General features: G+C 32.8%; 16 protein-coding genes and 3 long non-coding RNA genes across 43 annotated transcripts in view; 15 read left to right on the plus strand and 4 right to left on the minus strand.

Moving 5' to 3' along the window:
* Nucleotides 1–1,734: 1,734 nt before the first annotated feature.
* On the plus strand, nt 1,735–3,871 carry LOC122585888 (protein NLP7-like). The gene is made up of 4 exons (XM_043758004.1): nt 1,735–2,002; nt 2,612–3,105; nt 3,201–3,248; nt 3,341–3,871. Exons 1-4 carry the CDS (start codon nt 1,828–1,830, stop codon nt 3,869–3,871), a joined length of 1,248 nt encoding a protein of 415 aa, XP_043613939.1. The 5' UTR covers nt 1,735–1,827.
* LOC122585887 (protein NLP6-like) lies at nt 3,788–7,354 on the plus strand. Of its 2 annotated transcripts, none has more exons than XM_043758002.1 (6): nt 3,788–4,042; nt 4,135–4,393; nt 4,946–5,651; nt 5,748–5,795; nt 5,960–6,659; nt 6,794–7,354. In XM_043758002.1, exons 1-6 carry the CDS (start codon nt 3,880–3,882, stop codon nt 6,982–6,984), a joined length of 2,067 nt encoding a protein of 688 aa, XP_043613937.1. In that variant the 5' UTR covers nt 3,788–3,879; the 3' UTR covers nt 6,985–7,354. The 2 variants fall into 2 exon arrangements, with proteins under 2 accessions (XP_043613937.1, XP_043613938.1); XM_043758003.1 differs by having other exon boundaries at nt 4,144–4,393.
* A 341-nt stretch (nt 7,355–7,695) lies between these two features.
* On the minus strand, nt 7,696–9,837 carry LOC122603289 (3-ketoacyl-CoA synthase 11-like). Its single transcript, XM_043775961.1, has 2 exons — nt 9,670–9,837; nt 7,696–9,568 (listed from the first exon to the last, which is right to left on the minus strand). The coding sequence occupies exon 2, from the start codon at nt 9,445–9,447 to the stop codon at nt 7,894–7,896; it is 1,554 nt and encodes a 517-aa protein (XP_043631896.1). The 5' UTR covers nt 9,448–9,568; nt 9,670–9,837; the 3' UTR covers nt 7,696–7,893.
* A 4,948-nt stretch (nt 9,838–14,785) lies between these two features.
* Nucleotides 14,786–17,766, plus strand: LOC122583435. Its single transcript, XM_043755838.1, has 7 exons — nt 14,786–14,990; nt 16,286–16,328; nt 16,413–16,505; nt 16,588–16,650; nt 16,723–16,818; nt 16,919–16,996; nt 17,474–17,766. Exons 1-7 carry the CDS (start codon nt 14,827–14,829, stop codon nt 17,558–17,560), a joined length of 624 nt encoding a protein of 207 aa, XP_043611773.1. The 5' UTR covers nt 14,786–14,826; the 3' UTR covers nt 17,561–17,766.
* Nucleotides 17,767–19,768: 2,002 nt separating this feature from the next.
* Nucleotides 19,769–23,692, minus strand: LOC122580653 (N-alpha-acetyltransferase 50). The gene is made up of 3 exons (XM_043752924.1): nt 23,442–23,692; nt 22,166–22,288; nt 19,769–20,298 (listed from the first exon to the last, which is right to left on the minus strand). The coding sequence occupies exons 1-3, from the start codon at nt 23,590–23,592 to the stop codon at nt 20,081–20,083; spliced, it is 492 nt and encodes a 163-aa protein (XP_043608859.1). The 5' UTR covers nt 23,593–23,692; the 3' UTR covers nt 19,769–20,080.
* A 7,098-nt stretch (nt 23,693–30,790) lies between these two features.
* LOC122586098 lies at nt 30,791–32,309 on the plus strand. The gene is made up of 2 exons (XM_043758205.1): nt 30,791–30,912; nt 31,631–32,309. Exons 1-2 carry the CDS (start codon nt 30,836–30,838, stop codon nt 32,166–32,168), a joined length of 615 nt encoding a protein of 204 aa, XP_043614140.1. The 5' UTR covers nt 30,791–30,835; the 3' UTR covers nt 32,169–32,309.
* A 17,875-nt stretch (nt 32,310–50,184) lies between these two features.
* LOC122594853 (protein NLP6-like) lies at nt 50,185–52,512 on the plus strand. Its single transcript, XM_043767159.1, has 5 exons — nt 50,185–50,349; nt 50,483–51,015; nt 51,273–51,326; nt 51,468–52,169; nt 52,289–52,512. Exons 1-4 carry the CDS (start codon nt 50,298–50,300, stop codon nt 52,155–52,157), a joined length of 1,329 nt encoding a protein of 442 aa, XP_043623094.1. The 5' UTR covers nt 50,185–50,297; the 3' UTR covers nt 52,158–52,169; nt 52,289–52,512.
* Nucleotides 52,513–54,763: 2,251 nt separating this feature from the next.
* On the plus strand, nt 54,764–59,055 carry LOC122582509. 2 transcript variants are annotated; one of them, XR_006321192.1, is made up of 7 exons: nt 54,764–55,226; nt 55,335–55,481; nt 56,598–56,784; nt 56,865–56,990; nt 57,097–57,195; nt 57,301–58,027; nt 58,587–59,055. It is a non-coding gene; the product is annotated as an uncharacterized LOC122582509 (long non-coding RNA). The 2 variants fall into 2 exon arrangements; XR_006321191.1 differs by having other exon boundaries at nt 56,598–56,990.
* Nucleotides 59,056–64,893: 5,838 nt separating this feature from the next.
* On the plus strand, nt 64,894–67,588 carry LOC122582491 (protein NLP4-like). Its single transcript, XM_043754894.1, has 5 exons — nt 64,894–64,961; nt 65,071–65,609; nt 66,299–66,346; nt 66,470–67,169; nt 67,290–67,588. The coding sequence occupies exons 1-5, from the start codon at nt 64,910–64,912 to the stop codon at nt 67,433–67,435; spliced, it is 1,485 nt and encodes a 494-aa protein (XP_043610829.1). The 5' UTR covers nt 64,894–64,909; the 3' UTR covers nt 67,436–67,588.
* A 1,292-nt stretch (nt 67,589–68,880) lies between these two features.
* On the plus strand, nt 68,881–73,462 carry LOC122582498 (V-type proton ATPase subunit c''1-like). The gene is made up of 4 exons (XM_043754905.1): nt 68,881–69,097; nt 69,184–69,261; nt 72,776–72,946; nt 73,034–73,462. The coding sequence occupies exons 1-4, from the start codon at nt 68,970–68,972 to the stop codon at nt 73,200–73,202; spliced, it is 546 nt and encodes a 181-aa protein (XP_043610840.1). The 5' UTR covers nt 68,881–68,969; the 3' UTR covers nt 73,203–73,462.
* Nucleotides 73,463–75,177: 1,715 nt separating this feature from the next.
* LOC122582476 (synaptonemal complex protein 1-like) lies at nt 75,178–80,303 on the plus strand. Of its 2 annotated transcripts, XM_043754881.1 has the most exons (17): nt 75,178–75,590; nt 75,681–75,730; nt 76,430–76,637; nt 76,718–76,843; nt 76,950–77,048; nt 77,154–77,830; nt 77,913–78,161; nt 78,257–78,385; nt 78,457–78,525; nt 78,602–78,712; nt 78,795–78,902; nt 78,995–79,105; nt 79,184–79,270; nt 79,364–79,465; nt 79,902–79,985; nt 80,064–80,123; nt 80,202–80,303. In XM_043754881.1, exons 1-17 carry the CDS (start codon nt 75,428–75,430, stop codon nt 80,301–80,303), a joined length of 2,535 nt encoding a protein of 844 aa, XP_043610816.1. In that variant the 5' UTR covers nt 75,178–75,427. The 2 variants fall into 2 exon arrangements, with proteins under 2 accessions (XP_043610816.1, XP_043610808.1); XM_043754873.1 differs by having other exon boundaries at nt 78,995–79,270.
* A 12,208-nt stretch (nt 80,304–92,511) lies between these two features.
* LOC122599099 lies at nt 92,512–97,328 on the minus strand. 2 transcript variants are annotated; one of them, XR_006323867.1, is made up of 5 exons: nt 97,312–97,328; nt 95,956–96,064; nt 95,001–95,095; nt 93,253–93,304; nt 92,512–92,921 (listed from the first exon to the last, which is right to left on the minus strand). It is a non-coding gene; the product is annotated as an uncharacterized LOC122599099 (long non-coding RNA). The 2 variants fall into 2 exon arrangements; XR_006323866.1 differs by lacking the exon at nt 97,312–97,328 and adding an exon at nt 96,858–97,122.
* On the plus strand, nt 93,666–100,252 carry LOC122599032 (pleiotropic drug resistance protein 1-like). Of its 11 annotated transcripts, none has more exons than XM_043771479.1 (22): nt 93,666–93,988; nt 94,076–94,196; nt 94,287–94,375; nt 94,469–94,553; nt 94,756–94,915; nt 95,029–95,105; nt 95,198–95,251; nt 95,338–95,428; nt 95,516–95,817; nt 95,902–96,500; nt 96,607–96,767; nt 96,884–96,987; nt 97,073–97,229; nt 97,323–97,448; nt 97,512–97,987; nt 98,074–98,364; nt 98,477–98,560; nt 98,645–98,778; nt 98,873–99,100; nt 99,182–99,353; nt 99,427–99,681; nt 99,772–100,252. In XM_043771479.1, the coding sequence occupies exons 1-22, from the start codon at nt 93,666–93,668 to the stop codon at nt 100,027–100,029; spliced, it is 4,347 nt and encodes a 1,448-aa protein (XP_043627414.1). In that variant the 3' UTR covers nt 100,030–100,252. The 11 variants fall into 11 exon arrangements, with proteins under 11 accessions (XP_043627414.1, XP_043627422.1, XP_043627430.1 ...); XM_043771487.1 differs by having other exon boundaries at nt 97,323–97,424; XM_043771495.1 differs by having other exon boundaries at nt 97,323–97,424; nt 97,563–97,987.
* A 1,014-nt stretch (nt 100,253–101,266) lies between these two features.
* LOC122610870 lies at nt 101,267–103,336 on the plus strand. 4 transcript variants are annotated; one of them, XR_006325460.1, is made up of 3 exons: nt 101,267–102,316; nt 102,733–102,857; nt 102,926–103,336. It is a non-coding gene; the product is annotated as an uncharacterized LOC122610870 (long non-coding RNA). The 4 variants fall into 4 exon arrangements; XR_006325459.1 differs by having other exon boundaries at nt 102,762–102,857; XR_006325461.1 differs by having other exon boundaries at nt 101,267–102,303.
* A 2,579-nt stretch (nt 103,337–105,915) lies between these two features.
* LOC122601250 (transcriptional corepressor LEUNIG) lies at nt 105,916–112,338 on the plus strand. Of its 4 annotated transcripts, none has more exons than XM_043774011.1 (18): nt 105,916–106,143; nt 106,595–106,692; nt 107,023–107,132; nt 107,382–107,807; nt 107,911–108,002; nt 108,213–108,291; nt 109,361–109,436; nt 109,520–109,569; nt 109,667–109,963; nt 110,069–110,263; nt 110,360–110,590; nt 110,660–110,801; nt 110,914–111,023; nt 111,110–111,259; nt 111,362–111,517; nt 111,610–111,726; nt 111,812–112,018; nt 112,108–112,338. In XM_043774011.1, exons 1-18 carry the CDS (start codon nt 106,112–106,114, stop codon nt 112,249–112,251), a joined length of 2,712 nt encoding a protein of 903 aa, XP_043629946.1. In that variant the 5' UTR covers nt 105,916–106,111; the 3' UTR covers nt 112,252–112,338. The 4 variants fall into 4 exon arrangements, with proteins under 4 accessions (XP_043629946.1, XP_043629954.1, XP_043629949.1 ...); XM_043774019.1 differs by having other exon boundaries at nt 105,917–106,143; nt 110,684–110,801; XM_043774014.1 differs by having other exon boundaries at nt 105,917–106,143; nt 107,914–108,002.
* Nucleotides 112,339–113,709: 1,371 nt separating this feature from the next.
* Nucleotides 113,710–116,712, plus strand: LOC122584811 (coiled-coil domain-containing protein 93). 4 transcript variants are annotated; one of them, XM_043756870.1, is made up of 10 exons: nt 113,710–113,790; nt 113,892–113,945; nt 114,072–114,185; nt 114,355–114,534; nt 114,651–114,730; nt 114,928–114,967; nt 115,066–115,173; nt 115,305–115,382; nt 115,788–115,910; nt 116,446–116,712. In XM_043756870.1, the coding sequence occupies exons 2-10, from the start codon at nt 113,934–113,936 to the stop codon at nt 116,500–116,502; spliced, it is 792 nt and encodes a 263-aa protein (XP_043612805.1). In that variant the 5' UTR covers nt 113,710–113,790; nt 113,892–113,933; the 3' UTR covers nt 116,503–116,712. The 4 variants fall into 4 exon arrangements, with proteins under 4 accessions (XP_043612805.1, XP_043612807.1, XP_043612806.1 ...); XM_043756872.1 differs by having other exon boundaries at nt 114,081–114,185; XM_043756871.1 differs by lacking the exon at nt 113,710–113,790 and having other exon boundaries at nt 113,813–113,945.
* A 13,101-nt stretch (nt 116,713–129,813) lies between these two features.
* LOC122607668 (protein TIFY 8) lies at nt 129,814–133,527 on the plus strand. Of its 2 annotated transcripts, XM_043780690.1 has the most exons (7): nt 129,814–130,126; nt 131,300–131,484; nt 131,634–132,043; nt 132,131–132,218; nt 132,296–132,521; nt 132,609–132,706; nt 133,334–133,527. In XM_043780690.1, the coding sequence occupies exons 1-6, from the start codon at nt 129,865–129,867 to the stop codon at nt 132,680–132,682; spliced, it is 1,245 nt and encodes a 414-aa protein (XP_043636625.1). In that variant the 5' UTR covers nt 129,814–129,864; the 3' UTR covers nt 132,683–132,706; nt 133,334–133,527. The 2 variants fall into 2 exon arrangements, with proteins under 2 accessions (XP_043636625.1, XP_043636632.1); XM_043780697.1 differs by lacking the exon at nt 133,334–133,527 and having other exon boundaries at nt 129,815–130,126; nt 131,351–131,484; nt 132,609–132,853.
* LOC122607658 (NADP-dependent malic enzyme) lies at nt 132,950–136,545 on the minus strand. The gene is made up of 16 exons (XM_043780679.1): nt 136,524–136,545; nt 136,036–136,131; nt 135,805–135,925; nt 135,638–135,712; nt 135,413–135,564; nt 135,144–135,315; nt 134,796–135,047; nt 134,602–134,700; nt 134,423–134,524; nt 134,235–134,333; nt 134,074–134,163; nt 133,836–133,913; nt 133,698–133,772; nt 133,529–133,619; nt 133,313–133,441; nt 132,950–133,182 (listed from the first exon to the last, which is right to left on the minus strand). The coding sequence occupies exons 2-16, from the start codon at nt 136,101–136,103 to the stop codon at nt 133,094–133,096; spliced, it is 1,692 nt and encodes a 563-aa protein (XP_043636614.1). The 5' UTR covers nt 136,104–136,131; nt 136,524–136,545; the 3' UTR covers nt 132,950–133,093.
* A 2,925-nt stretch (nt 136,546–139,470) lies between these two features.
* Nucleotides 139,471–140,250, plus strand: part of LOC122607685 (protein SAWADEE HOMEODOMAIN HOMOLOG 1-like) — a 2,769-nt gene continuing 1,989 nt past the window's right edge. Inside the window, exons 1-2 of the mRNA XM_043780709.1 lie at nt 139,471–139,724; nt 140,216–140,250. The exon at nt 140,216–140,250 is cut by the window's right edge and continues 48 nt beyond it. Coding sequence (XP_043636644.1) covers nt 139,641–139,724; nt 140,216–140,250 — 119 coding nt within the window. The 5' untranslated portion in view covers nt 139,471–139,640. The remainder of the gene's footprint in view (nt 139,725–140,215) is intronic.

Below are 140,250 nucleotides of genomic sequence, written 5' to 3' on the forward strand. Positions count from 1 at the left end.
TTGATTCTATGATGCAATAGATGTCTGTTGATATCTATTGAAGACTATTTGAAATCTATCGACCAACTATATACTCCAGCTGGTAGTTGTTGGTATTACAACGTGTGATTGAGTTGTTGGCAGGAGTGATGGGGATTGTGTTGTTGGATACCTATGATGACATTGATCAGTATTTGGATTGCATACAGGATGCTACATGTTTATATTTACACTATTGTCCAAACCTCATATATCATGCACAACAAATTCATTTGTATTCCTTTAAACCTACGAACTCACCAACATTATGTTGACATTTTCGAGCATTCATTTTCAGGTAATAACAATGCTTAAGGAGACTGAGTATAAGGACTTTAGGAAGACCAGTAAAGAGATCATTCATGGACTCCTAGATTGCATTTGAACATTCAATACTATTTGCCACTTCTTTTGCTATTTGAGGCGTGTTGCCTAGACTTATCCCGCTTGTAGGAATCACATTTATTTGGATTTCATTTAGTATAACTCTATTATAAATTCCATGTGCTATGTTATTTCTTTTCGTCATATCCTACGATTCCGCCTAAGGTGGGGTGTGACATTATGTGTTGAATGTTCTTCTTAACATTCAAAAAGTAAAACAGTTATATTCATTTGAAGGTGTTGCTGCGATTTTTAGAAATGGATTATCAACACCATGGTGGTTTTAATTTTTGTTTAATCTAATTGACTAATCCAGAAGAGGTAGAATGTGCCGTTCCAAAAGAGAAAGAAAAAGAAAATTATGATGTAGAATTTGGTTTAAGGGTGGGGTAGGTCTCGGACTCCGGGTGATTTACAATTACTTGAATTTATATGACTCAATTTTTTTGGGTTTTGCTAAACGAAACCCTAAGGATTTTTGTTAAAGTGTATTAATTAGTTGTATGTTTACCATAAAACCCATCTTATTTGTACTTACCGGCTATTGACAAAGAAGAAGGTATACACCAAGGTAGTTTTTATATTTAAAAGAGGATATTGTTTATTAAAAAAAAAATTTAAATTTGGAACATATATTCAAGGTGAAGTTAATATAATGTTAAGATTTATGAGTTTCGATGTTATCTTTTAACTAATTAAATCTATTTTTTACACTTAATTTATTTTATTTATTTGTTTTATTTTTGTATATTCATATAGTTTTGAAAACTTCCATATAATCATCATAAAAAAAAGGAAAAGAACTTTATGTAATGTTGAATAAAAAAGATGATGAAATATCATTAGGTATAGACGTGATTTTTTAGTTAAAGAGAAGATATCATTTTATTTAATGAGAATATCTTAGATTTCTACAATATATTTATTAATTAATTAATATATATATAAGTTCATTTTTTTTTCTAAATATATAGTTTATTTTTTAAAAAAATATGGAGTTGACAAATAAGATAAAATCCTATGTGACATTTTTTCAATATAGTTTTAGATTGCAAGAGGGCTTTAAAAAGTTTGGTTAACTATTTTTTTATAAGATTCATAGATAGATATATTTTTTTTTTCTTTATAAAGAAAAGAAAAGGGAGGACCATTCGTGTAATCTTTTGAATAAACCTGAAGGGAGGTTTCCGTTTCACACTTACTTACACTTTGACAGTACCACCCAAAATACTGTAGTTGTAAGTTACTTACAACTTGTAACTTCCCCCTTCCCCTTTCCCCCCCTTTTTTTTTCCGGATAGATTAGGGTTTTTTCTTAGATATATATATATATATATATATATATACATAGAGAGATGAATAAATTAGAATCAGTCGAAGCGAACGGAAACACATTCATAATTCTTGAAAAGAAGAAAAGAAAAGATGACAACGAAGATGCAAAAGAAAAGGATGGACAAGATGAGAAAAGCCATGGAGGTACGACTAATATCGACGCTCGTTGCAAAGTTTCCGGCCGATCAACAACCTCTTGAATCCACCGTTGTTGATGACGGCTCTCGTACACGTGTTTTCTGGACCCGCCAACAAACTTGTTCCGGTCAGTTACTCACACTTTCTATCATTCACTAATATTATATTCTTGTTATTATTATTATTATTATTATCAGGATAGGTATAAAAAAATTATGACTTACCTGATTCCCAGATACTATATAAATTTTAAAACTTTTTAGGTATAAATTTGTCACCACATTGCACAATTCCGTAATATTTCCCCTGATCGATCTCTGTAATTATTTATATACTAATTAAAAGATATAACATGAACCTATGTAACTATATATCTGACATGAGATATTTTATTTTTCTAAATATATATTTATTTTATTAAAATAAGTATTGGTTTGCTTTTTGCTTGTGTTTTCTTCTGTGATTCGTAAACCCTTTTACTAATAAGTGACAGTTAATAATCAATAGACATATTGGATTTTTTTTTTCCGTCTCTTGTGCTTTTAATTATAAGTATGCTTACACAAGACACTTTTACTAATCATCAACGTCTACGTCTAGATTATTTTTCTTATGTTCCACTAACTAAATAGTCGCACATCATCCAACTGTGTCTTGTTTCATAAACATGTCTTCTGTTTTATATGAGCACACCCAGACTGACCGATTTTCTTACAAGTTATTGATGATGATGCAGATGACGTTGCTGCTCTGAGGACGTCGAAGCTTCACCTAACGTTACAACGTGCGTTTACTCAGTTCCAATCGGCTCCTTTAAATGGGTTACTTCAGTTTTGGGCGCCCGCCGTTGATGAAACCGGACCATCGCATCTGCCGCTTTCCACTTCCCAACAACCTTTTTCCCTCGACGTTCTTGGCAACCCTCGTCTTGTCGAATACAGGCTCTTTTCTATCAACCACCGTCTTCAACATGATCCCCATGCCGCTGTGTTCCGCGACCCTTTTTCCGTGGCAGTCTTGAATCTCAGGACCTATGCTCACAAGGGACGTGGTCCTCATCCGCTTGTGGATAAAGCTATCGACTGTGGTCTTGATACTCTATTACTGCTCCCCGTTTTTTGTCTTTACCCTCCTGGATCATCTTGTATTGGTGTTGTTGAGTGTTGTATCAACACGTCTGACTTTCATACTGTGGTTCAAGCTTTACAAGACCTGGTACTTGCACTTAAGGTAATTGTTAGGTTCTCTCATCAATTATACCATGCTTTTTTGATCCACATAATCAAGCTCATCTACTTACTAGCTGCTTCTGCCTGATTCTGCAGCCGGTATTACTCACTACTTATCCTGTTCAACAAAGTCTGCCATGCGAGGTACAATCATTACCTATTGCTACTACGAAGATATCATTAATATGTCCCAATGTAATTTTATAACTCTCTCGTTTAATTCAAAACATGCACAGCCTACCCATGGCATCAATCTTGCCAAAGTTGAAATCGAAGAGGCATTGAAGATCGTTTGTGAATCACTTCATTTGAGTCTTGTTCAAGTTTGGATAGATCTCGATGCTGTCAATCAGGTGTCCTGCTCATCTCCTGGTTTTCATAATATGGAGCATGAGGATCATCCTGAACAACCTGCAGGACATTATGTGGTCAAGTTCTGTGGTTATGTTACCGGATGTAAACATCCCGACAATCCGTACCATGCTAAGCTGCTGGATTACTACCATACGTGCGACGTCCTCCCCTTTCGTAAGGGGAAAGGGCTTCCCGGAGAGACACTTCAAACTCACGAGCCACGCTTCTGCAAAGACTCTTCCCAACTCACAGTGAAGTGGATACCTGAAGTTCTCTGCCGCATGGCTAGATGTAGCTCTCTTGCCATATGCTTGAGGAGCACCCACACTGGAAAATGTGTTGATTATGTGTTTGAATTTTATGGCCTCAAAACCGAAGAAACCATATCACCTTGTTGGAGTCTCTATTCCTGACACTAAAGATGTGCTTGCCAAGCTTCAACTTTACTTCTGGTGCACAACTTGGTGATGAGTTACGTGTTCTGGATGTTGACAATTCTACCCCTGGTAGCAGTGAAACCTCGTCTTTCATGATTCTCCAAGGAAACCGGTTTTCACAAACACTTAAAGCATCCAATGAACAAGGTAATGTAATCATGAGCTTATTTACCGGTTGGTTCCCTACATAAGTTATCCAACTCTTCATTTGCATTATAACTCTAATGCAATGTTTGTAGGCGTGCCAGGGTTGCATAAACAAAAGCTTGCAAAGAGGAAGTTTAGCGACTTATACCAGGGCAAGGATCACTCTGACTCTGACTCGGACCCTATGGTCTGGAGCATAACAACAGAATGTGGAGGGACGTTCACATCAATTGACAGTTTGAGTACCTCTGACTCGGACCCTGCACGTTTTTTCCCGAAGACAAGTCTCACTGAGCTTCCATCCAAAGTGCTCGTGCTGCCATCAAGTGAATCCACGCATCTAGTTGACAAGTAAAGATCTCTGCTACCACTTTAGTTGCAATGTTTTGTTTTTAATTATTTGGAAAAGATTGTTGGTCTTGATATTTGCTGACTGCTGTTATGATGTATGCTGAGATCAATGATTTTCCTTGAAAATGTATAATCCATGTTACCGCAGATCATGGGAAGGGTAATTGCTTCTCGGAGTTAATAATTGTCACAGCTAATTGGTCGTAAAATGAATTTACTTTAAGTTCTTTGTGTTCCTCCATTGCCGTTCTCTGTTTTTTTCCATCTCACTGGTCAGCTTTATTATTATAATAGTTATATATATTACTTTTATAATAATAGGATTAGTAAGTTCTATTAAATTTTTTGATGTTGAATTATTTAACTAGCAAGCTGATACCAGAATACCAGATTAATCAAGGCCTACCATTTGTGTTGTTCTAAATTCCATCAACCGTTTTTTAGATTTGGATCTAGAAGTTAAACGCATGTATGTTGCTGTAAAGAAGTTGGAAATTTACGTAGAGTAGAAATTCCCTCTAATTTTTCTTATTATACGTGATCATTCAATAGTGTTACTGGAAAGACGGAGATAGTTAGCTACAAACAAACTGCCGCCAATGATCAGGGCACAATGAATGATGAACAACTGCTGAGGTTTGTTGAAAAGTTTCCAACACAACGACTTGGTAGCATTGTGTGTGATTTGGTTCCCTGTAGACGGATTTTTTGGAGCAAAACGAATCCTGTAAAAGATAAAGTCATTTACAGGGGGGCAATTCACGAAAAGATAAAGTCTGCGTTTTGTCGGGTTTATACACCTCGTATACATGGTTTGATTCAGTTTTGGGCACCCGTTGTTGATCATGAAACCAAATCATCATCTTCATCGAGCAGACTGCATGCACTTCTTTCAAGTTCCCATCAACCTTTTGCCCTTGAGGATCTGGACGATCCTTGTATATGTGAGTATAGGTTATTTTCTATCAACTATCAAATTGATGATGGTGGTCCCCATACCACTGCATTCCTGTCCCATTTTCCAGAGGTAGTTCAGGAGATCAGGACGTTGGACAAGGAGGGGCGGAGAAGTCCATTGGTGGATAAAGCTCTCTATTGTGATTTGACTTGCTTGATATTGCTCCCTATTTTTCACCATCTCCCTCGTAGTTCTGATTCTGATGAAAGGATTTCCAGATCTTGTGTTGGTGTCGTTGAGTGTTGTATCAAGCCGGGTGGTCATCTTCTAGTTCTCCCAAAGTTGATACTTGCACTTAAGGTACTTGTCAGTAAAATTCTATTCATGTTGTGCTAATGACTTTTCAATGAATTTAGGGTTGCTTACAGCTTATATGCTTTTTTTCATTGTGTGCAGGGGGTCGGTCTAACCACTTATCATGTTCAACAACGCCTGCGATACGAGGTAAATTAACAAGACAAAATCCTGTTTCTGCTTCTCTTTTTTTATATATATATATATATATATATATATTTTCTATATACTGTACCTAGTTCTACTACAAAGTGATTGGATATTATATGTATGTAATTACATATCCTTTTTAACTCTCATCGAACAATACACAGCCTTCCAATTGTCTTAATCATGTCAAAGATGAAATAGAAGCGGCATTGAAGATTGTTTGTGAATCACTGCATTTGAATCTTGCTCAAGTCTGGATTGGTGACGATAGTGTCAATAATCTGTGCTGCTACCCCTCTTCGCCTTTATCTCCTTTTCACAAAGAGACAAAAGAGGATGACACTCATCATCAAATGAAACAGCCAGGGACGTTTGTGGTCAAATTTTGCGGTTATCTTACCGACTGTATAAGTGGTGGTTCTGATTGTTTTGTAGACAATCATGAATACTATGATACCTGTGATGTGCTTCCCATGAAATTTGGGGAGGGGTTTGTTGGGAAGACTCTTCAAACTTATGAAGCACGCTTCTGCGAAGATCTTTTAAGCCACAAAGGGGAAAATAGGCTATCTGGAATACTCTGTCCCGTGATTACATGTAGCGGCCTTGCCTTATGCTTGAGGAGCACCCACACTGGACAAGCTGTTGATTATGGATTTGAATTCTTATGGTCCCAAAACCGAAACCATTCCATCTTGTTGGAGTCGCTCTTATTGACACTAAAGATGTGCTTGCCAAGCTTCAAGTTTGCTTCTGGTGCACAACTTGGTGATGAATTACAGGTACAGAATGTTGGCTCTGAAAGCTCGTCTTTCAAGGTTCTTCGAGGAAACAGATTTTCACAAACAGAACCCGTAATAATAGGTAAGTCAATTAGAATTATGCAATTGTGAAGGGAAATTATGGTTTCCATCTTTTATAATTCACATTGTGTATTATGCTTCCTTTCTTTGCATTAAACGTCAAATTTAATGTGGTTCCTTTTGTTGGTGTCTCAGAGTTGGCAAAGTTGGAAGATTTTGAGAGCGATAGTCAAACTGACTCTGAATCGGATGTGGACCCTGACACCGACTCTTTGGGCTGTAGTGACTCTTTGGGCTGTAGTGGCTCTGTATCCAAAGTGCATGAGCTGCCATCAAGTCTAGTCCTCCGCTTACTACCAGTTTATTTTTCAATGTTTTGTTCTTAATTAATTGCAAAAAGATTTATAATCAGGGTGGTGTGTGAACACCTTATAACCTTAGATATTGTCTGCCGATGGATCAGATTTTGATTGATATGGTTATATCGTCTAATCTATCGGTTTTAATATAATAATGATGCTTGGACAGAACAATTTTCCTTGAAAATGTATTGGTTTATGGTCGACAAACCCCGATTTTGTGAATCTCATGGGGTTTGGAATTGAAATCCTGAAAAGTATGTTTGATGGATAAATTGATATGGAGGATTGGATTTGTGATACTTGAGGACTAGACTTATGATGGGGACATCAATTAGGATAGATGAACATTGGAAATAGATAATCTCTAACCTTTGGGGTTAGACATTTCTTTGTCTATAGTCGACTTCTACTTGGTGTGCCAAAACACCCTTATTGTGAAACCCTTTGGTGTAGAGATACAAACTTTTGGTTAAAATGAGTAGACTCTCGGATAAAAGTATGATTGCTTATATACCTATCTCTGTATTTCATAAACTGGTTACAAACACTTGGATTAAAAACTCGCCCTAGCATTTCTCTTTTTAGAAAGCATCAACCGTCATTGCTAGTTTATCGTTCAAAGACCGACATGAAAAAAAACCAGTACCACCATCTAGCTAAAAAGCTATACAACGATTATCCTACGCAGATACTAAAACATATAAATACATCAATAAACAGGTGATCAATCAAATATGAACTAAATGAAGTTATAATCAAACAAGTTCTAAAAATATTCTTCAAAAAATTATAACATCCCTTGATGAAAGAAGATGTGTGATCACAGTACAAACACGAAATTGAATCATAGACCCGCTAAACTCAAAGATCCATTAAGACCCATGATGAATAATAACACAGAAATTTGGGGGGGAATAAAATTAGAGATTAAATTTAACTTAAAGCAGAAAACTTTGGAACATCTACAGGAAACTGATCAATCTCACTCATCCATGGGTTCTTCTCTTTTGTAGGATTAACAGTCTTTAACGCTTTCCAAACCGCACTGTTGCATTTGAAACCCGACCCAAAAGCTATTTGCCATGCTCTATCTCCTTTCTTGATCCGCCCTTTTGCTTCTGAATAAGCCAACTCATACCATGGTGAGCTGCTTGAAGTATTACCAAATCGGTTAAGTGTCATTCTTGATGGCTCCATATGCCAATCGGAAAGCTGTAAATTCTTCTCAATTTCATCAAGTACCGCTCGCCCACCAGCATGAATGCAAAAATGCTCAAAAGCCAACTTAAAGTCAGGAATGTAGGGCTTGATCTTCATTCTAAATAGCTTTTTACCAACTAAAGTTGCAAAGAATAACAGCTGTTCTGACATTGGTAACACGAGTGGGCCTAAAGTTGTGATGTTGGTTTTTAATGCATCACCAGCTACTCCCATTAAATCTTTCGACAATGCAACTCCAACTTTCCCGGCTGGATCTTCTGATTGAGTGACACATGAAAAGCACTTCTCATCTGCACCTTTGTGTGTTCTAACTGTGTGGACTAGTTGGTACTTTGACTTCCTTCGGTCAGAACTTTTGTTTGAGAGCAAGATCGCAGCACCACCCATTCTAAACAAGCAATTTGACACGAGCATCGATCTTTCATTCCCAAAATACCAATTCAATGTTATGTTTTCCATGCTCATTACCAATGCGTAAGAATTCGGGTTGACTTGAAGAAGATCCTTAGCAAGATCAATGGCAATTAAACCAGCGCTACAACCCATTCCACCAAGATTAAAGCTTAGAATGTTCCCTCTAAGTTTGTAATGATTAACAATCATGGAAGCTAGAGAAGGCGTTGGATTAAATAAACTACAATTCACCACTAAAATCCCAATATCTTTAGGTTTCACACCTGTTTTTGCCAAGAGTTCATCAATAGCACCAAACATCACAAGCTCAGCCTCTTTTCTTGCTTCTGCCATACACGGATTAGGAGGGATTCTAAGGACAGCTTCAGGCAAGTAAGTCGACTCACCAAGACCCGACCTTTCAAGAATCTTTCTTTGAAAATCAAGACTTTGGTCAGTAAACGACCCAGTTGCAGTCGACCTATCCATAAATATTTGTCGAGTACATTTCCGTTCTTCTTCAGGCTTATAACATGAAAAGTCCACTAGGTAAACAGGTCGAGGACGGGTCATGAAATAAAGGGTCGAGAAGAAGACCAAAAGGGTCGAACACACTACAACCGAAATGAGATTAAACCTCAGATGATCCCAAAGAACATAAACATCTTGAAGCGAAAAAGTTGATAAATGGGCAGCAAGAACAACAACAAGAGGTGATAAAAATAAGTACATTCCATGAGTTATAAGATAATGATATCCTAATTTTACATACTTAAGCTTAACAGATTTCTTGAAATCAGGAAGCTTTGAAGAAGATGATGATGACGAATAAGATTGTTTAATCAATGGTTTGACTTCTGTTACTTCACTCATTTTTCTCAAATCTTAATCAAAATTATACAATATATAAACAAATTATACAAAAATACCAAAAGATCAAAGCTTTTTCAAGAAAGAAAAGATGGTCCAAGATCTAAAATAAAGGGGAATGTTCCTGCAAAATGGGAAATCAAGATTTGATTTTTACGAGTAAATAATGAAAACCCAGAATTAAAATGTGAGAATGAATGAAACCCAGATGAGAAATCTTCTAACCTGAAGAAGATGTGCGGAGTGATCGATGGGATGGAAGCTGAAAGCCTGGTTTAGGGTATTTATTTATTTGAAATTTTGGGAATGAATATCAGAATCTTGGCTGTTTTGTGGTTGTCAAATTGAATTTTGAGAAATAGAATTTGGGTTGTGGGCTTGTGGCCTTCTGGGGGTGGAAATGAATTATTTTTGTAATTTATACCTATAACTTATTTAGAATTTAATTTAATTTTTTAATTGAAAAAGTAAAACCCTAAATAATAAGTGGAGATATAAGATTTTTACTTAACAAAATAGATTTGACAGCTCAAATCCATGATGATGAGAAAAATACAAGGTTCTTATCTATTGTGCTAGAGGCATCTTGGATAATTTCGAATTGTAAAGTGAGAATATTATGTGGATATGGCATATGGGGTGTTTGATTTTTGTTTTAAGACCATCATTATCATTATTATTCGTATTTGACAATAATTCAAAAGACTTGTGCTATGAAATGTCATATAGTTTAGTGTTAGTGTTGTGGAAAGTTGTTTTATTATGTTTCGAAACATTACGGAATAAAGATTATAACAAACTAGCATGGTGCCCGTGCGATGCGGCGGTGGCGACGACAATGCGGTGATCACGGGTGGCGGCGATGAATGGTGGCGGTGACGACTAATAGTGTAAGTTATTGATGTAAATCTAATTGATTATAATTAGTGTATATATTTCAAGAGTTAAGATACGTGTATTTATTTCATTAAAAGTATTTTTAGTATATTAGTAAAGGTAATTAAATTAGTAACTAAAGAATAAGGTGATTTAGAAAATAAGTAAGGGGTATTTCTGTCATGTCGCATAGAGTAACTTTCAACATTTCCAAAAATAAAAAAAACTATTTTTTTTATAATATCTTTATCTTTATATATAATAAAGGAAGATTGTTTTTTAAATTATTTTTGGAAATAAGTATGATATGTCATGTCTACAAATTTCTTCAAAATGTTTTTATCCATTTATGATGTCATATTTGATCAAAAAGCTTTTTAAAGATAAATACCCCATTAAATATTTTTAAATGTTTTATTTTATTTATGATGTCAACAAATTTATTCTTTTATTAGAAATAAAGTAAATTCTTTTTTATATAATATTATAAATGTCTTTTTATGTTTTATTAATGCAATAAGTACTAATATGTATAAATGTGTCATGTCTACAAATTTCTTTAAAATGTTTTTATCCATTTATGATGTCATATTTGATCAAAAAGCTTATTAAAAATAAATACCCCATTAAATATTTTTAAATGTTTTATTTTATTTTTGAGGCTTGATCTACGTTTTTCTTGGCTTCTATTGCGGGAATACGTGCCGATAAAACTTGTCGATGCTCCTAACGTGATATATCACCCTTCCGGTGAGTTCCGAAACCCCTTTTTGGGGTTTCCAGTCGTCGCCGGCCAGAATCGTTCACTTTTACGGCCAAAACCTTGTTTGGCTTTGCAGGGGTGTAGTTTGCTATGTTCTTACTTGTTCCTTCGGTTTTCCGGTGATCTCTTTTTGGGGTTTCCGATTTTCCGATTTGCTTCCTGTTGCTTCTTCATGTGCTCCTGCATGTTGCATCGGTTCTCCAGCGAACCCTTTTTTGGGTTTTCTGGTGAGCCCTTTGCTGCTGTTGCTCTGCTACTGTGGGATGTTTTCTGGCGAACCCTTTTTGGGTTTCCGGTTAGACTTCCTGCTTATATGTGTATATTTATTTATTTACATTGCCGGCTTTTTCCTTGGTAGTGTTACCGGTAGCGTTGCCGGATTTTTTCCTTGGCGGCGTTGCCGAATTTTGTTCCATTAAAGCAATAGGTAGCCGTAAAAAGTAGTTCGTAGCCGATGATGATATCGTTGAACAATTTTTTAGGTTGCCGGAAAAAAAGGGCGATGATGATACAAATGTTCGTAAAAATGGGACTCGGATAATCCGGGGCGTATCTTGGCGGGGTAAACCCGTCGGGTTAGCAGCCATGGCGTCTCCGACTTCCGAAATTTCCGACCCCCAAATTCCGAGCCCAAGTTATATTTTTTACAAAAAAGGGTCACTTTTTTTAGTTTTCCGGCAACTACATTTATAAATTCCAATGTCTTTTTTATGTTTTATTAATGCAATAAGTACTAATATATATAAATTTTTGTGTTAATCAATTTAATATCTCCAAGCCGAGTTATAATATATCAATAACAAAAATTATATACGCTTTTTAAGATTTTTTTTCTTTTAAAATTTTAGTTAAAAAGTCCGAGTTAAACCCGGGTTGATTAGCTAGTAGTATAGATAAAATGAAATTGAAATTGGTTGAAACTTAAGCTTTACCCAACCATAACTTCTATCTCACTTCTTTTTCAATGTCACATTAACATCACATCATATTTTTTTCTTATTTCATATCCGAAAAAATATTACTACCAAACATACTTTTTCTCAACTATTTTTTTTCTCCTTTTATTCTCCCATACAAATGGTACAATTCTTATGTTGCTCTCTTTTATTCTCTCTCTTTCCGTTTTTTTCCATTTTCTTGTGAGGAAAAGGCTAACCATTTTCATTAGGGCTGTAAACGGTTCGATTCGGTTAGCTGGAAATTTCAAACCGTTTTTCGAGTTTCGGTTCAGTTTGGTTAGTTAGAAATTTTTAACCGTTAATTCCGGTTACCCGAAAAAGTCGGTTAATTTCGGTTTTATTTTCGGTTAATCACTTATTAAAGTTATGTTAATATAAAATTTAAATTTTTCAACAATAATAGTTAATTTACATTGTGTTAATTAATTTTTTGATGTATAATACTTATTTAACTACATTAATATTTTTTTTATAAATAAATATACATTACATATAATTTTGAATTACTTTTTTTCTAGCGTTATTTTTATGCAATGCAAGTTTTTATTTAAGAGTATCAAAAGTTACTATTTAAAATGTATTCTATATGATATTACTAATATTTTTGATAAATATTTTAAACAAAGTTAACAACTTTTCTAAAAAGAGTATATATATAAGAAAATTAGTTGGAATATTTAAAATTAATTAGAGATTGTGAAATTTTTTTAGTAAAAGTGTTAATATTTAGACAATAAATATAAAAAATTAGCTAAATAGATATGTAAATATTGTATTCATGTAATACATATATGTGTAAATATACATATATATGATTATATGTAGATTTATATCAAAATTCGGTTCGGTTTGGTTAACCGCGGGTCATGAATATTGAAAATCGTAACCGAACCGTTACACATCGCTTTTTTTGTTTTCGGTTTTTTCGGGTATCGGTTTTTTCCGGTTTCGGTTTTTCTGGTTTCGGATTACACAGTTCAGACCGGTTTTTCGGTTTTCCGATTAATTTCTTACGCCCCTAATTTTTCATAAGAAAAACACCTCCAGAAAAAACATATACCAACCATGTTCTCAGAAAATGCCTCAAAAAATGTGAGAAAAAGTTGCGTTGGGAGTGGTCTTTGCAAAAGCCGGTTAAAATAAACACAATAGAAGCCAATGATTTTGTGATACAATAGTATATTAAACCTTTATGAATGAATATAATATGGTCAACACACGACTTGTATGGATGTCAAACATGTGCACCTAATGTTTTCTCCATATGCAAACACATGGAATGAGTTGTGGGCCGCCTCCATTTACCGGTCTTAATTCACGTTTTGTAGCATGGATAGAAATATCAAATATAATTCGCATCTGAAAGTCCTGTTTTGATATCCGAGTTGATCGTATCCAAACCCGATTACATATGTGTATATATGATGAATTTTCAATTGTTATATGAGTTGTTTGACTTGTTTCACAATTAATGTTTATCCATGGTTTATTATACCAGTGAATACACCTTGAATTAATGTTAGTAGTTTTCCTAAGTAATTAGTGTAAGTGTAAACAGTTGAAGATAACAAACAACAATGTAAAATTAATTTTGTTCTTTCATACAAGAGTAGCATAAGAATTAATAATACAAATGTTAATGTTGAAGACGAGGTATCATAAGGCGATTTTATATTTTAATCCATGTAGATACCAAGTTTGGGGATCTTCGATACCTGTTGAGAATGAGATGAGGATATAAACTCAATCCAAGTTTGAGATTGGGACATAGATGGAGATGGATGGACACCATAGAAGAAATCTCCGATGAAATTTGTTCGATTGCCATTTCTACGATTACACGATATATGCCCAAAGGACAACGTCGAAATACAACCAACTATGATTGAATGGTAATGTTATATAGTAATATACGAGATTGTGTGATAATGTAAGAAACTATGTCTTTTGTTCAAATAATATAAAATATGTAAAGACATTACATTATTCGAACAAAATAAAAATATAGGTCCATATTTTTATTTACCCATATAAAAAAGTGCTTACATTATTGAACAAAGTATTTAGTTTCTTGCATTATTTAAACAATCTCTGACATTGAAAAAATAATATAAGATTGTACGACACTTAAGTTTAGATGTGAAACTCTTCGCATACTAATTTTTTTATTTTTTTAAAATAATAAATGTTTAGCACTGATGAATTTTATAGATTAAAAATAAATATGTGAGTGTCACCTAAACTTAATTATTTAACAGCCTTATATAACCATTGTTATATTCTAATGTCTTTATATCTCTTTTCTGATTTTAAACAACTTTGAAATTTCAAAAAACTTCGTTTGTCAAATCCAAAAATTTCCATATGGAGAAGTGTGTAGAAAGACTTTGACATGTGTGGTGTTGTATTCCTTCACGCAATATAATTTATGATAAAAAAAAATGTAATGCATTTAAAATTACTATTAATATATATCTATTATCTTATATCTTACGGAGTATTTGCTATTTATCATGTCATGATATCCCAATTACTTATATTAAAATGACGAATAGAACATTCTAATAAATTTAACAATAGAAATTACCCTTTTCCCTCATTTTTGTAAACAAGTTACTCCTAGTTAAAAAAAAAAAAAACTTAAAAATAAAGTAGATAACAAATGATCAATTTTGTATGAGAGTGACACTTTACATTAACAATTGGGCCAATAGATAAACAAAATTTGCTCCAAAATGCAGTTGTTGTTATTGATGCTAAATCTAAAATCCAAATTTGTTAAGTATGATGACATTTGGTTTATCTTCTCCATCATCATCATCTTCAACAACACCACTCTTCTGCAAATCATTGAATCACAACAAAACCAACAAATTATCAACTCCCCGCTTCACTGTTTCTGCTGCCGCCTCCTCCTCTGATGTTCCTGATTTTCTTTCCGTTAATTGGTACCCACTTTTATTACTATCAAACTTCCTTATATATACATATATATGTTGAATGATATAATATTATATATTCTGAGTCTGATTCTCATTTTGGGTGTCCTTAGGTTTACAACTTTAAGCTAGTTTATGTTATGTTACTTGATATAATATAATATAATGACATGTAAAGATAATCTACTTTCACAAATGTTCCCTTTTATGATAATGAAAAATGTTTTTTTTTAACTTATTGATGCTGTGTGTTGCATGGAAATTGTAACTCTTGTGACAATTTGATGACCTTCTAAGAATTTGAACCGAAAAGAAAACCGACTTTGTGAAAGTAGGTTTCTACATATCATTTTATAGGGTAAAAGTTCTTATAAATTCGTTTCACCGATTAGAGTGACATAAGGCGTTGTCCATTTGCAGTGGTTAGTTTCTGATTAATTTACCCAAATTGAAGATTAGCTCATAACATAAAATGCTTTTTCTTTATGTTAACTGTAATAAAAAGCGTCCAACTTTATATGTACCAAACTATATTGGTTAAAGTGGAGGTGTGAGAAGATCATCGATTCATTGCCTTTTGTGTCGTTAAGTATATTAGGAAAAGGATTATTGTGATCTTTGATCTAATTTTGTTACCATCACATTATATGTTTGATGTTTAATTTGTGTTTGGATGTGGATTATGTGAAGATTAGAAATAAAGGAATTTGTGATTTATTTTGTGCTGAATAGTATAAACAACTTTGGTTATAGGTATGTAGATAGATGTTACGCGTATGTGATTCCCCTATTCACATAAAAGAATCAACTTTACATACTTTTCTTCTATCGCTTTTGAAAAAGTGAAATCCACTTCTTTAACGATCACGGTTAATATGCTGAAACCAACGGGGTCTTTTGGATTGCGTTTGGAAAAAGATTTTGTGGTGTGTGTAAGCAACCAAATGTTATCAAGTTTTTTTTAAAAATATTTTGCCTTATGCCATTTTTGATTATTTACATTTTAAGGATACCATAGTTTGATGATCTCCTTCTATATACAATCCCAATCCCAAACACTATCTAACTATCAGTGTTGTTAACCCAAAAAGCATTATAGCTGCACCAATCACTGTTTTATACTAATCATGAAAGTACATGTGAAACCTCATGGCATTACCACATCTTTGTCCTCAAGATTTTATTCTTTCAAAGTGCTGCACTTATATTGTTAATGTACCATTGTAGCTGTAATGTTAGTATCCAATTTCTAGAATTCTGGCTACAACTTTGATGTGTTCATTTGTAGTTATTGAAATTTGCAGGCTTCAATCCCGCAGGAAGCGACCCTTTGGCCCAAGATTAAGTGTAACTTTCTTGTTAAATAGCTAAGCGCTGAGTCTAACTGTTGTTTAAGGCAATGTTTTGATTCACTCAAATCTCTGGATGTAGTATAATGCAGAAGAATGTGTCCAATACCAACTTGATGCATTAATGTTCAATGACCAACCACGCCCAGATTATGGTGTTGAAGTCATGTATAGGGTACTTCCTATATTTTTAAGGCAGATAGTTCCTATTTTTTCTAACAGTGGGTTGTCTTTTTGATCTTTATCTTGAATTTCAGTTTGCGGGATTTGATCCTTTTGAGAGGTCTCTATATTTTGGGCCTTCTTTTGATTTGGGACAGGTAGTAACTGATATGCACCTTAGTGTGGTTGCATCAAACAGAAATTATGAGTCAAGATCTTTTTCTTTGCAGTTTGAGCGGTTTAGACGGCTTTTCCACCATTCATCATACCGCGTTTTACTAAATCACAAGGAGAGAAAGATCTTAAGCACTTTAAATGTTGAGGAGGTAAGATATCTTTTTTCAGTTATAATTAACCATGTGTTCCTCGTACTTCATAGAAGTTTTTGTTCTGTCCTAAAGTCTATTTTTCTTGACTGTACTTTAGAATCGCTACAAACAAAGGGTTTGGATACGAGGAGCTCGACCTGAAGAAGAAGAAACATTTCAGTTTACCATGGTTCAGGTATGTTGCCGCTTTCTCCATTTTGATTGATGACTTGTTTGTGTTTTGCGAACTAATGATGATCAAACACATGTAATACTCCTTAGTAAGAAAAATTTTGAGAAAATTGGTGGACATCATGTTTTAAATAATGTTATTTATCGCTAATGGAAAAAACCTTTCAAAAAATTGTTTATGGACAAATTGGTGAACTAGAGGATGACTTTTTATAAGAAAAAAAAGTTTCATTTTCTGAAAATCGAACTCGTTCTAATTTCTCTTGTTAGTTGTTAAGTATTATGTCTACTGCGTAGTGTTTGATATCTTCGTGCCATTAACTTAACATGCTTACTAGGCTAAAAAGCTTAAAAGAGGTAAGTTTAAGAGTTTACCTTGTATGACAATGCAATGCTGATGCGTGCAAATGTGTCTGGCCTTGTATGTTGGCCCTAATTAGAACACTTTTAGTAAGAATAATTTGAATGATGGTTTTGGCAGAGAATTGGTGGGTTTTGGGATGGTTACTGGCTTACAGAATCTCTTCTTCATGACGGAGATGGCTTTTCCGGCGGGGTGGCATACTGAACAACCATGAGATAAGGTGTTGGACCTCTGTGAATAACTACACCAAAACATCACTAAAAAAGCATATGTAAATAATGTACATATATATTGTCGTGTATACCAATAAGGCCATCATTGATCCATTTGTATCTGATAGTGTAAGTGCATCTTATAGTCTACCACATTGCTAAGCTTCTTAAAATATTAATGAAACAAGTTTGAATTGACCCGCCTGTTTAAATTGCTACATTTTGTTGTTTGTTATCCAAATATTGCAAAGATTTTCTACTGTGGAGGTATAAGTCTCATTGAAGACATTTAAGAATTACTTGAGCAAATATTTGAGTTTCATCTATTTCTGGATGAATTTCAACAGTATTGGTATCAATGGAAGACACTCTGGTCTTATAAATGTTTGAGTTTCAAAATTTTTATTCGGTTTGGTGTCTTCTATTAAGCTAAGAGCATTCCTTGGTTTACATTCTTGCCTTTTGAGTTTGTATACTGAATCCTTCATCTTGTCAAACTATTTGAAGACATTTGAAGACATTGTCAAACTAAAATTTGACCCATTTTATAAGGGTTTTTTTTTTCTTTGTTGTTTTTGGGTTTTTTTGGGGGGTACTTGTGTATGTTTGTTTGTCTGTCGGTGGGTAAGTACTAAGTAGTAACAACTAAAAGTAGGTAAACACATTCCTAAAAAATTTAGGCAGTAAGTCGATAAATAGAGCCTTACAATGGAAGAACCAGCACCCTTATTATGTTGAATCACTTGACTTTACCAACCCTTTTGAGGCAACTAAAACTAATGTGTCAACTCTCAGTGAGAAACATGGCAGACAACTTGAACAAAGGCGCCTGCCATTAAAACTTAGTCAATTTAAGCAATTTTATCTTCAAACATGCCAAAACTTAATGTAATCAACATCAAACAAGTCTCTAGTAAATTTATTTACATACAGCTCAATCACCATAAAAACCTCCCAATAAACGTGTCGTTTTTGGTTCCCTTAAATGTCGTTTCCTACTATTCACAAGTGCATTGTTGTAATTTTGATGAAAATTTGGGGCATATACACCAGCCCATAAATGGCCCACACAAACTCAACAAACACCGACCGACTTATGATTTGGCTACTTTAGAACCTAGAATCCTTGATTGTTAGGAATCATAGTTGAAAAATCAACACAATATCATAAACTTACAACTTACGATTTTGTATATGGGCATATATGTATTCAAAGGATTTAAGAAATCTCATTTTCAATATATTGTTTTTGTTAATATGTAGGTTATAGTTTGATAACGGTACATATATATTTACTACAATATTTTACAACGAAATAAAATTGAAATGTAAATGATGATTTTATTATCACATGACAAAAAAATAAATCCCACAAAATTGCAGCAAAATACGACAACTAATTTCTAGTTTGACTCATTGATGCATCACCTAGACACCTACCATATAACTTCTTCTACTAATAAAGAATTAAAGAGTGATTCATGGTAGCAGGCTAATGTTGCCAGCCAGTTTTGTGATTCATGCCAGTAGACTGACTGCAGTTTATATGTATCAAATGTTTTCCCTATATTTTTTCTTGCCTTTTTATATAAAAAAAAATAATAATTCTCTTTTCTTATAAGATATCTTCACATATTCATAAATGTTTTGTATCTTTAAGTTGAGATCTACATGTATTATTATTTCACAAGACCTACTAACCTCTATCAAAGTAGCAATTAGCTTGGCGTGAAGCGCGGGCAAAATATATCCTCTTTGTATCAGATAAAGGAGGTAAAACTATTAGTTGGAAATGCAGTCATGAGGGCTTGAGATGTCATACAAAGCCCATATTGAACTTAATTCGAAACCTATACCACCAAAGTTGCACCCCAAATTGACACTTGAACTAAACAATACCAAAGACACTGAAATTGAACTAGTCCAAGACTAATGCACCCCTTAACAAGATCCGGCTGTTTAACAGACAATACCACAAACAAAGTCATTTACATACAAAACCAACCTTAAAACCAACCAAAATATAACTTCAAAATAATTTACAACACTCCCATTGCGTATACCGAGATTTATAAATATGCAGATCATATCTACAATGACGGGATCTATTCCTATGGTTCCAGGTGGTGAACCAGACAGCTGATAAAGGGAACCATCAACCATATTGCAATGAGTCAACTAAATGAACAAAAACATACCATATTCTGAACTTGGAAGAACTTCTATTAGAAAGTCATTTAACCTTCTTACTGCAACTTCATGGTGCAACAATCAATTTCACAACGTTTCCTAAATCCAATTCTGCCTTAAATTTTAACAATTTATCATTCTTACAGATGATAAATTAGTCTTAGCAAAGAAGATCAAGAACAAAATGAGCCTAGCAAGCAAAACAAAGTGGATATCAATAATTAACGCCATATACCATACAAATCTTATAACAATAACCAGTGTCCAATTGGCACAATCTTAACTCCAGGTCTCTGGTTCTCGATCTTACTAGTGAATCCATTTATTTCTTGGATTGAGGCTGAGCAATGTACTTTGTAACCACGAAGCAGTCTGGTGGGGTAATATGTGTGTAGTAGTTTTGGATTGTTTCAGTGATTTCAAACCCGAATTTCTTGTAAAAGCTTATGGCATCTTCATTGTTTGTCTGCACGTGCAAGTAAATTTCACCAATGTTTTGCTTGCTACTTAGATCGATGACATGATTTAATAGCTTTGTACCTGCGACAATATTAAAAACTAAGTCTTCAGCTTTTAGAGAAAATATTTATCGATAATGCAGATTAGGTTCTCAATATGTAAAAATTTGGTGTTTCAAAGATCCAAGGTACCCTTTAACTTTTGAAGAACTACCAGATTTCATGAAAGAGAGCACAATACACACTCCAAGCTGGTAGCTAGAGCTGAGATGTAGACCCACTATCGAATATCTACTATAAATACAACAATCGAGTTGTTAAAGGCTCAAGGAGCACCAACAATTAACAGGATCCCCATGGCCAGGACAAATTCCTCATAAAATGAGGTACACATTCTAAAAATACCCATAACTTATTAACATGCAGGGTTAAACAAGAAAAACGCAGAAAGATCCCTGTTCAGGCTACCCGGGGAAAGTTAAGCTTTGGGCTCTGATGTACAAGGCCTAGCCCATATTCCCACACATCCAGGACCTTCCTAAGGTGTTTACCTAGGGTGGTTCAGAACCTGGGTCTCTTTTGAGACCTTCAAGTCGCCTTACCACGAGAGATAGTTTATCAATAAAAATTAAAGATCAATTGGCTAAATACTCACCAGGTGTTTCTAAGCCCTTAAGAGCCTATCACCCAAGTCATTGTGCCTAGACATGCCTTTAAGCTTACGCACATTTTTTGTTACTTACTTTCACTTAGTAAGGTTCTTCAAGTTTGCAACCATTATGTTCTTCACATTTTTGAGTCCCTTGGGTGCATTTAGTTGTAGAAAACTAGGAGTCTTTTTTTAAAAAAAACTTTTGAGGGGAGCAGGAAAACACACAAAAAAAAAGAGAACATGTTCAAATATAATATTTCCAAGATAATTTTCATTGCACACTGAAAACTCTATTTTCCAACTTATAACAATCCCATTGAAAACTCAATTGTATAGTTTTTTTAGAAATTTTCCACGTCAGAGATGGAAAACTCCTAATGTTTTCCAAACTTGCAACTATGGTTTTTCCAAAGTTTTCTAGAGATAAAAGTTCTCTTGAAAAATGAAAATGGAAAATTAGAAAAAGTTTACTGTAATTAAAGACAACCTTAGGTTTCCATATGTGTTTCCCTTTAGACACTTGTATCAGAATAGGTATCTTTGTCATGGAACTTTTGTAGCATCTTTATCTTATTGATGCCTTGGAAATTGCTATGTATTGTTAAAACATTTTATTAATCTTTTATACACAAACAAATGCATTACAAAAATAACTACGAACATAAGACCCACAAGAGTCTAAAACATTTTCTGGCCAAAATGAACTGGCTTTATCAATAACAATGATCATAGTAGCAACAGTAGTTGTAGCCAGCTAGATTTTCAACAATACAACCTTTTACATGCACGCATATGTTTGTATTTGTTTCAAAGGGACGTTTGGATAAATGTTCTGGAAATGCTTATGTAATTTTCAATACTCAGAATCAATTTACTTGCGAAACAAAATGGTGTTTCGATATGCTTTTGCTATATAAAGTTGAAGTAATCAGACAATCAGTTGTTAAGAGACTATTAGTTAAAAAAACTCGGCATTAAAAAGGACAAGCCATTCGTGAAATAGACTATAGCCGCAACTGATTATCTGGCAACTAATATAATGAGATAAGCAGAAGCAAAATCTATTTATCCAAACATGATAAACTTATTATTTGTGGTAAAAGGTTGATAACCGGCAACCCAAACCGGCCCACAACCGGCTGCCTATCTATAATGTGGGAAGCATACCTGACTCACTTAACGGTTGTAGGTATGGGGGTGCCCAGGCTTCAACTTATTATTGCAAGTCATATAATCAGTTCCAATACGCAAATCCAGACACTCACTTAGATAAACTAGAGAGAAATAGGATACTCACCAATACCCAGTCCACGGTAAGGTGCCAAAACACCTAGTGTCATTATGTATGCACGAACAGCCCCGCCTTCTTTCCTCTCAATTCGGCAGGCAATTGAACCAACACAAATGTCATTGTAATATGCTGTACATATAGATAAAAGACAAAAGCAAGCTTAGACAATATTTAAGCACCGTGAAAATGAAAACACAATGTTAATGATTTCACGGCCATTAAGCTGAATAGAATGCAGATGTCTAAATATCCTATTTATACACCGAGAAGTTCCAGAACTTTGAAATTAAAAAAACAAATACCCGTAACGTTGTTCACATATACATAAAAAGACACGATCACTAGAAGGATTAAAGCTATAGATATGCAACATACTTTCAATTTTCTTCCAATGTATTCCAAAAAGTACAATTACTTTATAATAAAAGTCCACATCATAACTTCGTGTTGATATTGGAACAAAGCTTGAAAGTACGTTGCACACATTGGGATTTTTTGGGGTGCCATTGCATGTATCGAAAAAAATAAAGTAAAAGCATGTTAAATGTCTATAACTTTGGACCTTGACATAAAAGACTGCATGTAAAAAGATGAAAAAAAAACATCAAGGAAAATAGATAAATAAACACCTTGTAAATACCAAACCACAAAATACGTTTGCTACTGAAAAGGATACGAAATAGGTAGGTAGCCACAAAAAATCAGAACAAATCTACTAAAAGCAACAATTTACGCAAATCCTAAAGAACAGCCAAGAATATCATGACAGGGACCAACAAGCAAACTATATGTTTACATGTTTAAGTTGATGTACCAAAACGCATACTCGACAACAAAATCAGTTGTTTGGGAATCCGTTACAGATCTACAACATGAAGCACTAAAGCTAAAGTTAACTTACTTATACAAATCTACAGACTTATGTACAATATATTTCATCATCTTCTAAATATATAGTCAAACACATAAACATTGAGTATGTATGGCAAAAGTAGCTACAGATCGATAGAGCTAATGGGTATGGGCTCGAAAAATTCACTTTCAGTATCTATCTGTTAGAAGATTTTATATTTTATTTTATATATAAAAAAAACCTATATGTATATATCATATCATATCAAACCAAAACTAAAATGCAATAATATGACTACTAATTTCATCGTTTACACCCTAATATATTATAAAGATAATAACCTACTACAGATACACACAAAATATGTACATATACATATATAAAAATCAAAAGAAAATAATAATAGGAAAAAAAAAAAGGATAGAATACCAAGTTTGGTAAAATCATTGGAAGAGAGGGCATCATGATAATAATTATCATTGTAACGAACAGGGAATAAAACGGAATTAAGTTTTTTTAATTGCATTAGATTTTTATCTCGCACTCCATCCAATGATATCCTTCCTTCTCCTGCTCCCATATTTTTTTTTTTTTTTTTTTTCTGTAAATCGGTTGGCGGTAGCAAAGGGGGTTAAACCCAAACAGCCAGCTACTTGCTCTGTTTGATGTTATTATTTACGTTTGCACTTCCGTGTTTCGTCTTTTTTTTTTTTCTCTCTCTCCCTCTCTAATTAATTAAGATTCTTTTTATTTACTTTTTTACCCCTCTAATAGTTGCTAGGATTGTAGTAGGTGCCTAGGTGGTAAATAATTGCATTGACATCCTCCGAAGTTGTTTTTAACTTTATAGGTAAAGTTGACCATATCATGACCTTTGTATTAAAATCAAAGGTCAAGTATAAAATATGATTTTTTAAATCTTGACCTTTGATTTTAATCCAATAGTCAATATACCAACTTTACCAATAAAGATGAGTTTTAACAAAAAAACATTTATAAGTTTTTATTTTTTTTAATATAAACTTAAATATTTCATTAAAATAAACTAAACATTATATAAACATAATCTAATCAAATAATTATAAAACTTTATTCATAATAACAACAAACATTTATAATTTTAAACAAAATGTTTTTTTTTTACTAAAGAATAGGGTTTAAACTTAAACTATACAAAACTAGAAGAAGTATTATATAAACAAATAAAATTTCAGGGGCCTAAAACGAAAAATACAAATTATTTTAATAGTGATCATCTTCCTCACATGAAAATGATATATATATATATATATAAACATGCGCAGCAAGCAATATTAAACAAAGAGTAGTACACAGCTTCTAATGGTCCCCACACGCTCCCCTACGGCTATTTTCTCTCATGCCTCGGCTGGCTTTAATCCTGCCCAACTTCATACCGTGATCAAGCTGTAGGGATGACGGCGGTGTACCCTCGACGGGTTGAGCAATCCATCAGCCATGCCGTGACCACTCCTTCCTCCTAAATGTCCAAGTTGAAGCCTAAGAGAACTTTAGGTTTTGGCGTATTGCTAATGTGTGAGGTGATACACAATTAGCCCACGGCCCCACATACACAAAAGTGCATTACTACTTTGTCGATCAATATTTTTTCATTAGACTTGGGACTCAACATGTAATAACATCTATAGTTCTATACTATACAACTTATACTTTGTAAGTTTTTATGTTCTATGTCAGAAGCTCATTTAAGTCCGTTATGCTCGTGAGCCTATTTGAGTTTGATGTTTTCGTTTATGAAACTAGCAGCAAATAAAGATCGATCGGGCTTGGCTCGAACTCGTTTGATGAGTAGCTTGGCTCGTTTTTTAACCCCTTACTTTACTGTAATAATTATTTATAAAGGCTATTTTTCTTAGAATACTTTACCATTTATAGGTTTATAAAAATAAAAATAATACGTTCCCTCCCCATAACCTAATTAAATAGGAAATAACAACGCGAATTTTGACCAAAATACTAATTAACTTAAGCTTCTACAACTTTGATCGTATGATCATATTACTGCAATTGTTAATATCGCGCTTTCGTCATTTTCAATAAATGAAGGGATAATATCTACTAAGGCCACCAAAATATTTCATTGTTTTCTTTTAGGCCACCAATTTATTATATGAGATTTATAGGCCACCTAAATTTATAATTTTTTACATTTACATTAGTTTATGCCAAAACTACAAAAGAAGAAACTGAAAATGACAAAAATACATTTTTCTTAAAATAACTTTTGTACAAAATACAAGCTAGTCCATGCACAAAAAGACATATATAAAGAAAACGAGTATAATAGAAGGAAGAACAAGTAAACAATAAAACAACAATGTAAGGAGAAAATATATTTATCGTTATAGTTGCATTGTGCCTCTAATAACGAATATGGAGATATCGATAAAGATGAAAACACAAGCGAATAATTTTAAACCCTTATTATCTAATAAACACACAAAACATAAGAAAACCCTAGCCTTTTTAGTAATTATTTTCACATTTAAAGCGTAAATTTATTTGAGGGTATATTAGTCTTATTATATTTATAAGGGTATCATTTTCATGACAAGTAATTTTATGTAGAATTTTATAAATGAATAAAAATAATATTTTAGACGGTTTATAAGTCTTTTATAATAAATTGGTGGCCTAAAAGAAAACAATTAGATTTTTAGGTGATCTTTGTGGTTATTATCCCATAAATAAACATGTCAAAAGCTGCCGACCAACTACGAAGGAAAACGGTAAGCCACTCGCATGCACCTATCGCAAACAACGAATAGGCAACTTTTGACGAATTTATTTTTAAGATGCCAATTTTAGCATCCAAATCAGTTATTTCATGGTTTTTGTTAATTGGCGTAACATTACAAATGGTGACCTACGAACGGATCTCTAATTTACGATTTACGAATGTTACGTTTTTGGATAATAATGTTAATGGATACGTTCAATATTTTATGTTATACTCGGTATTAACCAATTTATCTCCACTACTTTATAAAAATTACTATTATATTTGTTCTCATAACACTTTTTAAAACTCTCTCTCATAATAATGTCCATATTCAAAATAATCATTTTACCTTTAATTAATTAATTAATTCTTTATCTTTAATTTATTAATGAGTTAATTTCAGAATTCATCCTTGTGGTTTACTCATTTTCGTGGTTTAAATTCCTTTTCAAGAATTTTCATAAAATTCGTCCAAAGTACATAGTTTTGTTGCAAGTTTCATCCCTATAACTGATACCATCTATTTAATTCCGTTAAAACATATCATGTGTCCCTCACCTGAGAGCACTTTAGTCTTTTAAACCCATGCATGCCTTCCTTTTTTCCCTTTCATGCTTTATCTCTTCTTTTCCATTTTCAACTAAAAAAAAAGCCCTAAATGATATATGAATATATTGTATCAGACAAAATCTACAATCATCTATCACCACCAATTTACCATCAAACTTCCTAAAATCTAACCATTAATTCGAAAGTCGTTGTTCCCCTTATAAATATCATTAACAATTACTCATAGCAATTCATTGAATTCTTCTTCTTCATTATATAAATATGGATACATACACTTTATATATACATACTTATTTACCTTCAGATTTGGAAAAAAAAGTCCTTTATTTCTTTCATATTCGATATAGAGATATATATAAAAAATATAGCAGATACGTATATCTACATATCAAGATATAGATATATAGATAGGAGATATAGATATATAGACCCATATGTATTCACTGGTTGGCGGTGAATGGAGGTAAAAGAGGTTAAAAATGGGTATACTTAAAAAATCAAAATGATGGTAATTAGAAACAATGAAAGAAGCAATTGTAGTTGCTTTAAATTATCCAAAATTTTCTTGCATGAACTTGTTGGGGGACCAAAGAATTTTTTTTTGTATAATAGTGACAGTGGAGGGTTTAAGAGAGATTGTAAATTGCATAAACTTGTTTTCTTGTAAATAGATGAAGTGTCTTTCTAAAGGACCTTGCAATTTACAAAATATCACTATTTGTGTCTACCGATAATGTAGAAATTTTAGGATTTTTATTAGGTAGAAAAAGCCATTTGTGTTTACAGGTAATGTAAAGTCAAGTTACTAATCATATGGTGTGTGGAAAAGAAAGAGAAGAGAAAAAGAGGGAGAGCTGGTGTGGGGTGAGGAAAATACGAAACTACCCTCACAAGTGGGGCACATGACATGAGTTAACGGAAAAAAAAACTAATGTCATTAGCCATAGGGATGTAACGTGCAAATAATATGACAAGTTTGGACGTATTTGTTTAAAATTTTCGAGTAGGGATATAAACCATTTCAAGAATAATCATTTTTTTTAAAAAACTAACTTACATTAATCTCCTAAATAACTGAAGAGTGTCTATCATAATTATGGTATTCAATTTTTATTCTCTAGATTAATGTTTTGAAGTGGTATCTTTACGTTTTCATTTTGGATTCTAAACTAATTGATACTTCTGTGAAATTATTGTTATATTTTTTTTGAAAGTTATTTTTTAGGAAGTTATGATTAGGCAACTACAATTCCCAACTTGTAAATGGTCTCATCGACATAATGTTTTGGAGTCTATTGATCAGAGAGAGTAAGTTTATATATATGTCGATGATTGAATGAGGCGCCCAAAATCGATCTCGTTTAAGGCTTCCGAAAAGTTTAAGCCGACACTGCGGGTACAACGTACATTACAAGCTGTTGAAAAAAAAAGAAGAAAAGAAACGTTAACCAAACCAAAAGAGCTTGTCGAATGGGTTGGACGGTTTTTGTAGATTATTTATATACAACCTGATCATTGAACCAAAAGAGCTTGGCAATTCGAATTAGCCAGCTCAGTTAAGTGTCAGGATGTGCATTGTAAACCAAATTAGCCTCGATTCTTTCTATTTTTTGCTATTTAATTTCTATTAGAAATTTTTTATAAATAAATGTTAGATCGACAGAGAGTGAAATCACTACATCATGGCTAGAGGGCCCAAATCCGCTATATATTTGACACGGCTTTGCCGTAATGCTAACCAGGGAAGGCAATCCGATTGGGAGTCAAAGGATCCATAGTACATGCAGCCTCCCGGATTTCATAGTAAAACAGTAAATGTGAAGCACCTAGTGCTTTTGCAATTACATTATACCTATTTTGCTAATTGAATATAAAAAATGATAAGTTTAAATATAAATTATATAAATAAAATCAAAATAAAAAATGTAATTATTATATATACTATAATAAAAGAATTGGATGTGAACAGTGTTTTTTTTTCTTTATCAGTGTTTTAAAGATAAATAAAAGGATTAGCAATTATGAAACAAAAATAATTTTGGTGGAGTGATTGGTCTTTATGTCTTTGCTTTGTAACTTTTTGTTTTTTTATACTTTTACTACATTTAACATTTTTTGTATGACTTTTTAAAATGTTCTAAAATTTTTAAAATGCTATATATTTTTTTATTTACTATTTTTTGGTTTTTTTATTATTTTTTTTGTTGCATTTTTAAACATTTAGTTTTATACCCATTTCACATGTAACATTTGGTTTTTTTTTTATAACTTCTTCATTTGGTTTTCGTATTTCTTTTGGTTTTGTTTTTTTTGTTCTCTTTTATATTTTTTGGGTTGGTATACTCCTTTTGTTTTGTTTTTTTAACATTTGGTTTTCAATATTTTTTTTCTCCCGTAAATTTGTGTTTTTTTTAACTCCATCCATAAACAAACATTTTTAAAAACTTACGCCGCCCATCGGGCAGCATGAAATTCTTACTTTGGTAAGAAAAAGGTCGTAACATGCCTTGGTTGGTGGGTGGGGGTGGGGGAAAGGGTTCGAACGAGTAAACCTAGACTCAATTTGGTTCATAGATTGGATTGGCCACGAAGCCACACTATTATGCAGACTCATAGCCAGATATTAGTGGTGATGGCTCAAGTTGTTGTCACGAGCCGGTTTTTTATATATACTCTAATAGTTATAAGAAAAAAAAAGTAAATGATGGGTTCTATGATTATGGTTGATTAGTAATGGGTTGAGAATATTACGTAATATCCATTGTTTGGTTAATGGTTGGAATGATTTCTGTTATTGACTTTGACGAAAACTGGTATGGGACCGATGTGATAACTCTTCACGCAAGTTAAATTGGAATTATTGGATAATATTATTCATTTTCATTTATAAAACATAACTTGGGCCATAATAATAAAGACTTCAACCCCGAACTTGGACCAAGCTTGAGTTGATTAGTAGCCAAACTTTCAGAACCAATGCAATGAATTACTTTGTTTAACAAATTACTCGTATATATTTGCGACCAAAATAGAATGAACTTTATCTTGGACCAAGCTTGAGTTGATTAGTAGTCAAACTCATTTGCAATTTCGCATCAATATCTTTGTCGCCTTGTTAAACATTAAAACATATATTTATATATATCCACATAATAGTATATACTATTAAAAGTCATAATAAATCTACAAATAGGGAATATCTTCCTACAATGTGAGGTAGCAACTTCTCTATATTACATCTTTAAAAATAGTCCAAAACAAAATCTGTTTACCTTTTAGTCATCTTCAAAACTCCGCCAAAATCTCATTTTGACTTCATAATAAATTAACATTCAAAATCTCATTTAATTTCAAAACCATTTTCAATTTCGCTTCTTTTTCGTTTTCATCAAATTTTTCAACAATCACAAATATTATTCTGCCATGATAAAGCAAGTAGAGGTGTTTTTTATGCCATAAAATAAAAACATACTGTAATTAATTAAAAAAAAAAGATAAAATTAATAATAAATCAAACATTCACATATACATAGTAACTTTATTATGCTAAATGAAAAAACAAAAATGGCAGCATCGAAATATGATAGAAATGAGTAGTTCTTTAACACTGAATTATTATCATCAAGAAAAATTCTCTAACAATTGTTGCATTCATGCATATATTAGTCAAGCAACTCAAGTTAATATGTCGAAAATGATCTCTATATTTTGAGTTGGCCATTGAAGAAACTACACTCTTTGATCGGATTTTATTAACTTGGTTTCGAAACAAATGAAACCTTAATTTAAATTAGTGAATAAATAAAAAGGGGTAGTTTGAATAGATATGATTTGAAAATCTTTTTTGGGGTAATTTGTTTAAATGAGCGTGTAAGTTGAGAATGTGCTAAAAGTTAAAGATATTTTGGGTTTTTAAAAGATAGAATGTTAAAAATGGGGGAAGAGATGGTTTGTTAAAGAAATAAGAAAACTAGTGTAGTTTGGTATCAAATAGTGATAAAAAGAGTTAAAGCTTTAAAAAAAAAAGAAAAAAAGAAAATGTCAAACCAGGTTTAGTTTGGTATCAAATACGAGAAGTTATGTGATAATCAAAAGTGGCCATGACAACCTTACAATTTTTATAAAACTTTATATTTTTAGCACTATTTATATATATTTACTTAGTTTAAAGGTAATTGACAATCCCAGATTTGCATAATTTAACTTTATAGTTTAATTTTAACCCTTGTTAATATTATGAACACCATTCGGCAACCCCACATTAAGAATTTTGGCTCCAGAATACGAGTAGAAGTTTTGGCACCAAATATATTTGAAAATGTCAGGAAAGTGGTTTATAAAGATCCATAATAATAATCAAACAAGTAGCATATACGCGGTAACTTCATTTTTTCCCTATAAAACTCGATTCCATTCCATCGACTTCATACATCCATCAATACTTCATTTCTTTTACTACTTTTTATGCTTGTTATAATTGCTCTACCAAATCATGAAATCTCAAGTTTTCTTCCTTGTAACCGTTCTTCTAGTATGTTCATCATATGCAAATGACATCCCTGAAGTGAGGTACGATAGATGGTGTTTTTTTTCTCTTTCTTTTTTTTGAACGGCGAGGTACGATAGGTTTTATCTTGTTATCACATGCTATACATGTATCGATTAAATTATATGTTACGTGTGTAAATTATTAATGGAGTATTTTTAACATATCAACTCTTTTTTTTTTTTATCATATTTGTTGGTGACATGTTTATTATTAATGATATTTTTAATTTAAAATCATTGATAGCATTTATATCTTCTATATTAGTATTATTATATTAATGTTTATACTTTCAAGTTTAATTCTAGTGATGATTTAGTGTTGTTATTAGAAAAAAGATAAAACTCTTCGTGTATAGATATTTGTATTTAAATATAATATGATCAAATTAAGATTAGTTAGATATAGAGTATGAATTTAGATTTTCAAAGTCGACTTTTTACAACTTTGACTTTGAATATCTTTGTTTGTATTGTATAATATTTGATAAAAATTATATGAATTAATTGAGTTTTACATATGTTTACATCAATATAACTTTTATTCAAATAAAAATATTTAAGGTAAAAAAAAATAGACTTTGAAAACTTAAAAGTGGGAGACGGGAGAGCACGTGTTTAGGTTTCTCTATTATGAGTAAACAAATAACCTGCCGTTTTTAAAAAAAGCCTTGTGCCCATATTAATTTGAACAGCCAATTAATGGTCTTGAAATTCACTTGTATGCATTATATACCTGCAGCAGCAATGTGCATCGTAAACTGATCGTTGGAGCTTTTTTAAAAGGAGCTTTAAAAAAGATGACTCCAGCGAACTCAAAAAAAACTGTTCCGAAAAATATTCCTGGTACTCCGAAAAATATTTTTGGTACTCCGGAAAGTGTGCCTGCTGTTTTAAAGACGCCGCCAAAAAAAACTAATTCTGTACCGAAAGATTTCATAGCAAACAAGGCAGAGCAGTTCTTAGGACCTGACGCTAAACGAGGTTTTCGGGTTGGGTTCAAAATAGGGAAAGAGTACTATTCAGTGCAAAATGAATGTCAACAAACTTTGGAGTGCAAGCCTGCTTCCCGTCTTTTTCCATGTTACCGACCAACGATGAGTAGCTGTCTTCCTTTTTGCGTTGTGGAAGTGCAGGTAAACAACGGAACCAGGAATTGCTCCCAGACATTTGGTGAACCACCTATAGAAACACCGTGCACTTTTTCCTCCGGTGTTCTATATTTGAAAAATGAATCTATCCCATATGACTCTTATCGCACTGAATGTGTGTTTAATTAGAAATTGTGTTTCTTATTTACTACTGTTCAATTCGTGATTACTTTAATTTAGCCTTGTGTGTATGCACACCGGCAGTGTATGTTAATGATATTTTCTAATGGGATATTTACCTAAATAAACAGAAGAATGGGGCCATTTTACAAATTAAACACCCTTTTCAAAAGTCTCAAAATTCAAACAAAATACGTGTGAGATAATTGTATAAAACTCACGATGATTAATTCTACACCCAATAAGAAGACTACACGTCTATGAGGATAAATATAATCGGTAAAGTGGTACGGTCACTGATAATTCAGATAGTTGGCTAGAGCATGTGAAAGCATTAAGTATTTTATCAATGTGAAGTATGAGTTAGAGTTTATGAGGATTATCTTGGCCAATCAAGCACCCATCTTAAAAATGGTGAGCATGGTTTTCTGGTTTATAAGGATGAAGAGATAAAGATGTTAAGAATTGTCGTAAGGTATCCACGTGCATCAGTAAAGAATTGAGAGCATATGCTCGTTATGATTTATTGAGTTGCATGTCACTTTTTTTTTTTTTGTATGTTGTTGGTAACATGAATACATAGGCTAAGTGATGGTGGTGAAATGGTGATGCTGGAGTATCTTCGGAATGTTGCTTCAAGCTAGGGCATTTAATAATCTCGGCCCTGAAAGCATTCTAAACTTTAGTAAATTAATGATCTGTTATTTTTAGTCATCCTAAAAGTCTAAAATATAGACATAGCATTCTTTTTTGTTTGCTAGCTTGTCCATACAAGCTACTAAGCTAGCCTCGTCATGTTCTCATGGATAGTAGTCTCAAATTAACCGTCTTTACTACTACAACAAAATTGGTTTATTCCGATGGAACTTTGCCGTCGGTATAAAAGGGTGGGTAAATTGTTTACGTCAGAGATAAATCCGTCGGAAAATGTTTCCGACAGATATTTCTGTTAGAAATCTGTCGGTATATATAATTAATAATCTTTTAATTTTCCGCCGGAAATTTAAAATTAGCGACGAAATTTGTGACGGATTTCCAACAGATCTTTAACTGATTATTAAACATTCGATCTACCGACAGAATTATTCCAACGGAACTTTCACCTACAGCTTTTCTAACAGATTTTTTACACATATTCCGACAGAATTATTAACTGTACAAAATCTGTAGTTAAATAAATAATAATTTTCCTGCTTAAATTTTATACAACCTACACTAAAACAAAAGACAAACGGAAATTTCAAAAACAAACATCCAAATTGTATTCTTCAAAATACAATCTGATCCAAATGCACAAGATATACTAGTTTCAAAAACGTGCAAGGATAAATATATAAAGAAATAAAACTGGCTAGATTATATTCATACACTAAGTAGATGGTGGCATCTTGGCTTGGTTTTGCATAAAGTTGGTAACAACCTTCATTTGATCTTCCAAACTTTTTACTTGTAGCTCTCTTTTTTTTCTCTTGTACTTCCAATCTTTTCATCTTAAGTTCCCTTGCTTGTTCACTTTCTTGCAACTCGGCTACCTTGGTCTTTACTTCATCTGCCTCCCTCTCGGCTATCTCTGCCTGTTTCTTAGTCTTTTCATGTTCTCTCTTTTGCCTTTTTACTTCTTTCAAAGTTTCCACCTATAAAAATAAGTACATACATAACTAGCAGCTCGAGTACATGTAAATTATCAAACCAGATTTTGATAATTACTACAACCATCCCAGGCAGCTATCTAGCATATCGGGGCTATCATAGTGAAACTACAACCAACTAAGCTAAGAAACTAATATATCAAGCTAGAAAAACAATACCGAGCAAATAATAAACACTCACTAAACCCCATTACTTATTTAAAAATATATATAGCCGATGAAGTAGCTGGGCAAATTAATAATACAAGTAACCAACTGACCACATACCTAATCAAGTAGCTGATCAGAATACTCGCACTTAGTTAATGATATAAACATATACTTGTTGCAATTATGATCTTTGAGCCTTTTCTTGTAACTGCTATATTTGTCCTACATACCAGCAAACCGACCACCAACAACCAAAACTAGACAGGCCGACGAGTTCACTTACTAATCCAACATATGTAACCAGGCAACTCAGCAACTAATACAAGAGAAATCTTGCCGGATAAGCTAACATATTAATGCTAACAAAACTAATGGCATATTTTAATGAGGCTATAATGGAAACAATCGACCCATAAAGAGGCAAAATGCAGAAAGCTAACCAAAACATAAAGTACAAGGTCAAGAAATAACTAACCTCTTCAGTAGAAGGACCAGCCTAATAACTTCCAAACAAACTACGGTTGTTCAATGTCTCTCCAGCCATAGACAATATATCTTTGGTCGTCCCAAATAAGTTTTCCTTTTTCATCCCTCCATATGCCTTCTCCCAAAGAGTTGACACAATCTGTGATGGGTGTTTCCCTTTTTCATCCTTTCACATGCATTCCTTTTGTTCGCTTGTCCATACAAGCTACATACTAAGCTAGCCTCGTCATGGTCTCATGGATAGTCGTCTCAAATTAACCGTCATTAGACATCTTAATTAGATGGTTTCTTATATCTATATTATTGATCATTGATGGCTGATTCATGAAACTCTTAACTAAAATTGATGTTACAATCTAGGGGGAAAAAAACCATTATGTAAGTGATGAAAATGAAAATTGTGATTTGAGTGGAAATTTTAAATAAGAATAATTATTAATTAAATAAAGTGTGTGGGTTTGGTTGATTATTTGAAACATATATATATATATACACGACGAATAAATCAATTTTAAAGCTAGCTAGCTAGGTACGTTATTTGAACAGCCAATTTTCATCGCTATGTTCCAGGTATTATATTATGGTCATGCAATACACTTAATCGGGTCGGGTCAAACAAAAATAACACTAATAATCTAAGTTTTCCATTCAAATTACCAATACATAGTTTCTAACCAACAAAAAACTACAAAGACTTATGAATATAACAAGAGAAAAGGCGTTGGATTGTGGATTGTCGGAGAAATACTTTGTTACGTGGATTATGGATTGTTGGCTAAAACATAAAATTATAAATGGACTAAGTGAATTATGAGTTATAAAAACTAAAAAGGTAAATTTTATTTTTTCTGGAGCCTAAAACTCAAAAAAGGGAGAAAAACCTTGTTACGTAGGTTGTGAATTGTAATTGTGAATGAACTAAGTTAATTGTGAGTTATAAAAACCAAAAAGGTAATATTTATTGCACTATTAAATTTATTAAACGTATCAAAAGTTTTTTAAAAAATAATTCCTTGGGGGGCGACTTAAGAGATATAAATTATTTTAGACAAAATATGAATATATTAGTACTACTAAACGAAAAAACGGTGGTGACCCGGGCCCCCACGGTGTTAACAAGTGTCAATCTTAGCTTTGAATCTTAAAGAAGTCCAAATTGAGGATAGTATGTTATTTGAAGGGCTGAAGTGCATTTCTCTTGAAGATGAGGCGTCAAAATTGTGTGGGTTATAACTTCAATATACCCGTTATTTTTGGATCTTCTACAATGGATGTTTTCTTCCCATATATCAAAAGTAGCATAACAATAGCAGATGCAGTAGTCTTTTTCTCTTTTTCTTTAAGAAATTCCTTCACGAATATATCACAATGTAGATCCCTTTTATTTTTCGTTTTTGTTCACAATCTGATTACTTACCATCAGATTTGTGTCTTGTAATTAATATTTATCAATTAATGGGTAATTTATATGACTAGTTACTTAAATCTCTTCTGTTCTTGTTTCTTTTTGATAATCTTTTCATGGTACCAGAGCCAGTTTATGTATTTTCCGATTAAACATCTTTGAATCAAAATCCCTCTTTCATTTTATTAGGGTTCTTGTTTATTTCTTTTATTTTTTATCTTTTATTTCAAAAAATCAAAAATATTCTTCCAGTTTATTTTCAGGATATGGTGTTCTTTTTCAATTGAGTTATTATTATTATTATTATTATTATTTATTATTATTATTATTATTATTATTATTATTATTATTATCTGTCTTTGATTACTTACTCTCCATTAAGATTCAATCCTTCATTGGGTTGGGGTTTCATTAGCGCTTTGATTGTTTGAGTATTGGAGTTCATGCTCGTGTTTGAGATAGGTTGATTATATAACAATCTGTCATCCATTCTGTTATAAGCATCAGAAAGAGCTCTTTGTGGCTGCTAAAGGATTGTATACAAGTCAGTTTGTGTTTTGTGGTAAGAAGGCGAATTTGATGGTTGGAAATATGTTGTCGCTTACAATCATTCCTGAAGAAGCTGTTGGTTGTAATGTGGAACATGATGTTGGTGATCATGGGTATTTTGCTAGAGCTTCTAGTGATTATGCTATTGCTATTAGTCATAATCCTGATATCGGTACCTCTAGGGTCAAGCTTCCATTTGGTGCCAAGAAAATCATGCCAAGTGGTTGTCGTGCTATGATTGGTCAGGTTGCTCAAGGCTGGTTATGCTTAATACAAGTTCCGTGTGAAGAGAAACTGTTGGCCCAAGATGATGACTTTGTAACCATTGAAATTTACGAGATTGTATTGCTTGGATCACTCTTTATAGGGTTACCCCACTGTGAGTTTATCAAAAAAAAAAAAAATTCTTTTATTCTTTCTTTCGCATTAGGCATTTTTGGCTAGGTTAGGAGTACCAACATTTGTTTGAGCGTGAGACAGGGAGACATACAGGGAGAGACATCCCTATTTGCTTGTTTTAAGTGTTGCATTTAGGCATCTAGGTTGTACATATGTGATTTCAGTTCTGGTTTGTTTCTTGCTCTTGGTGTTACTGTTTGTGTTTCTTGTTCTCGTCACTCATATTGCTTCTTCCGCTGCTTCTGTGGTCCTTTTTTGGTTTTCATCTTTATTGCTTATTTGTTTTGTCATTTGTGCCCTTTTTTGTGGTTCTCCGTCTGGTTGTTAATTTCTATGTGCTTCAGTTGTTCACTATGATTGAACTAATGTCCTTTCTTATTTGTTGTATATTCGTATAAATGTTTGGTATGCATGTTTGTATGATTGATTCTGGAAGGCTTTATGACTGTTGCCTGGTTAGTATATTAATGTGTTGATTAGTTTAGGTCTTGCTCTTATGGTATTTTTGTGTATTCTTATGTTCTTAATGGGATGATAGGATGATTTGGTGATGGTATTTAGTACTGTTGCGGGTGCTTGTTTTTTCATGTCCTTCTACCTTAGGATGGTCCCACATTAATGTGTCAACCTCTCATGGTTTGATTTGTCTTTCCGCTGGTCATTTGGTTCCTTGGTGTCTCTATTAGAGATTTTGTGTGTCTTCCATCTTTAATTTTTTCTCAATAATTTGGGTAGAAGTAATCCAAGGTCTGGTCTGCCAAAATTTATGTTTACGACTCTTAGTTGTCTTGTTGAGTTTTGGTCGTTTAAGTTAAGGTTATAAATTACTTGTTCCTTGATCTTTATCTCTGAAGCTTAATTTTTTATATTAATGCTCCTGTACTTATTAACAATTTAGGTGGTGTTTGGTAGGAGGGAATGATAGAGAATGGAATGGTAAAAAAGAATGGGAATTGCGAGAAAGAGAATGAGCCTAGGTATACAAATTCCATTCAGTTGTTTTGTGTGAAGACAGATACAACGAAACATACATGCGAACTATTTTCTTGTTTGATAATGATAGCATTAGACATTGAAATCAAAATAAATCCACCGACTTTGTCTTGTGATAACTATATGCAAGTACCATTGAAATTTTCACCCACTGCCATGAGATTAAGATATGCTTGTAATATTTTTGCAACAAAGAATTACTCGTACATGAAACAGAGGATAGAACCACAAGTTACAAAATATGATGATTTTGTTGCATATAATGATTAAATTGCCTAGCAACCAGATAACGGGATTAGATAAAAAAAAGCTTTCCAATAAAAATAAAAAGCCTTTCTGATTTCTTCTTCCAGTACATGTACAAATCTTAAAATTGAAGCACAACCACCAAAATTAAAATTAAATTTTACTGCATATTATTCAAAAAATTCGAAATTGAAAATAATCAAGATCAAAATTATCCATTGGGGTTTTTGAATAGGATAAAATTCAAGTGTTCTTTCATTTTGTAAAGTTAACGGAGAAAAAAAAATACCTTTGTTAAGGTGAAGAACAAAGAAGTATAAATTTGATGGAAGAGTTTTGAAAAGTTGCAATCACGGGATCGAGAGAAAGTATTAGGGCATTTGTTGATTTAGGTCAATATGTTAATAAATTTGGGGTATATCTATTTGATTCACACAGGGAATGACAGGGGGGAAAATCCTTTTAAAATTTTCATTCACTTCCATTCTTCTACTTTTTGGAAGGAATTAAAAGTGTGGAAAGAGAATCAAATTTTCATTCTCCATTTCCATTCCCACTCTCAAACAAACTAGAGAAATGCCCAAACTAGAGAAATGCCCCTGAATCCTTTCTTTTCCTTTCCATTCATGCATACCAAACACCCCCTTATGGTTTAGCTTGATGTTTTATGAGAATATTGACCGTAATTTGGTATGAGTTTTATGATTAACATAAGCTTGACTGTTTGGTCTTCTATTAATTCGTAAACTACAAATAGTCTTTGGTCACATGGATACTCTTGTTCTTGTTTCTTACACATGTTAAAGCTAGAAGGAAAACTAAAGTATTTGATCACATTTTATCTTGTTGTTACTTGTTTATGACGTATTTGTGTTTGATTATGCTTGATATGCCCTTGTTTGATATGATGCTAGTTGCAAAGTTGTGTTTTTCGTATGGTGTGTGTTTTATATAAATTTAAGTTGATGATTTTGATTTCTCTGTAGTGTTGACATCTATATCTTGATATAACTTCATTGAGTTATTTATAATTTTGTTGATTTGCATCCTTGTAGTATTGTTTGTTTGTGTGTATGCTGCACACTTTTTATGATTATCTGGTTATTTGTGATGCTCTATATGACCAACTTGTTATATGTGGATCTTAGACCTTTCGTAATTGCTCACCCGACCCTTTCCTTTTTTTTTTCTTCTCTTTTAACCCTTAACTTTCTTTACCCTCTTATCTCTATTAACCTTTAACCTTTATAACATTCCATTTCACCATATATTATCGCAAACATTTAAACACTTTTTATCACCTTTCTTTACCTATCCTTTTCACCTTTCCTTTACCAACTGTCTTATGATCCTTGTGTGTTGTCTTCTTATGGTTTGGTTGTCGATTGGTTATTTGGGCATTCTTAGCCTTTTATGGCAGCCCCTCTTATGTGTCTTGGGCATTCTTAGCCGATTATGGCAGCCTCTTTTTTCTGTTTTGGGCATTCTTAGTCTTCATGACGGCCCCCCTTATTTGTCTTAGTTGATTTGTGTGACCCTTGCTATTCGGTTTGTGGTTAGGATGATGGTTGTTTAGGGAAATTTGCTTTGTATTGGTTGTTGAACTTTACATGTTTTGTTACTGTAGTGCAGATTACTGCAGGCAATGATTGGGGTTTTTTTTCTTATTAGGGTGTGGATAAAAAGTTCACATTCAGTAAGGTGATTTTTTACTTATAAGAAAACCATTGTTTGTTTCTCTTTAGTTTATGTTTACAGGGTGATAGATGTTTTGTTTGGATTAAAATTTGTCTTTTTTGTGATGAGGTCATAAAAGTCTTCCTTAACTCAGATTAGTCTTTATGTTCTTTGCATGGTTAGTTGTTTGCCTTACTTGTGTAGTTGTAAAAGTTTCTGGTTAAGTTGGATTAGCCTTTATATTCCTCTCACTTCTAATTATTGTTATATGTCTGATGTTGTTCCAAACACTTTTATTCTGTTGATTAAATTTGTTGGCCTGTCACATATTATTATTATTTTTTTATTTCAAAAAGGTCTTCTTATCATTGACATTGGTTGGAAGGTATTTTGGTTATGACATCCTTTGAGTTGGTAATCAAGGGAGTTTTATATATCTCCATTTGGTTTATTTTGTTGATGTGTCTCTTCAATCTTGTTGTTGATACTCATTTAACCTTTAATATGTTTCTGGTAACTTCTACAAGATTGAAGGGGGGAATATGGGTATTATGAAGTTTAGTAGCATATGTGTTTGGTAATAGGAAAAAAGGTGTTCTATAAAAGTTTTCTGTTGCTAAAGTTGAACTTTTTGACTTTTGTTTTAATTCTTTGAACTCTTAAAACCCCCCTGCCTTAAAAATCATTCTTTTCTAAACCATTATTGTGTTTTAAAACACTTAAAGTCATCCCCCTTGTTTCGTAAGATACTTTAGTTTTCTATTATTATTTGTTCTTTGTTGGTTTGTTAACTTGGTTGCAGAATTAGTGCTAGCTCGAAACGAGGAAAAGATGATGATTATAGTTGGTTCATAGTTGTTCAGGATGCTTGATTGCAATGTCTCTGTTTAGTGTTGATGCTGATTGTTCTTTTGGAAACTCAATGCCTATTCATTCTTCTCGGGTTTGTATATATCTCTGGTGACCGCGGGGGTACTTTCAACTAAAATTTGATATTATGTGTTGGTGAGTTAGAAAGAGCACAATGAAAGGTGATTCTCGAGCCTTTGCTACTGTTAATGTATCATAAATGGTTCTGGTTTGTTTCTAAATTTGGTTGTTAGAACCGAGGTTAAAGGGAAAGTAAATGAAGTTGAAATATGAGTTTGGGCAACATGTTTAGAACTTAGTGTCATGAGAGACATCTTTAGTTTAAACAGTTTTAGGCCTAAAGTTTTTTCTTGGTTTGAGCTTAATAATATGCAAAGAAGAAAAGAGCTTGATGAGCTATGATGTTGTCGACTGTAATGAAATTTGGTGTTTGCAATTGGAAAGTTGAGTATGTTGAGATGTATTTTCAGAACTATAGGTTGTGTTGTTTGCTAGCTACTGCAATTTTTGAAACTGGTCATTGCTGCAATAATGATGGATTTTCACTTAAAAGTCGTTTTTTAAATTAATCTGGTGCAGTTTACAAATGAAGATTCTAGGATACTGTTTCAAAGATGGGGTATTATATATTGTGGACTACTTCATAGGAAACTGAGTTCTAAAAGAGATTATCTTTATCACTGGGAGTAAAATGGTAGTAAGAGTTGCCCTCGATGTGAGCATTAGACAGTTTGCACGAGGTGTGAATAAGATTTGGGTGGATAAGTGATCAATTCTTATTGGTGTCTTTGTTGCTTTTAGCCCGTGTTAGTACGCTTGGGGGAAAGACCTTCGGTGTGACTAACATTCCGGTTGCCCACATTTAGTGCACTTGGGTGAAAGACCTTCGGTGTGACTAAATGTTCCGGCTTTTGTAAACCAATTTTCTATTGTTTTGTTTTTAGATCTCGCTTCATAATTGCCTGTGTTCTCTTGTTTCTTTTCTTGCCTAAATTTTGAAGTGGGTCAAGGTTTTGTTTGTGCTTGTTTTTTTTTCTCTCGTAATTGTTCAAGTAACCTGCCGCTAAGATTGTGGAAGGGTGTTAACAAGTGTCAATCTTAGCTTTGAATCTTAAAGAAGTCCAAAATGAGGATAGTATGTTATTTGAAGGGCTGAAGTGCATTTCTCTTGAAGATGAGGGGTCAAAATTGTGTGGGTTATAACTTCAATATACTCGTTATTTTTGGATCTTTTACAACAGATGTTTTCTTCCCATATATCAAAAGTAGCAGAACAATAGCAGTAGTCTTTTTTTCTCTTTTTCTTTAAGAAATTCCTTCAAGAATATATCACAATGTAGATCCCTTTTATTTTTCGTTTTTGTTCACAATCTGATTACTTACCATTAGATTCGTGTCTTGTAATTAAGATTTATCAATTAATGGGTATTTTATATGACTAGTTACTTAAATCTCTTCTGTTCTTGTTTCTTTTTGATAATCTTTTCACACGGCCCCCTAAAGAGAACCGCCCCTACAACTAGCTAGATTATTTGGTCCTCGTGAGACATCACCGGTACCAAAAAATGGCCCTAAGGAGACGACTTCGCCATTGCCAATACTTGATCCTGTTATGTTTACCAAACCATTTACGTACCAAGAAGGTGGCAGAAAAGACTGTGGGCCAGTTGTTTGGAGCTGATACTAAACGTGGTTTTCAGCTAGGGTGGAAAATAGGGAAAAAATACTTCTCGGTGAAAAATAAATGTCAGAAATACGCAAATGAAAATTTGCAGTGTGACAACTCCACTTATTATTTCGAATGCAAAAGTAGTCCAAGTACGTTGTGTTCCATTTTATGTTGTAGAAATCGTACAAGGGAAAAACGATCATACTTGCTTAGGGGTGTAAACGAGACGATACAGTTCGCGAGCTACCCGAATTCGACTCGCAAATAATTCGAAATCGACTTTGTCTTAGTCGAGTCGATCTCGAGCTCGAGCTACCCGAGTAGACTTTAGAGTCGAGCTCGAGCCTCAAAATAGCCAACTCCAAAAGCTCGCGAGCTTAATCGAGCTTGTACTTATTTACAATATCACCCTTGAATATTATTTATTTTTCATAATTTATATTCTACCAAGTCGAGCTTAATCAAGTTGAGCTTCCAATTGTCGAGCTTATAACACTAACTTAATTTAAAACTTATTTTTAATTCTTAATCGAGTCGAGCCGAGTCGAGCTCGAAGGTGTCGATTCGTATACCGAGCTCAAGCTCGAAAATAAAGGCTTGGTCGAGCTCGAGTCGAGTTTCGAGCTTCGAGTTTCACAATCGAGTCGAGCTCGAGCTTGGCACTGTGTCGGCTCGACTCGGCTCGATTCACCCCTATACTTGCTACCAGAAATTTGGTAAGCCTAGGGAAACACCTTGCTATTCAGTCAACAGTACTCTGTTCGAAGAAACTTACAATAATGGTAATTTGGGATCCACTACACCTATCACATACGAATCTGTTTCCGTTAACTGTACGTTTTGATTACGATACTCACACTGTATTTCTTATTTACCGTTCGTGATTAATTTAATTACTTTCAAGTGCGTGCTTTTTTTTTTTCTTTTTAATACTAGATTATAACCCCGCGTAATACGCGGGGAATATATATATATAATTAATGACATGTTGAACTTGGTAAAAATTAAACCACTAAAAAAAGCTTGAAGTTAGATTGATGGTCGTTGAGATTTTGGTTAACGGTGACCGGCCGGTTGGAAAAATAGATACATCATCTATTAGAGGTCTCGCTAAGTAATGTTTCCGTTTGATTGGATGTCTTTTATGCATCCGAATATGTCTGTATTGTCTGTACTTGAGCTTTAACGTTTTGTTTGAATAATTTAGTTATTTACAAAATTTACTAACCAATTAAATTACCAATCTATACAGCACATGTTGTGTGCTAATCTAACTTAAAGTTATGCATAATATCTTTACGATTTTCATACAACTATTTTTTTGATACATAATTGTGATAACTTATTATAGATTTTGTATTTGTTTTTTTTTTCCAGTTCTTCAGCTCAAAAATCGTTGAGTAATTATTGAAAAGTTATGTCAATCTGTGTATCGTACCGATTAAAACGAAAATTTTATTAAATAAAAAAGTCAAAAATTGATTTTAAATATGAAACATAATATAAAATTTAAAAAATATTAGTTTTCATAATTATATATTAAATAACATTAATAAATAATGTCTACAAATTTATATTAGGAAATAAAAATTATTTAATTTATTGAATTAAAATTAAATCTGAAAAAGTTAAAAAAAAGGTATATGACATCATCGTTTTGATCTAATGGCTATAATTAAAAGTTGAACTTTATCCAAAGGTCCAAACTTCTCTATTTTGGAATTAAAATTTCTCTTTTATATACATTTAGAGATTATTTGTATGAGTACTATGTTGTTAATGATATATGAATATTGAATAATGAATAAATACATTTTTATTTACCTATATATGAAATACTTTGTATTATCTTTTACAATAAATTCTTAATTTTAGCGAGGCATGGATAATTTTATACTCTTATATATTCGTTACATTTGTTACTACCGGATTTATTGTGAGTTTAAAAATAAACTCAAAGCGATGGTAAATCTATCTTTTTAAATCTAAAGTTAACTTACACTCAGCATATATATGTGTTAATATCTGTTAATATCTCAAGGTAGATACGGAGTACTAGCTAGATGGATAGTATATCATTCAAAGATGTATAGCGCGCACATACAGATTAGTATAGTCAGACCTAAAATATAAAGTAATAAATATGAGAAAGTTCAAATTAAAGAGAAAAAAAACCCGTAAAAGTTGTTTAATAATAATAATAATAATAATAATGATAATATTATAATAATAATATAATAATAATAATAATAATATTATTATTATTATTATTATTATTATTATTATTATTATTATAATGTAAAGAATTGTTTTACGTGAACAGTGATTAGTCTTTTACACCGGGTCAAATGTCACTGGACGTTTGGTTCAGCTATGGTGCATTGTTATTAAAATTTTGATTTGAGCTTTATCATCTCAACGTTGCTACCAGGGTCTTGATGAGTTATTTGATACTTAAAGCTTGATAGTTAGAAATTCCCCTTTAAGAGCTTATAACGTTGCAAAACGATAAGAGTTTAACCCTTTTTAAATAATTTTTTGTAACGAACAAGGAAAAAGGATCAGAAAAAAAAATAATAGGAAAAAAAAGGAAGAATACCGAGTTTGGTAAAATCACTGGAAGAGAGGGCATCATGATAATAATTATAATTGTAACGAACAGGGAATAAAACGGACTTAAGTTTTTTTAATTGCATTAAATTTTTATCTCGCACTCCACCCAATGATATTCTTCCTTCTCCGGCTCCCATTTTTTTTTTCTTCTGTAAATTGGTTGGCGGTGGTAAACGGGTGACCCCAAACAGCGAGCTGCTTGCTTTGTTTGATGCTATTATTACATTTGTGGTTGCATTTCCGTATTTGGTCTTTTTATTTTATTTAAAAAATTTCTTTATTCACTTTTTACCCCTTTAATAGTTACTAAAATTGTAGTTGTGGTATATAATTTATCAAATTAGTAAAAGTTTTAAAAATATATATATGTTGCGCCTATACACAACAAAGTGGTTATAACAATCATAACATCCGGCTTTCTCACTCAAGATTTAAATTAAAAAATTTCGGTAGTGGTGGTGATGTTTGAAAGATCTCAAATTTTATATGTGATTCTACAAATAAATATTGTGTTTATTCTTATAAACATGATAATTTATGTTGATTTTCTTTTATAGTATTAAATTTAATGATTCAAAGTTTAATGATTCAAAGTGGACCATGGTAACCTTTTATCCAGTACTTTGATGATTCAATTCTAGCTTTTAAAGCACCAAGGGCTATTTGGTTTGCTAAACGGGCTAATATGTGGTCATATGGGCTATGGGTTGCCAAACGGTCTAAGGTATTGTTATATGGGCTATGGTTAGCCAAGTAGGCTATTGTAATGCCATTAATAGAGTGTAGTTTTGCATGTAGCTTGAAGCCTTGAAGAAATCAAGGAAGGACAAGTTGAAGACTTGTGCAATATAAATAGGGTGTACTTTTGTAGGTAGTAGCATGATTAGTTATGCTATCTCTAATGCTAAGGACATCCTTAGATGTTTTTAAGTTATCACATTATATCTTTACAGATCCTTATACATATTTATAAATCCTTCAAATCCTATAATTTTATCTCCAACTATACAAACATCCTTACATATTCTTACATATCCTTTTAACTCCAACTAAAAACAAAAATATATTAGGTAAGGACAAGTAATGACATGCCTTTAGGTAAGGGCATCCTTCAAAAAATTTTTAGCTTTGAACAAACTTCAACGACAAAGGATATTCAAGGACGACTAAAGACACACCATTGGAAATAGCCTTAGATGTGCCTTAGTCGTATCTTTTGGCTCATTCGCTTACTTTAGTGTGACAATTTATTTATAAAACCTTAATTAATGCCTTAAAATGTTTTACCATAGTAAAGGTAGGTTTATAAAAGGGAAATGATATTCGTACCACATTTTTTGATAGATGTACCACAACTGTGAAGTGTTAACTTGTACAGTCAGCTATATAACTTGTACATTATGGTACATCAATAAAAATTTGTGATACAAATATCACTTCTCTTACAAAAAGAATACGTTCCCTCCCCAGTTAACCAAATTAAATAGGGAATAACAATGAAATAACAACGCAAATTAGAATATCATTCAAGATCAAGGTTATGAACAGTAACTTTTTGGATTTTTCTACACAAATAAATATTTCGAATATATATGTGATAAATGGAATAATAAACAGAAGTTGAGGTAGACCAAGTGGTCTTAGACACCACTTATTATATAGAGGGCTTGGGTTCAAGCCCCCCATCACCACCTTCTTTTTATTTTTTCCTTTAAGTTTTTTTAATTTTACCATTTCAACTTTTCAAAGTTACATATATAATCCTGATCTTTTACATTTAAATTTTTTTTTCTTTAAGTCTTTTTAATCTTACCATTTCAACTTTTAAAGTTACATATATAAACATGATCTTTTACATTTGATTAATTTAGTGTATTTGTTTAGTTTATTTTGTTGAAATTTTTTAGGCTTTTTAAAAAGTTTTACTTTGCAAAATTTCTACATTTTTATAGAACCTCTTAATTTATTTGTTTCCCAATTATTGTTGTAACATCCCGAACTTTTAATTAACGGTTGACTTGAGTCGTTAAGTCAACACAACGTGTCCGTTAAGTCTCTAAGAGATTTAATGTTTATGTGTGATTAATGTGCATTATGTGTAAGTTTTAAAGCCTTAATGATTCATGTGTTAATTTGTTTAAGATGATTAATTGTGATTAAAGTGTTAGTAAGTATTCCCAATAGGTGTTTTGAGCTAAATATGAGCCATAAGGAAGCCTAAGGACTAGTTTTGACATAGGTGGAAACTAAAAAACGGGATTAGGGTCTTGGAGCAGGCCATTAGCTTCTAATTACTCATATTATCCTTTTCTCTTTGAGCCCTAACCATTCCCCATTGCCATAATCAATTCCTTGTTCGATTTCATCTTCGTTTGGTTGATGCGAGAGTGTTTTGATCAAGTTTTTACATTCTCTTTATAATCTCCAGGTATCTCAGGTAAAATAACATTGATTTCATGTCCTTTCAATCCCTTGATTCGATTCATAACTGATCTAGGTCTTTAGAGGGTTGATTGGAGTAAAAAACGTGAGTTTTAATCAATTCGGTAACCTAAAATGATTGTTGTTGTGTTGCAAATCAATTGGATGTTAAGGGTTGTTTTTAGGACATCATTAGAGTCTTAAAATGATGAATTTTGAGGGTTAAAAGTCGTTCATAAGGTTTGGGGTCGTTTGGGGTGTGTTTGGTTAAGTTTTGGAGGTTAAACAATGAGGTTTGTGCAGAATCGAGGCTAGCTGCGGCGCAACTGGAAACCAGTGACACATAGCTGCGACGCAACTTGGTAGTTGCGACGCAATAGCGACGGGATTTTTCAAATGGCCATAACTTTTGAACCGTAACTCCGTTTTTGACAAATAAGATATCCACGGAATCGTGAGAAAGTCTACTTTCTAATGGAAATGTTTTTGAAAGATGATTGTAATGTCAAGTTTCCAGAAAGGTTAATTTAGTGAGTGTATCCCAAGTTTCGTCGAGTTATGTAAGCTTTAAAGTATTAATCGAATGTCCGATGCATCAAGCATTGTCATGAGTCATGTTTATAGGTATTTAGACGTGAGTCATGACCTTAAGTGAGTGGGTATTTATTAGCTCATTATGTCGTTTAATGATTATAGGTAGTCGGAATACTTGCAAAGCTCGATAACTTACGTTATCATTTCTTGTGCACTCCATTGAGGTAAGATACACTACTTTGACACGCTGAGGGTTCAACAAAAACATAGTTTTCATATAATAACTTCCCCTAATGATATCTTGGTTGCTTATGGGTATTCGGGATTATACGGGAGGTGATATGGGCTATGTAGATGCATATAAAAGCCTGAAATGTTACCCCAATGATACGTTTTGCTATGAGATGTTATGTATGCTTAATAGATGATATGATATGAAATGATGTACGATCTAAGATGATAAATGTTATGCAATGTTGTAATGATATACGATATGCAATGATATATGACGATGTACGTGATGTAACAATGTATGCGATGTGATGATATGAAATGAAATGCTATGAAATGTGATGTATGATGATGATATGTGAAATGTGCATGATTACATGGCTTGTTCATCTAGTTCACTAGACTTATTAAGTTGCCATGACACGTGCACGTTTAAGGGCCCAAACGTAATGATGTATATGTGATGATTGTTTAGGTTGTGTAAACACCTAAACTATATGTGATGTGAAATCGAGCTCGTAAATTTGATGTGAAAGTGTTAAGCTTAACCCGTACTTGCCCTTGCCCTGTGAGTACGTATATGGTTGCTTGGGTGGCTCCTTGCAACGTAATTACGTGGTTTGAGTATCTCCGGGTGGAGTGATTACCCACCAATGTCTTTGAACACACGGACTACTCCTGGATTGGCTTGCCATTCCTTAACGACATTGATGTACTACTGAATGGTGGTTCATCTAGTCGGGTGCGACTTATGTCACACTTAACGAGATGCATATGTTATATGAGATGCGTGACTTTTGTCACAATTATAAAGATGTTCAAATGTGATATGTGATGATGCAAAAGATGACTAGGCACATTTAGGATGACCCATCCTAATATGAATGATGTTGATGATATGATATGTAAGTGTGATGATATGTTTAAGGATATGTGCCTTAACGAATTAATATGACTTTTATATAATGTTTTAAATGGACAAACGTTTCATAACTTATGTGTTATCTTACTTAGCTAATTCGTTAGCTAACACTTGCTCTTTTAAAATATGTTGTGCCCTCAGGTCCAACAATAGTGAGCAGGTAGATGTGAGAAGATGTGAGGCATGGGTAGATGATCTTGAAGCTGGTTATAGTTTACCCATAGTGGTTGCTCGCTTTAGACATTTGCTTATTGTTTAGATAATAATGACTTGTATTGATGATGTGCTCGGTTGTTTAATGTTAAGTAACCGATGGATTTTCATTTAGACTTATTTTGATGATATGACTAGTAACACCATTTAACGAATAAACCAAACAGATTTTGTTGGTTTGGACTTTTAAAGTTTAATTCCGCTTTCTTTGACGCCGTTAGGCAAAAATTTTTTGGAAATCCTTATTTTTAAATGTTGGGTGTTACAATTGTTTTTCATATATATTTGGTTTTTATTTTTTTTATTTTTTGTTTCATTATATATTCCTTAACCTTCTATAACTTTTCTACATTTGGTTTTGTATTTGTTTTTAACCCAAATATATGGTATTCTTTTTAAATAGTAAAGAAATGGGAGATAACACTTTTAATATTTTATAAGCAAGTAAACACATATTTCTACCGTTAACCAACTTTCTTACCCCAAAAACTTCTTGGTAAGTACCGGTATACCATAGTTCGCTTCAAAAATCGACGCCGCCCATCGGGCGGCATCCAAACTTTCTAGTTTAGACTAAAATACCAAGGTCGGTGCTTACAAGGAGGGGAGTCCTCCAACTTCTTGTATGCCACATCAGCATCACATCACTCAATATTCCCTCTGAACTCTCTCAGACAAGCTTTTTAGAACTTTTTCGTCACATTATCAAATAATTTATCATATTTTTTCCCCTAAATATATTTAACCAAAATATTTATTTAACATTAAAACACTTTAAAAAAAGACATGAGATAAACACGAATTTTATCTTCCTATGATTTTTCATTAGCCGGGATGAAACGTTACTGTTTCGATAAACCAAAGGAACAATTTGTGTCGTTTACTCTAGAACTAGAATGTAAATATGGCAATAGCAAAACAATATAAACAAGGACGCTGCTTGATATCCCCCTTCCAGTCTATACCCATCGTTTGTATAAATCGAATTAGGTTTTTTTTTTAAGGAAAAAAAAAGGATCAATTTTTTATCCGGTTATAATTTATTTACTAATAATTAATTATTGTTCAGCATAAGGTTATTGTATATTTGATAACAATATCAAATTCGACAATGGGCGACTGTTCTCCTGTGCATAACGAATGCAATTCATCTCTAACTTCAGGTGAGTTTTTATTTATTTATTTTTTTGTTTTTTATAATAAATTAGTTCAAAGTTATCTTGATGATTATTTATTTTTGATGTTCTTTGTATGATAACCATTTTGATTTAAATAATCTTGATGATTATGGCACAGATACTATCGACAACCCTTGCACGATCCATGAAAAGATTAAAAGTGTATTTAGTAATGTTAGCAATGATTTAAGCGGTCGCTTCATTCAGTTTTGGGCACCCATTGTCAAAACAACAGCACCCGGGAAGTCAAGGCGGGTACTTTCAACTGCAAATCAACCTTTTGCCTCACACAAGGACGACAACTCTTATTTCGAAACATATAGGCTATCTTGTTTGAGATATTTGTTTAGTGTTGATGATGTGCATTATGATAATTATGAATTTGAGGAAGGAGGTCAACTTATGTTGATCACAAGTTGTGGACCTGCCGCTCCGTTCCTCAATCGTTTGCCATCCGTTGTGAATGCCTTGGTTACGTATAGTCCATTGACTGCTTCTCTGCCATGTGAATCGATGAATTCTTTATTTATGCCTGTTTTTTATGGTCATCCTTCTCAAAGGTCTACCTTTTGTGTCGGTGTTGTCGAGTGTTCTGTGAAGCCGCAGTCTGGTCTTCTTGGAATTTTCAAAAAGTTGGTTAGTTCACTTGAGGTACGTACGTGTTTCAAGCATGAAATACCCTTGCTTTTGCTTAACATGAAATATAACTATTTTACATAAAGTTTCTGTTAATATTTTGTTGAATCTTCCTAAAAAACGATTGTTACATGGTGCCTTCCCAAGTTGTGATAAACTGTATACTTGCAACTCCTTCTAACATACTACCAGTGCTGTTAGACAGTAGTTTCTGAATTCATATTTTGCAGCATATCGACCACTTTTTAATCTACTGTTTTAATTATTTACAGAGAGTTGGTCTGTGTACGTTTCATGTGCAAGAAAGTGGCCCATACAAGCTAATGGTTTCTGAAACTATTTATCATTCGTTGTTGTTCAAGTAGTTGTTTTTCAAGTATGATAAAAATATTTGAATTGTGTGAATGAAAGAAGTATATATTCTATATAAATAACTGTTGAAGCTTGTGAAATCTTGTATGTAACAGACTATACGCAGCCACAAACAAACTACAAATGAAATTGAAAAGGCATTAGAGATAGTTTGTGAATTGTATGGTTTGCCTCTTGGTCAAGTTTGGATCTCTTGTAAGAATGAGAATCTTTTGCCATTTTCATATTTCTCAGGAGACACACTAACAAAACCAAAGTTTGCGGTCAAACTTTTTGGCTATTGTTCTGATTCGAGTCCGTCTTTCATCAAGGAATACCACGAGACTTGTGATAAGCTTTCTTTTAAATCGGGGAGTGGAGTTAATGAGACGGCACTTGAATTTCAAATACCAAACTTCTGCGCAAATATTGATAAGGTGACTGATAATGCGCTCCTGACGACATTACTCCCTGATTCCATCAATACTGAATGTAGTTGTCTCGCCATATGCTTGAGGAGTATTGACACCGGAGAAGATGTGGATTATGTGTTTGAGTTCTTATGGCCCCACAGTCGGAAGTATTACATGTTTTTGGATTCTCTTTTATTAACACTTAAGAGGTGTTTGCCCAGTTTTAAGTTTGCTTCTGATGCACGACTCGGTGATGAGTTATGGATTGTGGATGTTGAGAATCCTACAAGAACTGGTGTCGGACTTTCTAAGATTCTCCAAGGAAACAAAACATCACAGATACTTAAAGCATTGAAAGAAGGAAGGAGATGGGAGGGTGAGGAAGCAGGATAAAATATCTTACTGGTAATCATAATCTTATATTCCCAAATAATTTGTTCCACATTCATATAACAAATGCCTCTTATTGCGAACATTTCTTATATATCAAAGTACTAAAGCTTTTTTATTTTTCTAATCCCCAGGGTTTGTGAAGAGAAAGTCGAGTGGAATGTCGGACTCTGAAGTTGACTCGAACCAAGTATATAAAAGAACAAAACAAGAGCACTCCGCCGACAGCGACAGTGAGACATCTCCATACAATGAGGAGCGATTCATAGTTTTTTTTATGAATGGCAACAGAACCCCTTATAAATCATATTGACATCTCATATTTTAAAAAACTAACACTTTTTTATACCAAAAATATTTTTATTTTTTAATCCTAATTCCTCCATACATCTATTTTATACTTTTTTACTATTTAATAAATAAAACAACTGTCTCTTTAAAAGTTATGGAGAAATTATCTAAAATATCATTAATGATTAAATTAGAATATAAGTCATTTATCCAAAATATCTTCATTGACCTCTTAGATCAATTACCTTTACATCAATCATCTACACCACTCGACGCAGCCTCCACCACCATCAGTCGCCCCCACCACCACATCGTTGCCGTCACAACCACCGCCGCATTGCGCGGGTATCGTGCTAGTATTAATAACAAAGTACCAATGATCAAAGTTGCTGATAATCAAGATGTTATATCGGTTTACTAAGCCTCATGGGAATCCACTATGTACCGAAATGATACTCTCTATGTCTCGATGGAAAATTTATTTTCTTTTTTCGATAATACAATTTGTTTAATGAGGATTGTTTGCAATTTTTGCTTTTATAACCTTGTTTGAGACCTTGTGATAAAAAGGTTTTTCTTCTAATATTATGATGTATTGTAATGACGCCAACTTGTAAATCATGTAACCACAATAACCCAATATCTTACGACAATCCAATGTCATATTGGGCAAGTCCACGTCACTATGATCAAAAACTTGGTCTAGCAAATATCCAATTGATTGATTAGTCTAATACTAGACAATTGTTATCATTTTTATTATTAACCCCTATACTAAAATCCCAATTTATTAATGACACATCATCATATATTTGAATAATAAGAAAATACTTTATAATAAAATTAAAAAATATGTTACATTAATAATAATAAATTTATAATACTTTTAAACCAAGTTGTAACACTTTGTAAATACTTTACTTATAAACTAGCATAGTACCCGCGCGTTGCGGCGGGATACCATGGTAAAGCCTTCTCATGTCTTGATTAACAAATAAAAATAAACGTGGACAATCAATTAAACAATAGCATACGATGGATACCGTAGATGTTACAACGACCAATGTTAATCTAAAAATAGTAGAAATTTAAAAATCTCCAACAAAAATCTATATTCACAACCTGCAACTTAGATGTAAAATTAAATATGTATTAGAAAACTAATGCAGAAACAGATCCTGGTTTCAATAACATATCCATCTCAGCTCAACACAATGCGGACGAATAATTTCACTGAAAAGACAAATCGAAATTCACATTAGTTAGGCATTCATGTTATCACCAAAAGCTTCGATGACATTAGTGTTGATATGGTTTGATGATGAACCCATTGTTATGTTGATGTTTGTTTTGATGATTTGAGTTTGAACTTGCAATTGTGTTTGCTTTTACGTGAGTGTGTTTTCAAGTGTTTATATAGTTGTGTATGCATTAGTGTATGAACTTGCAATAATAGGAAATGATTTAAGCAATTAAAACTTAATTTGTAAGCTGTAAAAAAGCTATGGAGGGAATTAGTCGATGTAAGCATTTGAAAATTGAGAGTTGGTAAGGATCTTCTGTCTCCAAGAATTGATTTGATTGAGTTTTTTTTTTTATATGATAGGATTTGTTTTTAATGCAAACAAAATAAATCATTTCATCAACTCATGAGATAGAATCCAGTGACACAAACACATGACCTCTAGTCTTCACATTGCATCAACTCATGCTATATAATATATAGAACTTTAGAACTTAAAGTATAAAAAAACATATAAAAACGAAAATATATTAATTTCACCGTTAATTAGATATGTTAAATTTGTTATCATGGAAATTGCTTTTTTTTACAAAAAATTGGCAGAACATGTTTGGCGGGAAAAAAAATGATTTAGAAACACAATTTCTAGCTGACATTTTGGTAGTATGATTTGTTATTGATGAAAATATTGTTTCTTTATATAATGAAGATTCTAATTTCTAAATCATAGCCTCTATAAAGTCGGTTGATGTGGAGGGAATTTGTCGATGTAAGCACTTGAAAACTGAGAGTTGGTAAGGATCTTCTGTCTCTAATAATTGATTTGATTGGTTTTTTTTTTTTTTATGATAGGATTTGTTTTTAATGCAAACAAAAGGAACAATCGTGGTGGACATGAATTATGAGATTTAATACTTACCAAAAAGAACAATTGTGGTGGACGTGTGTTTGACTATGTAGTATAGATGGAACTTTTAGAAGGTAGTAATGTGGGGGTCAGTCTTTGATAGGGGTTATAATCTTTGATACATAGTAGAGATAGAGATAGTTTACAACTACAAGGTGTTAAAATGAAATAACACTTTGAAATTGTAGGGGTGAAATTAAGAAAAATGAGTATATGTAGATTACAATGGTCTTCCTCAGCCGCCTGAAAACCCTAACCTGCAAATACGATTCTTTGTTACCAAATTTCTCTTCTTCAAATCCTTTGCAAAAAACAATTGAATACAGTAAAACAAAAATCCAATACCCTGGCGTTAAAGATTTGGTCTTAAAACACAGAAAGTGATAGAATTCACCCTAATAGTAAATCGAAACAAGAAAGTATATGAAGCTCAACAAACAAACAGCCAACGATATACAAATGGTGAGAAAATTTACTTTCTTTTTGTCATTATACTATCTATGCATCAGTGTCGAGGGGCAAGCTTCATTTTCAACTGCATGGGTAGATCCATATTCATCCTCCATCGAGCTTCCATTTCCGCTGGCGATCCTAAGCTCATCCATTCTCCATCAACCCAGTACCATAAATTGTAAGCTAATTTAACCTTAAATTCTTTATAGATTGCTTTTCGAAGTTGCCTCATAGTTGATCTGCCATTAACATGAATAAACTTGACCTGATTCTTGAATTGCACAAGGAATACCATCTCCATCTCCCTTTCTTCCATCTGGGGGATGCCAAGAGTCAATTCTAGACTGGGGTCATCTTCCGGCTCAAGATGTGGCCGTACACGAATTTGTGGCTGAAGATTAATCTTTGCACCATTAATGTCAAGCCCTAATGGGTGAGTTTCATCCCATCTACCTTTTTTTGCTTTAGTGCACAAGACATCTGATAACATTCCATACTGAAAAAGAATAGAAATTTGCATTACTCCCAAAACCAACAAACCTAAAAACGTGTAATTTACATACTTTTATTACTAACATGTAAATATTTAACAGAGGAGTTAGACTTTGACACACCTCATCACTTGCTTCCACCTCTTGATTTAGGCTGCAGGAGTTTTCTGGATTCAGCACCCCACCAACAGAATCCTACATTATACATATATTTAAACTATATTACTAGTTACCTTTTCAGATTTAGGTTCAATTGCCCTTTTTTTTTGAAAAGTAAAACTATTTCAATTGCCCCATGATTCCCCCAAGGATTTACCTTTTCCTGCTCTGGAGCATCTTGCTGTAGCAAAGTTGTTGGTTCAGATCCTAATTCAGATACCATACCAGCAGAGTTCTACAGTATAAAGAAGAATTTTTAAAAAAAAAAAAAAACCTAAATTGCATTACCAATTACGAGATAGTGAGAAAATGTACCTGTTCCTTCGCTGGAGCATCTTGGTCCAGCAAACTTGTTGTTTCATCACACGAAGACACCAATTCAGATACCACATCAGCCGAATCCTACAGTATATTTGGTTGAAGAAAATAAAACCATCAATATCTTCAATAACTCTCGACTACATAAAACAAATATTTTAAATGGTATCAACACTAAAACATTAAAGTTGAAACACATAGAGGCTGTGTATTTGTAGTTATGTTACTTGCATATCACTCTCTCTGTCCCATAGTTAGAGTCCAGATGGATTGAGGATCATTATTCTTTTAGATATGTTCAAGGCGATGGTAGAATACTTAAGTCCAATAGCATAATCGAGTATATTGTATATATATGTGTGTGTATATGTGATGGTGTGAGAGTTTGTCTATATGTGTTCGTTACATTGTTGACAGAATAAAATGCTTTAAAGGCAGAGTACCGGTCTTACCATGCACAAACTGTTAGTAAATATAGGCTCTTCTTTGTGAAGTTCTACGACTATGTGTGTTCTATATTGTGCTTATATTGGTGTATTGAGTGCGAAACCTACTCTGACTAAATACTGCAATGGAAGCAGAATCTAAAATAAAGAAATTATCGGAGCAGATTAGTGCATTGGAAGAAAAAAAATGCAAAGCTGAAAGTGAAGCATAGGGAAGATGAGAAACTTTGGAGTGGGCTAGAGTCAAAGTTCTCCTCCACAAAGACCTTATCTGATCAAATTACCGAAACTTTACAAACTTCAGCTGATCAGGTTCAGGATGGTATGAGGTTTACCATTAATACTAGATACCTGCACTACGAAATAATTATGGATGTAATTATCATGGTCCTGCTTATTCAGCTGAGAGAGACAAAGCCATCTTCACAAATATGTTTTCTGAAACTTCAGCAGCTCTTGAAAATCTGAATGATCAGATGAAGTCTATGTCGCTAAGGCTGGAATCCTCAGAAGATCCCCTTAGAAATCGTAAGTTAAATCTCCCAGTATAATGTCCACTATACTGGGAATCCTACAACGTCTACATTTTCAGATTTATGTTAACTTTTTGAAATGTGTTGAACTGGGCTTACAGGCGACAAAGAATTGATGGAGCTTTGCATTGACAAGGAAAATGTAGCGAAATAACTTAGAGACGAACAATGCAAAGTCTTCGGTCTTGTCAACGAAAAAGGTAATCATAAAGATAACATATTATATTGTTTATTTCTGCAACCGTTTTAGAAACATAATAAAAATTTCAAAGTGTTTCAGTATCTATTTATCAAAAATCCTGCAGATAATCTATGCAAGAACTTCCAAGAGACTGTAACATCGCATGAGTCAACCTTTGCTACTTTGAACTCTAAATTGAATGAGTTGCAACTTGAGCTAATCTCCAAGGAAAATAGGCTAAACAAGATGCATGACTTGTGTGAAATAAAGAAGGAGAAAACCGATCTCATAGTCAGCAGTAAGAATTTTACCGAGCATTTAAACAAAGCAAAGCAGGATAACCAGAGCTTAGAAAATTTTGTGAACATGCTGACCGTTAAGCTAACAGATTTCGATAGCCAGAGTGCAGCCTTTTGGCAGAACATTCACAATGAGCTACAGAATGATCTAAAATTCACAATGGCCCAGCATGCAGAAGAATGTCAGCGATCAGAAGAAAAGGTTCAGAGGTTCTCGTCTGAAGCAGAAGCTCTTCTTTTAAAGAAGTCTGAATTGGAGAACCTGATTACCATTTTGGAGGATAGAATCCGTTTTTCTATCTGAAGCTTCTAAGATCTCAGAGATACAGATGGTGCACTCTTGTTTGGTTACTAAAATAATCTTCATTGTTCTATTATGTAGAGGCTTAATCAATATGTATTGTGAAAATTGCGGCAAGACTTTCAGTTAAAGTTTTCGGAGACCGAAACTGAGAATAAAGAGAGTATCAGAAATCTTCAAGTAGAGATAGATATATGAAAAAACAGGAAATGGATGCTCTGAGAAGTGAGATTGTGAAGCATGAGAAGCATGTAAGTTGTTCTTCCAATGATATTTTCTTTCTCGTGTATGTAGGATATGCCTTTCATAATGCAACACAACCACCAGTAAAAAATTTGTCAAAAAAAACAGAGATATATACACATAGATATATACAATATATACAATGACTATCCCTTAAGCATTACAACAACAGCACATAATCCAATTTATGGCACAACATTATATTAAAAGTCTAATTTAGACAATCGTACCTCCGGATTGAGTGCAGAAGGTGTAGAAGACTCCAAATCTAAGAACTCTCCATCAAATTGGACGACACATCGGTATTCATTGTTTTTGAATAGCACACATATCTCCCCATCTTTCGCCTTTCCTTTATCCTATTTAAAACATAAAGGGTAAGGTTATGCTAATATATAGGCTAATTGGGGAATGTTTCAGTAATGGGGAAGAAAGGAGAATGGTATTCTTCAATTAAGAGGACTTTGAGTCCAAGCTCAAAGAAATGACAGTTTCTTTACAATTCATTAGAGTTTCATATAGTGTATATATAACAGTCGGTTCCTAACTTGGAGAAATATCATGCAGTGCCTGATACACCAAATCTAGAAAAAGTGGGTGGGCATTCTTTTCTGCCACCAAGGAGGTGAAACCGATTGTGGTGGAGGATGAGCCACCACAACCATGCATATTTGTTGCAGATGCAGCAGCAGTAGCAGCCACCAATTCACTGCCTGCGCTATGCAGGAAAGTCAAAGGAGGAACTAGAAGATGACTGCTTTTCAGGGTTACTTGCTATATATCTATTTAATCAAAATACGCGTTTCTGCTATAAATAAATCTATTGTTGATAAGCGATTGAGAGTTGGCACCCATTTACTTAGGATAGTTCTGCGTGCTACTAGTGGCATAAGAAGCAGCAAATAAGTCTGATACTGTACCTTAGTCTATTAGTTGTCTTTTGTTAAATTTGGGCTGAAACAAAGCTTGTGGTAACATATGGTTGTTTTCCATTAATGTTGATGCCATCTGATGAAAATGTGACATGTTTGGCTAATTATTGTTGTTGTAATCATTGATCTAGTGTGTGTGTGTATATATATATATAAAGTAATATTTTCCCTTGATAAAATAACATACCAGCTGATCGCATAGGCGAATGTCAAGTAAGTCAAAGACGGCCTTCTTTCCCTCACAATCAGGCCAGCTAACACTCTGATAATAATTTAAGATACTCGTATATGTTATCACCGATACAGTACTTAAATCAATCAATAAGCGCAAGCTATATAACCACAACAATAAAGGTACCTGGTGAGGTTATGAACTTCATTAAGTGCTGTCATTGCCAACTCCTCAAATTTCGAATACTCTTTCGCAAGAGCTCTTTTGTGACAAGCATAGAATCCGGATAGTGTTCTTTCAACATAAGTGCATCACCTAAAGTAAGTAATAGATAATTTCTTATATGATTGATGCATGTTATCACCAAAAACAGATTGAAGATAGAAATACTTTGAATGCATATGGTGAATTACGAGTACTTAATTACTATTTGATTGGATCAATAGTCCTGCAGCATAAAATCTGGATTAAACTCTATGTTACGAAAATTATTAGGGCTAGCTAGTAACATGAGGCGTAAAGTTCCGGTGCCGATTGGTACGGAAACTCATTTAGTCGCAAAATCAAAACGGATCCGAAGGTGAATCTCGATCAGTGCCGATTTTTTCTGTGAAAAAGTTTACTTACTTATTGCAATTAGAGGAGTCTTCGAAATCGAATCATCATCGATAATGCGTATATTACTTCCCATATAGTCTATGAGCTTAGTCTGCAAAGTTTCCCGTCCATCTTCCGATGATGACTCCATAGATGAAAACGAAAATAACGAGAATTTTGTGACGTGAAAACGAAAACGATCGAGGGGGAATTATGTATGGATTAGGGAGAGAAAGTTGGTGGGGGGAAATAGTTTCTATTTGAAATATTTTCAGACAAATAAGCACTGTCAACTCCGTACATGGTATCTATATCTATATTTACATTTCTATTATATTTTTATAGTCATGTTTTCGAATTAATTAACTAACTACATTTTCATGTGTTTTTTTAACTTTCTATAATTGTTTGTAAAAAGTTATTACATTGAACTTTTTTTATAAAAAAAAAAATTAAATACTTTCTATCATCAATCGTTGTTTTTTATTTCCTAAAATTAATTGTGTAAATAATTGTTAAATCTTAATTTATGCTGGTATACGGCCATATGTCTTTATTTGTTTGTTGAATTCAACAATTAATTGTATAAAATGATCTCGTTTGCTACAATTTCAATTAACCATCGAGTTAATAGCCTAATGGATAGTGAAGTCCCTTTAGACCATTTGTAACCATTCAATCTTTCACCTACACTTTTTTCTGCCATATCAGCATCACCTTCTCATCTCTTCCATCTTTTATTTTTTTTCCTTAACCATTTATCTATTATTTGGTCCCCATCTTTTTTTAAATTGTAAACTTGTAAAAGATTCTCATTGACCCACTAATTTGTCATCTTCTAATAGGTGAATGCATTAGCCTAGCCATCTTCACCTTCATATTTAATCTATATGCCATAAAGCTTTCACATCTTAACCTACCTATTTCACCTATAGTTTTTACCTACTCTTAAGAATGGTCTTATAGGGATTGGATTTGGAAAAACTTAAGCTCAAGTTTTAAAAAGCAAGATTTTCTCCTAACATGTTGTCGTACTCATAGACGGACTATTATGGGGTTTTCCTCCTATTAGGTTTTGGGTTAGGAGCTCTCTAAAGCAGACTTAGTTAAAACAAAATAATTTATACCTTCCGTTGTGATATTATCCACAACTTTTGGAAAAAAAAAAATTAATTATCATTTGCATTCTACAATTAACTACTATATAAAGTTATTACTAAGGCATTTATTTTTTCCTTCAGAGTTAACTGTGTAAATGCAGGGACGGCTCCACAATGGGGGCAGTGTGGGCAACTGCCCCATTCCAATTTTGGTACAATGTAATTTTTTAAAGGTATATTTATAGTTTTATTCCTAAATAATACTCGTAACAATAAACAGAAAATACATTATACATACAAATGCCACCATTGTTGTCATAAGTCTCTTCTTTGGAAGTATGTTACTTATGTTGGGAGCATTAGTTTTGAGATAAAATCTTCTATTGGTAAAGTAAAAATTTTCAGTTATTTTGATTTTTAATGAAGTTGAAAAAGAGAAGTTGAAGAAAGTGTTTTATTTGTTTGGGTAATTGTATCAAAATTTATCACATGCTCTAAAATTGCAAAGAACAATGTTCAAGTTAAAGATAGATGTTCTCATAACTGACACCCAGACGAAATTATTTTAAGGGTCAATTTTTTCTAAATTATCTGTTGAGAGTTAATTTTTGTTTTAAAAATTTTTTCCCCTCAAAGATGACTCTAATAAATATAATAAGAGACTTTTAAATTTGCCCCCTTACAAAAAAAGTTCTGGCTCCGTCTCTGTGTAAATGGTTGCAGTGCCGGCTGAAGAGTATATGTGGGTTAGACATGGACCTAAAGCCTCCAAAGTACAAGGACCTTCACTTTTTATATATTGGGTTTAATGTTTCAAACTTTAAATATTTGGGCTACATATTATTACTATATCAAACCTATTTAAAAAAACAAATAGGCAAATAAACCTAAGAGCTCACCTTAAACAAAGCACATTACAGACACAAAATGAAGTTACAATTGATAAAAAAAAAAAAAGGAAATAAAAGGGAAAGATTATGAAAACGAAGACATTTTCTCTCCAATAGGCCCCAAAACATGATTTCGCTTAAGGCCCCCAATAAGCTTAAGTCGCCACTGAATGATTGTTAAATATATTACATTGTTGTACGACTAACGTGTATGAACAATTCGAACAATTCAAATGAGGGTTAGATTTTAAAACTAGTATCATTTTTATTTCTGAGTTCGATTTTTACAAAACAATGAAATTTTTTATAAACTAAAATGTTTAAAAAAATTTCTCAAGTTGCCATGTATATGTTGTGCTATATTTGTTGTTTATTATTATTAATTGTTTGAGGGTGGTAATGTCTGACATGACACACGACCCGTCACGAAATAAACGGGTTTGGACTAAGGCTGAATAAGAATGAATCGTAAAATTGATCAATAAGTCTAAAATTGTCTAATAATGGGTTCGGTCTCGTTGACTTTCTAGCCCGTTTACAAAGCGTATACGAATATAGGAAAAGTAAATATTACAAATTCAAATATTTAATTTCAAATGTTGTAACCATTTTACATTTTCTACTTATATATTTATATCTATATCTATAATATATTATGAAAAAAAAATACTCGTAGCACTTTATTTTCGAAAGTGTTAAAAAGTATGTAATATTTTCTCTTAACACCTCTTAAAACATTTTCACTTACATTACCCCATTAATATTAATGATTAATTACATGTATCTTTTGAAATATTTCCATTAACCTTTTACATCAATTAACTACACCACTCGACGCAAGGGCGGTACTAAAGGGGGGGCAAGGGGGTCCAATGCCCCCCTCCAAATTTAAATTTTGTCATGTATTTTTAAATTTTTCATAAATTTTTAAAAAATTTATATAGGTTTTTAACATTTTGTCCCCTTTTAGATTTATTTTTCATAAGTTTCCAAAGTTTGCCCCCTTTGAATTTTTTTTCCTGGTACCGCCTCTGACTCGACGTCTCATCTACCATCAACAATCGCCCCCACCACCACATCGTCGCCGCTACGACCACCACCGCATTGCACGAGTAACGTGTTAGTGTATCTTAACAGTTAACTAGTTGTTACGCATGTGAAAATACGGATTGTTGATAAGCAATTTATACAATACGTATTATTAAATAATGATTCAATATAATCAATCACTAAACGCACCCTTATTATCACAAGAAAGTAAATGCATACATAGAAAGAATTAGTATTTCAAAATGTAAACTTTACATGAATTGTCATAGTGTATATTGAACTTTAATATTGTGTATTGTATGTAATGAACTTTTAAATCTTGTGCATTATATGTATCTGACCAATCAAAAATTTACAAGTGACAGCTTATATGGTTGCCACGTATAACCACCAAATACATACAATATATATGATTTGAAAGTTTATTACAAAAAATGCATAACATTGAAGTTTCATACCATGACAATTCATTTAAAGTTGTTTACATCTTGAAATAGTGAGTTTTCCCCCATAGAATATTTGAAATATACATTTTTGCTTCGAATATTCAAAAATCACATCATATCAAACTAATCACCACCACGACACCACCACCATCAATAATTGACACCGTTGCCGCTGCTGTTGCCAATCACTGCGACCACTGACCGTCATCACAATTTTTTTTCTTTAAACTTTCTGTCTTTGAAATATCAAAATTATCATTTTCCTTTATTCACTAATTTAAACATCTTCATATAATAAACTTATAATACCCTTAATGAAATAATTTACAGCAAATATCCCTAACACTTAAAATAACTACAAAACCACCTTTAATTTCAATTACTTTTACATTCACCATCATCATCGCCCCCACCACTACTTCTGTCATCATTACCCCCACCGCCATCGCATCATGTAAGCATAAGTCCAGTATAAGGGGATAAAAAGACAATGATAAAAGAATTTTTAAAATTAAATTAAATTAATAAGATATGTAAAGTTTTATCATTAACTAGCACGGCACCTGCGCTATGCGGCGGTGTTCGGGGCGGCGATGGTGTGGTGGGGGATGTCTTTTGGTGGTAAAGGCGACGTCAAGTGGTGTAAATAATTGATGTAAAAAGTTAATTGAGATATATTAAAAAAGTAAGAACTAATAATGTAATATATCATTAATGGGTAATTTTTATTGGGAGATGGGAGATTCAGATTATTGGAGTAAGGAGATGACCAAGGGCAAAAAAGTAAAATTGCATGTCCCAAATTGTGTAAACTTTCAACAAGGGTGGATAATTTTTAATAAGGAGTATAGAAGTATAGATGGTCATGACTTAATAAAAAGGTTATTGGGAGATAGCAAATTACTAAACAAGTTGTCTAGATAAAAACCTCTTAAGTTGGATTAACTACATAGATAAAAATATATATGGATTAAGTGGTTGAGCGTATTAAGTGGTTGAATGCATTAAGAATGTCTATATGGATTAAGTAAAATATATATAATTGACGGTTATTTTTGTTTATTAAGTAAAAAAAAACATAAAATTTGACTGAATGATTAATTTCTTACTATTAAGTGTATCAAGTAAAAAAGAAACAAGAGCTAATAAAAATCACATGTCAAAATTGAATGATAAATTTATCTATAAAGTTACCTTCCGTGGATTCCCCTTCTATGTGTCCGCTAGGTCTTGTTTCTTATATTTAGTCAAATTTCATGTTTCTTTTCTGACTTAATAAACAAAAATAACCGTCAATTTTTAATTCATTCAGCAGCCCAAAAATACTCGGCACTAACCGACCCTAAATCGGTTTAGATCGTCAAAAAGAAAAAAAAATCGATCTAGGGTAGGGTTTTCTGTAAAGAAGAAAACATCAAATTTTGAATAGGTTTTAGTAATTTATTAAGGGAAAATGATTTATGATATTAACATCATCTTTGTTGGATGATATTGCTCTCACAAACTCATTTAAATCAATTTTTACACATGTCAAAAAGCCCCCATGATTTTTTATGGTTTGTGAGAGCAACATCATCTAACCAAGATGATGATCTAACCAAGATGATAAGATGATGTTAACATCATCTAAGTTATCCGCTTTTATTAACTACAATAATTAATTATTGCTCAGCAAGTTATTGTTAACAATATCAAATTCGATAATGGGCGACTGTTCCCCTGTGCATAACGAATGCCATTCATCTCTATCTTCAGGTCAGTTTTTTCTTTTATATATAATTTTTTTTTATTGGTTGTTCAAAAAATTATCTATCTGTAATAAAATAATTGTCTTGATTTAATAATCTTGATGATTATGGAACAGATAATATTGACAACCCTTGCACGATTCATGAGAAGATTAAAACTGTAATTAGTAATGTTAGTAGTAATTTAAATGGTCGATTCATCCAGTTTTGGGCACCCGTTGTGAAAATAACAGCACCCGGGACGTCAAGGCGGGTACTTTCAACTGCAAATCAACCATTTGCCTCACACGAGGACGACAACTCTTGTTTTGAAACATATAGGTTATCTTGTTTGAAGTATTTATTTAGTATCGATGATGATATGCATTATGATAATTATGAATTCGAGGAGGGAGGTAATCGCATGTTGATCACACGTTGTGGACCTGCCGCTCCGTTCCTCAATCGTTTACCATCCGTTGTGAATGCCTTGGTTACGTATAGTCCATTGGTGATTGCTGCTCTGCGATGTGGAATTAGGAAATCTTTATTTCTGCCTGTTTTTTATGGCCATCCTGCTCAAAGGTCTACCTCTTGTGTTGGTGTTGTCGAGTGTTCTGTGAAGCCGCAGTCCGGTCTTCTTGGAATTTTCAAAATCTTGATTACTTCACTTGAGGTACGTACGTGTTTCAAGCGTTTGTTACTTCACCACCACCACTACTACTACTATTTTACTAGAATGCAATTCTGGAATAGGATCTTATCGATTGGAAACTTTACGTATTGTTGAATTATTACACTCAGACTAGACTCTCAAGAATAGACCCCCCCTCCCCCCAATAGAAAACAAAACAAAATAATAATAGTTATAAAAAAGTAGACTTGTTTTATTAATAAAAAAAACAAATTGCTCTTTTTTGGTTCAAAACGAGCTTCTATATATACTTAGGTACACAGAAATGGGGCCATCAACTATCAAAGGCCTAAAGTGCTAACTTTAGCAGCTTCTACCCTTAAACATCCATGTGAATTTAGAGGGTTGATATATCCTTACGTTTGCTTAACATGAAATATAGCTATTTTACATAAAATTTTTGGTACAGCTTAAAACGCAATTAAAAGCCGGCTGTTTCTTTGTACTTGAATCTTCCTCAAAACGATTGTTACGTGGTGTCCTCCTGAGTTTTGATCAACTGTATGCTTGCAACACTTTCTAACATACTACAATTTTGTTAGACAGTAGTTAGTTAGCTAGAGATTTGACGCGTAATTTTGTAATCCAAGTAAATTTGTGTATTCAAATTTTACTGCATGTTGACCTGCTAGCTACTGACCTTTTTGACCTACTGTTTCAATTATATACAGAGAGTTGGTCTGTGTATGTTTCATGTACAAGAAAGTCGCCCATACAAGGTAATGGTTTCTGAAATTATATATCATTCGTTGTTTTTCAAGTAGGGTTCAATTATATCCGAATCTTCTGGAAGAAAGAAGTATAATTAACTGTTGAAGCTTGTGATATCTTGTATGTAACAGGCTATACGTGGCCACAAACAAACCACTGATGAAATTGAAAAGGCATTAGAGATAGTTTCCGAATTGTATGGCCTAACTCTTGGTCAAGTTTGGATCTCTTGTAAGAATGAAAATCTTTTGCCGTTTTCATATCTCTCTCGAGAGACACTAACAAAACCAAAGTTTGCGGTCAAACTTTTTGGCTATTGTTCTGATTCGAGTCCCTCGTTCATCAAGGAATACTATGAGTATTGTGATAAGCTTTCTTTTAATTCGGCGGGTGGAGTTAATGGGGCGGCACTTGAATTTCACAAATCAAAGTTCTGTGCAAATATTGATAAGGTGATTGATAATGCACTCCTGACGACATTACTCCCTAATTCCGTCAAAACTGAATGTAGTTGTCTCGCCATATGCTTGAGGAGTAATGACACTGGAGAAGATGTGGAATACGTGTTTGAGTTCTTATGGCCCCGCAGTCGGAAGTATTACATGTTTTTGGAATCTCTGTTGTTAACACTTAAGAGGTGTCTTCCAAGTTTTAAGTTTGCTTCTGATGCACGACTCGGTGATGAGTTATGGATTGTGGATGTTGAGAATCCTGAAAGAACTAGAGCCAGACTTTCTAAGATTCTCCGAGGAAACAAAACATCACAGATACTTAAAGCATTGAAAGAAGGAAGGAGATGGGAGGGCGAGGAAGCAGGACAAAATCTTGCTGGTAATCATAATCTTGTGTGCCCGAATCATTTGTAACACATTCATATAACAAATGCCACTTATTGCAAACATTTCTTATATATCAAAGCACTAAAGCTTTTTTTATTTTTCTAATCCCCAGGGTTTGTGAAGAGAAAGTCGAGTGGAATGTCGGACTCTGAAGTTGACTCGAACCAAGAATATAAAAGAACAAAACAAGAGCACTCCGCCGACAGCGACAGTGAGACATCTCCATACAATGAGGAGCGATTCATAGTTTTTTTATGAATGGCAACACAATTATATTAATAACCAGGTACCAGTGATCAAACTTGCTGACAATCAAGAGGTTATATCGATTTACTGAGCCACACAGGAATCCACTATGTACCGAAATGATACTCTCTATGTCTCAATAAAAGATTTATTTTGTTTTTTCGATATTACAATTTGTTTGATGAGGATTGTTTGCAATTTTTGCTTTTATGGCCTTGTTTGAGACCTTGCGGTAAAAATCCTTTTGCTGTAAATTAATTATTCTTAGCAATTAAGTGGTAATGTTGTAAATTAATTTTATTAAAAGTATAACGAGTATTTAATAAGTTCATTGATAGTGTTATATATATTCGTAAGAGTATTTAAGATATTTTAGAGGTATTCTTTATTTTAATAACGATTAATGATAATGATACTGATTAGTTAAAACTCTTGAAAAATATGGATTTTTATTGAGATTATTATTATTATCAAATTTACTTAATGTATATAACTTTTTATGGTTTTTTTTTTGAGTATTTTTATTAATGATTTTTTTTGATGATTTTTTTATGTATAAAAAGTCAATTATATGTTTAAAAAAGTTATATTTATATTTATATTGTATTTTTATTTTTATATTTAATCTGATACAACTAACCTATCTCTCTGTATTATTAAAAGAGAAATTCTCATGACATAATAAAAACTTGTGTGTCGGTCATCTAGCCAACAATGTTTTTCTTATGTCACAGTCTACAACCAAATTCTTTTTTGTGTTATTACTGTTTTAGTAATATTTCTGTGTGCGTATATTATATATATTATATATATATAGAGGGTAGGGAGTATGTGGCTGTTAGATACCCAACTTGGGTGTAGAACCCCTCACATCTTGTTTTTTTAATCCATGAAAAGAATGGGGCCCAAGCATTTGTATATATATTAAAATATTAGTATGTGAGGGGTTCTATACCCAAGCTTGGGTATCTAACAGCCATATACTCCTTTTTCTCATATATTTTTGTCTTAAAGAAAACAAAACACCAAAATATGAAATTCACCAAACACTTGAAGTTTTCCGACGAAGTAGATTAGTCGACAACCTATATAAAAAGAACCTACTCGTTTAAAAAATAGATTTTACTCAAATATTAGTTATTTTACCTTATCATATAAACAAATTTATTCAACAGACTCGCATTTTATGTGAGATCCGAATCTAGTTTATTTATATATATATATATACTAGATAAACTATAAAACAACTAACGTAATCTTAGTTTTTTTTTTCCGCTTATGTCGTAGTCGATTAATTACTTAAAAAACAATTTTATCTTAATCTTTAGCTCAATCTTAATATTTCCTTAATTTTATCCTAACTTAATATATCTATAGACTATAATCCACCGGGTCAGTAAATCTTTGCCTGTTTACCATGCCTTACAATAGCAGATCTATCTAATTAAAAACCAATCTCAATTTTTTAATCAACTTAATACTTGAAAAATCTCTTTCTCTCTCACAGACACAATATCAAAGCCACACAATTACGATCGATCCATCGATGTCAGGCGCCATAGTAATCGGAGCATCAGGCTCATGGGCACGGGCAATGTTGAAGATCTCCCCTTATACCTTCTCCGCCATCGGTATCGCCGTCGCTATCGGTGTTTCCGTCTTAGGCGCCGCCTGGTATAATTACTTTATTTTACTTCAATTCATTATCTATTAAAAAATACAGTGAATAAATAATAAATCGTTATCGTTTTTATTATCAGGGGAATATATATAACAGGAAGTAGTTTGATCGGTGCAGCAATTAAAGCTCCTCGAATTACCTCGAAAAATCTTATTAGGTATGTATACCTAACTAATTAAAGCCCTAATCTTTATTTATTGTTTTTGAATTTTGACATTTAGTTTAAGTGTGAGGAAAGTGTTTAGATCTCGGAGTGTTACGATATGCTAGGTTTCGTATTGTTTAGGAATAGAAGAAACCGGATGAGTAGTCGATCATGACAATCCGGGATAATACCGGATGTGTTTACGTTAGATCAGAGTATGTGAACTGTGCTTTTGAACTTTGTAGGTCATCCTTTGCCTTAGCATGATATGGCATGTTAACTTACCATAGAAAAGAATGTTGTTATATAATATATTATATGCAAGAATACGTGTTTGCTTCGTTAGATAGTTTGAAATGTAAGTTTGACGATAGCTTCTCACATGGCTACATCGTTTGAGGTTGTTTGGTTGGTTCGAAGTATCCATTTTAGACCGTGAAATGCACCGTCTATAGAAGAGGATACTTTTACCAAAAGGTCACTAGGAGAGGGAAAGATTTGTTAAGAATGAGACGGAATACAACTTCTTATTGCTCTTTTGTTACTGTATTGACTTTTGTGAATTCACTACTAGCTAGGTTGAACAGTTGGTACTTTTTTCTCTGTTTTTATTTCGTAAATGTTACGGAGTATGTCTTGTATCGTTTCACATGAAGGCAATGCAAGAAGTTGTACTGTGCTTTCTCTAATCGAATAAATAGTAATATTTTGTAAGAATTCTTTGTTATAGAGTATGGACTATTTTCTTATATTTATATGGATAGGCAACATGATTGATGTAGCTTTGTTTGAATGATCTATTCATACTCTATGATTATTTATTGATTCTCTTAGCAACACAACCAATGTTATGAAGTTTGAATTGTGTTTGCTGTAAACCTGAGATTACATAGTATTAATACATCCACACAGTTTACAAGTGCTGTTATGATGGTTTTCGTTCAAAACTTAGAACTTTTGTATTAGATGGACTGGTACCTGCCACTTGTGAAACCCAGGGCCCATTACAATGAAGCCTCTCCAAAAAAGTATTGGCGTGGGTACATTCCTTTGATTGAGCACTGTATTGGCCAGTGGGTGTTAGATGGAAGTTCTGAACCGGCATGATACCCCTTGCAGGGAGAGGGTCATGGTACCAATGCGGTACGCGGGACTAAGGGGTTCTCGGCAGGTTACCCTTTTTCAGGACTTAAACGATATTATACGTGAACCTGAGTTCACCTGGAAAGAAGGGGGAGGCAATGGGAAGGAAGAAAAGAGGAAATGAGCCTAATATCCTCGCTTTTTTTTTTTTTTTTTTCCTTTCATAATTTGGAAGATTGTCTTGTCCTTTTTTTTTTTTCCCTCAATGAACTTGGGAGCTCAATTTAGTGTGCGATATTGATGTTCAAGTGGCTGAGTCTTAAACCATCTCAATTTATGTTTCAAGGACCATGGTGAATAAAAGTCATGCTTCATATTAGAGGATTTCATGGACAGCTTGTACCTTTAAGGTAAATAACCCTATTATACAAAAAATACCAGTTCATCATATGGAACAAAGAGTGTTATCTTTAATCTACCATGCTGTTCTATTTGCACACCCTCTTTGCTCATAAAGTAAATAAGTGAGTGTTGAGTGACGGGCCATCAAGTATAACACACATGGGTTGTTAGACATAATCAGAGATATCTTGATCCAGTCCAAAACATTTAGAGGGGTCAATTCAAATAATGAGGGAACACAATCTGATTCAGGGTACAAGGTGTTCATATAATCATTCTTACTGAAGTAGCATCTTATGAAAATGATGTTAAAAAGGATCATGTCACTAGTCAAATGCACATGTAACTTGGTAATTGGTAGGTCTATGTGAGGGGTTGTTTGGATCTGTGTTTTGGAACTGATTATATGATTTGCAACTGAAGTCGCCATACTCAGTTTAATGGTTGGATAAATGGATTTTGCTTCTTATTGCTGGATAAGTTTGGGGTGAAAAAAAGTTCCACTCCATCTTCAACATAATTGATTACCAATGGGTAATATGGCCTGTTTAACTCTTCGTATTATTTTATTCGACACTCTTACTTGTATTTTACAAGACCTCCTATCTTTTCAAGTCTGTCCTTTCTGGTCATTTTATCAACCACTTTAAGTTATCAGAGCAATTACCAAACACTACAAACTATTGGTGATTTGAGCATTATAACTTCATCAGCAGGACACATGAACACTATCTTTTGCAGCAGTCTTATTACTGATGGTATCCCGATTTTTCTCATTTTATATAATAACAAACACTTTGAGAAAGTACATCTAAAATCCCTTTCATTCTGTATAGGTTATAGATTACTGAATGTGGTTATATTTGCCCTCAATTAGCCTAATGTGTGGGTGTAATCATGAAATCATGTATTCTAAGTCCTGCCATGCATCCATTTCTGGAAAGCAATATGCTAAAGATTATATGGCATTATTTGAATTTTGTTGTGATAGCGAATGTATAAGTGGAATATCATACATTAAGTTATCATACAGTCATATCCTAGATCAATATTGCTTGATATTCTTTCAACTGTCAAGATATGAATCAATTTGCACATACTGACATTTGAGTAAGTGGTATTGGTATAATGATGCTGGTCTAGAAACTCAAGTAAAACAATCTTACTTACATAATGTTTCCTGCATTCACATAAAGCATATTTACACTTAAATGTGATCCGGAAAGTACTTACTAGTTTATTTCTTAGGGTAATTGGTTGAAGGGAGCAAATGCCCTTGTGTACATTGATCATAGAATAAAGCCTTATAGGTTGTTTATCCGGATGATACTATACAGCAATCTTGTAGAAGTTGATATTGTTACGTGTTGGTTTTCTTTTTTTGTTTGTTTGTTTCTCTGTATATGCAACTCTATGTTTAAGAGTGAGGTCACAGTGACTCTATGTTATAGTCGAACAAGTGTTGGATTTTAAAACAGTTGCAGCAGGATAAAAGGGTATCAAAGAAGAACCATATTACAGTGAGCAAACATAGAGTAGTCTGTGTTTAGTTTCGAGAAATACAATGTTTGATGCTTTCTGGTAGCTGTATTCAATATTTAATGTGAAGTATGCTACCAGCTTCTATTTCAATAGTTCCAAACCATCTTTCCTCTTTACTGAGGCTGCATTCATATTATTATGTAAAATATGCTATCGTCTAGACTCTAGGATTCCGAGACATTCAATTTTGGATATTATCTGCTGGCTGCAAAATCCATGTACAATCTGCTGTCTAGGATTCCTAGACATACAATGTTTGATGATTTCTAGCTTTCTGCTGTCTGCAATCTGCATACATAATCATGTTTTTGGCTTATGAAGGGATGATGATATATTTGCATTTTATCGTATTTTTTATTTCGCCGACTCTTTACTGTCTTAAATTACTCTCCTTTGTTCCATACGGTTTATTTTGATCCAACATTATCAGACCTTGATCTGCTAATGTCCCACAGATGTCTCTGATTATGATCTAGTTTGAACATATATGTGATCACAGTGTCATATTTTGTGAAGCCGTTGCAATATATGGTGTTATCGTGGCCATTATTTTACAAACAAAATTGGAGAGCGTCCCATCCTCACAAATATATGAACCCGAGTCTCTTAGAGCAGGATATGCAATCTTTGCCTCTGGGATTATCGTGGGTTTTGCAAATCTTGTATGCGGGTGAGTCCCACCTATACTCATCTTGGAATTTCTTAAATAAGTGTTGGGTTTGTTAGTGATTGAAGTGTTTAAACTTTTCTGTCACAGGTTATGCGTGGGAATTATTGGGAGTAGCTGCGCCCTATCTGATGCCCAAAACTCCTCATTGTTTGTGAAGATCCTTGTGATTGAGATTTTCGGTAGTGCATTGGGTTTGTTTGGTGTGATTGTGGGAATTATAATGTCGGCTCAAGCCACCTGGCCTTCAAAAGTATAATTTTGGCTTCTTTTAGATGCTGAAGAACACAAATACTTGCGTGTGCATATCTAGAGAAGTGCCTTAGAAACGGAAGAAGGAATAAATATGTGGTTTGGTGTCTTTATTGATTCTTGGTATATGTTAGCCAATAAAGATCGTGTAGAATCTTTATTATTCATGTAGAGTACTGCAAGCTTTTGTAATTTCAATTGTTTCAAATGTTAAATCATGTCCACAAATACAAGCATTTTGAGTTATGAGTTTCGTTGAAACTGAAAGCTGCAGCCTTAAAACCATGTCATTTTTCATTCATATCGGATATGATGATACCTATGGTGTAAAACCGTGTCTTTATTCTGTTCTAAATATATCATACTCACTATCTATCGTAGTCTTCGTATATATCTTGAATGTTAAATATTTGAATGTTTTGTAATCTATTTTAATTTAATTCGAACACCAGATTCACACATAACATATTCTTGTATGTCGTTATGCTGGGGATTTATTTGGACACGCATTGTATTTTTTTTTTTTAACTTTTAATTTCAGGTAAAAAGTGTGAAAACTTCCGATATAAGTGGTAAAGTAAATGCTCAAACCAAGTCGGAAATTAAATTAAGCAATAATATTTTTATTCAAAAAGTTGTGATGAGTAAAATACAGGTATTATTCAAGAGTTAAGGTGTTTATCTCATGACAAGTAACTAGTTTTTGGTTGAACCCTTTTGCTCTAATAAAGATGTAACGGGACTAAGTCAACCGATTATTTTTTTAGATCAAAGGAAACCATCGTTGTACGGTGGGCGACATTGTTATTCGACAATTGCCGTGTAAAAAAAAAGTTGTATGAAACTACTTTCTACTTTTGGTATCTAATGAGATATTGTTTAAATTATAAAATCTTGAAGTCTTATATTAAAAGTTTCAATACTAAATTTGTACTGTAATCACTAAACAGATATAGTATGAAAAAAAGTATATTTTCTGTTTATTTCTTTTAAAATCACGTTTAAATTAGTTATACTATGAAAAAATGTTGGCTATACCTCTTTTGCTACTAAGATGATTACAAATCAATGTGAAACTTAAAAAGGAGACAATGTAAATTTTTAACCCCTTAATCTTTATAAAGAGTATTGAATCAAGACATTAAGTATATTTTTTATTCTCAAAATATCCTTTTTAGCATATTTATGATTTTCAAAATGCTCATCCACACACTTGAACACTATTTAGTGTATATATAAATGTTATATTGGTTTGTTTTTTCTTTATTATATTAATTCACTATTATTGTTATCAATATGTAATTGATTCTAATTTAATTAACATTGATCTTTTTATATAGTTTTAAAACAATTTACAAAATCTCATAAGTTATATTTTTGACACATTTTGTAACCAATGTATTCATCCAAAACGGTTGTTATAAAATTCCGATGCAACGTGCGGGTATTATACTGGTGTAAATAAATGAGTATATGTTTTTGATTCTTTAAGAAACAAACTTCAGCTAATATAGTGGGATTGAGATTCCTTAAAGTTAATATCAAATTTATAGGTAAAGTTGATGGATGTGAACCATTGGATTAAAATCAATGGTTAAGATTAAAATATCATTTTTGAATCTTAACCTTTGATTTTAATTCAATGGTCAAAATTATCCTAACTTTACTTATAAAGTTACTATAACTTTAGAGAATCTCAATCAAATATAGTGTACCTATTTCTATTGTATATGATCAGTCAAACATCATCATAAAGTGGTCAAATTATCAAACCAAGAGAGATAGGGGTAGAGATCCCACGAGTTATCCCAACTTAAAGGAATCCACATCTGAGAGATAATACATGTATAATACATGTATATGTTTTGGCCTTACCACTAATTGGTGGTAATAGTTATGTGAATAATAGTAAACTTTATATAAAAGAAAAAAAAAACGTAAATAGATTTCCACCTTTATAAACATAAACTGCGTCACACCGGAATTTTACTCTCGTGTAACCGCCTCATTGAGTCATTTCCCACCTATAAAATCCCAAACACATATGAATCGTTTGGCGCTTCTTTCATTTCCCCCAAATTCTTTCACACCTAAATTCCCAGGGTTTCATTTAATCTCTCTCTCTCTCTACTAATCAATCGCACAGTTCATTTGTATAACTTTCATTTACCGATCGACGGCGATTCAATCACCGGAGCTATAGCTGCGGCATCGTGTGATTTGAATCGGAAAATGAGCAAGCTAGTCGGATTATCGGGCATGAAAAGCCTCGATCAGTTCAAGTCCTCGTTAGAATCGTCTAGTTTCGGAGCTCCGAAAGCGTTCCAGATCTCTTCACGGCAACCTTCCTATACGAACTCCTCCGGAAGCTACGCGAATTTGAAGCTCGCTGCAGGTATTTCAATGGCGACTCTTAGGTCATTGATTTTAATGATTTCTGGATATGTATTACTTTCTGATATGTAACTCATGTTGTCACTTTTAGAGAAATTGGCGAAAGAGCAAGCTTCTGCGAAGACCGATCTCGACCTAGCTGTATGTTAAACATCTCTCTCTCTCTCTCTCTCTCTATATATATATATATATATCTGTGTGTGTATCGTATATGTATAAGCGTTAGTTACAACAAATTTGGATGCATCGATGTGTATATTTGTGGTTTGACTGTTGTAGACTTCTAGGTACTCTATTGTTGATGAGTTTTACTAATAGTATTATGCTAATGTTTTTTTTCTTCTGAGAAAGATATTATGTTAATGTGTAAATAGTTTCGGTTATAATATTTGAAACTCTGTAGAGGCAAATAGAGGCAGTTTTATCTGATAACTGCATCAATTTACTGTGTATATGTAGTTACATTACTTTCATATCACTCTCTCTGTCCCATAGTTAGAGTCCAGGTGGATTGAGCATTGTTATTCTTTTAGATTTGTTCAAGTTGATGGTAGAATACTAAAGTGTAACAGCGTGATAGAGTATATCGTATATGTATGTATGTGTATATGTGCTGCTGTGAGAGTGTGAGAGTTTGTGTATATGTGTTAGTTACATTGTTGACGCCAGAATATAATTCTTTAAAGTCAGAGTAGCGGTGATACCATGCACAAACTGTTACTAAATATACAGGCTCTTTTTTTTTAAAAAAAGTTCTAAGACTATGTGTGTGCTATATTGTGCTTACATTGGTGTATTGAGTGCGAAACCTACTCTGATTAAACACTGCAATGGAAGCAGAACTCTAAAATAAGGAAATTATCGGAGCATATTAGTGCATTGGAAGAAAAGTTGCAGAATGCTTATAATGAAAATGCAAAGCTGAAAGTGAAGCATAGGGAAGATGAGAAACTTTGGAGTGGGCTAGAGTCAAAGTTCTCCTCCACAAAGACCTTATGTGATCAGCTTACTGAAACTTTACAAACTTTAGCTGATCAGGTTCAGGATGGTATGAGGTTTGCCATTAATACTAGATACCTGCACTATGAAATAATTATGGATGTAATTATCATGGTCCTGCTTATACAGCTGAGAGAGACAAAGCCATCTTCGCAAATAAGTTGTCTGAAACTTCAGCAGCTCTTGAAAATCTGAATGATCAGATGAAGTCTCTGTCGCTAAGGCTGGAATCCTCAGAAGATCTCCTTAAAAATCGTAAGTTAAATCTCCCTCTATAATGTCCACTGTATTGGGAATCCTACAACGTCTTCATTTTCAGATTTATGTTAGATTTTTGAAATGTGTTGAATTTGGCTTGCAGGCGACAAAGAATTGACGGAACTTTGCATTGACAAGGAAAATGTAGCGAAACAACTTAGAGAAGAACAAAGCAAAGTCTTCGGTCTTGTCAACGAAAAAGGTATTCATAAAGATAACATATTATAACGTTTATTACTGTAACTGTTTTAGAAACATAACAAAAACTTAAAAGTGTTTGAATATCAATTTGTCAAATATCTTGCAGATAACCTATGCAAGAACTTTCAAGAGACTGTAACATCTCATGAATCAACCTTAGCGTGTTTGAACTCTAAATTGAGTGAGGTGCAGCTTGAGCTAATCTCAAAGGAAGATAGGCTAAATAAGATGCATGACTTATGTGAAGTAAAGGAGAAGGAGAATATTGATCTCATAGCCAAGAATAAGAATTTTACCGAGCATTTAAACAAAGCAATGCAGGAGAACCAGAGCTTAGAAAATGTTGTGAACATGCTGAGCGTTAAGCTGACAGATTTGGATAGCCAGAGTGCAGCCTTTTGGCAGAACATTCTTAAAGTCAATGATCGCTTTACTTCTTGCTTTGACTTACTACAAGAAGAAAAAAAGCTTTCAACCCAAAAGGCACAACAGTGTTTTGATTCGCTTCATGGTCAACTTCTAAATATCACTTCAGAAAAAGATGCACTCCAGTTGGTCAATCAAGAGTTAAAGAGTAAGGTCAGTGAGCTACAGAATGATCTAAAATTCACAATGGCCCAGCATGCAGAAGAATGTCACCTATCAGAAGAAAAGGTTCAGAGGTTAGAGTCTGAAGCAGAAGCTCTTCTTTCAAAGAAGTCTGAATTGGAGAACCTGATTACCATTTTGGAGGATAGAATCTGTTCTTTATCTGAAGCTTCTAAGATCTCAGAGATACAGATGGTGCACTTTTGTTTGGTTACTAAAATAATTTTCATTGTTCTATGATGTTAGGCTTAATCAATATGTATTGTGAAAATTGCAGCAAGACTTTCAGTTAAAGTATTCAGAGACCGAAACTGAGAATAAAGAGAGTATCAGAAATCTTCAAGTAGAGATAGATATGAAGAAAGAGGAAATGGATGCTCTGAGAAGCGAGATTGTGAAGCATGAGCAGCATGTAAGTTCATTGGAAGAACAACTTACTCAGATTCACGGCCTGCTACAGGAGAAGGAACAGGCTGTATTAGAATTTAAGGAAAGAGAGAAACAGCTCGAAGATCAGAATGCAGAGGTTTATTTATTTCCTTTTGTTGATTTAATGCCAGACTTGCTATCTTGCAATATCGTGAAATATGTGACGTTCATTTGCATTTGAATAATCCGCAGGCTCAGAAGTTACTCGCTGATGCTGAAGGTAGTGTCGTGGAAGCTAAGAAGCAATACGATCAGATGTTAATTAGTAAACAGTTGGAATTGTCAAAGCATTTGAAGGAAATATCTCAAAGGAATGACCAGGTAAAGTCCATTGTCATGTGTCTGTATCAATGCAGGTGACGAAACAAGCTGACTGTGAATTGTATTATCAGGCAATTAATGATATTCGAAGGAGGTATGAAGTGGAGAAGCAGGAATGCATTAAACTTGAGAAAGAAAAGGTTAGCCATTTATTATCCTCTGTTTGCTGATTTGCTGGATCGTCGAATTAGATCTTAGAATTCTGTTATTTTTCAGGCTGAAAAAGCAATTCTAGATATGGAAAAGAAATGTGAGCTTCAGCTTTCAGAGATCAAAGCGGAATCGAAGCAGCAACTGATGCGGATAGAGGGAGATCACGCTGATTTGGTATGTACGGGAAACAAGATGCAACTTATTGTTGGTGTGCTGGTTTAAAGCAGATTAATATTTGTCTGTGCTTTTTATGCAGGTTAAGAGAATACAGCAGGAAAATGATAAGAAGGAAGGAGATCTTAAGTCAGTTCATCATGAAGAGTTAAAAAAGGTGAAAATCCTTGCCGAGAATGAACTTAGAGAGGTACATTCTTATTAATATAGCTGAAATCTGATTCATAGTAAACGATTAAATGCATACATGACATTTAAATCGCTTTTTTACATTGTATTCAGAAAACCAAGTTACTCAAGAATCAACATGAAGCTGAGTTAAGGGAGTTAAGGTCTCAACATGAAGAGGAGTGTAGGCATCTCGAAGAAGAGCTGAATATCCAGAAGGACAAGGTATTTGCAGTTCATCTTTATGGTCTTCAAGGAATATTCACCTTCTTTTTTCCCCTAAGAGATGTTATTTTATCACAGGAGGAGAGGCAGAAGGCTTTGTTGCAGTTGCAATTGAAAGTAATGGGTGATCAGCCTCAAGAAGACCAAGAAGTGACCTCAAGAAAGGCATGTATCTCTGTATTATGCACAAATAACTTAAGTACATCAATATTATACATACTCTCCTTATGATAGTTTCCCTATTTCTCATGTATGTAGGATATGCCTTACATAAATGCAACACAACCACCAGTAAAAAATTTGTCAAAGAAAACAGAGAAGGTTGGAGCTGTAATTAGCATTCCCAAGCACAGTAAAAAGGTTAAGTACTCATATCTACATCTACATCTACATCCACATATACATATACATAGATATATACAATATTATAGTTGGAATCATGTGATTGATTTTGCCCACTATATTAGAAAATGCTATCCACCACACTCTGCATTTAACGAAAACTGTAAAGAATACGGTTAGAAATAGCTAGTCTGGTTTATTATGCTGATGTTTTGTTGATGGTCATACTATAACCTTTTTTTCTTATGGGTCTGGATTAGGTATCTTGTATTCTTGTGGACTTTAAAAGAGGGAGGGGGTGGCAAATACAATGCTACATATTTAAGACTTGCAGTCTTTAAGTTCTATGATCGCAGTCTTTAAGTTCTATGATCTGTTTTGGTATTTTACATTTACTTAACTAAATCTCGAAGGTTGAACTGAGTTACCAATTTCTGGGTTGCTATAATGTCAGGTAACTCACCGTGAATATGAAGTTGAAACATCCCATGGTACAATCACAAAGCGCCGTAAGACAAAGAGTACAATAATGTTTCAGGTATGTATGGGGTTTTTGTTTGTCACATCTGTTTTTAGTGTAAATTGTATTTGAAATTTTGTTTTTACCTTCTGGAAGGATCCAAATAAGAACAAGAGGCGAACTCCAAAAGTCAATACTCCTAGAGATGCTATTGCGGTAACTACATATCTGTGTTGGAATTGGTACTATTACTGGTTTGTATGTACTTACATTTTTTAATGCAATTTTGAACAGCGAATGAAGGGAGGGAGTCAACAAAATCCTCATACTATAGGTGATCTTTTCACAGAAGGATCGTTGAACCCGTACGCCGATGACCCTTATGCATTTGACTAGAAGTAATATCTGACATCTCATTCGCTTACATGAAGCTATGTGTTCTTGAACTTGGAAAACATAACCTGAAAGTAGTCCCTTATGCAGTAAGGAGAACGTGATATTTTCCTTTTAACTAGTCTTGGCTGCCATGAACCTTCCTGCTGTTTAGTGTCTGGTAAGTGTGTTGGTTGTACATAATATTGACAGAGAACAATCGCTATTGTTTTTGGTGATTTTAGGACATACTTGGATTTTATGTTCATGCTATATGGTTGTCAAGTACTCTTGAAGTTTTTCTTTTACATTGAATTGATGGACAAATTTGCTTGATTAGAGAGTAAAAGTAACTTTTGGAAGGCTAAGGCCTGTGCTGATAACAAAAGGAGTCCTGACTGTCACGTCAGCAGGACTTCCCTCAGGACTCTCCCTGCCTATAAGCAAGTTTCTTCAAGACTTCTTCGCCACATCATCAAATAATTTATTAATTTTTTTTGTTATTTAAACACATAAATAAGTAAACACTTTTATTAATAATAATAATAATAATAATAATAATAACATTTCATTAATATTAAATAATGACAAATGAACTTTAATAATAATAACTTTTAAAATTAATGTTTTAAACAAAATATATCTAATAAATATAATTTTTATAAAAGTTAGAGGGGTAAAATGAAATATCACTTTTGAAAAACAAAACAAGAAAAATATACGACATGTACTGTAAATGAATGGTTTTTTTCTTTTTATATATATAAAAGATGGTATATATGCAAAAGATGGATGGTTGGTTCTTTGAATGAATGTGAAATAAACCCCATTTGACAATCAGAGAGAAATGTTGTTTTTTTTTTTTTTAATTTATCGGCATCTAATATTCCAAGGCCCCACATTTGAGCGTCCAAACTAATTCTTGTGGGATAAGTTGATGAAGGACGCACGGCGGAGGACACTCGTTATTGTTAGCGTCTAAGCCTTCAAGAACGCACCGGAGAAGACACTATAAGCACAGGCCTAATTCTTTAACACGTTTTTCTGTCAAATTAGTGTCAGCTTATAAAATTGTACAACTTTTAGTGTTTTATACTTTTAGCATACATTATACTTGTAATTTTTTTGTCATGGATCACAGGCTATATACAAATCGATGCACCAACCAAGAATCGTTTTTTTTTTTTTTTTTTTTTTTGAGAAATGGAAATGACTCAATTTCCACTGTTTGGCTAGGCTGATAGAAAACGACACGAAGATATGAAAATTTACTGGGAAATAATAGCCTATTTGTTTTTAAAATGTCACTTTATTTTTTGTGGTAGTATTATTATTTTTCTTTTGGAAGGATTCATTACCGGGCCCGCAATGAACAAAGTTTGTGTCATTTGTATTTTTGTAAGTAAGATGCGACATTCATACGTTTTGTTCCCTTTTACCCTATATTTAAAACAAATGTCAAATGAAATCAATGCAAGTATACGTCTGATTAAAAAATGTACTAAATTTTTATTAATATATTGGCAATAAAATAATCATAATATTGGATTTTCAGAAAAGAAAAAAAAGTTTTCACAATTCAAAAGAGCTTCCTTGTACAATATTGTATGGAACTATGGATTCTGTATCGTTATATTATTTTGTTTATTTTTTGATGCAAGTTATGTTATCGTGTCACTGTACGTGGATTATTAGTCTAATTTTGTGATGCATTGACAAGAAAAGTAAATTAATAGAAATTCTATTCATATCGGTCTGAAACACGAATGAACTTGATTAATCCTACAGGCTAGCTTGCCACAAGATTATCTTCCATTTGGAGTTTATGCTAAAAACAATAAGTAATACATGATCATTCATTTAATTAAATAATTCTAAGTCTTAAAACACAAATGTTCTCACCTGGGTTCGAGTCCCACTTTTCATATTTGTGGGGTGGATTAATAGGTTTTTTTTAAAGTCATGGATTTCATCTCAGACATGCATTTATATATAGAGGTTAGTATTATAAAACACAAACTATTGTAAAACAAATAAGACAAAATTTGAGCCTTTAGATGTTGATCTTAAATATTAATTGAAATAAAACCTTTTTATACGACCAAAAGGGTATAATTGATATTTTGCTTACTAAATATCTTTCTTCCTCTTGAATTCTCTTTATTTTCTCCTGAATTTACTTGAAAGTATATAGTTTGACGAACGAGCATAATACTCGCGCGTTGCGGCGAAATTTTATTTTAGGAGTGACAATTTGTTATAAAGGCAAATATGGTAATTTAATATTGTAATGTGTGGAGTGACATTTTGGAAACTATAAATATGTTGAAAGGGGCTTTTTTGGGGGAAAAAATATGTTTAATTTTTCAAGACATACCATAAATAAAATCCAAAATGTTTTATAAGATTATTAAAGATATTGTTAATTCATTTTACTAATATTATAAATGTTTGCCAACGACCATATTATACAAATTTAAATTGATGCACTCAAATACCTTTATCAAATATTTGATGCACAATCATTTACAATTTAACAAATATTTGATGCACAACAATTTTTATGTCTTTATATTGATGCACAACTGTTATTTGTGTTTATATTTCAAATGATGCATGATGATAAACTTTGATGCAAGTTGGTACATTTTAGTGTACCTTTGAAAATTTTTCCAATAAAAAAAATATATGAATTACAAAAAGCTGAACAGATTGGTTTGCAAAAAGTTATAAAATTATTTAGAACATGGAAATAAATAAAAAACCTTTAAACTGAATGAGAGTTTTCACGACATTCTTAATCACAACTAGTGTTACTACATTTACAAAACTATGTTCATCAATGATGTAATACATGCAATAGGTCTTAATTTATATTTATTAAAAGTGGATTAATAAGAAAGTTATCACATACTTATAGCAAATGAAATAACGAAGAAGAAAAGATGGCAATGAAAGAAACGACAAAACAACGAATTCCTTGTGAAAAGATAGAAAAATGATTAATTAACCTAAAGTAATTAGCCTAATTATTAACCTAACAATTTGGGCCTAACATTTGTCACTTCTTTCATTTAATTAATAGTAATGCTCACCGGTTTAATTATGCTTCCCCGGTTTAATTATGCTTCCTGTTTTGTCCTTTATAAATTAGAACGTATAATACAAATTGTTTCATTTCTCAAACAAAGTTGCATTTTATATATTTTTGATTCAAAGTAATTTTTAAAAATATCATTTATCTACGGAATAAACTTTATTGATATATCTTCTTATATTATTTTGAATACAAATGGCTAATGGGTTATACTAACACTCTACTAAATAATACAATACATCAAAATACCAATTAAGTGTACCACACTTATACATTACTAGGTTGTATAGTATATTATTAAATATGTACATTGTAGTAATAAATTATAGAAAAAATGTTACAAATGGTCCTTGTGGTTTGTCATATTCGCATTTTGCTCCCTGTGTTTTTTTTCGTTGCAAATGGTTCCTGAATTTTTCATTCTCGTTGTCGCAGGTCCTTGATACTAACTTCTGTTAGTTTAAGCCGTTAAACCCCTCACGGGAAAATCTGGGTAGAATCGTCATTTACCGCGTTTGTTCTTCCCCATTACAACTTTACAAGCATCTGTATCTATATGTCCTCAATCGAATATCTATATCATACATAATCATAAAATCATTATAAAAAAAATGAATTTAATACCAAATGATGGAATCTTTATCTAATCTTTGGAAATCCTTTTGAAAGTGATTGAATTCAGCCTTGAAAACAAACTTGTTTTCATTGAAGCATTTTGTCAAACACCTTGTGTGCAACTTTCTATCACTGATTTCTATATGAAATTGGAACCAATGTTGTTGCCCAAATGCAAGAATCAACCAAAAAAAGAAGTAGGATGAGATTTATCTTCATTTTCACTTCAAGTTTTTTGGTAATTTACCTTGTTCTTTGAATTTTGGAAGGTTGAACTATATATGGATTTCGATCTAATGTTATGACGGACACTAGGATGGAATATTAACAACTCCAATCGATGTCACGTAGCTTGATTTTGCCTGGACCATATGAAACAATAGCAACTCGTGGCCTTGCAAACGTTGCTTTTATAATGAGTTTCGCAAAATCAGCATGTCGATTGGAGGGTTTTGAAAACCTATGCAGGACATGTTCTTTAGGAAATGATATTAGCCATAGATAGGATGAACAAGTCACAAGTGAAACTCACCCATTAATGAATTTCTAAAAGATTGAAGATTGAAAGAAGTTTTATACAAAAATCAAAGTGTGACTAAATATATATATACACAATAAATATAAAAAGTGTAGATATATATATAATATTATTAATTAAAAACTCTTATTATCACATACAGTCCCTATAGTTGTTAAAATTACGATTATACCCTCACGTGGTTTGCACGTGAGGGGTTTAACGGCTTAAATTAACAGAAGTTAGTGTTAGGGACCTGCAGCAACGAGAATGAAAAATACAAGGACCATTTGCAACGAAAAAAACATAGAGGGCAAAATGCAAATATAACAAACCACAGGGACCATTTATGACATTTTCTCTAAATTATATTTAGTTGTATAAATATCAATTCTCTAACAAAATACAACAGCACCAAATGAATGTTAAATAAATAAATTTTAAAAAACCCCTACAGCACCACCAATTGAATGAGTCATTTCATGAAAAGAAAAAATCAAAAATGGTATATAATCCAACTCTAATGTGAATGCATGAATCTGCATGATTTGAAATTCCCAGATTCTTAATGTAAACCATCTTCACAAAGAAATTATAGTTAAAGTAGTAAAATAATAATATAATCAAATCAGTAATATAACAATATATGAACTCCTAATAGAAGTCAGAAGTGGATTTTATTATACAAGAAAATATGCATTTCATACTTGAATTGTGGGATAAAAAAAGAATAGAGGGATGGCTGCGTGAAATAAACGAAGTGGCAAGGAAGATGTGAAAATAGGTTATGTAGGATATAAAAATGATCTGAATAAACGAATAGTCATTTTGATTTATTTTGATTAACTAGTTAATAAATTAATAAGGGTAACATGGGAATTAAAGTAAAAGCATTTGTATGGTTACAATTGTTAGGTCCAAATGGTTAGGTTGATAATTAGGTTAATCACTTTAGGTTGATTAATCATTTCTCAAAAAGATAACAGTTAATTAAGCATTTATGAGATATGATTAATTAGTCTAAAAAGTTAGCCTAATTATTAGCCTAACACCGGTCAACATTCAATTATTTTTAATTTTATTCCTGTTTTACCTTTATTAATTTATTAAAACAACTAAACAAAAAACTAAGGTGACCCTTTCTTCTTCTAATCACTTTCACATTTCATAAACCTATTTTCTAATTTTGCATTCGGTCGTTCACTGTCATCTATTTGTGTAAATTAACAATATGTATTCTGTAAACAGGTAACATTTATTTAATTTGTGTTCAAAACTATATAGAATGGGTTGACAAAAAGGGATTATTTGTATTATGCAATTTCTAAAGGGCAAAATAGGGCAGCAAATTAAACTTTTAGCATTAAGTATTAATTAATTGTAAGAAATGACAAGTGTGTGGTTCAAATTATTCGGTTAATAATTAGGCTAATCTAATTAGGCTAATTAATCATTTCTTTAATAATGTTAATATGCTTAAAAGATGGAAACCGTTTTCAAGTGTCATCACCATTCACCATATTATGTCTGTTTGGTAGAAGGCTTTTGGGAGCTTAAAAGCCCCAAGTTTTTAAAAAGAAGCTCCATTTATTACGGTAGCCCTGTTTGGATATACATTTTAAATTAAAACCCCAGCCTCAATAAGCATTTAAAATAAAAGCTGGTGGAAGAAGGGTTGAAATAGAAGCCTCAGCTCCTAGCCTCAATTCTAAGCTTCAGCTCCAAGCGCCTGACCACAGTTCCAACTCTAAGCTTTTATGTCAAACATACTCATTATGTCTTATTTGTTTTATATTAATAGTTGTTATATATTACCCTTAACCTATATATATATAATACTGTATGATTTTAGGTAAAATAAAATAAGTATTAAAGTAAAAGAAATAAAACAATAAATTTTTCTTTACTGAATATTATTGTGCATCATGAAAATCATCAGACATTAATTGCTTTGTGAATTTTCATGCATCAATTTAACTATGATTTAAAAGTCAAGATCTTATCCTATTTATTTTACCTTAATACTTGTTTTATAATACCCAACCCCTATAATATAATTGTAACAAATATGAACATCAGTTTTGGGCTTTTGGCTTCTTTGACAACCACTTTTATTTTTAAAGCAAGTATATTAACCTTTTGTGAGTACTTAATATAACAATAATCCAAGTATAGACTGCATAGTACAGTTAATTAAAGATGTTGTGTTGATAAGAAATATACACCTTTTTCTTCTCCTCGAAAACTTATAACAAAAGCTAATATTATGACGACTTTGGTTATAGTCGGGTATTATTGTATATATATGTAGAAACAAAATGAAACTGGGAACTTCGTTTGAAAAAAATTCGTTTTCATTTTCATACCCATTTTTTATTCACACTTCTACAAACCAAATACGAGTACTACGTAGTAATGTAGTATAGTAGTATTTATTAATTTCATTTTCATTTATCCATTCTCAAAATTTCAAACCAAAAACACCCTAGGTTTTCTTTAGGTCAACTATATCATATCAAACCAATTAAGTGAAAAAAGAAAATCGCAGTAAGTTCATCCGAAAAATTGATAAAGAACAACAAGGTCGTTAATTGAGCTCCTATTTGAAAATTTTAAGCAAATTTAAGAGAGACATCCAAATGATATGATGATGACATATGTGCCACGACTCACCCAACTCACATACACTGTATAGATAACACTGAAATTCAAGCAAAGATGTAAGATGTTGACAAGCTAGGCACACAAAAAAAGATATTATTTGACCATGGAAGGTGAGATCTTTCTTCGATGAAGGAAGATTTTATACACATGCTACAAATAAATTATTAGCATCTTATATTTTTTTGTATGTTAACTTTATATTGTAAATGTCTCATTGTCTCGGATAATTAATCATTAATATATGATTAATCAATAGTCTAAACTTTAGATAAAATTTGAATCTATAAAATTAGTCGGTGTAAGATGAGTAGACGACACTATTATATATTACAGTATATATATACATGGGCGGTACTAAAGGGGGGGGCAAGGGGGTCCAATGCCCCCTCCAAATTTAAATTTTGTCATGTATTTTTAAATTTTTCATAAGTTTTTAAAAAATTTCTATAAGTTTTTAACATTTTGCCTCCTTTTAGATTTATTTTTCATAAGTTTTCTAAGTTTGCCCCCTTTGAAATTTTTTCCTGGTACCGCCTCTGAACATATATATATATATATATGGTAAAGTGAGTATGAGATTGTTCCCCATCTAAGATTAGATGGGGAACCCCTCACATACAAATATTTTAATATTTGTTTGAAATTTAAATAAATACATAGCTCCCATAATTTTTATGATTATAAAAACCAAGTGTGAGAGGTTCCCCATCTAAGCTTAGATGGGCGACAACCTCATACTCACTTCCCTCATATATTATATATATATATATATATGTATATGTGTGTGTGTATGTGTATGTGTGTGTGTGTAAAGAGAGATATATATCTATTTATTTATATTTATATTATAGCTAAAATAGAAGGTTAAAGGTATATTTAAAGCTCTTTTTAATTAGGTCTAAAATTTTTCTCCTAATTACTTTAAAACTCTCTCTATATTTTTTTTATATTTTTTTATTTTTCAATTTATTTTGTTATTTATTATTTTGATATTTATCTTATAGAGAAAGGGTTATTTAAGAACCCACAAATAAAAAAAACTCAAGAACTATTCTAGAACACACATTTTTTCTCTCTTCCTTTCTTCAATTAAATAATAAAATTCACCAAAATCATTCAAATGTTTTATCTCACAAACCGTAAATCGTTAGACGAAACAAAAAGCATGGGTAGTCTTAAAATTTCGTCCTCTTTCATTAGAGATCCATTTCGATATACTTTTGACGTATTTTTAATTTTTGTTTTTTTTCCCTTGTATTTGTGTACCTACACATGTGTGGTATCATTGTGTTCACATGTAAGTTAGTAAATGAACATATGTACACAACAATGAAGGTTAAAGGCGAAGCCCGTCAATCCATGACGGAGCCATGGTGACCAAGGGCGGAGCCCGTCAGTCCATGGCGGAGCTATAACGGCTAAGGGGATAGCCCGTTAGGGCGGAGTCAACTCATAGCCATAGCGGCTATGAGTTGAACGTTCCAATCTTTTAATCTTTTGATATCATAAATTTTGTATCAGTACACCTAGAATAGAATGATATCTATAAGTCAAATCATATTAATTTGTCACAATGTCACATAGATTGAATGCAAGAATGCATATGTTGAATTATTATTCTTCTTCTACTACTATTATTATTATTATTATTAAACTTCATTTTTACTATACAAGAAATAAGTGGAGAGCTGCGATAATATATGAACTCATACTCCTCTAGTTATATTATTATTTAAAAAAATATTAAATGCAGGTTTAAAGGTTGACTTAACGTGTACAAAAAAAATTCATATCAAAAGTACTTCACCTTTAAATTATATGATAATTGTATAACTATTTAATATACTTTAACCATCTTTAGGGATTTGTTTAACAATACGCTTATTAATATTATTATTTATCACAAATTAGTATCACGAGTTACTTCAAACAAGTCTCCGCATGCAACTAGTCCATTACTATTCCATCAACGATCCGTCCTTGTAAAAATCCCTAACTTGAATTCTTAAAAGTTAATCTCTTCTACTATTATTTATCCACCTATCTTAAGTCATTATTATTGTCATCACCACCACCATACTACAATCAAAATCAAAACAAGTTACACATAAAAAAATCGGTAATTCAACATAAAAACTATCAAGTAGAACACACATAGTCGATGGGGAAACAGACACTGATCGAAAACCATTAACCAAAAAACAAAACAACTCGCCAAATAAAGATGTGTAAAGATATATGTATTGTTAGACCATCTTCAATGGTTACTTTTTTAAAAATCCTTTATTATATATCTTAACAATTGATGTTTTCAGTCGACAGGTACGGTATCTAAACATTTTACACTTTTTGATTTTTACCTCTTTGTGGGCGGAGATCCTTATGGAAGCAGCCTTTCTACTTTTGGGTAGAGGTAAGACTGTCTACAGTTTACCTTCCCATACCCCGTTCAGGAATTGGATACTGTTGTTGTTGTTAACCATTGAAGCATATCCATAACTTGTATTTGATTACTATACATAGTTGTACTTTTTCCCCCCTTAAAATATGTGTGGTGATGTGAAAAATCTAAATGTGTGTAACGATGTTTATAGGACTTTAACCATTCGGGTTATAGCCGAATGACCACCTGCCATCTGAAAAAGCGACTTGGTTCGAATCTCTTCAAAAACATATTCAAATAGCCAAGGTTTCTGAGTTCTCACTGCAGACAGCGTAGCAGGGTCGCTAGTTTGTGAGAAAAAAATTCCTATGGGACTAAAGAGTTCCTGAACATTTATTTTATTCTTTTTTCTTTTTCTTTTTTTTTTTTTTTTTTTTTTAAGATTTTGAGGATTTTAAGGATTTATGAATATGATAGTGATAACTAAAAATGACTAATTTGTTTACCATTGGAGATGATATACGCACTTGCTATAAATTGATGATGTTTATTGACTTATTTTTTTTTTCTTTCCATATGTAAGAAGTCATTATTCTATGTATTTGAAAATAGTTTCGGCTTTTCAAGTCGAATTCTTTTATCATCTTTTTAAAATTTCATGATTACAAATCATATTATAAGGTTATTTTTCAAAATTGTTTGTAACTTGTAAGTTCAATTCAATTGTAAGTAAAAAACTTATAATTATTATTATAGTAAATTTGAGAGGGAAATAATAGAAATTGCCATAGTATATATAATATATGGTATCAATAAAAAAAAATTAATTTCTTTTTGTAGTTAAAAAAACATATAACAACAAAAACAATAATATTAAATATAATTTATAAATATAATTTATATCTATTTTGTCCAAAACTTGTAAGACAAAATTTGGCCTAAACGAATGTCAACTTATATGATTCCTTGACTTAATATTAAATGACGGCAATACTTTGTTTAAGTGGACTAAGAAACTTCTAATTCCCTTTGCTTAGGAACATGATCCTTTATTCACTAAAAGCCAAAGGATGAAAAATCTCAATTTGCTTAAATGAAAATGGTACTACTCCTTTTATTAGTAAACCTTTTTATAATTGTTATATATTTACCCTATATTTAATCAATGGAGTCACAATTTTTCTTTTTGTAAACTAGTAAAAGCATGTATAATGTATTTAACTAAACTCTTATGATCGCTCTTTTAGCATCTTCGACATATTTATGTATTAATTAGACTTTCAGAGCGTTTTTTAGACATCTTTGGCATATGACGGCTCCAAGCTGCCCAAAAATGCTTGTCCATACCGCTCCCGAGACGTTCCATATCCAAGAATGTTATTTATCTAAGAATGTTATTCTTTAAAGATTAAGTTCCTTTAAATTTGTTTCCAACTATACTAATAAAGTTGGTGATTATGATTTTAAACTTTGGATTAAAGTCAAAAGTTAAGGTTTAAAAATAATTTTTGATTTTGACTTTTGATATTAATGCTTTCAACTTTGAACTTTAAAATGATCATCATAATTTCACTCTCAGTCTCCCACTAAAAAGAAGAGACATCTCGTAGCGACACATAATGAAGAAATTTTTCTTTTTGAAGCTTCACTCCCACCAAATGATTTGAGTTTGCACGATTAACAGTTTTTGAAACCATTCTTCAACACGAAGGAATCTTGATTTAGCTTGTGACCAAAAACACAAACAACATAGGATGGGAGAGAGAATACAAGTTCACAAAATACAGCCAAAGAGAAAATAAAGAAAAAATAAAAAGTAAAGAGAGAATTGAGAGTTAAGGAAAATCAAGAAATGCACAAAACACAAAGTAAATCATCCTTCAATCAAGACCCACCAAAAATAGACATAAAAAAATATACTCCGTATATTTATTATCCTAAAATCAAGATCTGAGAACAGAAAAATCTTGGTAAAATATGTATACTTACGGGTACATTATTATATTCCATAGTACATGTGTTGTCTTTGGTATTATTACACAGCTAGCTCAAATTTATATATGTGATATATGAAATGGCTTGTATTAAATTACATAGATATTGTTCATAGCATATCCCACATATTATGATACTGTACACATGCCATTATATTATACATTATACTATATCTATATATCAATCCTTAAATGAAGAAGCATGTAAGCAACGTCTAAAATCATCAATTGCATGCCACAAATACCAAAATATGCACTCTTAACGAAACTGTGCGCGTGCGACGATAAGCATACAACCCGACAAGCAGTCGTATGTGCGCAAAGAATTGAATATATCGAAAACACCAAAAGATTTAGGTTTAAGATGCCATGATGATACCGTAATACACGTATATGGTTTGAGCGTTTATGATGAAAATTTTCGCAACAAATGCTGATAATAATGTATTTATATGACGTACAGTTTTAAGATGCTCTTATAAATGTATATGGTATGATGAAATGCGATCCCATTGCCTTGGGATGCACTAAACACTTGGATAATTACATTTGAATGAAGGAATGCTTATAAATGAAGAAGGAGACCGAGCATTAATATGTTGTTTTCGGGTGTATAGAGTTACTTTCGTTATTGGATAAATTACCAGAGATTAATATTTATTGGACGTTAAGGAAGAAAAATTAAAAAAAAAAAAAAAAAAAAAACCCATCAGAATCATATTTAATTATTTACATTCAAATATGGAATATTGGAATCTTTCCCTTTTGTTTAAGTTAGTAGTTGACCCCCCTATAATTGTTTAGTTTAGTTTCATGACAAGATCAAATGGAAAATTATACTTAGTTTAGTTTTTAAATAGTTATATGCAAATAAATAAACCAAGCTATCGCCGACCAATAACATGGTACATTAATCAATAAGAGATTGCTTTCATATATAGTTGTTTAATTAATATACTAGATTTACTACAGAATGCAATCAAAAGGACATAATGTAATTACTATAATTAATGGTATGCTTCACATTAGGAGAAAGAGAAACAATTAGTGCCATTTACCTTAAGGGGTACACAACCTTTATGTGATTCAAGTGTTACATACGTGAGAATGCTCAAAACACAACCAACTAAGACAATCCGGGCACTCCATACGCGGCGGCCCAATGGCTAAAGGTATGCATCAAGTGGTCCAAACCAGATGGATGGCCTAGCCCAGTTAACTCCAAGTCCCGAAGAAAACCCACCCGCCTGAAGGCCGACCGGTGGTAAAAGCCGGTCGCCCTTGGGATTGAACTGGTGGCCGAGGCCCCGCCGATCTTCCTTTATCGAGCATGGCGTTGCTGAGAAAATAGTATAGACAGCAAGGACTGAACCTGAGTCACTTAAAACACATTACCACAACAACCAAATACCGTTGGCACGATATGAATGCTTAAACCGAAACTTTTTTACAAATTTTTAGCAGTATGCACTCGATATGGATGTAATGAAACATATATAGTTTTCCTACGATACAGTCAAGTGATAGTTACTATATCATATGTAATGAAACTATGTTAAACACGCTTACAGAAACAAATGTTGTCAAGTACTCGTATCAATATTACAAATAACTTCAAATGATGTTTCATGGAACCAACACATTTCATATCTTCACATGCAAAGATTTTTCAAATCATTGATAATAAGGGGTTAGGAAAGTACCTTCCTTGATGATTATGTCAAATCTGAATCCGTACTTACAGTTGGGTCTAACCTGTCAAAGTGGATAAATTAAGTAAATAAATTACTGATATTAATAAAGATTTCAAGATGCTGTAAATGGAATGAAAGTACTACTGATGTGCTGTGATGATGATATAATTTAAGACCAAGTATTATTAACTTTACCAACTTCAGATAAACCTTCTATACTTATAACATGGTATGATATCATTCCTGACATCATTATTATCATAACAAAACAATGCTGTAAATTATGCTTTTTTTTTTTGCAAACTAATAAGATGTTATATATAATATAATATAATATATATATATATATATATAACACATTCTCCTATTACCATTCTTCAAAAGAACCTGTCTCTGGTTTTCCTTTATGCAGTAAATCATACATGGAGGGTGGAGATGTGTTTAGAGTTAGCAGTGCACGTATAAGCAGTTCTAACATATGGAGAAGTAGCGGCAGAGATATTTTTTCAAGATCTTCAGTGGAAGAAGATGATGAAGAAGCATTAAAATGGGCTGCCATAGAGAAATTACCAACACATCTTCGCTTAGAAAGAGGCATATTAACTGAAGAAAAAGGGCAACCAAGAGAAATTGATATCAAGAATCTTGATTTGGTCGAAAAAAGGAATCTTTTGGAGAGGCTTGTGAAAATCACAGAGGAAGATAACGAGAAGTTCTTGTTAAAGCTTAAAGATCGCATTGACCGGTAATCTAAGCTTAGTATCATCATCATGCATCGTTTCTTGTAACTTTTTATAAATATATATTTCTCCTGACATTTGGATAAACACAGGGTTGGGCTTGAACTTCCAACAATTGAGGTCCGTTATGAACATTTGAACATTGATGCAGAAGTATACCTTGGTGGCCGGGCCCTGCCTACCGTATTTAACTTTGTGGTCAATATTCTACAGGTGGTTATATTGTCCGTTTAATCTGAACGTATAAAACTTTTACAGCTTCATTCAAAGTTCACTGCAAACTAATCTTTTCTTCCTCTCCAGGGATTAATAAACAATCTGCATATTCTACCCAATAGAAAGATCCCATTACCAATTCTTCATGATGTCAGTGGTATCATCAAGCCGGGGAGGTGAGAATCTATATAACAAGTTTTGAAATTAAAAAACTAATCTATAACACCTAGTGTCACAGAGAATCGTATAAAAACATATGGTTTATGCAGAATGACATTGCTATTGGGCCCACCAAACTCAGGAAAAACAACACTCCTTCTGGCTTTGGCTGGAAAACTTGGGAAAGATTTGAAAGTAAGCGAACATTTTCGGCTTGTGAATTACCTATAAATGAAGTGTTGTTTATGAACTCTTTTGGTAATTTGATCATCAATTTTGCAAAAATGCCAGAAATAACATACTAACTCTGCCTTTTTTTTAAAAAAAAAAAAAACTAACTCAGTAACTTGCAAGAGTCAATGGTGTTGAATTAATTTGTGGACACAATTGTCTACAGGTATCAGGTAGAGTAACCTACAATGGGCATGAAATGAAAGAGTTTGTGCCCCAACGATCATCTGCGTATATAAGTCAACATGACCTTCATATTGGAGAAATGACGGTCAGAGAAACATTAGCTTTCTCTGCCAGATGTCAAGGAGTCGGATCAAGTTATGGTCAGTAACACAACTACAAACATCTAACATACATATGTATATATGCACCATATGCATATAGTCACGCATTACAAATTTGACCAACCTGGCACATGACTTCAAAAATTTTGCAGAAATGTTGGCAGAATTGTCAAGGAGAGAAAAGGATGCAAACATTAAACCGGATCCTGATCTTGACATCTACATGAAGGTGAAGAAGGAAACAATCATTAATAAAGATAAATATATTCCATTTGGACCTAATAAATTCGTAAAAAAAAAAATTTGTTTTTAATTCTGCAGGCAGCATCACTAGAAGGACAAGAGGCTAGTGTTGTAACTGAATATATTATTAAGGTACAAAAATTAGCCAGTGTTGGATATGAATTAAGTTCAAGGAAGGCATCGATATATATTTCTGATTATAATCTTTTCATATGAAGATTTTAGGCCTTGAAGTCTGCGCCGATACCGTAGTAGGCGATGAAATGTTCAGGGGTATCTCTGGAGGACAAAAAAAGCGAGTCACAACAGGTACACATTATATAAAGATAATCAAAAGTGTTAAAAACTGGATAACAAAATGATGATTATTTCTTATTTGGTAAAACTGAAATGCAGGGGAAATGATGGTTGGACCAGCAAGAGCTTTGTTCATGGATGAAATATCAACTGGATTGGACAGTTCAACAACTTTTCAAATAGTGAATTCGATTAGGCAATCAATCCATATTCTTCAAGGAACTTCTGTAATATCACTCCTCCAGCCCGCACCAGAGACTTATGACCTATTTGATGATATCATCCTTCTTTCGGATGGACAAATTGTTTACCAAGGTCCCCGGGAAAATGTTTTAGAGTTTTTCGAGTATATGGGATTCAAATGTCCCGAAAGGAAAGGTGTTGCAGACTTCTTACAAGAGGTAATTAAACCTTTTAGTGTATATTAACTTGAGTTTTTTTGAAAAACAATAGTATTGATTTCACCTCATGCTTGATTATCATAGGTGACATCAAAGAAAGATCAAGAGCAATACTGGACAAAAAGAGATGAGGCTTACATTTTTGTCACTTCAAGAGAATTTGCAGAGGCATTCCAGTCATTTCACATCGGAAGAAGGATAGGGGATGAACTTGCTACTCCATTTGATAGATCAAAAAGCCACTCTGCTGCTTTAACGACAAAGAAATATGGTGTCAGCAAAAAGGAATTATTCAAAGCTTGCATATCGAGAGAATACTTGCTTATGAAAAGAAACTCATTTGTCTATACATTCAAGATGACACAGCTCATTTTGATGGCCTCTATTACAATGACCCTATTTCTAAGGACTGAAATGCCAAAAGATACTTTTATTGATGGTACGATTTTCATGGGTGCTTTATTTTTTGCATTAGTCACAATCACATTCAATGGTTTCTCAGAGCTATCTTTGAGCATTCTAAAACTTCCTGTGTTCTACAAGCAAAGAGATCTTCTGTTTTTTCCTGCTTGGGCTTACTCTATACCGACATGGGTTCTAAAGATCCCGGTCACAGTCGTTGAGGTTGCCACTTGGGTAATTATGACTTATTATGTCATAGGATTCGATTCAGATCCCGCAAGGTAATGATGATTAATAAATGAAACAAATGGTTAATTCTTCATTTCTACTCTATTTCATATGATGCATGTATCTGATAATTGATTTTCTTTTTATACCTTTCTGTAGGTTCTTCAAACAAATGTTTTTGCTCATATGCATTCACCAGATGTCTTCTGCTCTATTTCGTTTTATAGCATCATTAGGAAGAAATATTATCGTTGCCAACACATTTGGCTCATTTGGATTACTAACTATATTTGTGCTTGGTGGATTCATCTTGGCACGAGGTAATATATATACATAATGTCACGGTCATCTATCTTCTATATTGTTCAAGAACTTGTACAGATAAGAGAAATATTACACAATGTACTTACCATTCGAAATCCATTTTCCACCGCAGATGACATAAAAGGTTGGTGGATATGGTGTTATTGGTTTTCACCTATGATGTACGGACAGAACGGCTTGGCTGTCAATGAATTCCTTGGAGAGAGTTGGAGAAAGGTAAGCATCATTCAAACTAACACAATGTGGATGACATTATTAATCAAGTGAAGATATATCATTTAACATGATAGTTATTTTGTAGATTTCTCCCAACTCTACAGAAACAATTGGTGTTTTGGTCCTGAAGTCTCGTGGAATTTTCCCGGAAGCATATTGGTATTGGATAGCTGTAGCTGCTTCAATTGGTTATATGTTTCTATTTAATATCTGCTTCACCCTGGCTCTCGAATATCTCAACCGTAAGGATTAAACTTAGTCTACATGTTTTGTATATGACATTAATCTCCAGAAAGAAAAAAATAAGTGTACATTATTGAATACCTGTTATGCAGCCTTCGGAAGTCCCCAGGCAGTTCTATCCGAAGAAAGCATGGCTGCAAGACAAGCTATGAAAATGGGACATTCAACTGAATTATCAGCAAGACTTCCATCTGGTGAATCATCGAGAACCAGAAAACGTTAATCTATATTACAGAGCTTGTAATTAGTAGTTTAAACATTACCTATATTACAATATGCAGAAAAAAAGAATGAAGTTCGAATGTCATCGAGAGTGGGAAACATTAATGAAGCAGGCGATATAAAAAAACGTGGAATGGTTCTACCTTTTGTACCCCTTTCCATTGCATTTGATGATATTAGATATGCAGTCGACATGCCACAAGAAATGAAAGCTCAAGTTGTAGCCCAAGATCGGTTAGAACTATTGAAGGGTGTTAGTGGTGCATTTAGGCCCGGAGTTCTTACAGCTCTGATGGGGATTAGTGGTGCTGGTAAGACCACTTTAATGGATGTTTTGGCAGGAAGAAAAACTGGTGGTTATATTGACGGTAGAATCACAATCTCTGGGTACCCAAAAAAGCAAGAAACATTTGCTCGTGTAGCAGGATATTGTGAGCAAACCGATATTCACTCACCACATGTTACAGTTAGTGAATCCTTACAATACTCTGCATGGCTTCGGTTACCTCCTGAAGTTGATTCAGCAACCCGACAGGTGAAATTTAATGATATTTAAGACTAAATTACAGTTTATCTGATGGTGTAAGTAGAATATTTGATGTTATGTTTTATCATGTGTAGATGTTTGTTGAGGAGGTAATGGAGCTAGTTGAGCTGGTTCCACTTAGGGAAGCACTTGTCGGATTACCAGGAGTGAACGGGCTTTCAACTGAACAGAGAAAGAGATTGACTATTGCAGTCGAGCTCGTAGCTAACCCGTCTATAATTTTCATGGATGAGCCAACATCGGGACTTGATGCACGGGCTGCAGCCATAGTCATGAGAACGGTTAGAAACACGGTTGACACAGGAAGAACTGTGGTCTGCACCATACATCAACCAAGCATCGACATCTTTGATGCTTTTGATGAGGTAAGTTTATACCAAGTACTGATGTATTGCATTCCTAATTGAACCTTTTTTTTAGAACGGCATTCTATCCTACTCCTAATTATACCTAATAAACTATTTTTATCGCATACAGTTATTTCTGCTAAAAAGAGGTGGTGAAGAAATATATGTTGGTCCATTAGGCCGTCTTTCTTCTCATTTGATCAAGTACTTTGAGGTTTGTATGATAAGCATTCTTAAATATTTGATTCTTAGGCAAGCTTAGTTGAACTATGAGCATAAAATATCATCTTGAATGAAGGAAATCAACGGAGTTCAAAAAATCAAAGATGGATACAATCCAGCAACCTGGATGTTAGAAGTGACTTCAGCAGCACAAGAAACAACTCTGGGGGTTGACTTTGCAGAATTGTACAAGAACTCAGAATTATACAAGTTGGGTGATAGTGACTTCATCACTTGAAACTCTTATTACTTGGAATTGCACAAAATTGCTCGTTATCTGACTACCTATCTATATCTCTGGCAGGAGAAATAAAGATTTGGTTAAAGAAAGCAGTAAACCGATACCTGGTTCTTCTGATATTGAATTCCGTACCCAATATTCACAATCGTTTTGGACACAATGTATGGCATGTTTATGGAAACAGAATTGGTCATATTGGAGAAACCCCCAATACACTGCTGTGAGGTTCTTATTTACAACCTTCATAGCTTTGATGTTTGGCACAATCTTCTGGGACATGGGATCCAAAAGGTAAGCAGGTCGAGCTAACCAACGGTGATTATAAAGAATAAGCAAAATAGACCTTCTATTAAGCTTGTTTTACTTCTACAGGAGGAACCAACAAGATTTATTTAATGCCATGGGTTCTATGTATGCTGCTATACTTTTTATTGGAGTACAAAACGCGACATCAGTGCAACCAGTTGTTTCTATAGAAAGAACGGTCTTTTACAGGGAAAGAGCTGCTGGGATGTATTCGGCTTTGCCATATGCTTTTGGACAGGTACAATATTTGGTTTTTCAACATCCATATCATCGTTCTATTGTATGATACTTATATCTAAAGTATTGTACAGGTTATGATCGAGATCCCATACATCTTTGTTCAGACTATTGTCTATGGGCTCATTGTTTATGGAATGATTGGGTTCGAGTGGACAGCAGTCAAGTTCTTGTGGTTTCTATTCTTTATGTACTTCACCTTCTTGTACTTCACGTTTTATGGGATGATGACGGTTGCAGTAACCCCTAACCACAACTTTGCTGCTATCATCTCCTCGGCATTCTACGCTATATGGAATCTTTTTTCAGGGTTTATCGTTCCACGAACTGTAAGTTGAAACTCTAATATTTATCAATACTTAAAAGTTGGTTGTCACTAATAAAGCTAACTCTTAAACTATTTCTCATATATTAAACAGAGGATTCCCATATGGTGGAGATGGTACTATTACATATGTCCTATCGCATGGACATTATACGGTTTGGTAGCTTCACAATTTGGTGATATAACAGATAGGCTCGATACAGGGGAAACAGTTGCAGACTTCGTCCACGACTTTTTTGGGTTTGAGTTTGACTTTGTTAAATATGTGGCAGTGATCATCGTCGGATTTACTGTTTTGTTTGGGTTCATTTTTGCATATTCCATCAAGGCATTTAACTTCCAAAAACGATAGTAAACCCGTTCTCATGTTCATTGAAAATGAACCCACTACTAGCCAGATCCCGAAAGTACATGTAAGCAATGGGGAGTATGTAAATCAAGAAACTTGTTATATTTCCAACCATCTTATATTACTTAGTTACTTGTCATTAGTTGAGTTAGGTGTCCTACTAATGGCTAAAAGTCATGAGCCTCTATATAAATGGAAACATTACAGTGTATTTATTCGGAACATAAGGAAGAAATTTTGAGCACATTTTTCATCATTTTAATTTAGGACTAAGTGCATAAACGGGTATCCAAGTTATGGACTTAAGACTGTATATATCAAACTTCCAACTATTTGTTGATATATGCATATATAGTTCTGTCTTTAATCAAGTAGCCAGTGTATTTCTGAAATGACGACCATATAAAGTTGTCACATGGACAAAACCTGTGTCAAGTGACCGTTTTACAAGTAATAAAAGATCACCAAAAATCAAAACCTATCGATAGTTCGATACATATGGCAAATGAGTAAACAAATGTGTAATACAGAGAGGAGATCTCAGGGACATTTCATCAAACAGGTTATAGGCATTATCAAACAGGGTAAAAATAAGTGCTAAAAGGGCAAAAATGTTACCTTGTTTATGTGGGACTTCGTAGAATAAATCACAGGTGGGGCACGCTTTATAATGATTGGCTCGCAAAATATAATCCGGACAAACTTTTAAAGTGAAACACGCAACTTTGCAAACTATTTTGTGTTTGGGATTTGCTAACGTGGCTAGACTATCTCCAATGGGGATGTTTTTGGCGCTCTTGGGTGCCTTAAGATATCCTTTGCGGTTAAAGCTTTTTCAAAACAAAAGATTTTTTGATGCATGCCTTTAGGTGTCCTTACTTATATTTTTTTTTGTTTTTAGTGGAGTTAAAGGATATGTAAGGATGTTTGTATGGTTGGAGGTAAAATTATAGGATTTTAAGGATTTATACGGATGTGTAAGGATATAATGTGGCAAGCATTGGAGATAGCCTTATATATACGTATGTTTAGGCCATGCATGGTAACAGCCTAACGGGTGACAACGGAGTCGACGATGGTGGAGTGGTCATGTATAAATGTAAAACATTTATCTATGCTCCTTTATAAAGCAAATTGGCTTTAAGGGAGTAATAACCTCATAAGTTGGAAATGCCCTCACTTTTACTACATCTTTATATACCATTTATACAATTGTACTGAAATACCCTTTAAGAAATAAACCCAAACATACACATGAATCCCCCTTCCCTCCTCTCCTCTCATCTACCAAAAATCAAACCCCCAAAAAATAGAATACATCTCCGGCGGTACAATTTATAGATGCTTCCTTTCCCCAAATCCCCCAACCCTAAACCCAAAAAAATACACACAATATATCGATGGGCGTCTCTCTCTGATTCCTCATCATCACTAACAACCACAGTCGACGGATTCTTCATCACCACCAACACAGCCTTCTGGTAACCATATCGCCGTCGGTTCATCATCACCACCACCACATATGTCTTACACCATAACAGATACCACCGCATCCAACATCTCCCCGATACATACATCGAGTTTCTAAAGATGGTGTGAGGCAATACGCAGTTAAGAACAGTTTGTGCTTTTCAATGCATTTTTTGGATTTTTTGATTTATTACATAATTTGTTCTTACGCAATACATGTTTTTTTGTTTTGTTTCAGTCTCTAATTTTTCCGATTCCTACTTGATAAATCCCAAAAAATCAATTGATCCCATGATATTGTGTTTTGACCATTTTTATGGCTATTAAATGTCGTTTTTCATATTTTTAGTTAGATATAGCTACAAAAGACCTATGTTGGTTTAGTTTTCAGATAGTTTTTCGTTAGATCTTTGTAATAAAAGTCACTCTGCTCTGTATTTCATTCCAATTTTGATTAATGAAATTGATTGTTTGTCAAACTGCCTAGCCGTTTCACGTAACGGAATTTATATGTCCAATGTTTCGTCTTTCATTAGAATATTCACCATAATAACTTATTATTTGTCCCTCGCAGTATTTTTGGCACCTGGCCAATTATTATGCTTATTACAGTCTACGTCCTTGATTAGCTTAATGTTTTTATTTTATATATTGAGGTGTATGACGGGCACAAATACATTGACGTTTTTGAGCAAATTTGCGAGGACGATATTTGGTACAACATTTCATCTGGCAGAGTCCACTACGTGTGTATAACCTTGACGACACCGACTTCCGTACTTGCTATTGTTTCTTATTGATAAATATGTAAGCTACTTTGGTAAGTCTTCCTTTTCAATCAGTTTTAAAATTCATGTAGTATAATAAAATGTAGCATTACAAAATGGTCTGAGCTACTTAATTCCAAGCTACTTTATTTGTTTCTTTTGTTTACCTGGTCAATTAATTGATAATATGTATCACCAGTTCACCACAACTATATGCACATAAGAATCATGTAAGATCATATTGCCTTTAGTTTTCTACCTTTCATCTTTTTGATCATCACAACTTGTAATACAAGTATAGTTTTGGTAACTATATATTTGGCATCGTTTGACCTTTTAATGGTTTGCGCTTGAAGCTTTGTGAATTTTAATTACATTGATATTAATATTGAAGGTAGTTTATATACGTTCATTATCATTATTTTTGGTAGTGCTGATGTTAAACTTTGTAAACATTCGTTGATCACAGTTGAGAGCTAATCATGTTGATCTTGATAGATACGGGCCATCCGCATTCATTTAATCCACACTACATGCTCTATATGGAGAATGATCAGAGCTCAACCTTGGCAGAGAAAGCCTGCATGCATACTGGTATTAACTTTAGGACATAAATTGTCAGATTATTGTTTTATCAAAATTTTCTTTTTAATGCTTTGTAGTAAGAAGTGGAGTTTGGCGAAAGCAGTTTCAGCAGAGAGTATGTCAACTGATGAAGCACAATGCTGCATCCATCCATCAATGCCCTGCCATAAAAACGAAACCCATTGATGTTGTGTGATTTAGGTTTCAAGTAATATGGGTTTATTCACCTCCTATCAATCGGTGGAAGCCATCTTGATGAACTCCTCGTGGCTCTGATCATGTAATTCATGTAACAGACACCTGCAGAGAACAAACATTAAAGTTTTCAGCTCGGTATATAATTTAAGTGTATAAGTATTAGTTAAACATTTTTATCAGGAAAAAGTAGAATTAGAGGAGAATATGATGTTTTTATGAAACAAAATGTGTATGAATTCAACCATGAGTAGAAGTATTTTTTATACTGATTATTAGTGTCTCCACGTCAATACGTTATCTCTTAATTTTTGGTAATTAGTTAACGTCTTTGTTGTATTTTAGATTCGTTCATCAGAAAATAAGATGGAGTTCAGCAGGAGCTTGAGCTATTAACGTCTGTTTTCTTATTAACTTACTTTGATTGGCCATGTTGCTTTTTGGAAATTATATGGTATGTGTTTATACTTTATAATGACAAGTACAAGGAATACAGGAAGAAATAGGGTTGTGGTATACGTGAAGAATGGGATAGAGGCCATCATTAGCTTTATTTGTTTAAATCCTTTGGTCACCGTTATCTTTACTATCGAGTCCTGTTAGGTTCTAGATGGCCGAATGTATACATGCATTCTATTAAACAGTTCTCATTTTTGGATGGCATAGACCATTTCTTTGATTAGCTCATAAATTTCATGTCTTTTCTTTTGTTTCTTGAAATAGAGCAAACCACCGGTCACCGCCACCACAATTGCCGCTGCATTGTGCGGGCACCCTTCTAGTGTTGTAAAACATAAAATGAATTTATGGGTTAATGAATTTATGTAAACATTTGATTTTAAAAGGAGCTAATGTAATTATTTTATGGGTTAATGAATTTATGTTGTTGTTAGAAATAACGATCTTTGATCAACAATGATAACAACAATTAACAATAATAATAGAAGATAAAAGGAAGAAGATGGAGGCAGAGAGAATTGTGTATTGTATATGTATTACAAGGGTTAGGGTTAAGCCCCTTATATAGACTATTACAAGGGTATAATAGTAAACACACATGATATATATATTTGTATATAACAGTTTTAAATTATTTCATTAAAATCATTGAATATAGGTAGAGATGAAAAAATAAAGTGATTGTTAAGAGGCAATATATAGTATTTTTCAACTCTCTTCTATAAATTTTATAGACAATTAGCACGGCACCCGCACAATGTGAAAGTGGTGGTGACGGTGACGCTCTGGTGGTGAGGGCGACAGATGTTGATGACAACGACTATTGGTAGTAGTGACAGTGTCGAGTGTAAATTAGTAAGATTAGAATCTAGGATGTAAGTTTTTTTCATTTATAACAATTTGGGTATTTTTCTAATAAGTCTTTCCATTAAAATAGGTTCATTAAAGACAATTAGGGTCATTTTCAATGTAACTTTCTTATAAATTTTTTCTAAAACATAATAAGTCTATAATTCTTATAAAGAAGTATAGAAATATACGTATAATTTGAAGGTAGTCTATTTACTTAGATAGAGGTAAAGTTGTTTACATTTTAACTTTCTCGTACAACATTAAGACATTAGGACTCAAAATCCATTAAAAATGATATTAGTTATTAATTACTTTACTTTTTTATTTAGTAAAGATGTATGTTAAACTGTAAAATATAAATTTTATACTTTGTTGCCATGAATACTATAAGAAAAACTTTAAGATGTAAGATTCACAATGTGTTTAATAGGTTAATAGGGTATAGTGGATTTTGCCAATTATTACGATTCACGGCTATAGTTAACAAAATTTTATATCGGTTGATAATTGTTTTTTTAAAAAATACAATATTTTGCTAGAGTACGTATATGTTGATCATGAGAAAAAAGAATGTTTGCGTCGTTGACTATAGTTCTATAGTACTATAGGCCAATCCATTTAAATTGGGCTGGGCCATAAAGCTATCACGACTACCAGAGTACCAATTACCAAATGATGTCTCTTTGTTCGTTTGTGCTATTTTATTTTTAATCATAAGAAAATTGAAATTGTATGTAATAATTGTGATAAAAACTTAATATCAAAAGGATTGTATCATTAGAGAGTAAATTATATTATACTGAATCAAATGCTTTCTAACACCAGCTAATAATGTATTTTGAGTCGATCGACATTTATATATTTGTGGGAGTAAATTGATTCATAAGAAAATGTACATAAAAGTATAATTTAGTGCCACAATATTATCTAACATACTGTTAGTTTTATCCTTACATAATTGCATCCAAAGTTCATTTTTTTCACGAACTTTCATATGGGATACAATATTAAGAAAACTCCATTATGTAATCATGAAGTTTCATACATATCGTATATAACGAGATGTTAATGATGACCGTTATAAATATTAGAGAGAAAAACTCCGAGACTGACCATCCTTGTAAACGAACTCAACACCTTATGTAAAACAAATAAATTTTTATATGTGTAATAATTAAAATCCTTAATGTGTATAACCATATTCATTAAAAGTTTATAGTTTAATATTATTATATAAATTTTTTAAATCATTTATGTTATATATGATGATTTTTTTAATGGACAAAATCATGGGTTATAGCGGTAGAAATCGTGTACTTTAATATAAGGTCAAAAAAGTAGTTTTTTTAATATATATATGAAAGAAATAATTTTTCATGTTATCATAGGTTTTCTTTCATAATCTTAAAAATTATCATTAAATAAAGTGTCGTTGGGTATTAAGATTAGTATAGATTGTAATAAAATCGATATCTTTAGAACCATATCTTAAATATTACCATGAGATATTGATTTTCTATAGATTCTTTTTCACTTCTTCTCTTTTTTTTCTCTCTCTCTCTCTCTCTATCTCTTTCTTCCTCGAAAGATCTTCTTTCTTTTTCAAACTTCAATAAATATTCTTGATTTTGTTACATCAATTACTTGCAGGGTTTTACCCACCAAGCAAAACCCTTGTTTGGTATCTTAACTTATTACATGAAAAAGATCTAACTCTTTTCTTGGTTCTTGAATATACTGTTCTTCAATAAAAAAAAATGTCTCAGACTCACTGGGAAGCTGATAAAATGTAAGTTTATTTCATAAAGTTTTAATCTTTTTAACTGTTTGTGTTATATTCATGGGTTTATGCTAGATTTATGCTTTTCTTGCCTTTTATATTATTTGCTTTTTGTATAAAGAAAAAGAAATCCAATTTTGGTTATTATTATTTTGTTTTATCACACTTCTTGTTTTATTAGGGTTTCAAAAGTTTTTCAATTGTAACTAGTAATTTATTAATTTAATTTATTTCTTAAGCTATGTTTGTACTAATTTAGTCTTCCTTGATATGGATATTTTGGAATTGGATTTTTTAGTCTTTTTTTTTGGGGCCATTTGGTGTATATTTAAGCTATATTTGTGTAAAGCTTTATTAATTAGATTGATTTTAGAGGAAGATCCCCTTATTTAGGTGTTAAATTTGTTGTTTTTATCTATAAAGTTTTAAACTTTAATTATGGTATCATTTGTTATAACAGGTTAGATGTTTATATACACGACTACTTAGTAAAAAGGGATTTAAAGGCTTCTGCTCAGGCATTTCAAGCTGAAGGAAAAGTCTCTTCTGACCCAGTTGGTAAGTTTTTTTTGGATTTTGCTAAGGGCTATGGTTAACACGAAGTTAAATGTTATATATGCCTAATTGCCGTTCTAAAAAAAAATGTTATATATGTTTTCACATAATTATATTGATGTGTAACAGTTTGATTACTTTAATGCATGTTAAACATATATCCCTTAGGGTAGAATCTTTTTAAAAAAATATATATATAATTAAAACTCTAAATACTTTATTTTTTTGTTGAATTATTCAAATATTTGACATATAGTTATACATTTTTTTTTTGTTTAAACTCTAAATTTAGGACCAGGAATTTTTTTGTTTAATTTCTGAGAAATTTTACAGCTATCGATGCACCTGGTGGCTTTCTGTTCGAATGGTGGTCGGTTTTTTGGGATATCTTTATAGCAAGGACTAACGAAAAACACTCGGAAGTTGCAGCCTCTTACATTGAGGTTAGCTTGGTGCCTATATACATATGTACTTATTTATACACATATAAACGGAAGAGGGATCCCAGATCCCTGTTCAGGCTACATGGGGAGAGTCAAGTGTTTGGCTCTAATGTTGCAGCCTAATTGGTATTCTCGTGGCTGTGCTGGACTTCTTCCTGGCCATGCCAAGATGCATTTATAGCCATTCACCTTACTTTTACATATATGAAAACATACATATATACACATAATATTTATATAAAATTGCAGACTCAGTTAATCAAAGCACGGGAGCAGCAACAACAGCAGCAGACACAACAAACACCTCATCCACAACAACAACAACAACAACAGCAGCAGCAGCAGCAACACCAGCAAATGCAAATGCAACAGCTTATGCTACAACGTCAGGCTCAACAGCAACAGCAACAACAGCAGCAGCAGCAGCAACAACAACAACAAGTGCAACAACAGCAGCAACAGCAACAACAGCAACAAGTGCAACAGCAGCATCAACAACAACAACAACAACAACGGAGAGACGGGGCACACCTCCTGAATGGAGCATCAAACAGGCATGTCGGAAATGATCCTCTTATGAGAAACCCTGGAGTTAATGCTATTGCTACAAAAATGTATGAGGAGAAATTGAAAGTGCCGCTTCCAAGGGATTCTTTAGATGAAGCAACTATGAAGGTAAATTGGCTTAATATTTTAGAAGTCAAATGGCCAACCTTGTGAGTACAATCTTGAAATTCTAGAAATATACTGATATGAATGTTTCATTTGATATTCTTAGCAGAGGTATGGTGATAATGTTGGTCAACTTTTAGATCCGAACCAAGCATCAATATTGAAATCTGCTGCTGCTGCTGCCGGTCAACCTTCAGGGTAATGTTTCATATGGTTCTTGTGGATTTTTATTAACCAGGATTCCCGAACATTTAAAATTAAAGCTTTTCATATTTATGAAGTATCAAATTTTTTAAAATTGTAGCGGGGACTTTTCGCTGAATTCAGGATTTGCATGTATTTAAAACTTATTATAACATCCTTATATTTTAATAGAACCGATACTTAAAATTCCTTGCGCTTTTTCAGGCAAGTGCTGCATGGTACAGCTGGGAGCATGTCACCTCAAGTCCAAGGTCGGAACCAACAACTTCCAGGCTCTACACCGGTGAGTACTCATTGTTCTTATGAGACGGTTGACTATTGGGTTCAAAGGTTCTAATACCAAGATTTACAACTGTGACAAAAAATTTTTAACTTAGGGATTGTTTATGTATGACTTAATGGACTGAATAGTCTAGAGAGAATGGTCAGCCATATGGGGTGTTTACTTAGGACTTAATTTCTAAACTGAGCCGAGCACATGAATTTATGGGCAGCTAGGAAATGGTTGCTCTTCACGTTCGGCCTTCCATTTCCAAATCCGACTATATATTTCTTTTTCAAAGTTTCATTTATGCACATAAAAGCACTAACCATTATTCTCTTCTTAATCTATTATATTTATTCATTCCTACTTTTAATTTTGCATGTAGATCTAGATTCTAAGTCAAGAAATACTTACAAATGAATTCTTGAAGTTTTTCTTATCAAAAAACTTGCGAACCCCTTTCAGCTGTAGCAGCTTATCCTTGAAAATCATGTAGGTTGTTCAAAAATCCGCTAGTATGATATGCAAAACATTTAGGCTAAGAATTGATTTAGGCAACTATTTTATTTGTGTACTTAGGATTCTTACTTTTGATTTGATTTACATCTTGTGCCAGCAAACGAATTATTTAAACATGGAAGTGACTTGACTATTTGTTGAGTTTAATTTCATTTGATTGAATTAGCTTAAATTGATTGTAACTTTATTTTTGATATGAATGATATAGTATATATTGATTACAAAAAGAAACATTTTGATATATAGAAAAGTGTAAATTGGTCATATATTTTTATCAGACCATTCATTCAGCATAAAAGTTAACCACTATTGATTTATTCACAACTTACTGCATACACCCTACAGGACTTGATGACAAAAAAAAGTAAACATGCCCTTATTGCGTAAAAACTATGATAATCCCCTAAACCCTTGTTGGGGAGGTGATTATAGTTCAGAAGTCAGAACATTGAGTATCTACCGTAGTATATTTTTCCAAATAAGGGGAGCAAAATTTCACTATATACTTTTGAATATTGAAGTCATATGTGATGATTCCTTATCTTCTGCTTCTCATAAACATGAATAGGAAATAAAAACGGAGATGAATCCAATGTTGAATCCTAGAGCTGCGGGTCCTGAAGTATCATTGATTGGAATTCCTGGTAATGTGCTGACTATATCATATCTTGTATCATTCACTGTATAGTTATTGAGAACTTCATGTAACGACATCCGTTTTATGTAGGATCAAATCAAGGCAGTAACAATTTGACATTAAAAGGATGGCCTCTCACAGTAAGTATCTTATTTAATTATCTGCATTTAGCCCGTCTACCATTCACTACTTATGGAATTATACATTTATATTACTTGTGATGATGGTAATCGACAGGGATTAGATCAGTTAAGATCTGGTCTAATGCAACAGCAGAAGTCTTTCATGCAAGGTTCCCAGCCGTTCCATCAGCTACAGATGATGTCACCACAACATCAACAACAACTCCTGTTAGCACAACAAAACATGACATCGCAATCGTCCAACGATGAAAGCAGACGGCTAAGAATGCTCCTTAATAACCGCAGCATGAGTATGGGCAAAGACGGCCTTTCTAGTTCTGTTGGTGATATACCAAATGTTGGATCCCCAATGGGCGTTTTACCTCGTGGAGATCCTGATATGATGCTCAAGGTTTTCTTTTTTCCTTTACTTTTTAATTTTCATACGAAGTTGTTATCTTCTTGATAGTCATGAACACGGGTGATGCTAAGTTAATCTATTTATTTCCTTTTTTAGTTAAAAATGGCACAGATACAACAACAGCAACAGCAGCAGCAACAAAATGGTAATCAACAACAGCAACAGATTCATCATTCTCTTTCTGCCCCACCACCCCAAAACTCAAATCTCAATCTTCAGCAAGAAAAAATTGTGGGTGCAAGTAGTGTTGGTGACGGGAGCATGTCAAACTCGTTTAGAGGAAACGATCAGGTCGGGTCAACTTTACCCTTATTCTAGTTAATTGGGTTTTCAAATCTTAACATGGGTTATAGATTCTAATGTCTTATAAGGTTTTCAAAATGCCAGGCTGGAAGAAAAAGAAAGCAGCCCGTGTCATCTTCAGGACCTGCCAACAGTTCTGGAACAGCTAACACGGCTGGACCATCGCCAAGCTCAGCACCCTCAACTCCATCAACTCATACACCTGGAGATGTGATCTCCATGCCTGCTTTACCACATAATGACAACTCTTCGAAGCCGTTAATGATGTTTCGACCTGATGGGCCGGCAACTCTTACATCTCCATCAAATCAATTGGTGAGTGAAGTGTGTGTCGTATGTAAGTCGGTGTGATCTTTTTAGTTTTTAAATTGATTAGTCTTGCAGTGGGATGACAAGGACATTGTGCAGGCTGACATGGATCGTTTTGTGGAAGATGGATCTCTTGATGATAATGTCGAGTCTTTTTTATCTCACGATGATACGGATATGAGAGATACGGTTGGTCGCTGTATGGATGTGAGCAAAGGTTTGTATACCTTTTGGCCTGTAACGCGGTGCTAATTTTGACTCTATATGATATGTGGTTAAAGATGACATGTCAGCTTTCTCTTTTGACTTTAAGCTTTTTCTGATGTCAGGATTTACATTTACGGAGGTCAATTCTGTTCGTGCTAGTCAAAGCAAGGTTGTTTGTTGCCATTTCTCGCCAGACGGTAAATTGCTTGCTAGTGGCGGACATGACAAGAAGGTAACTTTTTGGAAGACTTGTAATCTGAAATTACAAAATTGTGAGTGCTATCTTACTGGTATTAATTCATGTGGATTGTAATGCAGGCTGTACTATGGTACACAGATTCTTTAAAGCCAAAGACGACTCTTGAAGAGCATACATCAATGATCACAGATGTGCGTTTCAGCCCAAGCATGCCACGCCTTGCCACATCATCCTTTGATAAAACAGTCCGTGTTTGGGATGCTGACAATGTTAGTTGATCTAGTTGTCCTTGAATTTATGTTTTGCGTTTAAAGATCGCATGTTGATTTGCTTTATGGCTAATTAATCTAAGTTATGACTTTGACTCACAGCCTGGCTTTTCTCTCCGTACCTTTATGGGGCATTCTGCTTCAGTGATGTCACTGGATTTCCATCCAAATAAAGACGACCTCATATGTTCGTGTGACGGGGATGGGGAGATACGATATTGGAGCGTAAATAACGGTAGCTGTGCTCGTGTGTTCAAGGTATGAATGGCGATGAAAGAAAAATATGCAATTCTATTTATTGCAATCATTTATTATTTATTAATTGAAGTTTGTGTATTTTGGTTCATCAGGGAGCAACGGCACAGGTGAGATTCCAGCCACGCCATGGAAGATTTCTTGCAGCAGCTGCAGAAAACATTGTATCTATACTAGATGTCGAAACTCAAGCTGTTCGATATACACTACCTGTTAGTTTCAACTTTTTTCATTTTTACTCATATTGTTCATTTATCATATCCGAGGGTGCATTGTGTAATGTAATTGATAATATAGGGGCATACAAAACCTATTAATTCTGTTTGCTGGGACCCGAGTGGTGAGTATTTGGCATCAGTTAGTGAAGACTCTGTTCGAGTGTGGTCTCTTACGGCAGGAAATGAAGGGGAGTGTGTCCATGATCTTAGCTGTAATGGCAATAAGTTTCACTCGTGCGTTTTCCATCCTAGCTATGCTTCATTGTTGGTCATTGGATGTTATCAGGCAAGTTATCACTCTTTTTCATAACGTAACATTTCAAAATGATGCAAATGTCGGTCTATTTACATTTGAATTGTGATATGTGAATGCAGTCTTTGGAGCTATGGAACATGTCGGAGAACAAAACAATGACTTTATCGGCTCATGAAGGATTGATTGCGGGTTTGGCATTGTCTACTAGTACAGGTTTGGTAGCCTCGGCTAGCCATGATAAAATTGTTAAACTATGGAAGTGAACAATTTGTAAACGCAAAACAAACATGTTGTATGATCTGTATTGTACCCTGCTTGAATCTATGTTTTCTTCCTCTTTTTTCCCTTAACTGGTGGAAACTTGAAATTTAGTACCAAAAGATGCCAATTCCTATGACATACTGACATAAAAAATGCAGTATATCAACATCAATGACCTCTGCTACTAGATTCTACACACGTTGAAAAAACACGTCTTGTGATTCTAGAAAGGCATTAAAATACTGAAAACGCCGGATAAGTACCCGGGTTGATGGTCCTTCGTCAATTTGGTCCGTCAATGTACCGACTTGAACGAGGTAAAATTATGAAAAGTAAAAGTTAACATGTCTCACTGGGAGGGATTGCGTCTCAAGTCTTTAACACCAGATTACGCCGCTTTAATTAGAGTATGCAGTTATTATAGCCAACTTGGTTGCCCCTTTTTATGATGAAATTACAAATACCACTGATAATTTTGGATAACTGGTTTACCAAAATTAAAAGAAAGTTGTTTTTGGTATTTTACTGTTTCGTCATGATTGATTATCGCTAGCAAGCGATTTCCATTAATAGAAAAATGGCAACAAGGAATTAGCGTAGTGATAACGCAAACATTTGATGACCTTAAGATTTCAAGTTCGATCCCCGTTGAGAACAAAAAATAATTCCTTTAAGGTACCCGTTACCAATGAAGCCTAAACCCATATGTGAAGTTTAAATACGCGGGTTCGATCCTTCGGGGTGCCCAAATTATGTGGGGATTAGGATGGAGGTATTTTACCGGCATCATATGGCTCATACGGGATGGGTCGATGGGTATGATGCCGGGGCTAAGGTTCCCCATTACCCTAAAATGGCAACAAGTGAACAAACACTACTTGGATTAGTATGAACACACTCAGGATATATAATTGTAAACTCTATGAGGACTATTTCACGCCATGTAAGCACACATCTCATCAGATTTTCTTTGTGTAATCATACTGTCGAATGAGAAAGCTGAGTGTCAACTTTAGTACCAATAAAATTGGAAGAATTTCATGTATGATTCAGAATAATGCAAGTGAATTCTATTGGAATGATCACTTTCGAATAGAACACAACCACCCAGCGAGAGAAATCCTGCCTTGCTCCCATAACAACCAGGATTAATAGAGGGCTAGGGGCTAATTTGCATATGACAAAATTCGAACTTATGCCGGCGGGTGATTCAATCAGCTTAGCTGTTATCACTGTCTAAATGCAAGTGAATTAATTATCAAATAACAAATAAGATTTTAATAAACATAACTTTGAGGTTATGGTTAATTATCAAATAACAGACATAAACTGAACAGTTAATATCTCATACATTTACCCATTCGCTTAAATTTACCGTAATGACTAATTTTGACGAAACTAAAACAATACTAAATAAAAACAGCAAAGACAAAAAGGTGTTTTATAAATACTATAGGGGTGTAAAGTGTTGTTTACAAAAGTAATCCATAACCTGCTACAATCCGGCGACACGAACAATTAAATTTGAAATCTCCGCCACCGTAAACCACCACCATTTATTTTTATTTTATTTTCTGTATATGTGTGAGTATTTATAAATAATTGATTGTTTTATATATACTTGTAATATTGAACTTTGCAGCTTGAAGATTTAATTTACAGAAATATTATTGAGTGATAGGAAATGTCAGAAAAGGTGAATCAGTTTAGTAATTAATTAAGTTTGTTAGATTTGATTAAAGGATGCATTTTTAATCGTATATAGAAGCTTAATTTTCTTTCTCTCTCTCTCTCTCTCTTTTTTTTTTAATGTGTTTGTTAGGACCAACAGATTACAGAAACTTTGAACAAGATTAATGATTTGAGATATCGAGCCGAGAAGGCGGAGGCTACGGATAATGTACACCGATTACTTTCGCTCCTCGAGACGTTAAAGGTTGTCGTTTTTCGTGACTTATAACTTCAACTTACCATTCTGCAGACATAAGTTGATTATATATAATTATATATTGTAAACAAAGTGTTAGTATTAAGGCCAGTTTTTTGGATAACTAGGTTTTGCATTTAGAGAAATTAGGTGTTGATGTTTGAAAAATGCTATTTAGGTTCTTGAGAAGCAAGAAGTGGAAATTGAATCAAATTACAGTGAAAAATGTGCTAGACTGCAGTTGGAAGTTAACGAGTTGGCCGAGATGGTAGAGAGTGATGATCATGGGGAGAGTTATGCTCGTGTAGTTGATCGGTCATTGGCTAATGCTCTCGAGAGACTGAATTTAGCCAAAACGGTATATACAACGGAATATATTTATAAATTTGTGTTGTATAAATATAACTCCGAGTGTGTTGAACTTATTTATGTGGATTTAATGTGAATGTTTCACGTTTTGTTGAAACTTTGTAGGATCTTGCTTTGAGGCTGAGGGAAATTACATCATTGAAGCGCCAGTGTGATGAGGTGCCAACACAAGCAGAACTCGTCCAGTAAGTTGCTTTTCAATATCTTCCTCCACTAGTGGTTAAGATTTGTATGGTTCAAGTTAGGTAGTCGGTAAAAAGAAGATAAGATAAGACCAGCATTATCTTTCTAACATATAACATCCTTGTAAGATCAAGAAAAAAATAAAAGCAAACATGATGTATCTTTGTTAAATGTGAAAAGCATTATGTCACTGTTTCAGGTATGAACGTCGTTTTTCAGAACTTAATGCTCACATCCAGGTATATCAGATTTCGCCACAATTTGATCAGTACATCAGTTCTCTCTGGTATATTGTCCATTGAGTAGCCTGTATCATTTCATCCTTACTTCTGGTCAGAGGAGGCTTCGACAAACTCGTAAATACTATGCCACCTATAACGCGTTGATGGAAATAAAAGATCTGATGCTAAAGGAAACATCCTTGTTAAACTCTATGAGTTCGCAGGTAGATTAAACCTATGTTGATCTCAGCTATAAATTTTAACTAAAATAGAATGATACTAAATTATAAGGCATGAATCCTTTTTATCACTGTCGTAATTTCCTTTGCTTTTTATGTACACAAACTTTAAACAGTTGCATGATGCGCTTAACAGTCCTGGTCGTGTAACATTGACTAGTTCCTTGGAGGGAATTTCAAAGAGTATTCAACAGGTAATAAATACAGTTTGACCGTTGTCTTCAGATATGTTATTATTTATTATAGAATGTATGAGTTTATTTAGAAGTTTAACACGTTAGTAATTCTAGATCTAATACTGCTTGAAGTTTGCATCATGAAATTTTGATTTTTCTACTATTTTGTAAATCAACTTGTACTACTGATTTGGGTCTGCAAAATTTTGTCAATCTGTCATGGTCTTACGATATTTTAGGCATTCAACAAATAATTGAACATTTTTCCTAAAACTATGGGGCTAATCAATTGTCACAATTTTCATGAGATAGATGGAGTATTTTGTTACATACTATGTAGTCTTCAAAGTTTCCTAGGAAACCACAAGAATTCACATCAATTTGTAAAAAGTTTGAAGATATGGAAACTTATTTCTTGTGCAGAAGCTTCAAAATGTGCAACTTACACTACAAGCAGAGCAAAAAGCTTGTGAAGCTTTGAAGAAAAAGCTTGCTGCAGCAAACTTGGAGAAAAGGCGTTGCTATGCTCTGTTAAAGGCATTTCAAGTAAGGGAAACTATGAAATTTTCATTGCAATTCTAGTGAAGCTTAAAAGTGATAATTAAAATAACAATAGAATTATTTCAAGACATTCTTGATCTACCCTTTAACATACAAAAAAATAAAAAAATCTCTAAGCACTGAACCTAATGAGACATTGTATCATGCATATTGATGCTGTTGACAAGCATCATTATTCAATTGGAATAATGGCGAGCTTAATTGTTCAGCATCAATGTATGTTACTACTTGTATTTCATTGTCACAATGAATATTAAGTGTTTGTATAGTAAACCGAAGGATTTGACCATGAGCCAAATATCATGCTACTGTTTTAATATGGGTAAATATATATCATCTGTTCGTCTACCAAGTAAACCATCAAACTTACCTTAGCATAATAACATAACATGGCAGCTGTTTACATCATAATTTGATGATATATATAGGGTGTACTACATATTTATACGTCCATCTAAGTTGACAAATGTCAGAGAATCTTATGTCACCATCGTTGTCTTATATTTTTTACTCATATTAGGAAGAATGCACTAGGAATGAGAGACTTCGGAATCAAACTCTAGACATTCAAATGTGAACTGTAACTCTTTGCAAAGATTGGTACAAGATCCAAGTATCCAACCAATGCGGAGCTTGAAGCCTAACCCTACTTCAGAGAACCTGTTCTGTATCTTATTTTGTATATTTACGAGGTTTTGTTTTATGCTTTACTTGAACTTTCTGTATATTTTGATTAGTATTTAGCAACCCAGCCTTAAATAGTTTTTTAAGTCACCATTTTGAAAAAGTGAATCTTCTTGTTTAGCTTTTAGGGTATTTTTTAGTAGATTTTTAGCACACGTGGAAGATGGGCCGGCCACGAGTAAAGGCAAGTACTTACAAGTTACAATAAGGGTTTGCCCGCCTTAAGTTTTTGCCTATTTCTAAATAGCTGATGTATACATTACGATGAATGTAATACGAGTAATTAATAGTCAAGTCTTAGCCCTTAAGGGTGTAAACAGTTAAATACACATTCGACCGGTTATGACCGGCCGCTTAAGTCATTTGTTACTCGTGGCTGTAAATCAAAACCAAAATTGACCAATTTGTTATGAACGAGCCAAAATTATCATATGCAAATATTTTGTTTGTGGGCAAAGGTAAAGCACATATATGACATGCACCATTGGCATTGGAAACAGAGTTTGGTAAAGCCATTTATTTGGGCCAACCCATTAAACATTGCAAAACGCATATATTTTGGGCCATTACGTGAACTTTCTTACCATTCTTTGAAAATAAGAAAAATGAAAACCATCTCATAGACTCATACTATTAAAATTTCAATGTAGAAGGGGCAGGCCGCCAGGGGTATCTAAAATTTACTGTGGTCATCTTTGATTTTTATAAAATAAGACGGTTTTTTGGTAAAGATAAGTGCATGAAAAATATAATAAATTTGTTATGGTTTTTATTATGTGAATCTAACTTTAAAAAATTTTATTGTATATATCAAACTCTCAATTGTTTGTTATTGTGTGTATTTGACTTTTATTTCGGAATATGTTGACATGGCAGGGTGATGTGGCAACTTATATGGTTGTCGCATATAGCTAAGAACATACAATAGCTATGAGCCGAAAGATTTATATATACAAAAGAGGTATCTAGAGTTGGATACATGCAATAGCAAAATAAAATAAGTTTACTACATTTTCATGCATTTTTCATATCTTATTACTTGATAGAAATTTTAGACAACAAGTTTTTCCGAGATGCTTTAGCATTGTAATTGGTCTAGAAGTGTTGGCTAAGAACTACGTTTAAAACATGTGGCAAGAAAATTTAGTTGGCAATAATGACTGAAAATAACATTGGGCGACACCTACTTATTGTCCATCTTGTATTAATTTGTGCGGGCTAAAAGTCTGTTTAGAATGTCCGAGCCAAGTATTTTTCATAATTTCCTTTGAATGGCAACATATGTAAAATACTACTCATTCGTCCCGAAATAACTGTTTAGCTTTGTTATTACTCGCAATATGATTAAAGAAAGAAACAGCTCAGTGTCGCCTTTTACGGGTTTTGAGGCCCACTATCTTAACGGTGTATGAAGGAGGTTAAGATGTAGGCATATCTTACCTCTACCTAAGTAGAGAAGCTGCTTCTATGTTTTACCTAGATGATAGAAAAGGCCCTCCAACCTTTGCATGAGATAAGTATCGAACCTATAATTTTAAAATAGTTGTACATATAAAATAATATTGAAGGTATCAAGTTTTATATAATACCTCTGATGACTTTAACACACAAAAATTATTTCTTTTGTACCCAAATTCCGACCAACGACTTAAACAAATCATTTAAAAGGCCCTTCACGTGTAGACTTTTAAGTAAAGCAAGAAGGATGCTGTTTATTTTAAATTTTATAAAACCAGATGATGATCTAGAAGGATGTAATAGCAGTTTTCCAATTATTACAACTAGTTTTGATATATTAACTTTGGCATATTTGCATGTCATAATCATAAAGGCCTTTATATTCTTTTTAACGAACATCAATCCACTTCAAATTACGTCATGCGACTATTATACTTTCTTTCTTTAGTGGTTGCCATAAACTCGATCGTACGATAACTTTGTTTGAGTTTCAAGACTAATAGGTTCAAGAAATTTACTTCCAACAATAACCAAATGGACCCTAGATATTAAACAAACTTGTTGTCTATCCGATATTTTTTCTTTCGTTATATCAACCGACATTGTTTCCATTTTGACCATTTCAATAGTTTTCAAATAGGAGATGGAGGATTTTTAAGAATCGATGAAACGGGTACTCAAACCCGATAACAAAGATGGTGCCCAACCCATTTTCTTACAACTCAAAAAATATATTTCCACTGAATCTTTTAATGTGAAATAATTTAATCGTCTAAAAGAACCTTAATTGTCACCAAATATATATATATATATATTTTAGAAAATCGTGAAAATAACGAATTTTCATTGCGATCGTACCAAAATAGCCAAGTTTTTCGTATTATCACAAAATAGCCAACAAAATCGCAAAAAAAACCAAAATCGCAACAAGAAATGCGAAATCACAACAATAAATGCCGAAATCGCAACAAGAAAATGCCAAAATCGCAACTCGCAATTTGCAACTCGTAACAGTTTGACTTTGACTTCTTTTTTTATGCTAGTTTATTACATAGTACATGAATGCAAAGCTTCAAATACATAAGAAACAAGCTAATAATCCCCTAAGTCATAGATCATAAGTTACCTGGCCTACCCAAAAACCACGATCGTATACCGTCTAAGGATGAAAAGGGGAAGAAAACAACATGTAGTCGTTGTAAGGAACGTGTACAAGGCTGACTTGTGGTGCACCAATGCCATCACAAACATCTTTTCTTCCACCGAGAGAGTATGGATCTTCATCAAGATCAAAATCAAAAGGAAAATTAAAATCGACTTCACAATTATCTTCTTTCAGGACTATTAACTAAAGGGATTATTAGTATTTTTTTCAGTGTGTTTCTTATGTATTTGAAGTTTTGTATTTTTGCACTATAACTAGTATCCTAAAAAAAAGGGGGGGTTCAAAGTCAAACTGTTGCGAGTTGCGATTTTGTCATTTCTTGTTGCGATTTTGCATTTTTTGTTGTGATTTTGTTGGCAATTTTATGATAAACCGAAAATTTTTTGGCAACGAAAATTGGTTATTGTGACGATTTTCTCAATTTTTAATATATGTATTAAACAATACAAGTACAGTATATCATGAATTCCTGCGAATAAAATATCTTTTTATATTATGATATATGGAAGGTATATGTAGTTATTGTTTTATGGGAGTAATGATGAGATATTTGATGAGTGGATGTTAATATCATGAGGATTTTAATGACATTATTATGAGCCCCTTTTCCCTCTTGGTGCTTGTATACATGGATGCATACAACATCCCAATGATCATATGGATGCCACACATGGTTGCCCAAAAGTCCATAATCATATTCTCCATCTATGGATCTCCACTATTGACTTTTCTTACTTGTAATATAATCTGTAGTGGATAATCGCTTAACTTTTATATTATAAACTTGTGTAAAAGACCCTAATTTACTCAAAACTTACATGATGTGTCTAACCTTAATTATGCTAACCAAATTTCATCTTTTACCTTAATTTATCATTGCTATGTTTAGACTTTAGAGTACTGTATGGTTTAACTAGTTACGAAAGTATTTATAAATTATATATCATATATCATAATCATTAACTGGATGCAAAATAGATAGATCTTGATCAATTCAGTATTTGATTAATTTAAGTCATTCTGTTCTAACCATATTTGTTAAAACTTATTTTACATTGGGATAATGTTTATACAATGCAGTGTAGTATGTGTTTTTCATTGATGTGAAATGCTAATGTAAGCTACTTTATGGATATAGATTGTTAAGGATGTTGTAAAGGAACATACTTGAAAGACGTTATTGAATATTACTTACTTACGAGTATTATTTTATTGTTAAAGATATTGTGATATGTTTATTCTAAATTCAATGTAATTTTATTTTTAATTGAAAGTAAGTATCATTTATATAAATCTTTTAAGTAGATTTTTTACTTAAATAAAAGTAAGACTAACTACAAATCAACCTCCTTCATTAACCGTTAAGGTATAAAATCTGTGAAATACGGTTTTTCTTAACAACATACCTAGTCGAGACTCGAGAGACTCCATAACCTCTATTTCAAGTGAATCCCTTTCTATATATTTATACTCTAAATTCAATTTAATTTAATTTTTAGCTGAAAAAAAACGGAAGAAGATATTCTTTTAGATGATGATCTGGTAAATAATAACTTAAGTACATAACAAAATTAAAAAATCTGGTTTAATGATTTCGTGACACATGGTAATGTAATGTGCTATTAACAAAAGGACGAGATATTTTTTATTCACCGAATTATTTTCATATTTTCACATAAATTAACATATATGTTTTTATCTAAGTATTTTAGAGGGTTGGCAACCCACCTTCCATACCTTTTTTCACCACTCACTTTTAACCAATCACAGCATGCCACCTCAACTCCACCACTCACTCACCACTCATCCAAATTTCATTGGCATCCGACCACTCACTTCACCTCTCATTTTACAATTTTTATTTTATTTAAACATTAAATTTCATTAAACTAAAAATATTAAAATGCATAAACATTACATAATAATTCTTAAAAACCATAAAACAAATAAATAAAAAAATATTAAACTACTATGGTCGGACCATTCAAACGGTTCGTTGATGATTGTGGTGGAACCAATACGTTTTTTCATTTTTTTAGTGTGTATATGTTTGAGTTGTAATGTGTTTTTTGAAAGAGAAATGAATGTGTTGGGAGTTGTAGTGTGTGTGTGTTTTGTAGTTATATGTATATATAAGTAAATAAAATATTAAAAACAAAAAAAAAGGAAAATGCATGTTACCTGGTCAAAAGAGCCGTTGGCACAATATTCAAGACGCACAAAGTGAGTGGTCGAGTGCGTGGTGTGACCACTCATTTCATACCACGGCGCGTGGTGGACCGTTGGCAGCAGTGTTGAGTGGTGGTGCCACATCCACTATGCATCCATATTCCATCCGTTGTCAACCCTTTTAGAAGCTCAAAAAGTAAACTCAACCATGTTTCTGTTTAGCACTTGGTGACTAGTGAGTTTTGATTAGCTTATTAAGAAACTTGACAAACTTATTTAAAAGCATTTTAAGCTCTTTAATATCAGCCAACAAAGATGCGAAGCTTTTTTCGATAGACTTATTAACCTGAATAATAATTTTATTAATAAACATATACTCGTCAAAACAAATTTATACAAATACCACGCAACCCATAAAACATCGCTCAAGCCGTGAATCAAAGTGTAGTTGAGAATAATTAGAATGGGCACCAAACCAAGTATTGATTGAATGAAAAGGAATAGATGTTCATGGCTCCAACCATCCCCTGGGATGGCTTCAAGCTATGTCGTTCTCAACAACACCCCACCTCTTTTGTAAATGAGAAATATGCACAAAACACCTAAAATATGTTCAAAAAACCTTCCTTTCTAGCATGTTTAAGATCAACGGCATTATCACTCTATAATCTATATACACATCTTCAATTTAAGAAAAAACATGATTATTTTTTTTTTAAAATCTTTACTTTCCAAAAAGCATTTTGTTTACTGTCGGGGTTATGATTTCCTTCTTGCTTGGCTTTGGCTCTTTTATGCTTGAACATTAAACAACTTATTTGTTCATGAGATGGTTAAATAAAGGCCCATGATTCAGGTTTCGCTAAAGGGCAAATATGCAGTCGGTTTTTTTAACGGCAAGTTTATTTGGCAAGCATATGCTATTTGGCTACCTTGTAGCATGTGTATCGGCAAACATTGGCAAGTTTGATCGGCTATATAAATCGGTCACATTTGGCCGATCCTTGTGAATGTTGGGAGCGTGCTATGTGACCTTTTTTTTGTTCTTATGCCAAAATCTTTATCACCAGAAACCTAATAAAATTAATTTGGGGGCTTTCGATTTTGAGGTTAATCCTATGGTTTTCTTGGCTTCTATTCCCGGAATTCATGCCCGAAAAAACTTGCCGATGCTCCTAACGTACAATACCCTTATTCCGGTGAGATCTGAAACCCCTTTTTTGGGTTTCCGGTGGTTGTCGGCCAGAAACGTTCACTTTTTTACGGCTAAATAGTTGTTTGGCTTTGGCAAGGGTGCAGTTGACACATTCATTGGCTCTTTGGCAACTTTTATGGTGACCCTTTTTTTTTGGGTTTCTGGTTTGATCGGTTTTCTGGTGACTCCTTTTTTGGGATTTCTGTTCTAATCGGTTTTCCAGTGACTTCTTTTTGGAGTTTCTGGCTTAATGGTTTGTTGCATGTGATCCGGTGACTCCTTTTTGGGGTTTCTGGTGGTGTTGCTTCAGTTTTCCGGTGAAGCCCTTTTTTGGGTTTTCAGGTTAACTGTTGCTGCTTATGCTTTATTATATTTATATTTATCTTATTTACATTGTCGTTAATTGCATGTTTGTGATTAGCTTGGTAGTGTTAACTTAGCGGTAGCATTGCCAAATTTTTCCTAAGTAGTGTTACCATCTTTTGTTCCATTAAAACAATATAGATGTTGATAGCATGGGAAATGCCATGGAATGCCAATCAACAAGTGTGTAGTTGAATATAGAGAAAAAGATGGAGTTGTATAAAAATGGTGGGTTTATATAGGAGATATGGGGAGAATGGTTAAAAATAAAAAAATATAAATAAATAAACACCAATAGTTAGTCAATATAGCAGTTGATAGCATGGGGAAGACCAAACCACAAAAACCAATACTACATTTTGGGCGTCCGTTTCTACCCGTGGACCACGGTCAACACCTTCAGATGCCCCTTGGGGCCATGTAGCCGGCACCCATGCGGTGTTTCGAACCCGGAACCCCCTTCAAACGCCTCACACCACCTAGTCTTATTAGTTTGTGTTATGCTTATGCGTAATAACAGTAACAATTTATAATTAGATCATAGAATTACCACTTTATTTATTTTAGGTATGTTTTTTTTAATTAAATATGAATTTAACATAAAAACATGTTTATAAAAGTAATTGGACTTTATGATACTTAAAATTCACATAAAATATCATTAAATATTTAAACATAGCTTACTCAAGCCAATGGAATATTGGTATGTTGGCTAGGAGATTTCCTTAAATTTTTTTTTTATCTATCTATATTCCCTTATAAAGAACTTTTCTCCCTTAATTTAAGAACCTGATATATTTAATTTACCCTTCATATTAATACATTCTTATTTTCATTTTTTAGACTATAACTAAAATGACCTTAAAAAAAATTTAAATTCAAATTCTATCTTTTCCTCACGCATAAACACATAACAAAAAACTCTAATTCACAATTTGTCCCTCTCCTCCCCCTTTCACATCCCATCGCAAAAATTCATCACATCGCCGACCGCAAATGAAATTAATTTTATGCTAATAACCACACTGTCATCGTCTCACCGGCACTGCATTATGCGGACACCAACTATTTTGTAAAAGTGCAAAGTTTGAGACTCATTGTGAGTTAAATTAAGGGAATTTTGCTGAGTAATTGGATAAGACTTGAGAAATGCGAGCTTACCGTTTTAAAGAAAAAAGACTTAAATGTCTAATCAAGTTATTTGACTTAGTATCCGCATTGGTTAAACACAATATTTGACTTAGGTGCTCCATCGTCATACTTGTTTTTCATGAATCGAAGAGACTATCAAATAAAAGACATATAATGACAAGTTTCTTGACAAAATGAATGCTATCGAAGGCAAAATCAACTCAAACAACATCAAATTGTCATGGGTCGATGGAGATGAATTTTCTTTTACGAGACAATGACAATTTGACAACCTAAACTTGCTAGGTGAAATATGTATATGAAAATTTCCGAATTATAATATACTTGAAAATTAAATTTTTCTCTCGCAAAAGGCTTGGTACGTTACTTACGACTTTCTTTAACCAAATTCGAATTTCTCATTTTGGAGACACATTTTCTTCCTAGCTAGCATACTAACCCGATCCATGGATTCCTTTACTTTTGTCGGTTTCCAAGGTGTCGATGTTTGACGATCTGTTATTTTACTTTGTAGGTTTTCGTTCTTGAAGATGGCTTTTTGATTAATTGTTTAGTCGACGTGTTACTAGCTTCCGTTCTTCTTGTAAACCGTTAATTCAATTATCTTAATTATTTTATGTTGCTTCCATGAGAAGATAAAACCTTCCTAATTTCTTTTCACTCGCAAGGCATGTTTGATATACAATTTACGAGCATGGTACCCGAGTAATGCGGCGGGGGTAGTGGGCACAACGATCTAGTATTGTCGGTGACGGTATTATTTGTGGTGGTGGCGGTGTCAAGTCTCAAATGGTGTAAGTTGATATAAAGGTGCTAGTGGAATATTTAAAAAGATAAGGGCTTAAAGTGCTAATTATTAAAATAAATGTCAAGGGCAATTTGGTAATTAAAAGACATAAATTTTCTAAAAATAAAAAAGACCCTTTTGCTTTATAAAGTAGTAGAGATAGAAATAAGATATGTGAGTACTTCTAGCTTATAATTTTTGTAAGCTAAAACTCATAAGCTTTGTTTTGTCAAAGTTTTAAACAATTTATGATTTTCTAAAATTCTTAAATTGCAGTTTGAGCTTATTAAAAATATGAAAAGTGTTAATTACTTAAGGGATACAAGTATTTGATAGAAAGGAATCAAATAAAAATAAATAAAAATAACAAAACAAAATAGTACTAGTAATAAATATTTTTTAAAAAAATATATTCTGTTATTTGAAAAATGAACATAAAAATTATAGAAAAAATAAACAAAATAATATGGAGTAATAAAATTATATATATATATACACATAATAAAACAATAGTTATCTTGGCTTTTTAAAGCCATCCACCTCAAATTAAAATTATCTCTAAACATGCCACATAGAATTTATCCTAATTGACACCTCCATATTTTTTTCACACTAATAGATTTTCATTAAATAATATAATATAATTATACATATATTTCAAATATGGCATATAAAAAAGCATATATATATATAAAATTTATATTTATATAAATCAAACATATATAAAAAAATCACGACTAACATTGCGCGCATGACATTTTTTAACTTTTTTATTTTAACTATAAACACTTCATAATTCATGACTCATAATCCATGATATTTTATTACCTTTTCTTTCTTTCTTTTTTTTCATTTTCTATTTACTATATACACTTTATAATCAAACTATATATATATTACGTTCAACACGTACACCTCAAATTACATAGCTCTTTATAATAATCTATCTATACATATATTATGTTTCACAGTTTTCTTCATTGTTAATTTATCATAATCATGAAGTATTTTTCAATTGGTTTTTAATTTATAAAGTTATTCTTAATAATCTATTTATACATATATTATGTTTCACAGTTTTCTTCGTTGTTAATTTATCATAATCATGAAATATTTTTCAATTGGTTTTTAATTTATAAAGTTATTCTTCTGTCGTATACCAATCTATATATATATATTAAAACAGTAAAAATTCTAGCTAGCCTTTTAAACCCTTCTTTCAACCTAAAGCTAGCTTTAAACATTGCCACATAGGATTGTATCTTACGTGGCATCTCCATACTTTTTTTACAATATTTATCTTATAACCTCTATTTATTCTCAAACCAATGTAATTTATTTTATTAAATATAACATAAAATATTAAATCAAAACTATATACACAAAATAAAAAAAAAATCAAAACCCATATTAAGATATAAGAAGACGTCTAATACATCTATTAATTTGGCAATGATATTTGACATAAATGATATTATTTATTAAAATATATACAACTTTGAAGACTATATCAAATTTTAAAATTTATTTAAAAATATTATTAGGTTATACACGACCAAACAATTTTGTTATTTCTCCTTCGTTCTCTTGGCCGAAACCTTAACCAAAATTGGTTATTCTAGCCACAAAAAAATGTCTATTTTATAATGATAATAGTAGTTATTTTCAGTTTTACGAATGAATTTCTTGATTGTTGGAGATAAAATACTTTATTTCCTAATTGTGTTTAGGATTATTTTTTCCCGTCACTACATAAGGTATTTTCTCCATCTTTTCAGCATAACTGAAAGCAAAAACTATAATGATTTTCTCTTATTTATCTTATTATTTTTTTACTTATTCGTATTGTATTTATGTATATTTTATATGACTATATTTTTGTCATGTTTAGTTTTTTTACTTTGTATATATTATTTCGTTTGATGAATATATAGATATCATGCTACATTATCGATTTACGTTTGATTTTTTAATGATATCAAAATATCTTATGTTAAATGTTGATGTGTAATCACTATAGTAGGTTTAGTGACTGTGATATCGACATGTCAGAAAAGACAAAAGATGACCAGAGTAATCCGGGAATTAATCATTAACTATAACATAATCAATTTCAACATAACAAGCCTATAGAATAGCTATTTATTAATGCATAAAATAACCTTTTTAACTAGCCGCGCATCGCGCGGGGTAAAATATCTAGTATATATATATATAAGTTAATTACTTTACCATTTATTATATATCTATACTATATTATAAAGCAGATCTCCCCTGTTTACATTTTAAGTTTCAACATTTACTTTCCCAAAATGCCCATATATCAATTTTATATTTACCTAACACTCTTTCTCTCTCCTCAAATCTCAACCAATCATTTTTTTTTTCTCTATCCTCCATAAATCATTTCTTTCTCTCCTCCATATATCAAAAAATCTTTTATCTCAAAAACCGTACATCGATAAATTACAAAAATTGTACGGATGTTCTTAAAATTTAATGCTCCTTCATTAGAGATGTCATTCGATATACTTTCGACGAATTTTTAAATCCGAGGGCGGAGCCCGTACGGTTAAGGCATTTGGCTATCACACTCTATGATCTATCACCCCCACCATCTTACCGCCACAACGCGCGAGTACTTGCTCTCATTAAGATTAATAGATAAAATTCATCAAAGTTTAAAAATAAAAAATGAAAACACATCTATTCCTTTTGAATTTGCGGAGAAGGGTGAAAATGAAAATCATTCACCATATTTCTTTTCAATATTATTTTTTTGTCTAATCAGATAATAGAAGTCAATTTATTCTCTTTATCTCTTTCTTTAGTCCCTCCTAAAATCTTACCAAACACTCATGTAAAGCTTTCCTTAACATGTATAAACAAATTGTATCTTCTATATTAAAAACTAATTTCTAAATTTTATGAAAACAAAAGTATAATTATTTATGTATGTTTATAACAACCCTAAGACCGCAAAAATATATATTATCTAAATACCACTAAATCAGTTATAATAATTCACTTTTTAAAAATTAGTAAATTTGTGAATATAAGTAATTTGGCATTTGTAAGCTTCAATTTGTACTTGTATGTGATCCTGAGTATTTCAACTTAATTATGAATTGTTATTTTAATAAACATAACCAGGCCATAAACAAAGTCATCCTCTTATTTATTTTTATTTTTTTTCAATTACTCAATCTCAAAAACCTAAATTCCAAACTTCGTCATAATAGTAAACCTGAACAGACCAATAACAAAAATATATACCAAGCGAGCGATCATTAAAACCATCGCGATTCTACTTTTTACTATCATGGCATAAAGTCATCTTCAATGTTATCAATTTATCTACTCTTTCAATTAACTGAACTTATGTAGTCTCAAATGGTATTATCAATTTATGTACTATTTCAATTCACCATTATACGGTAACATTTTTCTAATGTTTTACATGTTTGAAAGTTTTATTTAAATTAAAGTAGTTTAACAATATAGATGTAATATATCATATTCTTGTGTTATGGAATAAACTAGTTTTTTTGTCCTCGAACGTTGCCCCGGGAGACATTACGTAACATGTAAACATGTGAAAAATTATATAAAATGAAAATTTTGTGGCAAAAGTTAAAAGGTGAAAAGTGATGTGATAAAAAGTAAAGAAAAATGAAACGTTGGTGGCTGAAGTTGAAAAAATAAAAGTATAAAAATTAAATAGAACAAAACTTTGTGTGAAAAGTAGAAGAAATAAAAGTGATGTGGCAAAAAGTAGAATGACGAAAAATTCGTAAATTATGTGATAAAAAATAAAGAGAATGAAACTTTCGTGACAAAAGTTAGAAAAACAAATGTATAAAAAGTAAATGGGAAAATAACACAAATATTTCGTGCAAGAAATAGAAGAAGTAAAAGTTATGTGACAAAAAGTAAAAATTTAAAAGTTTCTGTGATAAAAAGTAAAAATAATGGATTTTCGTGGCAGAAATTAGAAAAACAAAAGTTTAAAAACTAAATAAAACAAAGCTTTCGTGCCAAAAATAAAAAAAATTAAATTTATGTGACAAAAAGTTAAAAGTTAAAAATTTCTATCATAAAAAGTAAAAAAAAAAATGAAACTTTCGTGCAATAGTTAGAAAAACATATGTTTAAAAACTAAATAAAACCAAACTTTTGTGCTAAAAGTAAAAGAAATTAAAGTTATGTGACAAAAGTTAAAACGTTAAAGTTATGTGGTAAATATTAAGAAACCTAAAGTTAAAAGGTTAAAGTTAGCTGATAGGGACCATTGTTGTAACAAATTTAACGACAGAGACTATAATTACAGGAAAAAATTAGCAGGACCATTGCTACAACAAATTTAACGATAGGGACTAAAAGTATTGAAAATGTATAACGCACGCAAATCAATTCATGCTTTTTAGTATATATAATAAGGAAAAAAGTGAGTATGAGGCTGTTATGCACCCAACTTAGGTGAAAAATCCCTCACATACTAATATTTTAAATAAATACATGCCCCATGATTTTTACCTTTTAAAAAAAGATATGTGAAAAGTTTTTCACCCAACTTAAATATCTAACAGCCTCATATTCGCTTCCCTTACGTAATAATCTATCAAAGTAAAAAGTGAGTAGATCCAATTCCAACCCTTCTCTCAAAAGAATTCTCAAAAAAAAGGGATCAGACAAAACATCCACACTCTAGGACAGAGCAAACAGCAGAACAACAACTAGCTTTTACTCTTTAATGCTCTTTCTCTCTCCCATAACACATAAATCTCGTTTGATTCTCTTTCGAGTTTTCATCAAAGTAGAAAGTAAAAACAAACAAAAACGCTTATTATTATTTCTTTCTCAAAATAATAAACAATAATTCACAAAAACAAACCCCTTTAAATTCTTTCCTTTTCAGTCTCTATAATGATGAAAATAATAATAAGTGATTTAAGATGAAAAAATTATGGCTGCTGCTGTGTTGTTATTATTAAATAATAATAATAATAACAACAATAATATGGCTCAAAATAATAGCAACAATGCTGCCAATAATGATGATGTGAAACCAACTATTTTACATGACTTTCTTGGCCGTGGTGGTGGAACTTCTCCGGTCACCAAGTTAGCCGCCGGTAGTGATGTTGCCGGTGCCTCTTCTCCTTCTGGTTCTATCTCAGGTGGCGGTGGCCGTGGCCCGGTTTCCACTACTTCTGATCTGGGTTCTGGTAATGAACACTTTTTTTTTACTTTCTTGATATTTCTTCCATGGGTTTTCTTTTCTTTTTTTTTAAAGGTTGTTTTTTCTTCCTTAATATCCTTTTTATTTAAGTAAAATTGTAAAAAAGCTCAAATTTTTCCATGATTTTTAGGTCTTAATATTTTTTGGCGTTCATAAAATTTCTTTTTCATGTCCCCTTTAGTTTGTAGTCACACTTTCCAAATTTTCATCAACATTGGTCTTTGTAATTTTCTTGATGTTTTCCAACATAGTTTTTTTTTTTTTTTTTATCCAAGTAAATGTTGTAAAAAAGATCAAATTTTTAACTGTTATTATGTCTTAAAATTTAAGGGTTTTGATGCTAAAGCCATTGGGCTGTCACTCAACATTATTACATGATTAATAAGTTGTACAATATGATTAGAAAATTTTAAACTTTTAAGAACACATTAATAACGGTGGTCATTATTACAATTTCTTAAATTACTTTTTCTTGCTTCAAATTTAAGTTTTTTTAGTCATACTTTCATCAAGAAATTGGTGTATTTGTAATTTTCTAGATATTTTCCTACATGGGTTTCTTCATCTAAGTTAATGTTGTAGAAAAGTTCATACTTTTTATTGATTTTTAGGTATAAAAAATAATAACTGAATTATAAAATTACATTTAATGTTGTAATTTTAAGTTATGTAGACAAAGTGTCAAAATTTCATCAACAGATTGATGAGTGTTCAAAGTCGAATTGGGGTTTAAATGTTTAATCTTAAATGAAATGATCACATTTACTACAATACAACTTTGGATGCATTAAATACATGTTACTGTAACATGATTTCACTAGATATAGTACCCACCTGAGGGACTATGTCTTCAATTTTAAGTTCAATGAGAACCAAAACCTAACACATCTCTATAAAAACTGAAGAAAAAAAAAAGTTCATTTTTTTTCTTTTATGGGGTAGGTATTTTTGAGTGGGTTTGTTTCATTGATGGCATCACTATAGTCAATCCTCTATCAAGAAAATGTAACAATTTTCCACATTTTTTGAAGTTAAAATTACCTATTTACCCTTATTTATTGATTGATGATGTCATAATCTTGATCAAGGGGTATGTGCCAAAATTTTCAATTTGTTTTGTTGTTGATTGATGATGATATTTTGGTGTTAATCATGGTAGAAAGGCATGTTGGAACACTTTTTGAAGGTGTGCCATTTTATTGTCAAAAAGGTGATTATTCGGGCTCAAAGGTTAGGTATTCGGGGATGAAACGTAGTAACTCGGATGCTGGTTTTATGGCGCCTTCAAGAGAAGGTATCCCCCAAATGAGACCAGATTTTCCAGAGACCTCACATTTAATGAAGGTATGTTTGTATTAAGTTGTCTATGTTCTTAAAACTAGGTAATAATGTGTTTGGATGAAATGTGTAAATATAATGCCGCATATGTTAAGTCCCACTTTGAATTTGTGAACCATTTTGATGTATGATGCCCACACATTTTGTTATGGTAGATGCTGAGAAATGTAGGCGCAGAACGACCTAGATGGCCCCACGAAGATGAACCGATCTTGGGCATGCCTCAAATGAGGCCCACATCATCATCTCAATTGGTACAACAAGCCAATGCATCTAAATGGGAGCGGGCCATTCCCGTGAACGTTGGGCCTGTACTACAGTACCCTCCACGTGCTGGTCAAGTTGTACCTTACGCGTACCAACCAGTTTCAAACCGATTCAAAGATGCCAATGTGGGTTCCCCATTGATTTCCCAGTCAGCTGCTGATGAAGGATCTAGGACTGGAATCAAAGGGTCTGGGATTTTAAGCTCGGTTAATGTTAGTGGCTCGGTGGCTGAACCAAGTATAAGCAAACTAAAATCTCTGATAAGTAATACTGAACCTGGCTCTTCTAGTCCACTTCCGTAAGGCATTTCCACTCTGTTTGTTTAAGACATTCATATAGTTGATCTTTAAGTTAAGTTTATGGTTTTTAATCTTTATTTCCTCAGTCGGCAAGGATCTACATCTGCCAGTCGCCAGATGACCATATTTTATGGTGGTCAAGCCCATGTGTTCGATGATGTTCATCCAAACAAGGTCAACAGTTATGCTTTCTTTCCCCCCGTTTCTGCTGAAAATGATATTTTGGTCTTATGTCAATTTTTCCATTTCAGGCAGATGTAATAATGGCCCTAGCTGGATCAAATGGAGGATCATGGTCAACAAACTTTTCAAATTCCTCTCTAAAAGCTTCTGGTGGTGAGGCTATTCCCGTGAGTGGTGAAAATGATACAATCATGGCTGGTAAAACCACTCTGTCTGGCAAAGATATACATGGGAGATCATATGGAAATTCCACCCACGGGCTTGGCTCTAACGACCGGATGCTAATGCTTCCTGGTAAGAAGCTTATAAATGAACAATAAATATTAACTTAATATTGTCACAAATGGATTGTAGATGACGTAAGTATGGTTTTGGGCGCAGGAGGGCAGGGTAACATTATAATGAAAGATGCAAGAGGGCCTGCTGCAGAACAAAAGAATGATGAGAAACCTTGATGTCCAATTTGGAAAGTTTTAAAGGTATTTTGTCATTACTTGGTCGATTATTGTTGTTAGAGAGTTGGATTATGGTGTAGCTTAGCTATATATATAGTCTTTAGTTATTTACTAAATAGTCAAAAATGCTGAACCTCATGTGCAAATGATATGATGCTCATCTTTAAGACATCTTTTTGGCCATCTTTAATCAGTCTTGATCTCGTTTGTATATTGAATACCAACCAGGTCTGATTATTTTGTCTAAAGCTCGTACTGATTACACTGTTTTTGACCCAAATAGTCAAATACTTGAAAATTCCATTTTGCCACAAGAACACATTCGTATCGATGTGCAAAATAAAGTTTTAATACCAAATGTAAAGCTGTTACTATAACACGAGTAGGGTATATAAAGTGTATTTGATGGATTTAGCGATAGTTAGGGTAGACCGGGGAATACATGCAGCTCTCAGCGAATTTAACAAGATCTGCAGGTTTAGGGAGAAGAGAAGCTAGACCTGAAAATAAATTCAAGCTCAATACGTCATTGCAAATTTCATGTTAGTTATAAACTAAAAAAAACAGTTAAAAACCATGTCACTGTATATCTGTCGATTTATATGTATCAAGGCATTGATGATAACTTACCAAGTTCATATGCCTTGTCAGCTACAGTTGCTGCAATGTGTGCTGATATCTTCCGGATACAGGAAAATGGTGGATATATAAGTCCCTTTGCAAAGTCGTCTTCTGTTACTTGTGATGCCAAACCTTCCGCTGTTTAAATGTATCCAGAAACCAATTAGTCACCATACTGGTGTAACATACAATGTTTGTATAAGTTAAAAATGCCTTTTCACTTACATGCAGCTAAAAGTAAATCATCGTGAACACGAGTAGCACCACACATGATTAATCCTAAACCGAATCCTGGGAATATGTAAGCATTGTTTGCCTGTGTTTTCCTAAAAACTGTTAGAAACAAATAATAGGATTGTGAAGTGGTGCACATGATTTTGAGCTTATATTGGACCTGGCCGGGTACAAATATTTTGTCTGCATATGTTACAGGAGCGAACGGGCTTCCACTAGCAAAAATAGCGTGACCCTACAAAATCGAAAGTTTTTACAGAACATGTACAGATATCTTTGAAGTAATCTAGTTGTTTACCTGGCTCCATGTATACGCTTCTTCGGCTGTACACTCTGCTTGCGAGGTTGGGTTTGATAGAGCCATAACGAGCGGTTTCTACATTTCATTTCATCATATCAATCTAAAATTCTTCAGAACGAAAAGTTTTTATTTATTTTATTTTATTTTTTTAATTTAATTTAATTTTTTTCATATTTTACCAGGATAACAGTTACCCCTTTTACCCAGAAACAATCTTTTTATCATTATAACTAACCTCGTTAATCGATGACATGGCTTCGACAACTTCTTGTGTAAATTGTCTACCAACACCAGATGTTCCTATCAGTACAGACGGTTTGATTTCCTGCATAACAAAGTTACTAAGCAACCTTCTCCAAAGATACGGATACTCGTCATAGGATATTCATTTTGTACCTTCACCGCATCTAAGAGAGTGCTAATCGGTTCATGCTCATGAGCCCATGGAAGCTTAAAATGTTGAAGGGACTCTTTTCGCGAGCTCACAACCAATCCCTTTGTCAAAGAAGCAAGTTTCAAGCATAACCATATCATAAGGGCGTAATGGGGTCTAGTTTCTGTTATGTGTATATGTTTTCTTGTACCTTCGAGTCAACGAGCCAAATCTTTTTACGAGAGTCTTCCACACTTGCACCCGTTGTCTTTGATATTTGGAGTGCGATAAGTTCTGCTATACCAGTACCCGCCTTTGAAACAAAAGAAAGACAGTTAGCACCGGTGTTTTCATTGCTAGATCGTAAAGTTGAATGTATAACTTCTTCACCTCCCCTGCACCTAGAAATAAGAACGTATGATCAGAGAGGGTGCCACCAAGTACTTTCAGAGCCGATAGCAGGCCTCCAAGAACAACAGATGCAGTCCCCTAAAGTAAACAGACAGAAATATATGTTAAATGTTGCTTACTATGCGATCCAGTTCCTTTGCTGAACAGACGTGTTCTTCAAAGATGTTAATCACCTGTATATCGTCGTTAAAAACAAGATGAGTTGTTCGGTAACGATTAAGTAATGAAAAGGCATTGTGGTTTGCGAAATCTTCAAACTGGATAAGGATTTTTTCTCCGTAGTTTCGCTTCACTGCACTCATGAACTCCTCTAACAGTGCATCATATTCCTCCCCTCTTGCTCGGTTTTGTTTCATTCCTATGTAGAACTCATCGTTAAGCAACTTCTCATTGTTTGTGCCAACGTCAATGGTTATCGGCAAGCACTATAGCGCAGATTAAGGACAGGACTATCAGCCTTTCGACATTTAGAATGATAAAAGTCTGAGACATTAGAGTTGTAACCGAAAAAATATACTTACAGCTGCAGGGGGAACTCCTCCAAGTGCGCTGTACAAAGAAAGTTTTCCTACTGGTATCCCCATCCCTTGGCAACCAAGATCACCGAGCCCCAATATACGTTCACCATCAGTTACGACAATCACTTGGATGTTTTTCTCGGGCCAATTTCTTAGCACTTCGAGTACCTGCCCTCTGATGATATTTACTCAGTTACACATATACTGCAAGATTTGATCTACAAACTAGAACACAAATTACTGTAAACAAAGTAGAAAGAAAACATATATACTTGTCTTTTAAAGAGATGTATAGTCCTTGAGGACGTCGGAAAATGCTCCCAAATTTCTGGCAAGCTTCTCCAACAGTTGGAGTGTAAACGATTGGTAGTAGCTCCTCCACATGATCGACCAAAAGCTTGTAAAACAATCGTTCATTTCTCTCCTGCAACATATACATTTGGTTTGAGTTGGCAGCATAAGGAGAGACTCCTATAAGTTAAATTGATAGCCCATACCTGAAGATCGATCATTGCTATGTATCGTTGCAAGGGAACCTCGTATTGACGGAGTATGTGCATAAACTTTTTCTCCTAATTGCCATTTTGAAGACAATAATAATCAAATAAGAGATATAATGTGTACAAAGTTAACCTATAAGGCTATAAGAGATATATGAACTTACTTGAAGTTCTTGAGTAGATATTGTGGGAGGAAGAAGACCATGTAAGTAATGAGCATCTCTTTCTCTTTCGGTAAACGCTAGTCCTTTGTTATGGCGTGGGTCTCGCAACAAAATGTGACCACTGGCCGGCCAGATCATTGAAATTACTTAGTCTTAAAAACTCGAGTTATAAGATCAAAAGCAATAATCAAGAACATATATATATATATCATTAGATTTATATGAATTCACCTTGAAATGGACATATTCCAAGGGGTAACATTATTATCGATATCACCATGATCTCCATCATTTCCCATCACCCTAGCTAGCTACAGGTATATATCTCTGAAAAATGATAACAATTGTAAACAGCCATAAAACAAAATCAAATTAACTAATTAATCCAATGAGAATGACAAAATGTCATGAAATATATAAGAACCATGAACAACATAAATGTATATATGGCATAACCACAAACCGAAACGAATCGTAACTCTTGTTAACCAAGTTTATGAAAAAATCTTTGTATTTTGAATGTAATCAGACAAAAATGGGAACTTGGAAATGTAAGAGTGTAGAAGAGTATGATACCAAAGAAATGAGAGTTTATATATATGTAAGATATGTGTGTGTGTGTGTGTTAAAGAGAGAAAGTAGGAGGATGTTATGTAGAGTTGAAGGTTTCTTCCTTCTCTATTTTTCATGCCTTTTTTGGTGCAAAGATTGAAGGTTACCTGTCTCTTTTGTAATTTGTAGTTGCATGATATAATTGACACACTTTTAAAACTTAAGATTGGTCTCAAAGTTGCAAAGCTCGATTATATGCATTAAGATGCTTTATTGAAGAAATCATCTCTTAATTTTAATACCATAGATGTCAGTGTGTAAAATTCTGAACATTAAGATTGATTTGTACTCCAATTTCACATATGTATTATGTAAAATTGTAATGATTAGTTAATGGTGATCCACAACAGGCATATTTAGACATTGTGAGGTTCTACTGAAAACATCGTCTCTATGCACAAGTAGGAGTAAGACTGTCAACTCATATGTGGCTCATGACGAAATTGGATATCATCATTGGTATTGAGTATTGACATTGACAATATACGTTATGAGATAAATACATTATGCATACATATACATATATATGAAGGAAATGCGATATCTAAACCGATTTGAAGACAAATCCGAACTGAGTTAACTAAATAAAAATTCGGGTTAATGATTTAGTTTAGTTAAATTGAAGAAGCTACTTCCAAAACCATACTAAATATCTTGATGTCTTAAAAGACCATGGGCTGGCATGGATATGTGCCCATGGAAACATGAAAATTCAAAAGCAAAAAACATAAGTGAAGTGTAAGATAAGTTAAAACATATATAAAACTTAAAATGGAAGTAAACAAAATGAGAAGAAAAATACGAAGTTGAGCCTTAATATGGTTATCAGATCCTTTAGAAGTTACGTTCGTGCCATTAGGGTGATAGCCTAGTGGTTAAAGAGTTTTTCACGTTCTTAGCAAACGACCAAATGTGGAAATGACTTTAAAAGGGTCAAAACAACTAAGCCAAAAATGCCTGAGAGTGATGTTTCCGAAGGTGAAAACATCAATCCATTATGGACATAAAGCATGTAAGTGAGATTATAATGTATCATCATTGTATCAACTACAAGAGTCTAAATTACTTGAACAACAGTTTATACACCAAGTAGTCTTATTGGTCTACACGCTTTGGTCAAAGTTGGACCTTTTGTCAATTGAACTAACAAGCTATAACAATTACACTGAATTAAAAGCCTAATAATGACGTGACAGATATGTCGAACCGTCGGAAAGTACATAGATAATTAAATATGATGGAGAAAGTCAATTTGGAGGAAACTTGTGGGTTGGGCTGCATGGAAATTAAAAATGTAGGCCTAAAACAGCAATGTGACAAGTTGCTAGAAAACAAGGCTGAAATATCTATCTAGTAATTTTTATATGAAAAAAGTCGCTGTGAATATGAGTCGGTTTGGATCGTTTTTGGCTAAAACTAACCTCCGAACCGATCAATTCGGTTTTTAAAAAATCAAAACTGTTAGATTTGGTTTTTGTTCGGTTCGGTTTTTTTGGTTTTTTTGTTCGATTTGGATCGATTTCGGTTTTTGTTTGGTTTTTTTTTGTTTTGCAAATTTACATTTTTGTTTATGATGTTACATATTTAATTTTCAACTGTTAACAAAAATAACTATGATATAGAAACTAAAATATAGATATGCTTTAACTAATTATACTTTTTAGGTGTTAAAATTGATATAACTTTTATATAACGAATTGATTTTATTGTACGTTTTCATCTAAAACATATAATTTATATAGATTTGTACACTAAAAAGACAAAAAGTTTAAATATATTAACATATTTACAAATTATAAGTAATAAATATAAATGTAATATGATATAAATATAAAATGGAAAATGATAATGACAACCCTAAGGGTTGTCATTAACAGCTATTACATGCATAGAAAGTAGTACTTTATATATCAATAACCGCCCTTGAATTTTCGCAAGACAAAGTATAAATTTTAATGCATCAAATTAATTAATACTGACAGCCCTAAGGGCTGTCATTAACAAAACTCATATAAAATAAATTAAAATATAATGGGTTCGGTTCGGTTTGGTTTTTAATCGGTTTTTTAACATATGAAACCGAAAACCGAACCGATCCGTTCGGTTTTTGGAAAACAAAAACCAAACCAATGGATTTCGTTTGGTTTTTGGTTTTTTCGGTTTTTGGTTTTCCGGTTTGGTTTTTGCTCGCCCCTAAAAAAAAGTAAGTATGTGGCTGTTATGCATTTAAATTGAGTGAAAAACTTATCACATACCAATATTTTAATATTTTGAATAAATGTATGACCCCCATGATTTTTATGGTTTTAAAAAAAGTATGTAAGGGGTTTTTCACCTTTTTATACTATGAACTACTCGTAAATATCGGGTGGGTTAATATACATTGTCTTAGCCAGATTCGTTAGAGTCTACATGAAAAATAAATTTCCAATTAAAACCCCCATGATGAAAACCCTCATAATCTAGAGATCTGAAAGAAAAAAACCCTTTGAGGCCCACTATAAATAAAAATTAAATATATGTGGATACCTCCAAATATGCTTAAAAAGGGACTTAGACCAGACACTTCTTGTAAGGAAACAGGCTTCATTACTAATAGATCATTTGGTGTTGAATAAAAATAAGTCTGAAGAGTTTAATGGGCTTATGTACAAGATGTATGAAACGTTTGTTACAATGTTTTTTTCCTTTTTTAACAACACTGTGTATATATGTCAAAATATTCTTTTAAGACCCTATATCAAAAATTAATAATTCTATTTAATGAACGGTATAATAAAGAAAAATAATAATGATCGTCTTAGGGGTTATCATTATTATTTTTATATGTATAAAAAAGTACTCATAACACTTCTTATATCATGACAATCCTTTTGAATTTTTAAATAACAAAATATAAATTTTAATATAGTAAAATAGTTTATACAATTGTTACCATAATAATAGCTGATGAATCAAAAGGGGTTGGGAATGTGGGATCCTCCATTGCATTGGGTAACAACTATATTTATTTATTTTAAACCAATGAATAAAACTATATGCGGACCACCTAGGCACCTATCATATATACACTTTCTTGGCGAAACAAAATGGATGGGAATTCCGGCCTATTTTTAGGCATTGGACAATAAAGTAAACACCTTTTTTGACTTTTTCCCTTGAATCAACAAAAATTCTTAAACCCTTTACCTAAAATATCAAAATTGAAAACCCCCAACATTAACATGGATTATAATCATCATCATCATCGTCATCATCTTCGTGGCAGAGGTGAAAAGAAAGTTTTTCATGGATTTATTACATCCGAGGTCATCTTCTACACCCACTTGTATCTATTCCTGTATCTATATATCTTTTTCTTTTCCATTATAATTCAATCATTATATTACTATTATTATTGGAAATTTACAAGTAAAAAAAAAAAAAAGTAATCATCTTTGTTTTAAAAACATTATGGGGTTCTATTAATTCTTGGCATTTTAGTGACTTTTTTACTTTGTTTTAAATATCATTGTTATCTTTAGCTTATGTTATTCGATTCTGCTCGTACAAGCTCTAAACTTTATCGGTTTCTCTTTTATCGCATAATGTGTTTTGTTATGTTACATTGAATTGGACTTTTTATACTGAGTGTTAAAAAGAACTTGTATATGCTTTAGTGTTTTAGTTTATTAACTCGTTTATCGATATAGGGAATAAATATAGATATAGGAAGCTGGAAGTATGTATGTTTAGAATAAAGTATGCATTCTCTAATGTTTATGTTAAGAAAGGCATTAGTGAAATTTTGACCTCATAGGTGGAGAAAATGGAAAGAGTATTAAAGGAATCAAG

This window comes from Erigeron canadensis, chromosome 1, assembly GCF_010389155.1.
Source record: "Erigeron canadensis isolate Cc75 chromosome 1, C_canadensis_v1, whole genome shotgun sequence".
NCBI lineage: Eukaryota > Viridiplantae > Streptophyta > Magnoliopsida > Asterales > Asteraceae > Erigeron > Erigeron canadensis.

Excerpts from the sequence above, each read along its gene's own strand:
- LOC122585888 (XM_043758004.1), top strand. The coding sequence starts at position 1,828 with ATGACAACGAAGATGCAAAAGAAAAGGATGGACAAGATGAGAAAAGCC. Across the intron at positions 2,003-2,611 it reads CCGCCAACAAACTTGTTCCG|ATGACGTTGCTGCTCTGAGG; the intron begins GTCAGTTACTCA and ends ATGATGATGCAG. Across the intron at positions 3,106-3,200 it reads ACCTGGTACTTGCACTTAAG|CCGGTATTACTCACTACTTA; the intron begins GTAATTGTTAGG and ends CTGATTCTGCAG.
- LOC122585887 (XM_043758002.1), top strand. The coding sequence starts at position 3,880 with ATGTGCTTGCCAAGCTTCAACTTTACTTCTGGTGCACAACTTGGTGAT. Across the intron at positions 4,394-4,945 it reads TCCACGCATCTAGTTGACAA|TGTTACTGGAAAGACGGAGA; the intron begins GTAAAGATCTCT and ends ATCATTCAATAG. Across the intron at positions 6,660-6,793 it reads AACAGAACCCGTAATAATAG|AGTTGGCAAAGTTGGAAGAT; the intron begins GTAAGTCAATTA and ends TTGGTGTCTCAG.
- LOC122603289 (XM_043775961.1), bottom strand. The coding sequence starts at position 9,447 with ATGAGTGAAGTAACAGAAGTCAAACCATTGATTAAACAATCTTATTCG.
- LOC122583435 (XM_043755838.1), top strand. The coding sequence starts at position 14,827 with ATGATGACATTTGGTTTATCTTCTCCATCATCATCATCTTCAACAACA. Across the intron at positions 14,991-16,285 it reads GATTTTCTTTCCGTTAATTG|GCTTCAATCCCGCAGGAAGC; the intron begins GTACCCACTTTT and ends TGAAATTTGCAG. Across the intron at positions 16,819-16,918 it reads GCACTTTAAATGTTGAGGAG|AATCGCTACAAACAAAGGGT; the intron begins GTAAGATATCTT and ends ACTGTACTTTAG.
- LOC122580653 (XM_043752924.1), bottom strand. The coding sequence starts at position 23,592 with ATGGGAGCAGGAGAAGGAAGGATATCATTGGATGGAGTGCGAGATAAA. Across the intron at positions 22,289-23,441 it reads CAATGATTTTACCAAACTTG|CATATTACAATGACATTTGT; the intron begins GTATTCTATCCT and ends CTATATGTACAG. Across the intron at positions 20,299-22,165 it reads TTACCGTGGACTGGGTATTG|GTACAAAGCTATTAAATCAT; the intron begins GTGAGTATCCTA and ends ATATTGTCGCAG.
- LOC122586098 (XM_043758205.1), top strand. The coding sequence starts at position 30,836 with ATGAAATCTCAAGTTTTCTTCCTTGTAACCGTTCTTCTAGTATGTTCA. Across the intron at positions 30,913-31,630 it reads AATGACATCCCTGAAGTGAG|CAGCAATGTGCATCGTAAAC; the intron begins GTACGATAGATG and ends ATATACCTGCAG.
- LOC122594853 (XM_043767159.1), top strand. The coding sequence starts at position 50,298 with ATGGGCGACTGTTCTCCTGTGCATAACGAATGCAATTCATCTCTAACT. Across the intron at positions 50,350-50,482 it reads CAATTCATCTCTAACTTCAG|ATACTATCGACAACCCTTGC; the intron begins GTGAGTTTTTAT and ends ATTATGGCACAG. Across the intron at positions 51,016-51,272 it reads AGTTGGTTAGTTCACTTGAG|AGAGTTGGTCTGTGTACGTT; the intron begins GTACGTACGTGT and ends AATTATTTACAG.
- LOC122582491 (XM_043754894.1), top strand. The coding sequence starts at position 64,910 with ATGGGCGACTGTTCCCCTGTGCATAACGAATGCCATTCATCTCTATCT. Across the intron at positions 64,962-65,070 it reads CCATTCATCTCTATCTTCAG|ATAATATTGACAACCCTTGC; the intron begins GTCAGTTTTTTC and ends ATTATGGAACAG. Across the intron at positions 66,347-66,469 it reads AAGAAAGTCGCCCATACAAG|GCTATACGTGGCCACAAACA; the intron begins GTAATGGTTTCT and ends TGTATGTAACAG.
- LOC122582498 (XM_043754905.1), top strand. The coding sequence starts at position 68,970 with ATGTCAGGCGCCATAGTAATCGGAGCATCAGGCTCATGGGCACGGGCA. Across the intron at positions 69,262-72,775 it reads ACCTCGAAAAATCTTATTAG|TGTCATATTTTGTGAAGCCG; the intron begins GTATGTATACCT and ends ATGTGATCACAG. Across the intron at positions 72,947-73,033 it reads TTTGCAAATCTTGTATGCGG|GTTATGCGTGGGAATTATTG; the intron begins GTGAGTCCCACC and ends TTTCTGTCACAG.
- LOC122582476 (XM_043754873.1), top strand. The coding sequence starts at position 75,428 with ATGAGCAAGCTAGTCGGATTATCGGGCATGAAAAGCCTCGATCAGTTC. Across the intron at positions 78,386-78,456 it reads TATCTCAAAGGAATGACCAG|GCAATTAATGATATTCGAAG; the intron begins GTAAAGTCCATT and ends TTGTATTATCAG. Across the intron at positions 79,986-80,063 it reads AGAGTACAATAATGTTTCAG|GATCCAAATAAGAACAAGAG; the intron begins GTATGTATGGGG and ends ACCTTCTGGAAG.
- LOC122599032 (XM_043771479.1), top strand. The coding sequence starts at position 93,666 with ATGGAGGGTGGAGATGTGTTTAGAGTTAGCAGTGCACGTATAAGCAGT. Across the intron at positions 94,376-94,468 it reads GGTATCATCAAGCCGGGGAG|AATGACATTGCTATTGGGCC; the intron begins GTGAGAATCTAT and ends TGGTTTATGCAG. Across the intron at positions 94,554-94,755 it reads AACTTGGGAAAGATTTGAAA|GTATCAGGTAGAGTAACCTA; the intron begins GTAAGCGAACAT and ends AATTGTCTACAG.
- LOC122601250 (XM_043774011.1), top strand. The coding sequence starts at position 106,112 with ATGTCTCAGACTCACTGGGAAGCTGATAAAAT. Across the intron at positions 107,808-107,910 it reads TAGATGAAGCAACTATGAAG|CAGAGGTATGGTGATAATGT; the intron begins GTAAATTGGCTT and ends TGATATTCTTAG. Across the intron at positions 109,570-109,666 it reads TAAAAGGATGGCCTCTCACA|GGATTAGATCAGTTAAGATC; the intron begins GTAAGTATCTTA and ends GGTAATCGACAG.
- LOC122584811 (XM_043756870.1), top strand. Across the intron at positions 114,968-115,065 it reads AACTTAATGCTCACATCCAG|AGGAGGCTTCGACAAACTCG; the intron begins GTATATCAGATT and ends ACTTCTGGTCAG. Across the intron at positions 115,174-115,304 it reads TAAACTCTATGAGTTCGCAG|TTGCATGATGCGCTTAACAG; the intron begins GTAGATTAAACC and ends AACTTTAAACAG.
- LOC122607668 (XM_043780690.1), top strand. The coding sequence starts at position 129,865 with ATGGCTGCTGCTGTGTTGTTATTATTAAATAATAATAATAATAACAAC. Across the intron at positions 131,485-131,633 it reads AGACCTCACATTTAATGAAG|ATGCTGAGAAATGTAGGCGC; the intron begins GTATGTTTGTAT and ends TTGTTATGGTAG. Across the intron at positions 132,522-132,608 it reads CCGGATGCTAATGCTTCCTG|GAGGGCAGGGTAACATTATA; the intron begins GTAAGAAGCTTA and ends TTTTGGGCGCAG.
- LOC122607658 (XM_043780679.1), bottom strand. The coding sequence starts at position 136,103 with ATGGGAAATGATGGAGATCATGGTGATATCGATAATAATGTTACCCCT. Across the intron at positions 135,565-135,637 it reads TAGCAATGATCGATCTTCAG|GAGAGAAATGAACGATTGTT; the intron begins GTATGGGCTATC and ends TATATGTTGCAG. Across the intron at positions 134,164-134,234 it reads CTCTCTTAGATGCGGTGAAG|GAAATCAAACCGTCTGTACT; the intron begins GTACAAAATGAA and ends TTTGTTATGCAG.